General features: G+C 38.4%; 6 protein-coding genes across 7 annotated transcripts; 1 reads left to right on the top strand and 5 right to left on the bottom strand.

The window, feature by feature from the left end:
- Positions 1 to 1148: 1148 nt before the first annotated feature.
- On the bottom strand, positions 1149 to 47364 carry cnnm2b (cyclin and CBS domain divalent metal cation transport mediator 2b). The gene is made up of 7 exons (XM_048197152.1): positions 44278 to 47364; positions 20313 to 20456; positions 16164 to 16301; positions 13787 to 13956; positions 13382 to 13475; positions 9915 to 10093; positions 1149 to 2662 (listed from the first exon to the last, which is right to left on the bottom strand). The coding sequence occupies exons 1-7, from the start codon at positions 45761 to 45763 to the stop codon at positions 2450 to 2452; spliced, it is 2424 nt and encodes an 807-aa protein (XP_048053109.1). The 5' UTR covers positions 45764 to 47364; the 3' UTR covers positions 1149 to 2449.
- A 132-nt stretch (positions 47365 to 47496) lies between these two features.
- On the bottom strand, positions 47497 to 57263 carry as3mt (arsenite methyltransferase). Its single transcript, XM_048197157.1, has 11 exons — positions 57051 to 57263; positions 56783 to 56819; positions 56533 to 56660; positions 55329 to 55479; positions 53638 to 53774; positions 53107 to 53176; positions 52805 to 52886; positions 52532 to 52663; positions 51506 to 51648; positions 50683 to 50814; positions 47497 to 47970 (listed from the first exon to the last, which is right to left on the bottom strand). Exons 1-11 carry the CDS (start codon positions 57074 to 57076, stop codon positions 47866 to 47868), a joined length of 1143 nt encoding a protein of 380 aa, XP_048053114.1. The 5' UTR covers positions 57077 to 57263; the 3' UTR covers positions 47497 to 47865.
- Positions 57264 to 62351: 5088 nt separating this feature from the next.
- Positions 62352 to 84373, bottom strand: wbp1lb (WW domain binding protein 1-like b). 2 transcript variants are annotated; one of them, XM_048197150.1, is made up of 4 exons: positions 84037 to 84373; positions 75381 to 75483; positions 73676 to 73837; positions 62352 to 64284 (listed from the first exon to the last, which is right to left on the bottom strand). In XM_048197150.1, the coding sequence occupies exons 1-4, from the start codon at positions 84094 to 84096 to the stop codon at positions 63581 to 63583; spliced, it is 1029 nt and encodes a 342-aa protein (XP_048053107.1). In that variant the 5' UTR covers positions 84097 to 84373; the 3' UTR covers positions 62352 to 63580. The 2 variants fall into 2 exon arrangements, with proteins under 2 accessions (XP_048053107.1, XP_048053108.1); XM_048197151.1 differs by lacking the exon at positions 84037 to 84373 and adding an exon at positions 76614 to 77455.
- A 2401-nt stretch (positions 84374 to 86774) lies between these two features.
- On the bottom strand, positions 86775 to 100153 carry poll (polymerase (DNA directed), lambda). The gene is made up of 9 exons (XM_048197148.1): positions 100040 to 100153; positions 99653 to 99784; positions 97603 to 97900; positions 97313 to 97445; positions 96894 to 97214; positions 90031 to 90204; positions 88990 to 89118; positions 87549 to 87717; positions 86775 to 87458 (listed from the first exon to the last, which is right to left on the bottom strand). Exons 2-9 carry the CDS (start codon positions 99759 to 99761, stop codon positions 87097 to 87099), a joined length of 1695 nt encoding a protein of 564 aa, XP_048053105.1. The 5' UTR covers positions 99762 to 99784; positions 100040 to 100153; the 3' UTR covers positions 86775 to 87096.
- A 114-nt stretch (positions 100154 to 100267) lies between these two features.
- On the top strand, positions 100268 to 103331 carry dpcd (deleted in primary ciliary dyskinesia homolog (mouse)). The gene is made up of 6 exons (XM_048197149.1): positions 100268 to 100424; positions 100682 to 100762; positions 100850 to 100965; positions 101070 to 101203; positions 102546 to 102648; positions 102982 to 103331. Exons 1-6 carry the CDS (start codon positions 100361 to 100363, stop codon positions 103084 to 103086), a joined length of 603 nt encoding a protein of 200 aa, XP_048053106.1. The 5' UTR covers positions 100268 to 100360; the 3' UTR covers positions 103087 to 103331.
- A 9812-nt stretch (positions 103332 to 113143) lies between these two features.
- On the bottom strand, positions 113144 to 117782 carry fgf8b (fibroblast growth factor 8b). The gene is made up of 5 exons (XM_048197146.1): positions 117127 to 117782; positions 117000 to 117036; positions 115433 to 115619; positions 114313 to 114419; positions 113144 to 113935 (listed from the first exon to the last, which is right to left on the bottom strand). The coding sequence occupies exons 1-5, from the start codon at positions 117156 to 117158 to the stop codon at positions 113660 to 113662; spliced, it is 639 nt and encodes a 212-aa protein (XP_048053103.1). The 5' UTR covers positions 117159 to 117782; the 3' UTR covers positions 113144 to 113659.
- Positions 117783 to 119828: the final 2046 nt, after the last annotated feature.

The following is a 119828-nucleotide window of genomic DNA, read 5'->3' as shown; positions in this document are numbered from 1 at the left end:
ATTCATTAACAAAGCAAATTAGAAAAAAATGTAAAAAGCCAGAACCTGTATTTAACCCCACAAGAGCATCGTTCTAAGAAAAAAAAAAGAATCAAAGTTGGCTTTAATTTACTAAATAAAGCCCAACAATCTCTGATCTCACCTCTTATGTAAAATCTTTGGTATAAAGAGCATCAGTTTTAAGATTAAAACCTTTTCAAGGTTTAGTTTGGCTAAATTGTTAAGACTGTAGTGCCAAGCAGTGGCTGTCTGTGGTACTGACCCATGTATAAATAATAGAATAAATCGAGCAATGCATTCCTGTTATTTATCTTTTGTGGTTCAAATAACCATTGGAACACATGAAAACATCTAGGGTGAAGTCTTAAAAGCTGCCTGAATCAGATTTACCACAAAGTCTGACATTGTAGAAACAGGGTCATGCAGCTGCCACCTATAACATATAGGAATAGTTATTGTAATGAGTTATATGCTGTTTGGGGCTCTGAAGAAATGGGATTGCTCAAAAAAAAAAGAAGTGAGAACATTTCTGCAAAACCATACTGCCGCTATTGGTCACTTGGAGTATGGCAAGGGCTCACTTTTGTGATGTTTTAAAGAGAAACCGTAAGTGGTTTATCGTAAAAACAAATTTGTGTTCATTTCTAAATACATCTATGCATAGCAGGAGTTTCCAGTGTTCATATAAATAAGTCAACATACAGACATAAAGGTAATACAAGTAGAGCCATTTAAACTGAGCGGGGGAGCCACCTCTCTAACAGACGTGATGGGTAGAACAATTTAATATAGTAGTTGTTTTAATGACATCGTAAAAACTCATTTTGTTAAGTGCTGGATTCAGTTAGGAATCGCACGGATTCTTATGGATTCTCCCTTGCATAAAGTCCTGACAGGTCTTTCGTTTAATTGTGCCTTTGATAGAATTAAACTTTTAAAGCAGACAAATAGGACCTGTTCATCCTTGAAAGTGAATCCAAAATATCAAATATACAAACATGATACAATATATGCATACAAATAATCTAAAATTTACAATACAGTAATCATGATAAATCATCTTTTAAATAAAATGTGTTTCATTGCACTTGTTAAAAAAATTAATATGATTTTTTAAAGGCAATATAATGATTCATTAAAAAAAAAAAAAAAAAAAAAAAAAAAAAAAGGTGTAAAAGGTATTGTGGAATATTTCTGAAATATACATGTAAAAGACCCTCACCAGTACATATATAATCAGGGCTTGACATTAACACCCGCCAACCTGCCAAATGTGGGTAGATTTCAGCAGTGGCTTGTAACGCAGTCACTCCTGCTAGCCACTTTGGCAGGTTGAATTTTATATATAATATATACATTTTTCAATTGTAGTCTTTTAAAAAGGCATCTGAAATAATAAACTAAGTGCAATGTAGTGTTGTCAAAAATATAGATTTTTTTTATACATATTGATACTGAATTATCTGAAATGCTTCCAAAACTCATTTTCTGCAAAATAGATACATGATACCAGCTGCGCTTTCTCACTCTCTCTTCTCTCCGACAGCGAGTTGACACATAAACCCGCCTCCCCTCACTCACTCGTCTCATTTGCTCTGGATGAATATTGTTGGTGTTACAAGGCTTGAATTTCGGTGTGGGATTATGCGTAATTTTACTGATTCCAGATCCAGATTTTGTGCTCACATCCAAAGAGCACACACATAAAGCCACTCCTCAGTACTATATTGAGTTCTTTTTCGCTGCTTATTGAGCTTAAACAGTCAAATGCACACAAAATAATGTCAAAATGCCATTTTGAGTGAAAATTGTGGCCAGTGAAAATGCTGAGTGGCTAGTAACTTTGAAAAACCACTAGCAACAGTGGCTGGTGAGCAAAAAAAATTAATGTCAAGCCCTGTATACAATGATGTCTTTGAAACTATGTATATATAGCATGTGCATGATATCAGTGACACTCATAGAGGCACACACATACACATGCACAATGTACAGAGAGGTGTTTGCATGTGCCGACAATTATATCCTCAGACATGCATGTATATACAAAGGCATACAAAATAAATAAATATGTGAGTAGAATGCTCTTGGTTCACGGTTTCCTTCAAAGCAGTATTTGGAACAGTCTTTGATTTACCCTATAACAGCATCTGCCTGGAGTATATCTTTTGTGTTTGTGAACATCACGGGGCAGTTTGAGTGTAGCTGGAGGGGCTTGTCAGAGCACAAGACTGTCCATCCTCCAAACTCTTTGGCTGGGGGACATAAACACTGTGGTTTATCTGAAATCTTAATGAGACCGAAGCGTGTCACTGGACTATCCCATTTTGCCTTGGGTCAACCCAAGCTCTGGCCCCAGTAGTACTGCACTACCAGATTAGAGTCGTTTGGGGTGGTGAGGCAGCTCTAGGTTTCTGCTATTGGCTTCGCTCCACCACCCCACTGAGGGCTAGATGGCCCCCTCACTGTGTCCTGTGTGGTTCGACTTGTTGTGGGCGACGCAGTTCTGTGTCTGGTTGAACAGAGCGGTGGTTTCATCGGTCACTCTGTCATGGAGCTCTGTCAAAGTCATTTCGATTTTGGTGTACTCGCTCTCTGAGGACTGTGGCGTCTTGTCAATACGTGATGCCATGACGGCATTCTGGTACTGCTGCCGTGTTACCTGACAAAACACACAGAAAAGGGGATTACATAAAAAAACAACTGAATCATCAAAATAAGGTGAATAAATTGTCCCGTTGCAACATCTTACATTGTGTTCTCCTAACCATGTATTTTTCCATGTTAATCAGAGTTTTTGTCTTAACAAGCTGTGACAATACGCGAAAGCATTTCTACTTTAGAAGCAGTTTCTATTTCTCCAACGTTGCAGCTGGAACAACAACATACAAATTTTGAAAATGACAATCTCAGGAACTGATTATGTGCTTTATTTAAAAGGGTCTATTGTGAGTTTAAATATAATCTTACATGACCGTTATAGCCATATTGAAGCAACAATGGATAGTTTACTTCAGATCTTGCAAATAAATTAAAGGATACAAAGATTTATTCAGACAAAGATTATATCATATTTGATACACAAATTTCTAAGGCCTCTAAATTATCAACACGATCAAAACTTTGTTAAAAAACCTGTCGCACACAGTCTTCTACATGCCTTCTGTTGTCTAATTGATAGTTTATACTTTTTAGCAAGTAAAAGGGCTGTTAGTATAATCGTAAAATGTCTCAGGTCATGCATGTAACCATGGTTCCCTGAGAAGTGGAACAAGACACTGCGTTCTCTAGAGGACACTTTGGGGAATGCCTCCAGAGTGACCGATGTCTGAAGCACGTTTAAACGCGACAATGTAATTGGCCGACAACAGTGCGTGACGGCACTACTGGTACAACTGTGAGTATAAATGGGCACCTATATTAAACTTAATCAATTTCTTTGTCTGAAGGAGATGTAGACAGGCAGGCCCGGTGCATGGCAAAGAGACACAGTGTTTCATTCCCCTTCTAAGGGAACCATGGTTACATGCTTAACCTGAGACATTCCCTTTCGAATGGGAAGTCACACTGCTTCCTCATGAGGACACTTTAGGGAACAAATGCCCACACCGCCATGCTGAGGAAATGACTGCCTAAATGGCTGTGACAAGCACAAAACAAGGATTTAGTCAGACTGAGTCAGATTCCTGTCCTTTCATAACCTAAGGGACCTGTCTACTTTAGAGACCCACTATCAGGGGGAGACCCTGGTGTAAACTCATGAAGGCACCATCTGCTTGTAAAACTCAGCCTGTGGGGAGACAGCCGCAGCTTCATGAATGCATAAGGAAGCTAGCCTACCCACTAAAGGGGAAGGCATGAACCTTATATATAGGGGGATCTAGTTTAACCCCCTAAACACAAGACTGCATTTCCCAGATTAGACAAGGCTAGAACCAGGGATGATAGACCCTAAAAATACCTATGAGGAAGGGTAACTATGCCCACTAGAGGAAACTAGAAACGGTTGCAATTAAAAGCTGTGCTATAGTCTCAGAGGTCTGCCTGAGCCGTAACAGAGTGTGGAGGTCCAAAGAAAAAAAGTTATCCCATTAACAGGGAGGGTACCCTCCACAATAACCTCTGTAGTCTGGGGATCAACTCGAGCTCTCTTGTAGGAGAAGAGGACCTACTTACAGACCCCAAGGAGGAGGCCCAAGCTTAGTAACCCATCTATGGGAGGCAGCTATGACCCTGTGAGTATGCTGGAGTTTGTATCCTAGGGAAACAGCCTATTAAAAAACCCACAAGGGTGGTAGTTCCCTCTGGATAATTGAAGGAGCCTCCCACTTAAGGGACCACACCTCTGGGGGAGGTAGCTAGGACTTAATTACCACAAGGGAGCTGCCTACTTATAAGACCACGATAAGGAGAGGCAGCTGCAACCTTGAACTTTAGCATACTATAAAAAGGGAGCCGCCTGCTAAAAACTTGGAGACAGATATCCAAGATAATTATAAGGAGGCTGGGTACTTTCTCATACATAAGCTCCCCTTACCTTGGAGATTGCGAGTGCTCAGAAGCTGTGACTAGGACCTTGCTTAGAACCCATAATGGGGAAGGTGCATTCATTCTACCAGCCTCAAGGTGGGCTTCCTGAAGCTTACACAAATTTGGGGAAGCCCATGCCATGGCAATACCTAAGGGAGCCTCCTACTTAAATCCGACACTAGGGGGAGGAGGCTACCACCTGTTGGTATTAAGGAACTTCCTACTTAAAAGGAACCCCCTCAGGGGTGAGGATACTCCATGAAAAACCTGTGAAAGAACTGCCTGCTTGAAAACTCCAACTTTGGGGGAGGCAGCTACCACTTCAAGACCTAAGAGAGCTGCCTGCTTAAGGGACCCACTATCAGGGGGAGGCAGCTTCCCCTTAGTACATTGCAATGATTTGTGAAGGGGCCGCCTGCTTAACATCTTGGGAGGCTGGCGCAACTTCACTAAACATAAGGGAACTGCCTATTTAAGGATCCCGTCATTAGGGTGATTACAATGCAATTCAGTATAATGCAATTCAGGGGAGCGGAGGCCTCTAACAGAATGACTCTCTAGCAATGCTCCGGTTTAAGTTCAGTAGCCAGGGAGGCTTACAGAGAGCCTAGCAACTTTGCCCCTTGCTGAGCTCATGGGATGGAGGCCTCAGCACTACGTCCTATGCCTGTCAAGGAGGCTACATAATCGAGCCAGTAGCTTGACACAATATTGGGCGGAGCTCAGGGGAGTGAAGGCCTCTAACAGACCTACTCTCTATAACAAGAGGAGGCCTAGCAAAGCTCTGGCTGAGCCCATGGGACGGAGGCCTCAGCACTCTGTCCTGCGCCTGTCAAGAGGCTACATAGAGCCAGCAGCTTGACACAATATTGGACGAAGCTCAGGGAAGTGCAGGCCTCTAACAGAACAACTCTCTATAGCGAGAGGAGGCCTAAAAACGCTTCAGTTTAAGTACAGTACAGTAGCCAAGGAGGCTCACAGAGAGCCTGATAACTTGGCACCACAACTAGCCTTCCTCGGAGGGGATAGGGGGCATATATCCTGCTCCCTATCTCAACTCTTATCCCTTAAGAGAGAGTCAAGCCTGGGTGGAACCAATTACTGTGAATGCATCACAAAAAGAATTCAACCTCGAGCACACTTTGTCAAACATCAGATTCTCTGAAAAGAATCATACGATCTGGATCAACATGCACATTCCCAAATTTCTATATATCCTAATTATTGTTAATATGTAATTCATTATTTCCAGGAGTTCATTGCTTCTACCTTCAATTAAACTGCTAACAGTGATTGTAAATTAAATTGCCAAAATTATTACATTATTAGCTAACTGCATTCTCTAAATTGTAATGTTGACATGCATTCTCTGTAAAGCTGCTTTGAAACGATATGTATCGTGAAAAGCGCTATACAAATAAATGTGAATTGAATTGAATACGAGAACAGACACAAATACATCGCTATGAGTGGCTTAAATTCCCTCAAGGGTTGAACATGCTCATGCAAACAACTCTTGTAGTCAGTCTCGTGAATGCGTGTCCTACATCCCTCAAGAATAGGGGCAGCGCAAAAGAAGCTTTCCATTGAGAAATCTTCACAAAACACTTGGCATATTTTCTTCATGATATTCACATTCACACGTACGCAAACAATAATATATGTGCCTGTTTATACACTGTGTGCAGAATTATTAGGCAAGTTGATTTTCTGATCATATTTTTCCAAGCACATTTTACCAATTCTAAACCACATTAACTCCCTCGGGTCGGCGGTCACGTCGGCGTGATCACCGCGTTTTTTTTCTAACTAGTGTGAAAGAGACTCAAAATACTCCGTCAATGTTGCACATACAATTAAGAGCTATACACCATTTTAATCTGTGGAATATCTTCTTTTATTTGTGTACACTCAGAGTAAAAACAAAATGTTGTGCTTTTTGTAAAATAAAGAAAACTAACATGATGCGTGATCTCTCGTCTCCCTCTGAACGAAGTCCAATCTGATTGTTCTCAGAAAATGAACTGTAACTTATGAATACTAATGACAAAATAAATGACACATATGTCTAAAGAAACGTTGAAATGTCAGGTTTTAAATCGTACAAGTCAAATCGAAAACAAACATTATGTGTTTATGTAATCTGTATGAAAAGAGAGCCATGTCAGAAGTCCTTGATTCAGCTCATTATCCACTAATGCGGCCACGCCCACGGAGCCAGCGCTATTCAGAGGCAAATTCAGAGGCAATACATGCATGCATCGTCTCAGTCGTGTATTTATTGTCTTGAAAAGTGTTTTGAATAGCCATAGTTAGCGATCTCTGACCTCTGTTAGTTCAGTTATTTCCTGGATTGCCTATTCTTCTTTAGCATTGGCATTTGTGGACTAAAAGTGCACAGAGCGCCCTCCGGCTGCAAGTATGAACTAAAAAACAGTATCCAGCGTTCATAGTGATAACAATAAATATTGATTAAATATTACTCCTCTGTATAGAAAATTGACATAAACATGAGAATCCATCAATATTTGTCCAAATGTGCATGCTTTTAAGCTAAAAGCCTATATGAAATGCCATACAGGTAACATAACTGTTCAGACACTTTGTATCATAGAAATGCATTATATTTTAATAATAGAATACCATTATTTTAAATTGTAATAATATTTCACAGTATTGCTGTTTTTTCTGTATGTTTGATTTACATTATGATGAGCTGAGACATGATCAACAGGGTTTTTTCACAGCCTACCTGACTGAAAGAGCTCATTATTTATGCAGGTCATTAGAGCTCTTTATCTGATTCTTTTGTCTTCTCAGGTGAGAATCACCCATTATACATGAGGATTCACGCCTCCACGCATACTGTGTTTCTTGACCAAAGATGTTTTAGAAAATTTAAATCTCTCTATTGTTTTATATGAAGGAGTAGGAATGATAATTTTTACATAATTTTGAAGCAAAAACTCTAGTCTACAACCTCCAATACCCAGAAGTCTTGTGAACACAGATTTAATATATATTTTTTGGCTTTATTTCAGTGACTTAAGTTTTTTGTTTTTTCAATAACCACACATAAACGTTATTCCTTCAAAAACACAAACATGTACATACATGTTCCTTGCATATTATTGTAGCCTAGTTTGTGCTGAATACAGTGTAATGACACTTTTTCCATTAATATGTTTATGAACAACTGAAAAAAGCACAAATGTCAGGGCATGTTAAAACTTCTCCAAGCCCCAAATCAGCCTCAGACCCCTGAGGGTTAATCTTAATAACTACTATTAATATTGTTTTTAATCATTTATAAGTGATATATAATTGTTCATGAAGGCTGGAAATGAAAAATGCCTTATATTCAGGTGTGCAGAATTATTAGGCAGGTTTTCTTTTACAGGCAAAATGAGCCAAAAAAGAGATTTAACTCAGACTGAAAAGTCAAAAATGATTAAATGCTCATGAGAAGGACGCAATACTAATGCAATACTAGAAATTGCAAAGTTAAAGCATGACCAATGGACAGCAAAATGCTCATTGGGTCAGCGGAGTCATACAAAAACAGGTGGAAAAGAAAAGACACATGTTAACTGCAAAAGAATTAAGAATTAAGGTGAAGAATTAAGTGTGAAACCATCAGGAACCCTTTAGACTCCAGCGCCACCATTTTCCAGAACTGCGACCTACCTGGAGTCTCCAGAAGTGCAAGGTGTCAATATCTCAGAGACTTAGGTTAGCTAAAGAATCCTAAAAAATGACCCGCACTTAATAAGAATCACAAGCTGAAGTGTTGTAAAATACATGAAGACTGGGTTTTTATAGGCCTTACAGACAGACAGCTTGAGAGTGACTCCTGAAGGACCAGCACCACATCCTCTTGTACCACTGTTTGAAGAACTGTCACTCTCAAGCTGTCTGTCTAACTGTTCTATAGTGTTTATCTATATTTTAATTTGTGCATTCTTATTTTTACTGTCTGGTCACTTGTGTTTAATAATGTTTATTAGTTAGTTTTTGCTGTGGTATCATAGTACTTAAAGGGTTAGTTCACCCAAAAATGAACATTATGTCATTAATGACTCACCCTCATGTCATTCCAAACCCGTAAGATCTCCGTTCATCTTCGGAACACAGTTTAAGATATTTTAGATTTAGTCCGAGAGCTTTCTGTCCCTCCATTGAAAATGTATGTGCAGTATACTGTCCATGTCCATAAAGGTAATAAAAACATCATCAAAGTAGTCCATGTGACATCAGTGGGTTAGTTAGAAGTTTTTGAAGCATCTTATATAGATTTTGGTACAAAAATAATAAAAAATGCGACTTTATTCAGCATTGTATTCTCTTGCGGAATCCTTTCCATTGAATTGATTCCATTGAATTGATTCCATTGAATTGATTCCACTGAATTGATTCCATTGAATCCTTTCATCTGTCGGCGTTGGTAATGCACTTTTACGTCGTTGTTTTCGGCGATTAGGACATCTGCGACATGCACACTTACGCACCATTTAAAAAAATAGCTTGAATACAGCGTGCGTCTCCCTCAGACTGTAAACGAAACTCTGGCGCACCAGATAACACGTCAGCAGCGTCTTACGTCAGCAGTGCGCTGCGGTTCACTGAACCCGAGTCATGAACCCGGATGAACAACAGACCCGGAAGAGAATACAATGCTGAATAAAGTTGTAGTTTTTGTTATTTTTGGACCAAAATGTATTTTCGATGCTTCAAAAACTTCTAACTAACCCACTGATGTCACATGGACTACTTTGATGATGTTTTTATTACCTTTCTGGACATGGACAGTATATCGTACATACATTTTCAATGGAGGGACAGAAAGCTCTCGGACTTAATCTAAAATATCTTAAACTGTGTTCCGAAGAAAGGAGGTCATTAATGACATCGTTTTCATTTTTGGGTGAACTAACCCTTTAAAGTGTTCTTTAAGTAATAAATGGGGAGCAAAGTTTAATTTGTCTCAAAACCCCCATTTTTATTTGTATTTCATTATTTTAAAGAGAGTTCATTTCATCAGAGCTCATTTTAATGACCACCAAGTCAGAGCTCATGTCTCCATCTGCCACAGACACTAAGTGCCCACACATGTCACAGACCCCTACTTAGTGCCCAAGTTCACATCTGTCCCAGAGCCAACACCTAAATCCACTTCTGCCATGGCCACAGTCTACCACTGAACTACAGCCATTAGGCCACAGTTTAGACCACAGTCTGAACTCCAAGCTCTGCAATGGGCACCACAATTGCACCAAAAATGTACAATGATTGTCTTCTGAAGAATTTTATTGATTCTGATTGTTTTGGGCATGTTGGTTATATAAACTGCTAGTGAGTTGGTGTGTTTGTGCAATTCTGTTTACCTTAATGTACTGGATGTCTGACACAGCTCTGACAGAATAGTCTGGCACATAGATCTGCAGGAAGGCATTGAGCTGGTTGTTACTGCTGCCCAGTGATGGTGTGATGGCTTCAATCCGCTCGCTACGATTTAACGAGTCAGAATGGTTTAGTCCAAATGACCGAGGTGGGGATTTGTTTTCTGCAGAGGAAAAAGGAAAGCATTGTGACTTCAGTAATCAGGAAAAAAAAAAAAAAAACATAAACACATAAAATCAAGGGCATGATAGGGAGGGGAACACAATTGGGGAACTTGTCAGCCTTGCTCATGAATATGAATTATCTGACATAATGTTTGATTAGCAACAATGACTCAACCGATGACATGAGTTAGGGGCTTTTTTATTCTGAATTACACACTTTACAATTAAATTAACACTTAATTACATGAGTATTTTTTAAATAATTGATATGAATGAATGACAAATTGAATAAAAGAATACTTTTACTTAGCAAGCATGCATTAAATTGATCAAAAGCGACTAAGGATTTTAAAGATTTTTTTGTGCACCAAATCATCATATTAGAAAAGTATCATGTGACACTGAAAACTGGAGTAATGGCTGCTGAAAATTCAGCTTTGACATCACAGGAAAAAAAAAAACAATTATTTCATAATATTAATATTTTTACTGTATATTTGATCAAATAAATGCAGCCTTGGTGAGCATAAGAAACTTCTTTCAAAAACTTACTAACCCAAAGTTTTGAGCAGTAGTGTATGTTTGTAGATGTTTATGGCTTTTAGTACACTGAACCCTTTTAGTGACTAGACCCACAAATCCAACTTTATAGCGACAATAAGTAACACATGGTATATTATTATTTTATAATAGCTTGTAACAGCTTTTTAGAACTCAATAATTGCATTGCTAGTTATGAAGGGAGTGTTTCATGTATGTATAAGGGTTGCCGCTGGCAAGAGTATGATAAAAAGCCTAAGAGCTTTCAAAGTGAAGACTGGCTTATTTTTAATTAAACACAGCTTATGTTTTCCACTTCATAAAGAGGGGGAATTTACAAGTGCACACACACAAACATTCACTTTACTCACACACAAAATACTTGCTAACAGACACTCAAATATGCACACTTCCACACTCCAGCACATACATTTATCCTTTTTTTTTTTTTTCTTCGCTCCTACACAAACACACATACAAACGTATACACACACACACACACACCGGTTTCCACAGTGGGGTGTGTTAATGCCACAATTTGGTTGGAATGTATGTAATCCGTGTTTGGATGTGTGAGTGGAGTGGGGGAGCCACCGCGTCTTTAGTTCAAGGCTCCAATGCTGGCCTGAAGGGGCCCAACTCTGAACCCTACATGCTGGTAGTCAGCATGAGGTATGTGAGAACCGGGAACAGTATGTGTGTGCATGTGTGTGTGGGTGACTATGTACAGAGGTGTCTGTGTGTGTGCGTATGGCCCTGCTGTCACCCTTTACTCCAGGAGGCCTGTGAAATAGAAATGTGTGGGAGGGATTCTGTGGGTTTCCTGTAACATACGGTATGATTTACAATGAGTAACAGACAGACTAATGTCTGACCTTTCCATTGTTTGATTAGTCATTTTGGTTTAACTATACCTGTAGATCCAGCAACAGACTCAGCCCTACTGACCACAAAGGTACAAGGAACTGCAGAGAAGTATAAAGAATAGGAGGAAGAGAAAAGCATCTGAAGAGGGTGAGAATCTAAGGTGACTGAAAGGTAGAAATGAAGGGAACAGAACTGAAGAGCGCTAGGAGTAAAGAAATCACTAAATACCACTTGTTTTAATCCACATTAGAAAATATTCTCTGTTATCCCCATAACAAAGCTCTTTTGGTATTACTGTAGGCCCATGTTCTCACCACCAGAGGTCACCTATGTTCTGTGATTGTCCCCTAACAAGTGGCACATGTGACTCTTGGTTCAAATTTGGCAGAATATTCAATTTCTGATGGATCTAAATATGTTCAACATGATTTGAAAATACCCTACAGTTATTACAAAAGAGTCAGTGGATGCTTCCCCCCAAAGATTTTTATATACTTTTATGTTCAGTTTGATCAATAAAATGTGTAATCTGTGAAGTGAAAGAATTGTTTATGATTAGTAGTAATAAAAATAATAACAACAACAATAATTCCATTCATCCATCCATTTTCCAAACCGCTTGTCTTATGCAGGACTGTGGTAATAACAATAATAATAAATGTTATTATTTTTGAACATTAGTGTCTTTTATCATTTGTATTTATATATTAATCAATCCTGAACACTGATACCTGCACAAATACTGTGTGTCTATTGTGGAATAAACAATATAGCAAAATCTCGATTGTTTCACAGATTTCTTCCGAGTACAAAACAAAAGACAGTCTTAAAATCTCTTGCCATTCTTTTTGCCACGTGACCTCTGGAATGAAAGCTTCTGTGATACTGTGTTATTATTTTCTGATAGTGTCTGAAGCACATTCTGCATACAATAATGCCTGACTGGGATTAGTGCATCATAGTAACAAATCATAGTACATTGAAAACAGTATGTCAAAAGTGCCAGAATGAGGCTCCGCTTCCTGTGGATCTTCAAAGTATGTATCCGTGCATACTTTTTGGGTTAATACTGCCCACAACTGCTTGCACTATTGCAGGGTATGTGGGTGTATCATGTGGTATAGATGGAATTTTGCATTGCAGTATTATTTTTGTAAAACCACCATAAAACCTCTAATGTAAAGTATGTAATTTTCTAAAATATTTAGGTCTACATTTAAGATTTATGTATTTAAATTGCATATAAAATATCCATCTCTTTGGATTACACAGTTTTAACATTATGTAATTTAACATTAATGTGATGTATATTTGTCAGTCATACTTTAAGGAAACAGGCAAGAAACAAGTAAAATGTATGCACTCAAATAATGGTATAGTTTATTATTAGCTATTTGAATCTATTTGATTTTATATGAATGATCACATTTTCAAAAAGCATTTATTAAAATTGCTTAGAATAAGCACAAATCTGTTCATTATGGGAAAAATAATTACATTTATTCAGTTAAAAAGTATAAATATGTTTAAAATATGTGTAGCTGTGGAACAAGTAATATTCAATTAGTTAAATGAATGATTTAAAATGAATTAGACTTGATGACTGATGATAAATATATAAACTTGGTTATTGTGTATTTAAAACGCATTCAGTTTATCAGCACTATTACAGTACAATAGTACTATTACTATTTTATGTATGACTAACAAATATGCATCTGTTTAAAGTTTATTAGTTTATGATAAAACTATGTAATACAAACATGAAAATGTTATATGCAATTAAAATACATACAAGGTAAATACCAATAAGTACCAGCGTACATAGTATATATGCTACTTTTAGTACTTATGAATGATTTTTATTTATTTGTAATTACCTGGAGAAGCGGTGAGAGCCATGATCCCATACGAGGAGAAAGCTCCAGCTTCAAACTTCATTCCCTCCTTCCCTGCCTCCACTTCCACCTTCCCCTTAGAGAACAGATCACATTGAAGGCCAGACTTTTAAATGCAGCTAAGAACTGTTTTTAAACAACTTTAAGTAGATACTTTTACTACTAATGGAGTTTTTTGCAAAAGAAGGCTTTCAGTAATTACTTTAGAAGCACGGCTGTCTTTCACAATACTCACTAAACTAAACATTCTTCTTTCACGTAGGTACCTTAGTTCTTTCATACTGGGCGTGTTAAATACTTGCGAAAATCCCAGCTTGTTCTAGGCTAATAACCTCAATCCTTACTCTTTATGCCCTCCACGGCCCTGGACCAAGCAACCAAGCTGACCTGCAGAATGAGGATGAAATAGTCCACGGGCTTGTTGCGGTGGAAAAGGTAATGCTCGATGGCCTTCTTATTCTTCTCATTATATTTGACCTCCTGGATGACGTTGGGGTGCTTGAGGAGCCGCAGAAGGATCTTCTCAGACATCTGGCTGGGACTGAATGGCTCAACTTCTGTAAAACAAAAGAAGACATGACATCATCTTCCTGTTCCTATGGGTTTTTTTCGCAATTGAAATCGTTACCTCAGAGCCATTCTAAACCAAGGTTAAAGGTAATATTGCATTTTCAGGTTTCAAAACTTCAGGTATATTAGTAAACCCTGGGTTAACGATGCTCTAACATTTTTTTAGATGAATACAGCTCTGTTTTAATAACTGCTTATCCATCTGTGAGACTGTTCTGACTGTTTCAAGTCTTCTAAAACATACAGAAGCAAAAATAAATGTTCATTTCTGGTAACACTGTCAGCTATCAACATCTGTATTGTTCTCTCAAAAGCTGATACTAAACACAGAGCATGATAAGCACTGTTGTGTCTACTGTGATGGTTGTCTGTTGCTAAACACTCACTGTAACATTGTTCTGTTTACAGTATCTGTGTCACCTGGCAGCTGGTCGCTCCTTGACCAGGGAACGCTAATAGTATTGTATTTGTTAATCAATGATTAGCGTAAGCCACAAGGGGAAGTTCTTACCAAATCCTGGAATTAGGTTTAAATGGGAATACCACTCAGAATGTTTGGCAAGCCCTTTTTGTCTCTATTATACACAAACACCCTTGGGACTATTTAACAGCAGCTTGATGGATAGTAAAGCAAGGGGAAATGACTTGCAGGAGGTTGAGCCAAATGCCTGAAGAGTTTTGCAAGAATGCGAGAATCAGCAATTATACATCAAGGATGCATTTATTTGATCAAATATGACAGCAAAACTTTTTTAAATAACTGTTTTCTATTTTAATATATTTTAAAAAGTAATTTATTCCTGTAATGGCAATGCTGAATTTTCAGCATCATTACTCCAGTCTTCGGTGTCACATGATCCTTCAGAAATCATTCTGATATGCTGATTTGCTACTTAAGAAACATTTCCAATTATTATGATGTTGAAAAGAATCATGCTGCTTAATATTTTTTGTGGAAATTACATATTGATTCTTTGATGAATACAAAGTTGAAAAGAACAGCATTTATTTGAAATGGAAGTCTGATACATAAGAAATGTCTTTAATGTCATTTTTAACATCAATTTAATGCATCCTTGCTGAACAAAAGTAACATTTTCTTTAAAAAAAAAAAAAAAAAATTATGAAACAAAATGTGTTAGTTAGAGTGTCAGAGAGAAAAAAACCCAAAACAAAACATGTTTTTAATTCCTTCTTTCAACCGTTTGTTGGCTTTTTCCAGGGCTTGGAGAAAATTCTTTTTATACACTAATCAAGCAGGCCACCACTCTCTAAACATTGCCCAAACCTTAGTATACAAACAACATCAACTTCATGACTTCCACCAAAAACTGCTGAGATTTACTTGTACAAGAATGTTGCTTTAGATGTTGGTTATGGTAAAAGTGACAGAAAAAACTTTTTACATGTTTCAAAATATTGTAAAATATTTATATGTTCTTTTCTTTTAAAAGAATCCTGAAAAAATATATTCTTAAACACCAAATCAGCATATTAGAATGAATTCTGAAGCATTGTGTAACACTGAAGACTGGAGCAATGGCTGCTTAAAATCAGCTTTGCCATCAGAGAAATAAATTATATTTTAAAATTGAAAAAAAGTTATTTTAAATTGTAATGATATTTCAAAATATTGCTGTTTTACTGTATATTTGGTCAAATAAATGCAGCTTTGGTGAGCCTAAGAGACTTCTTACCGACTCCAAACTTTTTGAATGGCACTGTATGTTAAACAGAATCAATCGCATCCGTAGTGACTCCTGCAGTTCCTGCTTGTGGCAAAGCATCGCTGATGTTTATCTCACCTTATTTATATATATATATATATTTACATATATATATCTGTCAATTCAGTATAGCAATAAAAACGTTAACAATAGCAAAGATCCTACTCGGGATCACTTATAAAACACTTTATAAAACAACAAAGTAAGAAACAAAAAGTAAGTAAGAAAGAGTGAGAAATGATGTGCCATCTGCAAGGTTTTTGCAGTGCTTAAAGTCATACAACCCAAACAAGTTGCTTCTTTTTAAATACAAACCTTAGAATGCAAACCCCTAAAAAAACATCAACATCATGGCACTACTTTCACCAAAAACCAGAGGCAAAGCTCCTCCTCTGTGTGAGTGCCCTAACCATACTACAGTCAGAGGACACACTGGGGTAAATCAAGCAGCAATGCAGTACACTTGCCTGTTGCTAGGAAACGCAGAGTAGCCAGTAGAAGCTGAGGTGATATTTTAACCTTCATTTCATTGTCCATGTGCTTGAAAGCCGAGAAATCCTGCTTCCTCTCTCGATGGGTGATTTTCTTTTTTGTTTTGTTGTCAGCTGTTGGAAAAATGGGATGACAGTGGAAGAAAGTTTTTTAAATTAAATTCCTGAATGATGTGTAAAACATCTTGCTTCATATGCTTGTAAAAAATGTTACAATGGCACCTAAAAAGGTTTTTGGGTAACACTTTACAACAAGGTTCCATTTGTTAACATTAGTTAACCACAATGGTTGACATGAACTAACAAAAAACAAAAACAATTTCTAAAGCATTTAATCATATTTAATGTTCATTTCAACATTTACTAATTTTGTAACCGTGCTTCCAGCACTGCCTGTGTTAAGGCGGACTTTGTGATATCCAATTTATAAAATCTGTTAAGTGATGTGCAGAGAGGCCCAGTCTGCTGCCGCACACGCATCTTTCATAGATATTTCTTTAAATTAGGCCCACGAAACAGCCATTCCCCCCTGTAGAATGGGCTCTCAGGTTTCCTGGTAATAGCTGACCCTTTACTGAATATGCCACCTTGAAAGCCTCTACTATCCAATGAGAGAGTCGTTGTTTTTGCAGTGCTTGCCTCTTCTTTGGGGTTTGCAAAACACAAAGAGATTGTCTAAGAATGTCTAATTGTCTATCCAGATATATCCACAATCCCCTCACTGAACATAAGTGCTGCAGACTTTCCTCCCCTGGGGATTCTGATAGAGGAGGGTGAAATGCTTGATCCTCTACTTCCATGAATGAATGGCCCGGCTTGATCAACTTGGGTATAAATGCTGGATTTGGGTGTGAGATGAACTTGCATGTAATTCTCCAATCCGCTTTATAGAGGTCAGCGCAAGCAAAGCTGTCTTGTATGAGACAATTTTCATATCTGCTTCCTCCAAGGGTTCAAACAGGGCTTCCCTGAGTGCATCCAGGACCAAGGACAGATCCCCTGCTGGTAACATAGGTCTGAGAACTGGTCTCAGGTGGCGCACACCCTTCATAAATCTAATTATAATAGGATACTGTTTCACCATTAAATCTCATGTGACATGATGAAATGGCCGCCAGGTACACTTTGATTATAGAGAATGCCTTCCCTTTATCTAGTATCTCCTGAAGGAAGGTAAGAATGCAAGGTACTTAGGAAAGGAATGGTATATTTTGTCTTTCCTGACACCATGTCTCAAATTTTCTGGTGGATTGCACTCTAGCATTCTGGATGGTAAAAATCACATTCTGGGGTAGGCCAAGAGCATTCAGGTTAGACCTCTCGCAGGCCAGACCCCGAGATTCCACCTCCCTCTATGGATGTGGATGAAAAATCCTCCATCCTGCTAGAGAGAGGAAGTCTCTGGGCTGAGGAAGGTACCAAGGATCTGAATACAGCAGCTGAACTATCTCCGCTGTCCATGGCCTCCCATTCACCTCCAAAGCAAACAGATCCACATCTGCCTGCCTGCCATATTTGTCCAATATCCCCTGAACCACCTTTGGGTGGAGCCTCCATTCCCCTAGGTGATGATTCCCCTGATATTTACTAGGCCTGGAACGTGTGTCATGAGGGACAGCAAGTGTTTCCTGTTCCATAGAAGCACTCTCCTTGCCAGGGCATGCAGATTTCTCGACCGGATGCCTCCCTGCCCATTTATTCCCTGTCTTGCAAAATGAGCAGAGCCCTGAGACAGTGGCCTGAGACCTCATTGTGCAGATCTGGAGGGATATAATTTCAGAGAAGTGGTCCATCTCTGAAAATCTCTCATGAACAGCCCCAAAGGCACTACTGCTATGACTGAAGCCATGAGTCCCAGTCATCTCAGACACAGTCAAAAAGAGACCGTCTTCCCCAGGCAAAACTGATCCACACAGTTCCATAAACTCCCCCTTTTCTACTCTGAGAGGGTTGCCTAGTAAGTTATTGAGTTCAGGTTCAAACCCAGAAATACCACTGATTGTGTTGGGGTTACAAGCTCTTCTTCTGGATCACTACAAACCCCACAGATTTTAAATGTTTTAATACTGCCCTTGTATGCAACTCCGCCATCTCCCTTGATCTGGCACAGATTAACCGTTGAGATATGCTAATATCCTTATGCCCTACTGGCTCTATGGTGTCAATGCAGAACCCCTTCTTTGATTCCTCTGCTGGTATCACCTGAATTGCTTTATTGCTCAATTTATTTTCTGTCTCAAAACGTTTGCATTCTCTCCCTGTACTTTTGACTGTCTTATCCCTGTCTTATCCCCAAGTTTTTCTTTTTTTTTCTTGTGTATGGTTGCTTTGCATGAGAGAATTGTCTGAATTTAGAGAGAGAAAAAACAAGAGGCCACGCTGTGTTTTTGTGTGTAAACACTCTGCTTTCTTTGATTCGACAACACAGGAGAAATGAGTGACAGTGCTTCTTGACATGAACCTGGGGAGTGTGCAGTGGTTGGTGAGTACTTTTGTTTCACATCACTGTTTCACAGACAAAGCGAGAAAAAGATTGGGGTTTGCTAAACCGCCTGTTTCTTCCTTCTGCCCCTTGCAGTCTGGGGGCCTTGCCACTTGAGCGAAAGACTTTCATTGCCAGGAGGGAGGTTGTTTATCCTGGTCATATAGAATTCCCCCCGCGAGGATGTATTTTCCCTCCTCAGGCCCTGCCAAAATGCTTGTCCTCCTGCTGCTCCCACATGTGAGATTCGTCACTGTGTGGATCTCCATCCACACCTCAGTCACGTCTTTTCCCTAAGACAAGGCCCCTGACATCTCCTTCTCTAACTCGGTGCTGTAAACCAAAAGAAAAGTGATTGCATTTATAGAGTGCTCCCATCTGAGCAAAAGATTTATAAATCTTCTCAAAAATCAATGATGAGAATCAATCAGATCTTTGAGGCAGCTTAAGGGCGACGGTGGATAATCTGAACACCGTCTCTGGATGACAGTCATATTCATATTTCCCAGTATTTCATTAGATCATCTATGCAATTCTGGAAAGGTAGAAGTGTCTGATGAACTGTCGAGGTGGTAGGAAGTAGGAATTTCCCGTCTAGCCTTGAGTATTCTGCATCTGAGAGAGCCGACAGCCAGTCAATGCCCAACCGGTTCGCCACCTAATGGCAAGCCTCATGTAGAGTTACACACACTGTTGCTGTCTGCTGGTCATCTACTCCTGTAAGGTAGCCTGGGGACTGCGTTTGGGGAACAAACGAATCTTCCTCATACTCCTCCTTGCCCTCATCTGACAGATATTCCGAGGCAGCAATGGAAGCGGAATCATTGTGAAGTGAAGTGAAGTGACGTGAAGGCCAAGTATGGTAACCCATACTTGGTATGCACTCACATTAGGGGCAGTGAGTAGTGAACACCCACACACTGCAAGTTGTGGACACACACCTGGAGCAGTGGGCACCAATTTGCTTAAGTGCCCGGGGAGTGATTGGGGGTTAGCTCCCTCGCTCTGAACTTGTTAGACTCCATAGAAGAAGCCATGTTCAACTGGTAAGTTAACTTTTTGTCTATTATATATGCTTGGTTAAACGTTTCACTACACTTCTTGTTTTATTTGGCCTGATGCCCTATGACAAGTGGTAGCTTGTCTTTTGGACAGTTTAATCTAGCCAAATTAACACTAAGGGTTCGTAGCTTGGATGCAGCAAGAGAAGAGATGTGGGATACCATTTTGGGCCAGCGCTGCTGTTTATATAGGATGGGGTGGGGCTTCCCGGGAGCACTGGCCTGATAAGCATGATTGCATAGGGCTTCACGGATGGCCAGGCAAGAGGCGTTTCCCATAGTGAGATGTTGAACGAGTTAACTGAAATAGAATTAATGTCAACTAATGAAACCTTATTGTAAAGGTAAACAGTTTTTGTAATATCAAGCTATTGAAATTGAACTACATAAAACTGTTCTAAACTAAAAGTACTAACTAGGGAAAAATGCAACATTTTAACAAACTAGTATTATATATTTCATAACACATAAGATACAGGACAAAATCCACCTTTCTTTATGACACTGTCATTTTACAATGTACTATTTAAACTGCTCTTTGTAAAAACACATGCAAAAGTACATGACATTCATGGCACATACTATATAAGTCTGTCTCATCCAGGATTTCAGACTTGATGATTTCTTCAATGACATCCTCCAGGGTGATAATGCCAAGTACTTCGTAGAATGGGTCACCTTCACCTTCGTTGTTAACACGCTGGACTATTGCCAGGTGAGATTTACCTAGAATATAATAGGTTGATTAAGATGCACATTTTAAAACAGTTTAGGCTGTTTGCATATAAAGGAATATTCAAAGTGTTTTCAAATGTATCAAAATGTAATCAAGCTTAAAGTTATAGTTCACTCAAAAATGAAAATTCTGCCATAATTTACTCTTACCCACATACACTCGTCTTTTCAAAACTATATGACTATTTTCTTTTTAGAATACAAAATAAGATATTTTAAATAATTTTCCAACAGTTTTGTCCATCGAAAGTCAATGGGGTCCAAAAAACACTGATTTTTATTGCCTTTCAAAATTCTGAAGAACGTCAAACAGGTTTGAGATGACATGAGAGTGTTTAAATAATGTCATAATTTTCATTCCTGGCCACACGCACATATCCTACAATGTGTAACTGCTTTTGGCAGCCTGATAATGGTATTAGCATCAAAATGTTTGGCTTTAGCAACATTTTTTATTTTATTTATTTATTTATTTGGAGGTTTTTTGTGGTTTATACACCAAAACTTAACAAATTATTAAACATATGTTCTGTACCTTTACAACCAACACTCTAGAGTATCTCAAGAGTGTCTCTGGCATGAAGCCACATACTCTTTCTCTGCTAAGTTCAAAAGTCTGACCCTGTTTCCCAAAACACTGAAGTGTTTTGTCTTTGATATTGAAGGTCTAGAGGTCTAGAGTAACTGGGTTCATTCTCAAAATATTGTGTATTGTGTCTTTGAACAAAAGTAGTCCAGTCTTGGTAAGATATCTCTACTGGAGTGGACACACTTGTCATAAACATTGTGCTCTCTTAAAAAAAAAAAAAAAAAACACTTTTAAAGAAAGATTGAATGAGCTCCTGCTTCTGATAATCGGTGTTTATTATTTCAACTAAATAAAACTGAAACCCTGTAAAAAGGACAAGGGTGAACCTTTCAAGTTTCTCATGAAGCTTTAATACATATCCCAAAGACAAAAGAGAAAACCTATTTTTGTGTATACTGTCAAGAAAAACACCAAACAAATTCTTTGCCTTTTCTCAGCTTGTGAACTTTTAGAAGGAATTTTCCAGAGGGCCAGGCTAATATTAGCCCTGAAATGAAGTTTCCATTCCACTTGGGCAATATTCTCACCAAAGCGACTGCTGGGTGATCTGATCTGTCTCAGAGCTGGTCGTTTATATGCAGATGGCCATTTGCTAAAATACTAGGAAGCCTGGGACGCACTTGTGGCAAACCCCATGACAACACACAAACAATGATTGGCTATAAATCTCTGCTTAAGGAGTGTGGCCTTAACTTGAGTGTGTGTACCTTCTTTTCCTTATTTTGCCACTGCAATGACTTCAATGAACCTACAGCATGTAGCTTGATTCACTAAACATCCAGGAATATGTTGGAACAAGTGCACTTTATGTTTGCAATCTTATGTTTTATTTTTTATATCACCAAATTTAAAGGAAAATATTAAAAATAAATGAACGGTCTTATCTCATGTAATTTAATTATAAAATTTAAGTAATTACATTCTAATTTTACTAATACCCAAAGGTCAGTTATACTGATGACCTGATCTGGAATTCTTGTCCAACCCCATTTGCATAACTAAATCTCATAAATGGTCAGATGAACCTAGTCAGTTAAATGGCTAAACATCAAAAGGAAAACTTACTAGGAAACAAGAGTTACACTAGTTCTAATGGGTGATTATGTGATATGTGACAATGAAGTAACTTGATGGCAAAGGTTACCAGTGTTACCACAGCAAACAACTCCACAAGATAGTATTTAAATAATATCAGTCAATCCTTTTATGCAAGTGGAAATTAATCACCCTTAAAGAGAGGACGTAAGGGCAAGGGTCAAGGGGTAGTAGAAGTCACAAGACTAAATAAATAAGTGCTCAAGCATTAAATCTCAGCACAAAAAGAATGGTTTATTCAGGCCACAGTGGAAAAAAAAACATGTTTACTTTATGTATTTTCCTTCATAGTTTCCCTGGAGTACACCATATCTCACCCCTTCAAGGAAACAAGGATATTAGCTTCTCCTCTGTTCTCTGTGGGGATTATTTCTATCCCAAGGTAGAGAAAAAAAAGAAGAAAAGATTACAATTATGTTTCAATATCTGTGGAGTCACAGCTTGAAAAAAAAGAAAACTCACTGGATTGAAGCTATACGGGTGTAAAAAAGAAAAAGAAAAAACGTGTGTTGTAAAATTCTAAGGAAAAGTATGCTTTTATTAATAAAATCACTGCAGTGATTTCTAATAACTATCTGTTTGAATAATGGACCATGGAGAAAACCAACACAGTCATTATATTTGCAATTTAATCGGATGCCATTAGTGGTACAAAAATATACACAGCAGCTTTAATGTTGCTTTGACGCTTTTTATATTGTACATTATTGGGCAAAACTTTGTGAACAAATAAGTCTATTAAAGTTTAGCAATGAATGAAGCACTGCTCACAAACAAATGAGCAAACCAAACCTAGCAAGTGGAATCCAATGTGAAATGTTCATTGAGAAATCGTTAGCCCTCACACAAAATTCCTAATAGTGTGAATTCCTATTGAAATTGGATTTTACCCCTGAGAATTTGCCGAACAATGGTGAATCTGATCACACTTTAATTCTTTACTCACATATTCAGAAAAACTCTAAAACATAGAAAAGTTAAACCAGACATGTACAGTACAAAAGCTAGCCTAACCTTTTTTTGAAGGGTTAAAGGTGCCCTAGAACATGTTTTTAAAAGATGTAATATAAGTCTAAGGTGTCCCCTGAATGTGTCTGTGAAGTTTCAGCTCAAAATACCCCATAGATTTTTTTTTATTAATTTTTTTAACTGCCTATTTTGGGGCATCATTATAAACGCGCCGATTTATGCTGCGGCCCCTTTAAATCCCGTGCTCTCCACCCACAGAGCTTTCGCTTGCCTTAAACAGTGCCCTAACACAGTTTACACAGCTAATATAACCCTCAAAATGGATCTTTACAAAGTGTTCGTCATGCATGTGGCATGCATGCGTCGGATTATGTGAGTATTGTATACTGTTATATTGTTTACATTGATTGTGAATGAGTTTGAGGCTATGCTGCGTGGCTAAAGCTGACATTACACACTGTTGGAGAGATTTATAAAGAATGAAGTTGTGTTTATGCATTATACAGACTGCAAGTGTTTAAAAATGAAAATAGCGACGGCTCTTGTCTCCGTGAATACAGTAAGAAACGATGGTAACTTTAACCACAATTAACAGTACATTAGCAACATGCTAACGAAACATTTAGAAAGACAATTCACAAATCTCACTAAAAATATCATGATATCATGGATCATGTCAGTTATTATTGCTCCATCTGCCATTTTTCGCTGTTGTTCTTGCTTGCTTACCTAGTCTGTTGATTCAGCTATCAGTGGCGGCTGGTGCAAAACATTTTTGGTGGGGCGCAAACATTTTTTGTTTTAGAAATGCAGGAATGAATAGGCTAATTGTTAAATAATCATTTGACAAGTGATATAATAATGTATCATTACCGCTTATCTAAAATATGGAAAATTCATTATTTAAAGCATGCCATAGGGCTGGGATCTAAAAAAAAAATTCTGTATTTAATTTAAAAAAAAAAAATTACATCCTGCCCAATATTGTCCTAGAAACAATGTTCATATTGAAGGCTATAAAAACAAAAATGAATGTAACTGTGTAGTACATGCTATATTATGTGCAAAAAAGGGATCAAATCACATTAGGCCTAGGCTATATTCTAAAATTGTAACTTTACAATCTAAAAACAAAATGTTTTTTAAAGCAGAAGTTAAATACACTAAACAGTCTATTTAAATACCCTACAACAGTCACTTTACACAGTTACTGCTATCGTACAAATACACTTAGTTGTATTTTCGAAATTCTACATATGGCATAATTATGTTCGCCAACAAAAACGGTCAGAATTTTCAACTACAAATATTTTTAGCAAAATGTGTTTTACTCATATTGAACTCCGTCTGTTTGGCGCGCATGCGCGCGGCGGCGCTCGTTCACGAAAGTTTGTGCTTGCTGAAGGCTCGTCCACGACTGACTGCAAAATGGAAATTTTTTCTCGACTTTCTAACATTTGCAGATGGAGAATATATCTGTGAAGTGTAAATAATGCACTGAGGAAATTACTGGATGTCACTTCAGCATAAAAAAAAATATTAATAGAAGTATGTTTGTGTCCACCAATCGCAGCACAAGTTAAGGTTACGTATGATGACGAAAGCACGTTAGTGCGAGCCCTCCCGGAACCCAAAGAGAATGCATTGAATTGCGCCACTACTGGCCAAGCCCTCATTTGAGCAGTTTGGGGGCGACAAAAAAATCGCCCATTGCAGATAAGAATTGAGGACGCTGATTGGCTAAATTTTATGTCACATCTTGAATATATTTATATATTGAATAGGTATTTGACTAAATTCTACAAAGACCCGCCTCCTTTGGGCGATTTCTCGATTGCCCCTCAGCTGAAATTGAGTGGTGCACACAGAGAGGACATATGGTGATTATGAAAAAAAATATTTTCCACAGACGATTTTCTAATATATTACATCATACAAATATACATTTAAATAATTCATAAGATTATTATTTTGCGTGTGTGGTTCAGGGAGGGCGGCGCCCTAGCACCCTCTATTGGCCAGCCGCCACTGTCAGCTATGCACATCCAGACGTTCTGCCCTTGTCTAATGCCTTACATAATGATAATGTTGGATGGGCTGGCATATGCAAATATTGGGGGCGTACACCCCGACTGTTACGTAACAGTCGGTGTTATGTTGAGATTCGCCTGTTCTTTGGAGGTCTTTTAAACAAATGAGATTTATATAAGAAGGAGGAAACAATGGAGTTTGAGACTCACTGAATGTCATTTCCATGTACTGAACTCTTGTTATTTAACTATGTCGAGGTAAATTCAATTTTTCATTCGAGGGCACCTTTAATACATGACATTTATTGTGAAATCCAGAATTCAGTAATTTTATTTCAAATTAATATTTTATGATTGCGAGTTTATACAACGTAAATGCAACTTCATTCATCATAATTGTGACTTTATATCTTTATATTATACCGTGAACACATATTTAAAGTTTATATCATAATTGCAAGTTTTATTTCTTACTCTGGGTGCTTTGTATACAGTGGTGGACAGTATTTAAGCACTTAAGTACATTTTTCAAGTATCTGTACAATGATTTCTTCAGCTTGAAATTACAAGGAACAATATGTTTTATGAAATGTAGTGGAGTAAAAAGTACAATATTATGCTTTGGAATGTAGTGAAGTAAAAAATATAAGTTTCCCAAAATAAAAATTCCCAAATCATAATATTGTACATTGTACTCCACTACATTTCATAAAAATGTCTTAGGGTTACAAATGTAACCCCAGTTCCCTGAAAAGGAAACGGGACGCTGCATCACTTGCTGACACTCTGGGGACATTTCCTTGCATAACCCGGTGTCTGAGGGATGTGTAACTTCAAGTCAATACCATTGGCCTATGCAGTGCAATGATGTCACACATAGCATCCGAGCATATAAATAAGTGCAGAGCTAACAGACATAGCCTCAGCTAAGTCCATAGGACCAAACCCATCAGCCGAACCAGGCAAAGATGAAATATGGAGTTGCTCGCAGCAACTCTACATACGTTTCCAGACCTGAGCACAAGCCTAGGAGAGCAGCGTACTGAAGGGAGCAAGCAAACAAAGAATTCCCAACTTCCATACTAAAGGTCTGGGGAGGGAACAGAAAATGGGTAGCTGACCGTGATTCAAACCATTCCAACTGTCAAGGCCTGCTCCAACCTTCATGTAGTCTGTTAGGATGGGGGCCAATCCGTATATAAGGAGCATAATCCTGTTACACTACCAACGATTGACAGCTTGGGAGGATGACAAACGAGAAAGTGGAATTCCCACTCTATCTAAACTACTGAGCTCTACTCAAGCCAGCCTCTGCCAGTTGATAAACTGTGGAGGGCGACCGATTTTACCTGTCAAGCTCAAGGCAGATGTCTCTTGCTATTCCTTGCTTAAATACCAGGCAGAAAGGATTGGGAAGGTGAGAAAATAAACTGAACCACCAGGAATCTCCGCCCTACTTGAACACCCAGTTTATGAACTGTGGAGGGTGACAGATTCCATCTATCAAGCTCAACATAGGGAGGATCAGCCTTAACCAAGTATAATGGGAAGAAATTGGGCCACCCAGGAGCACAATTATATTTCAACTTCTAGAGAATAAAAAGAAAGGCAACCTAGGAAGGGCAACAAGTCCATCTGCCCAGCTCAACCTCATAGCCAAAATCTGGAATGCAGCCTTGATTAAAAACCTAAGTCGAAAAAATGGTGAAGGCGGCATATGAAAAATAGTTTTTGGTTTATCCTAGTTTCAACTGTCAACTCTACCACCCATTCTACTGAAGAGTCTGCCAGGCTGTACCTTACAGATCTAAAAAGGAGCATAGCCTTATTTTAATTGGAGAAGGCGACAGATTAGGGAGTGTGTCACTTCACAACTCAACTACATCAACATTCATCCATACAGCTTTACTTTTTAAAAAACAAAAAAAACAAATTGTAATATATTGCTCTACACATTAGGAAGGGGGCATGAGAGAGCTGGACACATTTTTTCAGAAGTAGTCCACTTAATACTCATCATAAAGTAAGCTCCTGATATGCATAAAAGTGAAGAATGAAGCAACCAGGATGGAAAAGAGGGACGAGAGCCCAAATTTTAATCAAGCTCAGGTCTGATTTCGGCTTCCTCCCAGAGCATCAACTCTTCTCCCTACTCTTCGGAGGAGGGGCTCGAGAAGCCAAGCTCGCCTTCTGCATCTCACTCCAAGAATTCATTCAAGAAGGAACAGAAGACTTTGGAAGAGCCTGGACCCGGTGAGGGATACATTGTTTGAAGGCAGCCACTCTCGCCTCCCTAAACTTCTTTACCACCATATCAACAGCAGTGCTGAAAAACATGGAAGGTGAGACTGGGGCATCAAGTAGGAGGCTCTTTTCAATCTCCTTAATCTAAGCTACAAACGGCTCTACGTCACCACCATTGCTGCCATGGATAGGCCAATGGAGAGGGCCGTCTGTTTAGTGGTGCAGAGGGCCAGGTCTGTGGCTATGTGCAATTCAGTGACTGCCTTAGGGGATAGACCCTCACCCTGGAACAGGTATTTGAGTAGGTCAGCCAGGTATGCCTGCAGCACCACCATGATGGGCAGGGCACCACAAGCCTGACCTGTCACCGCATATGACTTGCAAACCAGACTAGATGTTATCTGGCATGGCTTGGATGGCAGAATGGGAGCATTCAGTGACAAAGATGTCCCCAGGCAAAGAATTCTCTTCTGCCAAAATCTCTTCAACCAGAAGCACTCATCCATAACCCTGCTCACACATGCCTTCGATATGTGCGTAACTCAAACTCAAAGGAACTATGCAAGCAGAGTAACGCTGCTTACACGAACCCACCACCTCAGTGTGCAGGTCCGGAAGAAAGGGAAGGCTCACTGGGGCTGGAGACTTATGACCTGTGTCTTAGCAGACACAGACGATCTTGCCAATTCGAACTCAGTCGGAACTTGGCGTGAGTCATAAGCTCCAATAGGTCATCGTATGGAGGACTTTGATAGGAGAGGAGAGTATCAGACTTAGATATAATGTCTGTTACTGACTCCATATCTAGTTCCTCGGAACCAGAAGTGAGCAAAAATGCTACACAGGCTTCTGGGCCAGATACAAGAGCCGCGGAGCCTGCTAGAGAAGCTAGACCCCTTCAAGCTCCTCTGCTAGGTCCATCAGAGATCCCCATATTTTGCAGCTACAACTGCCTCAGCAGACACACGGCCAGAACTGCAAGGTGCAGCGGCTTGACTCTCATCACTCATGAAGAGAGCCAAGCGGGAGTGGAGCTGAACGCATGTGCTTCACTCCTACACACCTGACACACAACTTTTGTGAATTGTCCAATGTAATATAACATTGCCATTGTAGGATATTGTAGGTAAAATAGCACAAATGACTGCACATGCATCTTCCCCACTGCTCTAGCAGTTTCAAATTATATAAAACTGGTATGTTTGCATAGAGTTCCTCTTTAAATAATTAGATGATAATAACTAGCTAAATGACCCTAAAATAACGTGTTACCATTATTTCACTTGTTTGAACACTTGAATTAATATTAACTGATATTTTAGTATGTCAGTGTTCAATGTTTTGATTGTGTTAAATGAGTTTTGTCAGTGAAATAAAACATTTGCTTATTTGTAGTTCAATACATATTAAATGTCTGTAGAAATCTTTCTTATTAGTGATGACTAATGACTAGTGCTGGCTAAAATAAATAACGAACATGGTTCATCAATCAGTACTTTTACTGAAGTAATATTTTTGTTTAGGGTATCTGTACTGTAACTCAAGTACCTGATACTTTTTCCACCACTGTTTGTATGTGTGTGTGTGTGTGTGTGTGTGTGTGTGTGTGTGTGTAAACTATGCATGCGTGTAACCAGTTGAGTCTGCAACAAGCTACATTGATTGATTGATTAATTCATTCATCCATTCATCCAATCTTTCTGTCACATCCCATTGGGAGGCCACATGCACAAACCCACTGTAAAATCTCATAGGCTCAAATTAACACTCATAACCGTACATTAAGCATCAAATAAACTAATTAAAAAAGAATATTATTGCATCAATATAAATCAATACAGGTAAAAAGATAAATGCAATGTAATGCTAAATTCACTTTCATTTGGTCACATTTGTTTAAATTCATCACCATCACAATCTTCAGCACTATCACAGGCAACGTCATCTTCATCCTTATTAAGACACACATGTATTGTTTATCATTTAGTAGGGATAATAGCTAAGCAGTAATTGTGAGATGGCCCCACAACCCTGCATGAGAACGTCTATTGCTCCCCCTCAGCTCTTCTGAGACTCATTGTGTGCTCTTTTCCACCATTTCCAGTTTAAGTCTTGGAATGCAGTTTGTCATATTTTTCCATAGCGTAATTCCCACCATAAATAGTCACGTAAGGCAACAAGGCCACTGTCTCAGACAGACAGTGATCAGCCTTCTCAGAAAATATTTTAGTTCTGACAACTACTGGGACACTGGAAATGAGCGGTGGGATATCACAGATTAATTATTATTTTAATTGTATTTCATAAGAGGCCTTTCTGAGAAAATCATTACATTGTTATCCAAATGCTTGACCCTAAATTTCATTTGTACCCCTGTAACCCTAACCTATAAATAGCTTTAATTTCTTAAAAAGATTGTTATCAAATAAAGGACCAAAAACAAAACAAAAAAATCTGGGTATATATACATAGACTGTATGTCAAAATCAGTAAATAATATTAGATAAATATCTTAATATATCCACAAATTTGACCTTTTTGTGACATGGCAAGTTTAGTTCAGATTGTAAAATAAAATAATATATTGTACAGCTCCCCAAAAACTACTTTTTACCTTAAAATAATGAAAATATATTATGAAAAATATATTATAAAGAAAAAAAAAAAGAATTAAGATGTGTACACACATGTATTCAATGTATAAGGGAAATATATTATTATATTAGATTATTATTTTTATGGTGACAGGTAGTCATTAAAAAGTATGAAAATAGTATGTTTTCAAAATATAAAACTAGCATGAATATAAAAAAAACATTCTATGAACATACAACGAACATGGTACATGTGTTTTAAACTATATTTTTTTAAATATTTTTTCTCTTTTCTTTATCATATACATTCTTCTTTCCTCACAAAATGCACAATATAACTTACACGCAGGGTGAATTAGGTTGCAGGACTACAATGAGCGATAAATGAAAAACAACACAATAAATGCTGATTCATAAGAAAAGTTGAACATGGTATCAGCAGTAGTAGAGCAATGGTTAAGCATCTGCACGTTCACAAAAACAACAGTTAGCAAGGAACTAAATTTACTCTGTTATTAATGCCCTGGAGCAAGACTCCTAACCCCAGGCTATTCCAATCGGGACTGTCCAGCAACTGGTATACTGCTGTTCTCAATGAACTTATTAAGAAATAGTAAAACTAATGTGCTTGCTGAATCCTAATCAAATATGAATGCTACAAAATATACTAAGCTGTAATTAAAACAAAAAAACACAGAAGTGAGGAAATTAAAAAAAAAAAAAAAAAAAAAAAAAATTCAAGTAATTTTAAAGTCCCAGTACAAACCCCCACAGTGATTATGAACTCCAGCCAAAACAACCTCCAGATAACAATGCTGCTGCAAATCAGCCCGTTTTCTAAATATAAGCTTCTCAGAGCATGTCACTAAACGTGTTCCTTTTTTCCTGATAAATATAAATGGACTGATATCATCTGAAGAAAACCAATTTAGCATTTTCATCTCATCGCTTTGTTTACATAAACTAAACTACTGAGCGCAAAACTCAGTTTACTCACTACACTGACCTCCAAGGACCCTTGTTAAAAATGATTCATTTCTTTACTCTGAAACTAAACCAACCAACATCTTTGTTTCCTCAGTGAAGGTTCACAATGAATAACAGTGATCTGTCTGTTACAGCGGCCTGAGCTCTGGGTTAATGCTGCTTACAGATTCAGCATCATTAAGGGGCCGTTTAAGCACAGACAGACACAGTCACAAGACCTCTCCACTATTTTAAACACTAAAATGGTATTGTTAACAAGCAGCAGAGCACTATGCAACAAGTGGGCTTCTTTCAGCAAATATTTTAGAGAACACTTGATTCATTTTATTTCTACTCAACAGTTACTGGCTTGATCAACAAAAAATACTTGTTTATTGGAAAGGACTTGTGGGTCAAAAGAAGAGTTGTATTGTTATTTACTAGTAGTCATACAATAAATGTAATACAATAAATAAATTACAGTATAGATAACACTAACAATAAAAAACTGCAAACCACACTGCATGAATTCTACAGGTTCATTTCATGGCACAGAAAAAAAAAATAATAATAATAATTACTCCCTTAACTTTTTATCACCATGGGTTTGACTCCCTCATGCCATTCCCAGGATTTGCAGGACTTTGGTTAGGCTAATTTGGGAAGCATCATCTTCATAGGTGTCCTTGGTGTACTTATCTAACAGCGGTTTCATTGTGACATCCAGTCTGTTGGAATGATGAACTAAAAGGAGTTATACAGTAGATAAGACTGGCAAAGTGAATGAAGTAGAAACAAATTTGCTACATATGGCATTCTTATGCTGTGACTATAGTGCTTTAATGAAATCGAACAGTGAGTTTTATATTTTTTACAGTGGTGCATTTACAGAGGGAAGAAATGTAGAAAATAAATAAATAAATGAGAGAGGAAAACGTATCAAAGTTTCTTCAGAGGGTTAGTTCACCCTGAAAATAATGTAATTTATTACTCACCCTCATGTAAGCCCACCTGTAAGACCTTCGTTCATCTTCGGAACACAAATCAAGATATTTTTGTACAGTGGTTCTACCTTAATATTATAAAGTGATGCGAATACTTTTTGTGCACCAAACACGACTTTTCAGCAATATCTAGTGATGGCCGATTTCAAAACACTGCTTCAAAGCTTTACGAATCTTTTATTGGAATCAGTTGTTCGGAACGCATATCAAACTGCTGAAATCATGTGACCACAGATTCAAAACAAAAGATTCGTAAAGCTTTGAAGCAGTGTTTTGAAATCGGACATCACTAAATATTGTTGAAAAGTTGTGTTTTTTGTTTTTTTTGGCGCACAAAAAGTATTCTCATCGCTTTATAATATTAAAGTAGAACCACTGTACTCACATGAACTGTTTTAAATATGTTTTGAGTACCTTTCTGGATCTTGAGAGGTTCGGTGACATTGCTCTCATTAGAGGCCTCACTGAGCCATCGGATTTCATCAAAAATATCTTAATTTGTGTTCCGAAGATGAACGAAGGTCTTATGGGTGTAGAACGACATGAGGGTGAGTAATAAATGACATTATTTTTATTTTTGGGTGAACTAACCCTTTAACATACTGATAGCATGTTTGAAAAAGTTACATTTCTTAAATGGATAATCCACCCAAAAATTAAAATTATGTCATCATTTACTCACTCTCAAGTGGTTCTAAAGCTGAATGCATTTCTTTCTTCTGTTGAACACAAAAGGAGATATTTTGAAGAACTTTTTGAACCAACAAAAATTAAAGCCCATTGACTTCCATGACGAAAAAAAAAACCTAGCTGAGACATTTCTCAAAATGTCTTCTTTAATGTTCCACAAAAGAAAGAAAGTCATATAATTTTGTAACAACATGAGGGTGAGTACATCTTAGTACATCCTAAAAACGGGCACAGCCACTGAACTGTGGAGCAGAATATACTGTCATAGTTACTGTTCTGTCTGCATTAGTGAAAGAACTTTGACATTTGATTGTTAACAAAACCAAACATTATGAATATAATTCGTTTTCAGTATTTAAAATTGGAGTCAGTTCTGACTAAGGAGCAGTTCTCAGCCCCGCTATACTCACTTTGAACAAAAATTTAAACACAATCAGGCCAAAACGAAGTTTGTTTTGGGAGTATGAAACAGCTTGCCAAAGTGAACTTTCTGGAAATGTTTGCTCCAGCTGGTAAACACCTTCAAACTGGAATTGGTCAGTGGCACAGACAGTGGCATTGACGTTTCTTTTGTTCATTCGTTCGAGGTCAAACGTTGGCGACTAAACACATGAACCCACTTCAATAGTACATTGAGTTGCAATTTTTGCATGTTCTTATTAATAAGTGATTTGAAGAAACGATCATTTTTCCTGACCAATTCACTCAAATGAAATGCATCTTTTGATTGAAATGGGCAAATGAGTAAATGAAGACAGTATTTTATTTCTAGGCAAACAATCCCTTAAAACATGTGAATGTGTATCTATTAGCTATGGTAATGAAACACTGTTTGGTACATGCAAATGTGCATGTTTTCAATCCAAGCCAAATAAGATGCAAATTATAACTGATACTACAATGAAAACAATTCAGTGTGGCTGGACTCCATTAAGATAAAAGCAAAATAAGAAAAGAAAGGTTTTTAACTGTCATGCCTACATGCAGAGGTTAATTAATTAAAATTAAATTAAATATTAAATTAAATTAAAGCTTTAACAAACTGTATTGTCTTTCAATTTCAAATTACAAAAACACTTTGGCATTCTAAGTAAAAGGTGAACATAAAACAAGTATTATACACTTTGTGCAACTGATGGTGAAATATAATAGATGCAAGTAAGAGCCAGCCTACTACAACCATGCATTTTTAGGCCTCACATGATAAACTGCTTAATGTGAGTTAAGTTTAGTCATGTCTTTATCTGACACTGGCACTGTATTTTATAAACCTCCATGGAAGTACCCGTTTGGCATGGCTGTTTTTCCTCTCACTAAGAGAGGAAGAGAGAACTGCTTACCGCAATCAATGATGCCAGCCAGAGCTCTTCTGGTTGGAAGGCTTCCATGCCAGAGCATTAGGCAAGGGTTTGTGTCGCTTGTAATTTACGACATTGAGGGAAACGGGCAAAAGGACAATATGGGAGGGGGGTCGGGGGGAGGGGGCATGGCACGGAAGCCTTGGGAATGCCAGGGGGCAGTTTTGAAACCCAAGTGGGTTCTGCAGCTTTGAATGTTTTGTGAAGTAGATGGCAGAGAGAAAGAGTGAGAAAGGCAGAGGAAGGAGAGTTAAGAAGAGAAGTGTTATGTTGAATTTGCTTGATCTTTAATTACAGTAAAGCAGGGAACTGGATCCAAATTTTCTTTCCAAGAATTGAAGTACAGTGGCAGACCTTAATTTGAGCTTAAAGGGAGTCTCAAAACACAGCATTAGTGACATAATATTCCTCTGATATTCACAAAGTATAATGAACTATGAAAACTAAAAAAAAAAAAAAAAGAAAAAGAAAAAGAAAAAGAATAAAAACTAAAAATAGCTACATAAAACCCTTTTAACTTAAAACCTTATAACTCTGAACATGAACAATCTGTCCTCCCAAAAATATTACAAACTGTAAATAATAACATCCAAAAAGTATTTTTGGAAAGCACATGTTTCCGTTTGTATTTTTCTGGAAGGTTTCCAGTTTCCAAGCGGAGACAGATTAATGAGTGAGGATACAAGCAGACGTCTGAATCAGAGAACAATCCGATTGCATAATAGTCAGGAAAAATAAAAGGCCATTACTCAGCACTCAATCTTTCATTTGACCAAGACTCACTCAACCTAATTCTATTAGAAGTGATTCTGCCAAACAACTTCTAAATCGTTATTTCGAAACACTCAAACATTGAGTACAACATCAATATGTTTGTTATCTTGTTAAAATGAACAAGACACAACAAAAGCTAGTAATGCTAGATCAGACGGACTTTGTTGAGGTACTGGCACTACTAAGTTGTTTTACTAATCGGTTTTAAGGCCATTTCATGTTCATGTACCAGAATTTGAGGAATGTAGGCCATTTGAAAAGCCACGTCTTAGCATGCGCTTGAGCTGCACACATGGAATGACAATAGAGAGCATGCTCACTAACATTTAACCCTCCTGACAGAACTGACTACTACTACTACTACAAGCTGACAGCTTGACAAAATCAAAATAACACATCACAACAACAGCACTTTAATTCTGAGTATATGAATATAGCAGCCAAAGCATTTAAAGTTGGCATGAAACTGAAGTTGCATTCATTTTTTCTTCCCTATTGTCACAAACATCTAAGTGAAACGGCATCTTGAATGAGGAAAAATGTAGGATGGGACTTCATTTTGTCCATCGGGAATTGATTGGATTATTGTGGTTTGCTATTGCTCTGATCTCATGCGAGTGACAGTTTGTCCCTTCCTTGCACCAGTAAACACGTCATTAAAGAAGAGACAGGATGTCGTTGTGGAGGGAGGGGAAGTTATTTTAATGGGAGTTATGCGCAACAAACGTCCGTATTCTGTAAAACAGGTTGCATCGTTGCCCATTCAAGTCTTTTGTACTTGCTTCATTAAATATAGAGCTGCTACTCAAGGTGCCTTCAAAAGAGTGAGCAAAGATAAGCATAACCGATGGCCATCGCATATGTATATTGATACATTTTTTCTTCTCACTAACATGCAGATATTAAAATCAAATAAAAAGGCAACAATAAATATAATAAGCTAGGTTAGCTGATTACCTTAAAAGTCCATCTTGTCGTCAGTTCACACTGCTGCTCACACTTTCTCCGATAAGCGGATGCGACAAGACTTGTTTTCCCATTTGATCATGTGAAGTTCAACATAAAGCCTATTAAAATTACAAGGGCACATGAATTAAAGGCTTTGAGACAATTAAAGTCACAGTTCCAATAACTTAAAAGAGAACCCTTTCTAAAAGAGTCATTTCTGCTGACTCTGAAAATCACCAGGAGAAAGATGCCCAAAGTTCCTGATCATCTGGTGTGAACATGCCATAGACCTGCTGCAGGGAGGCCTGAGGACTGCAGATGTGGTCAGAGCAATAAACTGCAATATAATATGTGTAACGTGTCCATAATGTAAGACGCCTGACACAGTGCTACAGGGAGACAAAAAGGACAGCTGATCATCCTTACAGTGCCAAACCACATGTAATCATACGTCATATGTCCCCCCCAGATGCTCAGCGCTGCACTCGTTGTGTTCTGTCTACCGGTTTGTAATTTCCATAGCATGAAGCTAAGATCTTACGGATTTATGAACTGACATTTGTTATGATATCCGCTTCAAACACTACAGTGCTCATGATAACTTTCGTTAACTCTACAATTAGCAAATCCACTTCACCAGCCAATTACTCTTTGACAGCAATGCCATAGAAATATACAGAGCTACTGCAAAAAGAGACGTTCAAACATTAGATGGCTGTACGCTTGTTTCTCTGCATCATAAGGTCTATACACAGAGTATGCGTGATTGCGAATTTGAAAGTGAAAGTAAATAGCGAACGTGCATTCGAGAGTGATTTCAATACCCCGCATATTGATAGCGGCTCCCTGATGCCAGCAAATTATATACAATATAATTACGCAACTATATAATTACGAGAACAAAAAAACATTGAAATACATTTTTTACTCCCATCACATTTTCTTTTCCATTACTGTGACAAGCAGGGTGGGTGAGAGCCGTGAGGGAACAGTGCGTGAGGGAATGCCTCGAGTCTCTCACAGAGGAGCTCCGGAAGCATAAAAGGAGGAGCGACAACAGTGAAGGAAGAGAGAGGACCAGGCCTGGACTTTATTTTATGTTTTATTATGTTTGTGACCCTCGCGGACGTCTGCCGGCATTACTTTCGTTTTGTATTCATTAATTTTGGAATTAAAGTTTTGTTAAACGTTCGCCGGTTTCCGCCTCCTTCTTCCCGTACATACGAACTACGTTACATTGGTGCCGAAACCCGGGAGGAAGGAGGGACATGCTGTCGAAGAGCCCTCGCTGCTGAGGGGGATCACGGTGCTGCGGAGTTCGGGCAGCGCGGGAGTGTGAAGACCGCGAGAGGCTGCCCGAGGTGGTGGTACTGGTGCCTAGTGACAGGTGGGACGGAGAGCTCGCTGTCGTGCTCCTAGGACGAGGTGGGGTGGCTGCCGTCCAAGAGGGAGCGGAGGTGTCGCCGCCGTTCGCCATGGGCTGGAGCCTGCTGCCGTTCGCCATGAAGGGGAGGAGCAGGGAACGGCGGACTCGCTGCCGGCTGCCCTCAGTTGGAGGAGCCATCGCGGATTGAGCCGTCCACCGAGCGTCCAGTACCATCGCATGGCACCGCGAGGAAGAGCCTCTCGGCTGGCTGAGGACCGAGTGGCAGTTTGTCTGGGAACCGGACCAAGAATTTTTTTTCTCTTTTTCCTCTCTCCCCTCTCTCGTTCTGTCGCTCCCCTTGCTTCCGTCTCCTTTCTCTTGTCTCATCTGTCCTTACCCCCAGGTGCTGCGGCCGCCGAGACAGGCTCCGGGGGGGAGTAGAGTGCAGTCTCGGGAGTACCCCCCGGCCTGCGAGCAGGGCAGGCGAGAGCCGTGAGGGAACGGCTCGAGTCTCTCACAGAGGAGCTCCGGAAGCATAAAAGGAGGAGCGACGACAGTGAAGGAAGAGACAGGACCAGGCCTGGACTTTATTTTATGTTGTATTATGTTTGTGACCCTCGCGGACGTCTGCTGGCATTACTTTCGTTTTGTATTCGTTAATTTTGGAATTAAAGTTTTGTTAAACGTTCGCCAGTTCCCGCCTCCTTCTTCCCGTACATACGAACTACGTTACATTGGTGCCGAAACCCGGGAGGAAGGAGGGACATGCTGTCGAAGAGCCCTCGCTGCTGAGGGGGATCACGGTGCTGCAGAGTTCGGGCAGCGCGGGAGTGTGAAGACCGCGAGAGGCTGCCCGAGGTGTTGGTACTGGTGCCTAGTGACAGGTGGGACGGAGAGCTCGCTGTCGTGCTCCTAGGACGAGGTGGGGTGGCTGCCGTCCAAGAGGGAGCGGAGGAGTCGCCGCCGTTCGCCATGGGCTGAAGCCTGCTGCCGTTCGCCATGAGCGGCAGTGTGTCTGGGAACCGGACCAAGAATTTTTTTTCTCTTTTTCCTCTCTCCCCTCTCTCATTCTGTCGCTCCCCTTGCTTCCGTCTCCTTTCTCTTGTCTCATCTGTCCTTACCCCCAGGTGCTGCGAGGGCGGGCGAGAGCCGTGAGGGAACGGCTCGAGTCTCTCACAGAGGAGCTCCGGAAGCATAAAAGGAGGAGCGACGACAGTGAAGGACGAGAGAGGACCAGGCCTGGACTTTATTTTATGTTTTATTTTTTTTGTGCGGAAGTCTGCCGGCATTACTTTTGTTTTGTATTCGTTTATTTTGGAATTAAAGTTTTGTTAAACGTTCGCCGGTTCCCGCCTCCTTCTTCCCGTACATACGAACTACATTACAATAACCATGTCCCTTTAGGGGCTCCATAGAATATGTCATTTCTCTCGTGTATACTTTTTTGGCCAATATGACCAAAATCTTATTTAATATGAGTCTAAGTGTTCAAAGGGGATCCCACACACTGCATCCAGCAGAGTTCCTGCCAATTTGACGCCACATAATTCCCACATAACACCAGCTAAAGCAAGTGTTACAAAGTACTGTATATGCTCCAACATCAAAGCAGAAATCACTACACTGGTTGATTGCTTATCAGGTGAACAATGTCAAAATTGAAGATGCGGGGTGCCACAAAAATGAATCTGATTTCATTGAAAAGGATGTTATTTGGATCAAGCATAAAAGTAAAAGAAGGAGGGATGTCATCTATTATGAGACATAATGCAGCCATAACTAGGCCAAGTGAAGTGAAAAAGAATTCCCACGTTAAAACAAGAGAGAAAGGAGGTTGCTGAAACTGAATTAAGCATAGATTGGCCTACATTAGCAGGCGGGTGGATTGGTTCAATACGTGCAAGAACTCATGTGGAGGCCAACCACCTTTAGTGGCCCTGCGTTACAATAATACAGCAAGTGCTGTACTGTAAATGAACTACTGTGGTTTATGACATCTATAGATGTCACTACTGATAACATGCAAGGTGCAAACTAATATGCAGGCTTTTTTGAACATTTGTGATATATTTTGAAGGTATAACAACATGAATATGAGATAAGATGAAGTAAGTCTCTTAATTACAGATTCCTATAACCATAATGACAAAAACATGATCACAAAACACACATTTTGGAGATGAGTGTGGAAAGAACCAAAGGGCCAAGAGTTCATCCGCATGATTTAAAATGATAACAGATCTTCCTATCTCGTATAAATTAACAGATTGATCACCTCAAGTGTGTGATAGCAATGCTAGCACTGAACCAAGTCATATTGGAGGGTTAGTGAGTTCAAAAGAGTTAGGCTAAAATGTACTTTGTCTTTACGTACTTTGTTCTATCGGTTTTCAGCGAATGTTTTCTACATCCTTCTGCAGCTAAATGAGTTTGATGAAGCAAGTACTACAAAGAAGACAGTAACCTGTTTCTGTACTAGATAAAGCACTAAATTAATTGACAAGATGTTTGCTGAGATTTGATGAAGCACGATGAAAGCATCTAAAGTGCTGGTCAGGATCTGTTCTTGCTTCCATCTGTAGTTTTTTTGTTTTTAAATGTAAGCATGAACTAGACGGACGTCTTTGCCTGCTGCAACAAATCTTGTTTTTTTTTTTTTCAGCATCTTGTGCCGTGAGTGTTGCATTTTTATAAATGAAAAAAAAAAAAGATTAACTTTAAAAAAAAAAGTTGTATAGTGTTCCATTCCTTTGGATATTAAATGACCCCTAAAAATGTAAGTTCAGGGATCAAATATGGATTTTGTTTGTTGGCCAACTGGGCCAGTAATTCTGATTTTTACTTGCCCTGCTACAAAAGAATGATTTTTATGTTTAACAAGCCACTTTTATAATTAGAGAAATACTAAAATTTGTCCTTATATGATGAAGGGAAAGCCAAAAATGTTGATCCAAACATGGCGGAAAGATATTTAAATACACATACTTTGTATACATCACATATGGTAAACACGGTATCACGTGTGCATCATGCTCTAGAACAAACCTTGTTGGATCGTGTGCATGACACACACGTTTGAGCATGTTATGTGCTCTGTGTATGTGTCAATCATTGTTTAGATGTAAATAAAAGCTTAAATTAAATCTGTTCATATAAAGCGATCATATCTCTTCACAAGACTTGGATTAAACTGCTCGATTCATATTGATGCCTTTGTGACCTTTTCTGACCTGGACATAAAAAAATATTTTAATTTGTGTTTTGAAGATTAACCAAACTCTTGTGGGTTTAAAACGACATGAATAAGAGCGAGTAATTGATGACAGAATTTTCTTTTTTCTTCTTCTTCTTCTTTTTTTTTGGGGGGGGGTTTCTTAAAAATACATTTGTTCAATATTTCTTTTTTAATTAATCAATTAATTATTATTTTTTTAAGAATATGCTACAAGCTGGAAATTGAATAGCTATAAATAAGAATGTTTTTTTTATCTCCAAAAAAACACATTCTTACTTATGCTTCTGAGACAAATTTGACAAAACCCCATATTTATTCATCTTTGTGACAAATCAGCACAATTTGCAACAAAAACATGGAATACATTGCAGAAAAAGTTTGTAATGTATAAAACAAATTATGTACAAGATCAATGATCGCAAAATGTACTGAATGCAACGCTGCACTGACATTTTTCTCAGCTGTCTCACATTGACCCCTGGCCAATGGGAAAACCTTATTGTTGAGCCCTTAAAGGGTTAGTTCACCCAAAAATGAAAATTCTGTCATTAATTACTCACCCTCATGCCGTTCCACACCCGTAAGACCTTTGTTAATCTTCGGAACACAAATTAAGATATTTTTGTTGAAATCCGATGGCTCAGTGAGGCCTCCATAGACAGCAATGACATTTCCTCTCTCAAGATCCATAAAGGTACTTTAAATCAGTTCATGTGAGTACAGTGGTTTAATATTAATATTATAAAGCGACGAGAATATTTTTGGTGCACCAAAAAAACAAAATAACGACTTATATAGTGATGGCCGATTTCAAAACACTGCTTCAGGAAGCTTCAGAGTGTTATGAATCAGTGGTTCGGAGCGCCAAAGTCACGTGATTTCAGCAGTTTGACACGCGATCCAAATCATGATTCGACACGCTGATTCATAATGCTCCGATGCTTCCTGAAGCAGTGTTTTGAAATCGGCTATCACTATATAAGTCGTTATTTTGTTTTTTAGCGCACCAAAAATATTCTCGTCGCTTTATAATATTAATATTGAACCACTGTACTCACATGAACTGATTTAAATATGTTTTTAGTGCATTAATGGATCTTGAGAGAGGAAATGTCATTGCTATGGAGACCTCACTGAGCCATCAGATTTCAACTAAAATATCTTAATTTGTGTTCCGAAGATGAACGAAGGTCTTATGGGTGTGGAACGACATGAGGGTGAGTAATTAATGACATTATTTTCATTTTTGGGTGAACTAACCCTTTAAGTTATTTAAATATTTTTAATCACTAAATATTTAATTCCCCACAAATAAGAAAAAGCAACTCTGTTTAGCATAGGAAATATTTTTACAAATAAACTAACACATAGCCGCATACTAAGAGAGAAAAACAAAATACACACTCAACACATAAGAATCTTTGCAGCAGCAAATGCCTTCTGAACTGCACAGCTTTGGGTTAAGCCCAGATGATGAACAATGCCATTCTCATTAAACACAAAACTGCTGTTTGGCAGGGGTCCCTTTATGACACACTAATTATTTCAATCATAAAGAAACTAGTCTGTAGCTCTAGGAATTTTGGGGCTGACCTTCAAGGTCATGATTGCAGTCAGAAGCCCTTCTCATTCTGACCCTAATTAGTTGACTATTATAAGACATCCGAGTCCATTTTCCTCTGTCAGAATCGAGCATCATCTACCTCACGTTCAAATGCTATCATGTAAGTCGGCTGCAGAAATAATAAAAAAGCAATTTTGCCACTCAAAAAGCAACATCAAAGAGAAACAAATTACACTTTGAAGGTGTGCTTGGCAGGAGTGATATATTTTGTTCCTACTTTGGATGGCTGAGCAGCTCCACAAGAGGCATTAGATTAATTAACACTGACTTACAATACAAAGCACTGAGAGAGTGCTCGAACCACAGCCAGATTGACGTGAAACTTTGTGCCCACTCCCCTAATCAGTCATTAGAATACCAACAGCCAATCGTGAGTTTCCTCTGGAGAGAAGCCAAGAACAAAAGAGTCACAATCATAGCCAAGGTTGCTCAAATTCTTATAATGGCTTTGTATTCTTGTAGTCGCTAAGTCATGTCAACTTTTTAATGCCTTTTCCCATAAAAATTTGAAACGTATAAATGTATCAATACAATATGATAAACTAGTTAATTCTGATATTATGTAAGGTGGTTTGGCTTTAAAATAAAACATCAGGTTTGCAGAGGTGGGTATGCTGTCTAAAATCTTATGAGGCTTTGTCTAATGGAAATTGATAAGGTAATTGGTTATTAATGTTTAGTCTGTATTTTAGAGTTTGATTCACACAATTAAACTTTAAATCTACTCTGTCTTTTTAAAATCTATAGGAGGGATATGCTGTTAAATACTTTTCTCTTACATTTTCTTTTCTAGACACCACAGTAATGACTGTATTAGAACTGTTTTTAGAAATATAAAGACATTTTTGACTACTTAGAAAATTCCCGTCAATACTCTCAACATTTACCCATATAATACAAAATACAGATTGAACTGGCATGTTATTTCATGCATTATGAAGTATTACACCTAATAACCCCCCTGAGTCATCCTTTAGCAACTGTGAGTACACCTGCAGTGTATTTCCATTGCATCACTACATTCTCACCACTGCTGCAAGCATTAACCCTTAGCTATGTGAGGGCACATCGAGATACCGCACTTCCCTGCACTCAAGCACATTGTAATACGTTTGTAGGGTCCTGAGGGCAGCAAGTGAGGTCAAATAGGCTAAATCCGACAACTCAAAATAGTTTTAAATAGTGCAGGAACACTCAAGAAAGAGCAAGCAATGGGTATGGAGAGGAAGTATTTAGCAAACTCTGAAATGGGATGACCATGACTGATAAACTGGACCTTGAAATTGCTATTCACACTGTGAAAAAGTTCACATTATTACAATTACATTATTATAACACTACATATATATATTCAGTCAAACCAAAATTAATTCACCATGAACCTTTCATTCATTATTACAGTTTATTCACTATTATAAAAATGGTAATAAAATATGACAAAATCTCAAAGTTAAACTGTGTCTGAAAAAAATGTATCTTAATTATGTCAGATAACACTTAAGCAAAACATGGTCAGGTCAAAGTGTCTGAATAATTTTTGGCCGAAAATTTTCATCAGTTTTACTGGTAGTCCACTGTATGAAGAATTTTTGGGTATAATATGTCACAGTTTACTTTATTTTTGCTATCCTCACTTACATAAATGAACTATAGTGTCCTGCACCCAATAGTAAAACAAATATAAAATTATATCTAGTGTCTGAATAATTTTTGGTTTGACTGATTCAGTTGATAAGTAGGCTAATCCACATTAAAAATGATCCAAAAAGGTGCAATATGTATTAGTGCAAGTTGCCAGTTTTACTTAAAAAATTTAAGGCAGCATTTAAAGTTTTATCTCAATTTTAGCGAGTTTAAATCATTATAGGTGATGAAAAGTTGGAAGACAGAGGACTTTACAGGATAACATGGGATGAAATGATGATGGAGGACATACCATATATACAGTATGGTATTACATTATTGTAATAATCAATTAATCTAAATATCTAAGTACCATCCTTTAGTAAACTTAATGAATTAACTATGTAGGTTGCCTGCCAGGTCAATGTTTGAATACCTGAATAGACGTGGACAAAACAGCAAAAATTTACTTTTTTGAAGAAAAAGGAATGTTGAATCTGTAAATGAAATCTAGTCGTGCGTAATACAGCCGGTGCGTAAAAGGCACGCGACCCGCCTTGATATAGCTATGACATGCTGATGCATAATAGACTAGCTTTCATATGACAATAAAACTTTTATGCAGCGAAGAATAAAACTGTAGGAAAACACTCAATGTTCAAAGACACGTGTTCAGCATCAGCGCGAGCTAGCGCTTTCTCACCTTTCTTGAACTCCTCCAGCATAGCGTCGAGTTTAGTGTCGTTGAAGACGAAATGTAAGGGATGGCTGTAGAACTTCGTTATCGTCTTCAGCGGGGTGCAGTCGTCGGGATCCACAAACGCAAGGTCCTTCACGAACAGCAAGTCCACGATGTTGGATCTGTCGCCTTCGAATACCGGAATGCGCGTGTAGCCGCTCTCCATGATCTCACTCATGGTGTTGAAGTCGAGCGTGGCGTCGCCGCCGATCATGAAGCAATCGCGCAGCGGGGTCATCACATCTTCCACGGTTTTAGTCCTGAGCTCCAGTGCGCCCTGAATGATGTTTAACTCCTCTTTCACCAAGTCATTATAGGGATCCGTGACCCTCAACATCTCCAAGAGCTTCTCTCGGTTGTACACGGTGCCAATCTCCTGTCCGAGGAGATAATCGAGCAGTTTACTTACCGGATAGGACGCAGGGAAAGTGAGCAGCATGAAGAATTTGGTCAAGAAGATTGTATTCGCACCCACAGCGAGACCGTGTCGTGAACATATAGCCTGAGGCACAATCTCCCCGAATATCACAATGCCAATGGTTGACATCACTACAGCTATCAATCCAGAACCGGCGATATCATCCAACAAAATGGTCAAGGTCGTGTTGACCAGAACATTCCCCAAGAGAAGCGAGCAAAGCAGGTAGTTTCCTTGACTCCTGACGGGTTCGATCTTCCTGGCGTAGTTCTTCTCCTTCTCCGTCCCGCAGTTCTGGACGATCTGGAGCTCCATGGGATCCAGCGCCATCAGACCCAAGTTCAAGCCGCTGAACATGCCCGAGAGGCAGAGCAGCATGGAAATAAAGATGACCTGAAGCCAGAAAGGGAGCAGGAACTTTTTCTCCTCCACCACGATCACTTTGGTGTCCTCTCCATCGTGATAGATCCACGTGGTCTCCGTCCACGGGTCGTGCATGCCAGCCACAGCAGGTGTGGAAGTGGCGATGCACAGGTAGTACGCTTTGCTCCTCTCAGTCTTTCGCAGAGGTTTGACCTCGATTTCAACGATACCAGACGACTTGCGATTTACAATGATGTTGGGTAAGATGAGAATATCTGAAGTCCTGATGCCACAGGGGTGCAAGCCCGACGTGTCCTCCTGACTCTTGTTGTCTCCTGAGGAGCTGTCGATGTTGCCAATCACTCGACTCCTCTCGTGCTCCGTAAAGGCGATTTTGGACCACGTCTCGTTGTTAATGTTTTGCCCGTACACCCTCAATCTCACCCGAGACCTCTCACTGACCCGCAAATAGCCCCTGTCCATGAAGGAAATGTCGTCCGTGTCCTCCAGCCTCAGCCCGATGATGACAGTCTCCTCTCCCCCTCCTTCCTTGCCACTTGTGGGAGTAATTAAATAACTGCTTGCAGTTAAGAAAATCAAAGCAAAGGCTCGGACCCGGCTAAGTGACGCCATTTTTTGAGGGGGTTCTGGAACCGACGGTTCTGCCATGTTGATAATGGACAGCCTCTTGAATGAAAGGGCTTTTAAAAATCAGAGCCAATCCGGCTTCATCTCCGCTGCGCGTCGCCTTGACTTGTGCATCAGGTCTAGCTGAGTCCCACTACGCGGCTGAAACTGATCACACTTCAGCCAGAGCAGCGCGAACTCGTGCCTCTACTGATGTCTCGGTGACAGGCGACCGGGGCAGCCAATCCGGTGGCGCAGCTGGACGGGAGGCGGGGCCTTCGCTGCTGGAACGGCCAATGAGCTCCGTAAACAGTCGCACTTAATGCAAATGAGCGCATACAGAAGTTTCCTCGTGACTGTTTTTGGTGTTTTGAGAAGGGTCTTTGGTGACAGCATCTTTGAATAGTGCCAAGATACACTCAGGGAATGTAATAAATAACGAAACGAGTTTATAGAGAGTTTCTTCAGCAGTAAAGAGTTTATGGACAGCCTGTAGAGACAACCTGAGGACTTTCAGAAAATACATTTGTTTATTTTTCTCTATTTACAATGTCCAACAGTAGGCATTACAGGAAAATTCTGTAATTTTCCCCAAATTATATTGTATCTGATAGCATTCTGTGGTGGAAATTCATTTTAAATGTTTTTGAGAAACAAATGAATGTACTCTAAATTAAACTGCTTGAAATGATACACACAACAAACAATCTACAAATAACAGATATTTGCCTTGGTTTTTCTTTGATCATCTCAAAAATTCTCTTTGGTAACCAGTACACTTAAAAAAAAAAAAAAATGTATAGGGGAAAAATTGTTGGCTGTGCTGGAAATTATGCCACACAGAGGAACAGTATAATTTGTTTAAAAAAATGAAATGAAATTGTTGTATGATTGTTACAATTATGAAAAATTACTATCTCCTATATAATTGCAGGGGCTTTTTTCTAAAAGAAGAGAAAAGGAAAAGTAGGTGGGAAATGGGATCACATGTCCCTGGTCGGGCTCTCGGGGACCCAAATGTCCAGAGCATGTGCACAGCCAGTTCTCCACAGATCTTGCAATAATTCATATCTTTATGTTGCATTGAAAGTTTGGATCTGGGACAAGGGCAAAACAATAAAATCTACACATAACAAGCATTTAAAAAGTAGCCAAAAGGTGTGACGGGGGGAAAAAAAGTTTAAAAATATCAGTTATCAACCCTGAGACACAAACGTTCTCATTTGAAGAAACGCTACAATTCAGACATATTGAACAATATGATTTAGTCCTCTTTCATCCTAACGGAAATGAGCAAAGCTATACATTTATTGTGATTACTCAAAGACTTATAATAGGTAACTATTTACCTTATATAGATAAGACAGGGATTAGAGGGATCTTGAGAAATGCAAGGGGTGCAAAACCTATGAAAGGATGTAAAAATAATCATGGAGTCAGATCGCACAGAGTGAACATTTTATCATCATCAGGGCCAGAGATCAATCCAGACAAGGGAAGTTGATTGATTATAAACTATTTCATAATCCTATACAATCTTCACAGGTGGTTTTACATATTAAGTAAATCAGAGAGAATATTTATGTTGAAAAGCTCTACAACGGAATTCTGAACACGATTCCTTAAGTTTCTATAACCTCGAAATATGTTGTGAAATTAAGGAATGGGGCTAAATTACATTTAATAAAAGGTGATTTGCATTTTAGTATTATTAAATTATACCGTATATCACAGAGACCATGAATATCCTCCAGCTGAAAGTAAATAGCCAGGCAGTCAGGACAAACATTTTTATTACAGCAGCAGAAAAAGTGATTTGATTACAAAAGTTCAATAAACCATGAGTGTTCAGTTAGATTATATCTGTCAATACAATAAAGATACAATAAAGATTACATCTGGCAGATGAATGCTTAAGATTATGCAACTATATAGACCTGTGTGATGCACTAGATATTGATAATCAATATGATTAAAATGTATGCAAAACAATCACAATATAATGATCAAATTATGAATAATGTTATATGTACATATCATTGATTTAAAATATATATATATATCAGAGTTAGAAATTACATATGATAATCAATAATTTGTTCTTTTCAAATCATAAGCAAAACTGCTTTTAAATGAGCCAAGATTCATTTGCAGCATGATTCCTGGTCTGCACAGCACCCCCCAGTGGAAGGAGTTACACTTGCACTGCCCAATTGCTGGACCAGTTCAAAGGGATTCATTGACACTGCCTGAAGAGAGAGGAATATACTCAGTGTTTGGAAGTAAAGTAATTTACATTCGTCATAATTTATAGTTACTTGGTTCCACAGTACTCAATGACACAGAGCATTTAGATGGATTCATTATGCAACTGCAGCCCATATACCATCAGTATGTTAAAGTTTCTTGCATTCAGGGACCGAATAAGATGATGGAATGTTCTATAATGAATGCAAAACAATATATATATATATATAGCCTTTAACAAGGTCCCTTACAAGGGGACCATCACATATGGGGTGCTGGGGCATCAAGAAGTTTGAAAACCTGGGTCTAAAACAACAGAAACAGCATCAATCTGGATGCAACACTTCCCTATTACACTTTCAAATCAGACAACACTAACACTTAAACATAATAGAGATAATAGGGCAAAGAACATGCCCATTCCTTATTTACTATGTAAACATAGCCTTGTTTTGGTTTACAGTATTAAAAAAGATTTGATTAATACAGAACTTATGACATAAGTACGGAAGACGATTAGGGCCAAGCAATAATAAAAAAATAAAACCATCTCAAGATTAAAATTGTTAAATTTCGAGAAAAAACTCGTTAAATTTCGAGAAAAAACTCGAAATAAAATGTTGAGAATAAACTCGTTAAATTACGAGAAAAAACTAGTTAAATTTCAAGAAAAAAGTCGAGATAAAATGTTGAGAATAAACTCGTTAAATTACGAGAAAAAACTCGTTAAATTTCGAGAAAAAAGTCGAGATAAAATGTTGAGAATAAAGTCATTAAATTATGAGAAAAAAGTCGTTAAATTATGAGAACATTCGTAATTTAACGAATTTATTCTCGTAATTTAACGACTTTTTTCTTATAATTTAATGACTTTATTCTCAACATTTTATCTCGACTTTTTTCTCGAAATTTAACAACATTTTTCTCATAATTTAACGAATTTGTTCTCATAATTTAACAACTTTTTTTCTCGTAATTTAATGACTTTATTCTCAACATTTTATCTCGACTTTTTTCTCAAAATTTAACGACATTTTTCTCATAATTTAACGAATTTGTTCTCGTAATTTAATGACTTTATTCTCAAATTTTATCTCGAATTTTTTCCCGAAATTTATCGAATTTTTTTCTCGTAATTTAACAACTTTAATCTCGAGATGGTTTTATTTTTTTATTATTGCTTGGCCCTAATCCTCTTCCGTACCACATATGTCTCTGATATATGGCAATGAGATTATATTTATAGGCTGTCTGTGTGAAAGTAAAAATCCGCTGAAGCATTGAAGGAACCTGTTTAGCTCTTTAGAAGTTTAAGAATCTTTTAGATATTTTTAGAACAATAAAAATGAAACCAAAACAATGGACAAAACAAAAGTACATTTAGCTAAATCTTTAGATCAGAATTTCTAAAAATGGAATAAATCCGATCCAGCCATCAACAGTGAACGTTAAACTGCCTGAAAGATGAACACCCTGAATGATGTTGCAAGTCAATTCTAATAGTCTTTTCTTGTGTTTGCAGACAGAGACTGAATCACCACCAGCACTGATAAGATGGCATTCTTTGTTTGGAAGGGCAGACAATCTTCTGTGGTCAAGGCTTTGTGGTACAGCTGGGTGACCTTGTGTGACTGTGTAGAGAAATCGAAGGCCCAGATATACTCATGGCGAAGTTCTTTTCAGCAGTATACTGTTAGCAAAAATTACGACACTGCCCACACTGCCGAGAGCATCATTTAGATGAATAAGGTAATATGTGCTGCTCACTTTCCTCTCAATAACAAAAACATGCAACAAAAATGACAACAGTGAGAAAAACGCAGTTAACAAAGCATCTGATCATAGCGATGTGGATATGTTTGCACCAGCTCTGCAATTTGGCACTTTATACAAAAGACTGCTTTAAAACAAGCAGCTTTAAAGAAAAGAAAAGAAAAAAAAAAAAAAAACAGTGCCAGTTTCACTTTCAGTTTTGGACTGAACAGAAGAAATGAACCCAAGCAGATTTTCATGTCAAAGAAGGCAAAGCCCCAGAGCACACCCTGTAATCGCCACGGACCAATGATAGTTTGAAGGCGTTTGATTTAGCAAGCTGTTGCGAACTCCTGAAACAAACTTTGTTTTGGCCTGATTTAGTTCGAAATGACGTCACACCAGTTCATTCTTCTATTTCGCTTGAAGTATATCAAGATGACCAACACCTTTGAAGGGACGGTGCTAACTCCTGCGAGGACTTCAGATGACAATCATCTGGATCAACATGCACATTCCCAAATTTCTATATATATTTCAGGAGCTCATTGCTTCTACCTTCAATTAAACAGCTAACAGTGATTGTAAATTAAATTGCCTAAATTATTACATTGTTAGCTAACTGCATTCTCTAAATTGTAACGTTGACATGCATTCTCTGTAAAGCTGCTTTGAAATGATATGTATCGTGAAAAGCGTTATACAAATAAATGTGAATTGAATTGAATATATCGGGCCTTTAGTGGCCAGTAAGAATTATTTTTAATGCTAGATGACAGTTTGATGATAAACACAGTTGTTATTTTGAAAGATGAGTCTAAAATTATAACAAAAATTGATTTTACAACTGAAACTCAAATGGTACATTAAAATACTGTATGCACAGGTGTGATATGCTATAAGTGCATTACTGATAGACAGAAGCTAAGAAAATAAGGCATGATAGGAAATGAGTCACTTACCTTGGGTTTGGCCCAGCATCCTCCAGAAGCGGAAGTGTTCACCCCCTGAGGCTGAAATGTGAATTCTTCAGCAAATCTGGAGTTACTCAAGATGTTGGCCACATCATCATCGACCTCCGTCACTTTATTAGCCTAGACAAAGACCCAAAATTGTCTTGATTATGCTTTTTTACAAAGTACAAGTCTTTCAAAAGTTTGTGATCGGTTTAAAGAAGCCACTTATGCTCACCGAGGCTGATCAAAAATACAGTAGAACTGTAATTTTTTAAAATTCCAGTACTATTTAAAATAACAGTTTTCTATTTTAATCTATTTTGAAATGTAACTAATGTATTATAATTGTCTTTACTGACACCTTTGATCAATTTAATTCATCCTTGCTGAATAGGTATTTATTTCTTTGAAAAAAAAATCCTACTCAATCAAAACTTTTGAATGGCAATATATGTCAGGGTTTTTATGTAACACAAGTAACTTAATAATTGCATGTATATAATTGCATGTGATAAATGTAGTATTTATTGCACATCATTTTCATATATTATCACCATATGATCACCAATCTAGGAATATAAGAAATAGATTAAGATATATTTAAGCTCACATTTACATGACACTTATTATCCAAACAACATAATATTGTCAATATTCAAATAATGCTGAGCCATGGATCATGTTACTAAAACATTACTGTTCATTTATTCAAAAATATTAATCATTACTAATGGGACCAAGCAGAGAAAGAATGTGCAGGATATGATATGCTTTATGAGCTCTGGTGAATAAATAGTTCAGTTCTGATGAACTGGATGTAACTACATACCTTAAAGGTAAACTGGACATCAAACTCGAAACTTTCCTCCACACCTGTAATGTCTCCATTGTACATGACCAGACAGGACTTCTTCTCTGAAACTTTTGGTAACTTGAAGAGCCGGTATGTGGCAGATGCAAATTTGTAGTCACCTAAACAAATTTTACAATTCAAAATGAAACAATAAGTACAGTAACTTTACATAATCAATATGACAAAGGTTAAGGTTTATGCAAATACAGAATGACGTAATGTAATGACTACAAACGGGAGACAAGAGATCAGATGATCAGTCTCCTGTCTGCTACTGTAGACAGTATTAAGTGTCAGCAAGATGGAAAGTGTAATCTTTGCAAAGTATGTTGAGCATGTACAGGGACAACAGAAACAAATTGATGCTCGAAATATATATGTGTCTGAAATTGTGTATGTTTGACAATTAATGTGTGTGTGTGCCCACATAAAATTGTCATTTGTGCTTTCTGAGCAGATAGATGGTTGTAAAGTTATTTTCATTCATCTTTGTTAGGATGCATTACGCACAGGTGTAATTTACATTTTTTCATCCAAAATGATGAATAAATACATAATTTAAGTCTGGTAAAGAAAGTGATATCTGCAGTTGCAGTCACTTCTTAACGTTTTTTTTTTTCCCAAATGAGTAAAATTAGCAATGGAGGCTTGGGCTTTTTCTTACTAAAATACTTCAATGGTGGCAGAAATATAATAGTTCTATAAACAAGAATGTCATTTTTGTTTCATTTTTGTATAAACCATCACTTATTGTATTAATAACATTGTTAATACTGGCAGTAGTTCAGACACAATTTGGCTAGAAAATCTGTTCATTTTTGATCCACTAACAACAAATATTCCAGAAGAAACCAAAGCAGAATCAAACTTTTTTTCTTTTTCTTTTTTTCTTTTCTTTTTTTTTTTTGCAGCAGCAAATACAGAGAAAGTGCAACAGTCTGGAGCCAATTAATTTTTGATTACCATTACAAGGTGGCACATTTCATCATTTTAATGTCTCACCAAGAAGTTTCTCTAGTTCCTTGTTGCCCACAGTGATGACACTAGCAGTAACCAGTCTGGGTTTGCAGAACCCGACCTCTTCAGCCAGTCGTATCAGGTCTTCCCACCACAATGCTCCACTGAGGCACTCACCTGATCGACATATGCAAATAAGCCTATATCATTGTCACTTTTAATTTGTTACATTTAACACAGTGGCACAACTGAAGTTAAATTATACCTTGTAACAATTAGAAAGAAATTAGGCTAATTATGATAAATGTCTTTTCTTACCCCATAACACTTTGTTGGCCTTGAGGTCTTCTGGGATTCTAGCATCACTATAAACATCACTAAAGTACAATTCTCCTCCATCCTAAACACAAAGAAAATCAAAATCCTTTTTGTCTGTTAATGAGATAAATGTACAAAAAAAAGTCCAGTCTCATTTTAAATATAAAAAGTAATGCTTAACAAGTTTTGATAGTTTGATAGTATCTAAGTGTCAGGGATGGGGGGAAAAAATACAACTGAAAAATTAAATAATTGAATTCTGAATGACTCAAAACAATGGTGTGAGTATGAAATAGAATTACCTTCAGTACACGGTAAGCCTCCCTCAGCACACTGGTTTTATCTGGTGACAGGTTCACCACACAGTTTGATCTTTTGAAATAAAAGAAGCAAAACCACCCATTAATTGTCTATTAATGCTAGCTAGTAGTAGAAACTGAACAGACTGCAACTAACATGCTAGTCTTATGAGAATAGAATTTAGAAAAATGGACAAATCTTATGTTTTTTAATGGAATATTGCAGTATTTATTATGAATTCTTTATCCGTGTATATCATTAATTTTTTTAATTAATGTGCTCACGTAATATTTAATCAAATTAACATCCCTTCTCGCTTGTAGCAACATCTCTTCACTGATGATGTCTTTACAGCACGAGGGCGGGACAAACTGTCACTCTCATGAGATCACAGCAATAGCAAACGATCCAATCAATTACTGATGGACAGTGACTCTGATATATGCCACAATAGGGAAGAAATTACAATCACATTCACAACTTTAATTTTATGGCAACTTTGAGGCTACAATTTTGAAACTGTGAAAACTTACATGATGATATCATAGGATTTCTCCTCTAGACCTGCTTCTGCCAAGGCCTCAATGTAACCATGAACAAAGTTCACATTTGGCTTTTTGTAACCAAATCTTTGCATGTGGTAGTCAATGTACATCTGGGCCACCTTAAGCTAAAATAAAACACAAACAAACAAACAAACAAACAAACAAACAAAAACATTTATGTAGTTCACATACTGTTTTTGCCATTACATCTAGGTGACTAGATGTGTTGAATATTTTATTTTTATTTTTATTTTAGGGTGCGTTTACACAACAACGATACGGTTAAAGCGGAGAAGTTTTTCCTTTGAGTTTTCCGCATACGGATAACACCATTGCCAAAACAATCCCCATTCTTACGAATCCATGAAAATGACTAAAAACGCTGTATTCTGCTGGCAGGCCATTAGATGGCGATGAAACACTATAGACCAGGGGTTCCCAAAAACACTCCTGGAGCCTCCTTTTCCTGAAACACACCCATTTCAGGTCTTGGAGTCTCGACTAATGAGCTGATGATCTGAATCAGGTGCGTTTGATTAAGGAGACATGGAAAACATGCAGTGTTGGGGAGGCTCCAGTATTGTGTTTGGGAACCCCTGCTATAGACTGAACATGTAATGCGCATGTGCATGACGCCATTGTTTTCACAGATTCGTGTTTTTGTTGATTACTTTGTTATGTGCACTTTGAAACCCATTCAAAAATGTGCGTTTTCAGGCCACCAAAACGCCATTCTCGTGTAAATGAACACATAAACACATAAAATAGTTTCCGTTTTTAGCTGAAAACAGTGTCGTGTGAACGGACTCTAAGACTCTCAATATTTAATCACTATTAAGGCCCATTCACACAAAGAATGATAACTATAAATATAATGTTATCTACATTAGTGTCCACAACAACACTCAATATTGTTCTATTTATTATAAGCACCCACTACAGTTTTGTTGTCTGCTGCTTTAAATTCTCAAGCTCTTTAAATTAAAGCACTATGAATTCTAACTGAATGTCAATGATTTTATCATCATCAGTTGAAAAAAAAATCATTGCGAAGGTGATTCCAATGATATCGTTATATTTGTGGTGTGGACTCTGCAGAGCAAAATCCCCAGAGTTAAATAAACTCTGCTCAGAAAACATATGGTCCCTCTCTACTTAGAGCTAAAATAACACCGAAGCAGAGTTAAAGTTTATGAGATAATATGCTGTTTGTGGAGTTTTTTAATCAGATCTTGAGAGATTTAATGTCTTTTATTTTAAGTTCATTTCATCTAAGGCTGTGGCTGGAAGTGATTATGCTTGTTAACAGCAGGTGTTCATCACTAATGCTCAATAATAACTTAATCACTTAATTATCTCATTAACTTTAACTCTGCTTCAGTGTTACTTTAATACTATATAGAGAGGGACCAAATATAATCTGAGCAGAGTTGATTTAACTCTGGGGATTTTGCTGTGTGCAAAGATTTTACATTTAGAATGATTTTTAAAACTATATCATTATTGTCCTTGGTGTGAACAGGCCTGTAATCTCATAATTTGTTTGGACAAAACTAAACAGGTTTTGCCTTTTGAATCGAAAGGAACTGAAATATAAAACAAGCACAAAATTACTCATTCACGGTGTACATTATTATCTAAAACCATGTAACCCTAATCTGAACTTCAAAGGGATATACCTGATCTTCAGTCATGTCGATGCCTGTGACGTGTCCTTTCTCTCCCACAAGCTGGCTGAGCATGTAGCAATCCCGTCCACTTCCACAGCCAAGATCAAGCACCTTGCAGCCCTCCAGACACTCAGGGACCACCAGACCACAGCCATAGTACCTGAGAGGATGGAAACTATTTATAATTCCACCAAGGGCTCAGCATTGAAACATGGTGAAAGGTTAGATGAAAAAATGCAAAACAAAAAAAAAAGGTCAGACGTATCATCAGAATAAAGTATATTATAAACTGTTATAAGACAAGGTCTAAGCAGTCAATTTAAAAAGAAAATCTAAAAGTTGGCTTTTCATTCAATTATTTTACATACAATTATATTCATTATATCAAGTGACCCTATTAAGCCCACTCAAATCAAGTTTCATAGGCTACATACATACATTATATATATATATATATATATATATATATATATATATATATATATATATATATATATATATATATATATTTTATATAGATGGGACAAAATTGTTGGTACCCTTGATAAATATGATCAAAGATGACTGTAATAATTTATCTGCAAAAATCTAACCTTTCATTGAAGGAAAAGAATTGTTTTTCTCCAAAACACCTTGGTCACAATTATTGGCACCCCTAGATTTTTTTAAAATATCTCTGAAGTATATTCCCAGTCATATTTACATTTTTTAGCACACCAGGGTGATCATGAACATGAAATTGTCCAGCCATGACTTCCTGTTCCACAGGAATATAAATATGAGGAAACACAAAGGCCAAATTCCCGTAGTCATTCATCATAATGAGTAAAACCAAAGAATATAGTTCTGATGTGCAGCAAAAGATCGTTGAGCTTCACAAAATATAAAGTGGCTGTAAGAAAATAGCTAAAGCATTGAAAATCCCCATTTCCACTACCAGGACAATAATTAAGAATTTCCAATCAACTAAAGATGTTACAAATCTGCCTGGAAGAGGACATGTGTCTAAATCGCCCATCAATAGGTATAATAAAAGTTTGAGTTTTTCATTTTTTTTTTTTTTTTTAAATAACTATTTATATTATGAATACATTAAATTAAATCAAAAGTGACAGTAAAGACTTTCGTAATGTTACAAAAGATTTGTATTTCAAATAAAAGCTCTTCTTTTGAATTTTCTATTCAGCGGGGGAAAAAATGAATAGAACCTCACTTTGCAACGACATCTGGATGGATCTCAGCAATCACTCTCCTCACGTATGCAGGGACAGCCTTGGCTGACGGAACACAGGCATTGCTCTTCAGGTCAGATGTCTGCTTCAGTGTCTTACTATAGTACTCCTGTATTAATGGCGCGAAGAAAATTCAAATCTTATCATAATGTATTTATTTATTTGTTTATTTAATAGCCCAATAAAGTCAACAAAAGTGTTTTGTTTTTTAATGTTTTCAAAAATACATACCTTCACGTCATTGTAGACACTTGTAACAGCCTTGTTACTGTGAACAATAATTAAAAACTGTACTGAGACTAGTTGAATTTGTTACAGAATATCTTACTACAGCAAAACTGGACGACTCGCGAATACATTTTTGTCGCTATGTAATATCTATTTTGTTATTGTTATTACAAAATAAAAGCTCAGTTACTTTGCTAGCTTGAATGATGCTGCAAATCACATTGTAAAATATTCGAGTAGCCTACTGAGCAACATTAAAAATAAGTTTTACCTGGCTGCTGAAGGTGCGTCTGCCATGATTATATGCGGAAAATGTGTTTTGTCCTATCTGGGTTACGGTAGTTTGACAGGTTCAGTTCAGCCAATCAGTGAGCAGTATACTGCAGCCCACTCATGCAGCAGAGGAGTGATGATGACAGAGTGAACTGTCATGATGATGATGCATGCAGTGCCGGAGTAAATGATTAATATAAAGTAATTAAGAGGACTGCTATGGGTTTACTTTCACTAGTCGAGATCAGACTTGACATTAATATGTTAACAAAATACTACAGTGTGGTTATTTAAAATAAAGTATAAAATAGTTCCTTGTTAATGTAACGTTAGTTCTGATTGTTGATTGTTGATGTGATTATTCAACAGGGTACTAATGCCCGCTTTTGAGTTGCTACTTTCAAATATATTTTTTACTACTACTGTTATTATTATACTATCATATTGGGCTCTATGTTCGTGATAAATTATTATTAACATAACAGATATTTTAAAATTCAACGATTGTTCTCGAAGAGCGCTCTCTACAGGTCATGCACATGGTTATTTCATGATAGAACAACAATAATGCAAACTTCCCCAATTTTGATAGGATGAGCTATTCTCGTATTTTAAACAATGTGATATAATTAGATAAAAAAATAAATTAAATGATTCGAGAGCCGAGATACTTTTTATGAGGGACTTTTATTTTGGCACGTTGGATTTTCTGCATTTCCAGTAGATGGAGTGGGTACACAACACAATGATTTTTAGAGCTATTATTAAGATTCCAAGAAGTATCAAAGGTCATTTTAATCAGGAATTCTAAGATAACGGTGTGAGGAAAAAAAAGCTTCTTATCTGATTCCATTCTCATAAAATAGGTTCACATTTTGTTGCATACACTCTAAAAATGCTGGGTTCAACCTGTTGGGTAAATTTAAATGGCTAATTAACTTAGGGCTGTCTAAACTTGGTCCTGGAGGGCCACTGTTTTGCAGAGTTTAGCTCCAGCTTACCACAACACACCTGCCTGGAAGTTTCCTGTATGTCTAAAAACATTGATTATCTGGTTCAGGTGTGTTTAATTGGGGTTGGAACTAAACTCTGCAGGACAGTGGCCCTCGAGGAGCAGGATTGGACACCCCTGACTGTTTATATAAAGTTAATATATCGAGCTTCGATTTTCAATGAAATCGATTTAAAAATGGCAGAATAATTGTGATGTGCAAATGAAAGTCACATTCACATTACATTACAATCATTTCAATGACTCATCACTGGTTCAGTATGTCTTTATCAACATGATCTCATGAGAATACGTGTGTATTTTTACGTAAAGTGTGGTTTTGTGTCTTTGAAAGTTACGTATTAATACTTATACGTTTTAATGAAACCAGGCTGGTTCATACATAAGCACAAAGGTGGGAGTTTCTGTACAGCCCCTGTGCCTTTTTGTCTACAGTGGTGCTGTGTAGTTGCACATCTCTCCACATGGGGCCCCTCAGTCCCAGGACCAGATAGTGTAAAGGCCAGAACACACCAAGCCGACACCGACGAACTAGTGGCGACGAAAGCAGACTGCGGGGTTGGCTCACGTTGGCAGCATTTGGGTCCAAAGTTGCCCTGACACACCAAACCGACGTTAAACAGCCGACGGCCAAGTAGCAGTTCTGTGCCTGCGTGAGATGAAATGCCTTTCCGAACCAGCAGGCGGCAGTATCTGAACAGCCAATCAGAATGATCAGGTGGCCTGACGAACCAACATTTCAACATTTCGAATCGGCCGAAAAAAAAGCAGACGAGGACCAACTTCAGCCGACGGTGCGGAACACACTGAGAAAACTTAGTCGGCCGACGAACAAAAACTGCCCGACGGCCGACCGTCGGTTTGGTGTGTTCCTGCCTTATAACAACAGTCTGGCTCTGGGGATCCTTTCTGTGCAGTAAGCCTTTTCCCAATAATGCATTTAGCTTCAGTTTTTGAAGAACTTTGCATTATGGTTCAAGAAGAAATGTTGCGTGACTGAGCTAGACATACACTGTATTGCCAAAAGTATTGGGACACCCCTCCAAATCATTGAATTCAGGTGTTCCAATCGCTTCCATGGCCACAGGTGTATAAAATTAAGCACCTAGGCATGCAGACTGCTTCTACAAACATTTGTGAATGGATCATTACTAAATATTCCACAGTCAACTGTTAGTGGTATCATAACAAACTGGAAGCAATTGGGAACAACAGCAACTCAGCCACAAAGTGGTAGACCACATAAAACAACAGACCGTGGTCAGCGCATGCCGAGGTGCACAGTGTGCAGAGGCCAATAGCTATAGACCTCCAAACTTCGTGTGGCTTTCAGATTAGCTCAAGAACAGTACGCCGAGCAGCTGCATCCAAGCCTTAAGTGCAATGCAAAGCGTTGGATGCAGTGGTGTAAATCACGCCGCCACTGGACTCTAGAGCAGTGGAGATGTGTTCTCTGGAGTGACGAATCACGCTTCTGTCTGGCAATCCGATGGACGAGTCTGGGTTTGGCGGTTGCCAGGAGAACAGTACTTGCCTGACTGCATTGTGCCAAGTGTAAAGTTTGGTGGAGGGGGATTATGGTGTGGGGTTGTTTTTCAGGGGTTGGGCTTGGCCCCTTAGTTCCAGTGAAAGGAACTCTTAATGCTTCAGCATACCAAGACATTTTGGACAATCTCATGCTCCCAACTTGTGGGAACAGTTTGGTGATGGCCCCTTCCTGTTCCAACATGACTGCGCACCAGTGCACAAAGCAAGGTCCATAAAGACATGGATGAGTGAGTTTGGTGTGGAGGAACCTGACTGGCCTGAACAGAGTCCTGACCTCAACCCGATAGAACACTTTTGGGATGAATTAGAGCAGAGACTGCGAGCCAGGCCTTCTCGCCAACATCAGTGCCTGACCTCACAAATGCGCTTCTAGAAGAATGGTCAAAAATTCCCATAAACACACTCCTAAACCTTGTGGAAAGCCTTCCCATTAGAGTCGAGACTGTTATAGCTGCAAAGGGTGTGCCAACTCCAAATTAAAGCCTACAGATTAAGAATGGGATGCCATTAAAGTTCATGTGCACGTAAAGGCAAGTGTCCCAAAACTTTTGGCAATGTATGATCTTGAATACTAATGCTAATGTCTGCTCATACTTAATACTTACATTAATCTAGTTTTGTTTAAAGATGGATTATCTATCAGTTTATAGCCATCTGAACACTATTGCAGATTTGATTCTTGTACACGGTCACATTTTGCAATGAAACATGCACACAACTGAGCCTTTATTTCTCATATTTTGTCATGTCTTTTTATTCGGATATCACAATTTCAAGTTCCAACGAGGCTGGCGCTTTAGGACATTGCAAAACCATAATCCATAGTTGTTAATGTCAGGGGTTTTCAATCTTTAGATGCCATGGACCCCCAAATATGATCATCCTCATGTAAGGAAACCCCATCCTAAAAGGCATTTTATATGTTTAAAGGCCCAATTTATACAGGTATTTATTTAATCACTTTTTTATTTTTATTATTATTTAAAAATGCCACGATTGTTCTCGAAGAGCGCTCTCTACAGGTCATGCACATTATTATTTCATGATAGGTATCTGGTCCTGGAACTGAGGGGCCCCACTGTTTTTCTCCCTACAGCTAATATCAACAGGACACAATGAAAAACACTGACACAATGTTGTGTTGATTTGTGTTTAATGGACAGTGTCACGATTAGGTTTTTTGCACAAAAGATAAACAGATACAAAAAGAACTGCGGCAGAACTCATTTTATCAGATGACTGCAACGTTAGACAAAAGAACTGTAGGCTGTACATGACATCATATTGGAGGTCTAACATGAGATGCGTGCGATGCATCAGAGCGAGCATCTATAACTTTCTGAAAATCAGCAGCTTGTTAATATATCAGCGAAAGAGAATGATTGATTTGTATTCATCTCCAAGCATAGCTTTAACATTAGATTGTCATCACAGAGACACAGTAAGAGCAGCACATATCTTTACTAAAAACATTCATTAGGGCAGTGAAATAAATTAATTGTTACCATAGAGAGTTTTAAGAGAGTGCTTCAGTGGTCATGGAAAAACTTGAAACTGAAGCTATGGTGCAGAAATATAAAAATAAATCATTTTATAATCACATATGTATGGCTCATTAGTTTGCATATAAACAGAAAAATCAAGGCACTTTGAATTGTTACCAAAGTACATGATGAGGCACAGATTTTGAGCATTCATGAGGAAAAGTATTTACATAAAAATATATATTCTATTAGGCTAATGTCCAAGATGATATTGGACAATTGGCACATGAATTGCATTTATGAGTGGTTGTAACAGAGTGCAAAAACAAAGAGGCAATTCATGTTACACCATACAGCCTTATCATATCTGTACCTATACGTGTCATTTAGCATCTCATCAAGACACATTTTACAAATAGAATTATCTATATTATCATTTTAAAAAATATCAAAATGTTTCTGTCTTTGGAGTTCACTTAAATATGTTTCAGTGAGAAAATAGTTTTTTTTTTACTTTGCAGCTTGCATCAATGGATTAAGCACCTATAAGAACTGACTTCCAGCAAGACAACTCCCTTTGGCAAGGCTTTTATCCCTACAGATTCAAAGGAACATACATTATGTAGTGTTTGTATGCAATCAGTAAATGATGGTTAGTAATAATCCAACACTTTCAAGCTCCAAGTTAAAGGTCCCGTTCTTCGTGATCCCATGTTTCAAACTTTAGTTAGTGTGTAATGTTGTTGTTAGAGTATAAATAAAATCTGATAAAATTTTAAAGCTCAAAGTTCAATGCCAAGCGAGATATTTTATTTAACAGAAGTCGCCTACATCGAACGGCCAGTTTGGACTACATCCCTCTACTTCCTTCTTTAATGACGTCACTAAAACAGTTTTTTGACTAACCTCCACCCACAGGAATACACAAGAGTTGCGTTTGTAGAGTGTGTTTGTCGCCATGTCGTCGAAACGCTGTTATTTTCATCCCGCGGTCCAATCACCGGGTCTGATTCCGGCTCAAATTGATAGGGTAAAATTAAAGACATGTTTACAATAACACTGAGCGCGTGCATCTCCACGTTCTGGTAAGAGGCGTGACCTTTCCGGGCAAGATGCACTAAACTGCTGTCGAATCACAACACAGGAACCGCTGGCACAATCAGAACTCGTTACGTATTTCTGAAGGAGGGACTTCATAGAACAAGGAAGTCATCAGCCCGTTTTTATGACAGTGGAAACAGTGGAAACAGCGGTATACGGATAAGTAAATTATGTGAAAAATACTGTGTTTTTTTACACGCGAAACATGAACACATGTTATATTGCACACTATAAACACAATCAAAGCTTCAAAAAACCACGAAAAACGGGACCTTTAATGCTAACATTTGTCCCATGTCATCTGTATAGCCTATGTTGGCTATGAAAACTTATATTTATGAATCAAACTTGTTCTGAATACACATTAATCAGAGCTTACAGCAGCAAAAACAAAAGAAAGACAATATAAACAGATGAAATGTGAATTAAGACTGTAGATATGTAAATACTCTGTATTTAAAATTAATTATCATGAATACGATTCATTCAGAAGAATGTGATTGTGCAAAACAAAAACGGAATAAACACCATTAAGATTTGTCCCATTACATTAGGGAAAGTCGACAGGGATCTGTGGCCTTAAAAGCACGTCTTTTTTTTGTTTGTTTGTTTGTTTTTTGTTCAGTCAGTTTTTACATTTCTCTCTGACTGTCCTGAAACACTGACAGTTCATCACACCAGTGTTTACATATTTAGCGTCTCAATCTTAAGACTGCACAGGTGGTCACATTAGCAAAATTTCAGCGAAAGTTCATTTCAGCTCCATTGTCAATAGTGTAGCGATGTACAAAGCACAGCAAACACAGAAAAAAACTTTAAAACCAAGCAGCTTTCTGCTGAAGATCACAGCAAATTCACGCGACCAACTTGAATAAAAGTAGAATCTGTTGTGGGGAACTTTTCCACCCTTACCCAAAACTTCTGATGACACAGATTGCTACTGAAATTAAATTTCACCGAGCAACTGTAAATGTGACCACATCTTTACATGATGGATGTGTCTTATTGTGCCTACAAGTCATGTCTGAAAGATCATATTTATGATCATGAAGTTTTAAACACACTGCCATAGTCATTACGACTTCTCAGTTTATAAATATGCATCTCACAGGAGGACTTAAATGTGCCATTAAAGCAGCACATAGGGTACATCGTCCCATGGAGGTGTAGGGCCATCCTTGTACACATTTGGGCTTTCAACTGCATAAGTAGATGCTCTGTACATAAAACAAAGATGTGAAGAACATCTAAATGTTTCAATCACACACTTCCATCAGGATGCTCCTCCACTGCATACTGCAGCTTCCCTATATATCAGTTATCCTCTCACTTTTTCTTTCACCTTCTCACTCTTTTATTACTAGTCAGGTTATGTACTTAGCTTTAAGATTCTGTGCTGCTATGGTGTGGACCCTCTTGCTCATTAATAGTATGCAAGTAGAGGCAAACCGGATGAGGTTGAGATTGGGCCAGTGGCGATGCTCCACACTCCACTCTGCTTTCTGGGGATAGCAGTCCCTGATTTTCCTCTCCAAAGGAATTGAGGCCACATTCCTCACAGAAATCTTCAGAGTCCTCTTGGTCCTCCTCACTCAAAAGCCCCTCGAATTCTTTGGGTTCATGGCTTTTCAAGCCTCGTCCACAAACACACACCTCAATCCCGGAGTCCCCTGTAAATCTGCGGTGCCTTCCCAGAATCCTCTCTTTCTCGTCAGGCAATGCCACATTCCTGAGTATCTCCTTCCTGCACTCGTTCTGTTTGTCCACACTGGGAGGCTGCTCTAAGGGTAGGGCACTCTCTGTGGACCTGCTTCGCTCTAACTCTATCTCGCTCTTGCTGTCGTCTTTCTGGTGGTACCCGTTGGAGGTATGGACCTCTTCTAGGCTGGGTCTGGAACAGAGCGTGTCAGATGCAGGGGGCACTGGAGTGATCTGTCTGGGTGGGCAGTGAGCATCCTGCTGGTCAGTGGTTAAGGGGCAGGTGTAGGCTGGAGGTCCGGTGGTTAAGGCACTATATGGGGGAGGGGGCGTAGCAGGCCGATGCACTACCTCCTCATATTCTGGAAGGAGATAGTTGGGTAGGAATCCTGAAAGAGAATGAATGGCAAGAAAATGTCCCAGAACAATGGTGAGAATTGAAGCATTCAAAATTCAGTTGAAGAACTAGTTTTATCCATTTTAAAGGGATAGTTCGCTCAAAAACACAGTCATCATTTTCTCATACTCATGTTGTTCCAAACCTGTATGACTTTCTAATGGAAGGATATTTCTGCCACACATGAAAAAAAAAAACTATGACAAAACACTTTATCATTATCACTTAGTATGTCATAGTTTTGACTTTTTAAACTATTAGTTGAACTTATTGATGTGGTCTATAAATTATAAAATCACTACATAATAATAAGTGTGTGAAGTGAATGCGTGTATACTTTAAGAATGAAATGTGCAGAGTGACTGCAAATCTAATAGCTACATTTTATTTAACATTAAGTACTTTTAATTAGAAGATAATTCAATAAATGTAATAATTATAATAAAATTATTTTATGAGTTATACAAGGCATATTAAAATTAATTATCTTTAAATTAAAGATATGAAGGGAACAGAATAACATTTTCATGTAATTTCACTTCTAGTTAAAGCCCCACCCACTTCCGGATTTATCAGAATACAGATACAAATAATTTTGAGATTGTTACATATACTGATACAGATATTGGCTCCGCTGCACACCCCTAGTTTTGACTGCCAGAATTTCAACATTGTATGTTATGATCTGATTCTTATTTGGCAGAAATGGGCTACCATTTTTGGGTATAATTTTGACTATCACATTATCACTTAGTATGTCTACAATTTTTGTCCATTTTGACTTCTTATCTCATAATTATGACTGAAACCATGTCCACATTGGACACAACAATAGACATTATAATCAGTGATGCTGTCTACGCTGGATGTGACGCCCCGACAGTAAACTGATGCATTCTTGTATTTCTAATGTACTGTAAGCATTTAGATTATTTCTGACATGAAAAACAAATGGATTTGCAACGGTGGTTTTGGCGTGTCCATTGTAGACAACATTAAGTTGTTATGGTGTGATGTGAGAACAGTTGCGTCTGGTGTAGACATGGTGTTAGTAACTCATTTCGACTTGTGTCATGAATTTGCCTCTTTTTTTTTTGTCTTAATTTTTCTTTTTTTGTCATAATTCTGATTTACCAAAGCATGGTCTGCATGTGGCAGAAATGGCCTTCCATACATTCTACCTTATGCAGAACACAGAAGAGACAAAAATGTTTTTTATCTATTCAGAATTCTTTTTTGTGCGAACTGTCCTTTTAACAAGATGATGTACAGCACTTAATGTTTTTGAACATGTGCTATTTTTAACAGGCAGTGCTAATCTATAATGATCATACAAAAAAGAGCAAGTCTATCAGCTTATTACATCAACAATCAGCATTTTTCTGATTTTGTGCGCTGTCCTTGATCCATGATCAATGAAAACAGACTGGACCTTATCACAGAATATTTAACTTTGTGCTTATAACATGAAATCAAGTATTAGAAGAGACCAGGGGTGTATTCCAGAAAGCAGGGTTAACTTACTGTCACATATACCCTGAACTCTCGGTTGATTAACCCAAACCTTGCTTACTCGTGGTATGCTGGTTCCAAAAATGCATCCGGGAGTAAGTTCAGCCAACCCAGAGTATGTTAACACACAAGACATTCTCAGAGCGACAAATTGATGATTCACCATGGAAACAGACGCTAAGAAAAAGCATGCCATTCTACTTCATTCTTCTTCTTTTGTTTAATGGCGATTTACATAACCTACTTGGTGCACATCACCACCTATTGGGTGGTTATGCAATCATTTTTTATTCTTAATATTGTTTGATGCTAATTATTAAATAAGATATCACATATATGATATGTATTTTATTTTAGAAATTATAGCATAGAAAATGTCCTGTTATAAAGGATAAAAAGCAGATCCATGTGTGAGATGACAATAAAATACATTCATATATTAGAATTGAATAAACAGTTATATATTGTATAATATAACATTGTGTATATAACTGTAACTATATAACAAATTTAGATACATTAATATAACCATATTGATAATATAACATGCATCTGAATTCCTCTAACTAACCCTTTAACATAACCTGCTCCGGAGCAGGTTATGTTCAGAGAGCAAGTTGCTATGGTTACTTACATACCCTAAAGGTACCTCCGTTTTTGGAACCGAAAGTTGAGGTTATCCGCTTACTTACTCTTAAACATACCCAGGTATGTCACATAACCTGCTTTCTGGAATACCCCCCTGGGCAATTGTTACATTAAACATATCAGTTCTATCTCTTGGTTTTGGTTAAAGGTTAACATAAATGGCTGACTGAAGATTTCATCATGACTGTGAAGACAGGTGGCTGTACCAATAATTATAAAATATATGCTGTCTACCTTTAAACTTCCCCTATTATGGATTTTTGAAAATTACCTTTCACGCAGTGTGTAATGTAGTTGTATGTGAAGCTGAAAGTGCATCATAAATAAAGTTATTGTCTCTCAAAAGAAAGAGGCGACTCTGAACCGCTCAAACGAGTCGTTTTAAGTTCAAATTCCATTTCGTGAAGTTCACACGTCATAAGTAAACAAATTTGCAAAATGCCTGCCTAGGTTCTGCGTGGACATCCCGCGAAAACTTTAGAATTTGCCGTTAATCCTTTCACACGTAAATTTCAAATATTCTGGCTAAGTCCCGAGCGTGAGTTTTTCCAAGGCGACTATTATTAAGAACGTATCACTTTACTGTTTCCATGGTGACGCGTTATTGCTCGTTACATGACACACCGCAGCCACAATAGCGCTGTATGACTGATAATCTGCTTTTATTTCATTTTTCCTTTTTTATTCAAAATCCTCACAAATTTGTTAACTATAGCATGAAATACCTGATATTCCGATTGTCAAATATGTGCAAGTGGATGTGTTTGGCTGTTAAAACACCTTTATAAAGATCGCATTAGTTCAGCTGTATGCGCGATTGGCGCCGCCTTGTTAGATTGCGCTGCAGTACAGAGAATCGGATCTGTTGGATTTACAACATGTGAATTCATCCATTTCTCCCGAAATACATGAAAGTAAGTGAGCCGGTGAACTGGGGAAGAATTGAGTAAACTTTAAAGTTACTTACACAATGCGTATCTGATATACCGTTGTGATCAGTCTTGTCTGGTCCCTGGAGCGTACGATCACACCGGTGTGATGAGAATTATATTTTATCAAAATTATATTTTAATATTTGTGCGGCAAAAAAACTAAATAACGACTTTACCAATATCTAGTGATGGCCGATTTCAAAACAATGCTTCATGAAGCTTCGGAGCTTTACAAATCGAATCAGTGGTTCGAGCGCCAAAATTAGCTACTGAAATTTGATTGGCTGCTGGCAGCCATGTTTTTTCGTATCCAAGTCATATCAGAGCATATGTTAGGACATCGACCAAAGATGCATGCCAATTTTCAACTTTGTGGATAATAGTTACAGAGTTACAATTGTTTTTTAGTTGCTGCACCCCGTATTGGCAGAATTGTACGAAACTTAGTGTGCATTCATAAAATGTCCTCTTGTCTTTGTGTTTCAAGTTTTGATAAGCTTGCACATTGCGTTCAGCAACAGGTCAACGTAAAAACGGACATTGCCTCAACAATTAATTATATCTTTGCGATGCTTCAACTAATCAGTTTTTTATATGTAAAAAGCCTTTTTTTTGGTGAAGATCAGAACAACAGCCTAGGAGGAGATTGAAAATTAGTTAATCTGAAATGACTGACAAATTTTATAGGCAGAAATTAAATCTGAGATATACATTTTGGCTTAAGGATTGAGGGGAAAGAAAATTGTTTGTAGCCCTTAGGTTACCAAAGTTATGATCCAAAATACAAATTATTATTATAGTGCCACCTAGTGTCAGACATGACAGGCCTAATTTCCGTTTAATTTTAAGACTGTGGCGGGACAAATTAGAATGTGGCAGGCTGCCACAGTCTAGTTAATGTATGGGAAACACTGTAGCATTTTAGCGTTTTAGAATGTTTGTAGCATGTTTAGCACTCAATTGCATATTTTATTATGTTACTAGTAGTGCATCACAGTGTTAAACATGTCACTTCCTGTTCCCAATGGGTGGCGCTGATACTATATTGTATAACTGAATATTGTAATGTAGATGTGTTCAGGGCAGATTGGACATCGTATGCCTAAGTAACAACAACTTCCTGTTTTGTAGCATTAATCGCACACATTAGGACCTAGCCAAGTGTTGCATGATTTAACGTGTTTCTAGCATGTTTGGTACTTCATGGCATATTTAAATGTGTTTCAGGGATTGAATTACAGTGTAAAGCATGCCATTTCCTGTTGTCAACAGGTGGCGCTATGACAAACTGAATATTGTCATGTAGATGTCTTCAGGCCAGGACTCAAGATCTTCTCGAGATCTTTGCAATTTAATGTCGCAAAGGCCTTTAGATTAGACTGACCAAATATGATGTCGATCTGATTAAATCTCTAGGAGGAGTTCGTTACGTGTACAAAGTATGTTTGGAAAATGGCAAAAACGAAAAATTTTGCAAAGAAAACTCAAAATATCTAATTTCCTGTAGGTTTTCAGATTTCGTACCAGGAGACTTTTTTTATAGGTATTGGGCTGTTACATGTGTACCGAATTTCATAACTGTACATAAAACGTAGCGTGAAGGGCATGCAATTGAAATTTTGTAGGTGACGCTATCAAGCCATTTTGCCACACCTAATTCTGAACCCCATATCAGACATAAATTTCACCACTTCTGACACCTGTGCAAAGTTTCATGAGTTTTCAAGCACGTTTAGGCCCTAAAAAATCTGATTCATTTCGCAAGAATAATTGATGACTGAGCAATTACAATAGGGTCCTCACACCATTGGTGCTCGGTGCCCTAAATATATTAAAATACAAAAAAGTTATATTAAATTGTAATAATGGTAAGCATAAGAGGATTCTTTCAAAAACATTGTACCAACCCCAAATGTTTGAATGTCAGTGTATTATCAAGCTTTGTGTATCTAATTTTAGTGGTTGTCATATAAATATCATTGTGCACTTTTGTGCTCTAGTTGTTGTGTGCCCGTGTTTTGATCACAACAAGTTCAACGAATGACGAGAATATTCACTAAGAACAGGAATATTGACATTACACATAATACTAATCATGATAATGGTTGCCCACACAGTTTGTCCTTAAAGCAATTTCAGTTTGCTTAATGTTGTAAAAATAGGACTATTTACTATAAGACTATTGTAAGACTAATTGTAAGAATATTATTGTGACTAGGTTGTACTGGAAAGAAAAAAAAATAAAATAATTCAGCCTGCTTTACTAGCTGAGCTAATGGGCAAAATAAATAAGTTTGAGCTAAGAAAAAAAGTTTAGATTTTCTTGCCTGTTTTCCATTATTGAAATGCGACCTTAAAAAAAAGTTTTGGAGATTTGGAGAAGAGAGCAGCTGTATTTGCATGCCTATTGCCTACATATTGCCTACATAGGCATGCCTGACACGTGAACTAACATGCTGTAAAAAGGGACTTTGATCAAACTTTGCATGCCATTGTGTGAAAAAAAAAAGCTCAAACTAAATGTTTGATAACACCGTCTTTCACACGTGCTCTTACTGAGGGTAAACAAACAAAAGGCAGCAGGTGCTGAGTAGGTGGTGTAGGTGTATGCGAATCTTCTCATCTTTCAGAAAATCCAATTCAAGAGTCAAGACCATCAAAGAAATCTATATGAGAAAATCTTTTACTGTCAATCCAAACACATTTTAGCTGCTATCTTTATAAGACCTTTTTTAAAACATAGTCATGAATACAATATAGGCCTATTGTCTTTATATACATACGAATCTATATATTTTAATGGGGACAGGGGCATGGCACAGCAGTTAAAGGGTTATCAAAAATGAAAATTCTAGGGATGCACTGAAATGAAAATTCTGGCTGAAACTGAAACCAAAAATGCTTTTTATTTATTTATGTATTTATTTATTTTTTTTGTATAACTGTATAAGACGTTTTAATGAAATTGAATAATTTCAATGATACTAAATTTAAAAAATACAAGCTAATAAAATAACCACACTTTTATTGAAAGTAACACACTAAAATAGGACAGAAAAAAAAAAATTAAATATCAATACTTCATATTTAACAGATTTATTTTTTGACCAATTATCCAAATAATGTATACAGTAGTCCTACAAAGCTATTATTATCAGAGCATGTGAGCAGAGAAGCAGGGAGAGGATCAGTGAATGAGAGGGTAGCGTCATTTTACCAGCACGGCTATACCACACCATGTTACAGCACAGTAGGGCTATTGCAAACAGAAACTACTATACTACTACATAGAAATATCATGTCGGCGCATTATTTGAGCAGACATTTGAGCTTTTCTGATGAGCATGAGCGGAGTGTGAGCATCTGAGTGGAGTGCACATGCATAGAGCGGAATATTGAGTGGAGCACAGAGATCGTGAAACACTGAGGGGCAGCATATATTTGTCATTTTTCTCTTTCGGCCAAAAAACTAAAATGCCATTTTCGGCCAATAATTTTCATCAGCTGAAATTTCAGTGTGTCCCTAGAAAAATCATTAATTACTCATTTTCATGTCATTCCAAACCCGTAAGACATTTGTTCATCTTTAGAACACAAATTAAGAAAATCTGAGAGCTTTCTGTCTCTCCATTGACAGCCTACGCAACTAACACTTTCAAGTCCCAGAAAGGTAGTAAAGACATTAAAATAATCCAGTGACTCCAGTGGTTTAACCTCAATTTTATGAAGTGACGTTTGCGCAAAAAAATATAATTTACCACTTTATTTACAAAATATAAATTTTTGGAAATTAATATTTTTTTGACGGACCAGAATTTTGATTGCCAACAAATTCTAATCTACACAAGCAAAATCTAGCAAATTAAATTAAATTATTATTTATTTATTTAGTACAGAGTATTAACATAATATGCATATTAAAGTCCCCCTGAAATCAAAATTTAAAGGTGCCCTAGAATCAGAATTTGAATTTACCTCGGCATAGTTAAATAACAAGAGTTCAGCACATGGAAAAGACATACATTGAGTTTCAAACCCCATTGTTTCCTCCTTCTTATGTAAATCTCATTTGTTTAAAAGACCTCCGGAAAACACTCGGATCTCAACATAACACCGACTGTTACGTAACAGTCGGGATCATTAATATGTATGACCCCAATATTTGCATAATGCCAGCCCATTCGACGCATTAGACAAGGAAAGGCAGTATTAACGGCTGGATCTGTGCACAGACAAGGTAAGCAAGCAAGAACAATAGCGAAAAATGGCAGATGGAGCAATAATAACTGACATGATCCATGATATCATGATATTTTTAGTGATATTTGTAAATTGTCTTTCTAAATGTTTCATTAGCATGTTGCTAATATACTGTTAAATGTGGTTAAAGTTACCATCGTTTCTTACTGTATTCACGGAGACAAGAGTCGTTGCTATTTTCATTTTTTAAACACGTGCAGTCTGTATAATGCATAAACACAATTTCATTCTTTATAAATCTCTCCAACAGTGTGTAATGTTAGCTTTAGCCACAGAGCATAGCCTCAAACTCACACATAATCAAACATAACCATCTAAATAAATATTTTACTCACATAATTCGAAGCATGCATACAGCATGCATGACGAACATCTTGTAAAGATCCATTTGAGGGTTATATTAGCTGTGTGAACTTTGTAAATGCACTGTAATATAGTCGAGAGCTCGTGTGGCAGATAGAGCGCATCTCTTAAAGGGGCCGTGCTGAAAAAAAATCAGTGCATAGTTAATGATGCCCCAAAATAGGCAGCTAAAAAAATTAATAAAAAAAAATCTATGGGGTATTTTGAGCTGAAACTTCACAGACACATTCAGGGGACACCTAGGACTTATATTACATCTTGTAAAAAAACAATCTAGGGCACCTTTAAGTTTTTTAGCTTTTAGTGTGAATATGTTAGCCTTAATGTTATGAATAAGCTGGTGTGTTCCAAAACAATGACAAAATTCGCATTTAGGAGAAAATGCATTTCATGACATCACATCGCACTTCAGCTTCTCATCGAATCTGTCCAATCAAATGCTCTCTAAAATCTGAAGTCCCACCCCCTCCTGCACTATCAACAGATACTGAAGCTTTGGCTGAAATCGGTCATTTGTTCACACATTTACTAGTTTCTACATGGTAAAGTGCACAATATAGAGAATAGGGAACGATTCAGACAGCAGACAATGTAAATATGCTTTCCATTGACGCGAATGAAGTCCATATTCGCGTTAGTATAACGTAAACCACTGCAGCGTGAGCACAGTCTGCTCTGGCCCAGAGACAGGAGAGCACAGAGCGGATCATATCCATGAGTCGGCTCAGACCACGAAAGGTATTGGACCCATTTAAATTCTGCACAGAATTCTGTATTTTAAAGTGATGTGGAGGAGATTAGGAAGATAAACGGTTAGATATTAAAAGGAAACAGAGGTTTTACTAAGTTTAACGGCTCTGGCCGAGCTGTTCGATATAAACGAAACGCTATTGGTTATTTTAAAAAAGGGGCGGGGCTGTTCGATATATTGCCCTGTCTTCCTGTTTCAGTTGAAATTACGTCAACACACTGAATAATGTTGCGCGTTCCAAGACACTTCAGCGGGCCTTTAAGATGCAATAGGTGATTCTCTACAGAAACATTTTTTGTTATACTGGTTGAAAGTCTCCTCATATCCTGATAGAAATCACTATGTTAAATGGTCTAAATGTATTTTGTGTGTGTGTGTGTGTGTGTGTGTGTGTGTGCTTTCATGTTCTTTGGAGGAGGCGTGGCTTTGGACAGCGATTTGCAAGGAGGCTGGGATCATATGCTTTCAATGCTAGCAGGCTAATGTTAACATTTCCAAGATCACTTACAGCACCTTTAACAACAGAAATTTTTCCAATCCTAGAATATGTTAAGCTTATTATTAAACAATCACCTCAGGTTTCACAGACTAGGCTTAAGCTAGTCCTAGACTAAAATGCATGTTTGAGCTGTGTTGACTGAGAGCAGCTTGCACTGACATATCTTAAAATATTTCAGTGTCATTGTTTTGTTTCAGATGCACACCAGTAATGTTTTTTCTATGGTACGTTTATAAAAGCTACTTAAATACCCTAACTGAACTAAATTCTAATCCTGGCTTAATCTAAGCCCTGTCTGTGAAACTGGGCCTCGATGTTTAAACTTTAAAAGTAAGAAGTATTATTACTTTAATTTTTACATTCCCTTATTTTTCTAGATTCTCTATAAACAGAATGTATATAAGAGAGATGATATTACTGAAGTAGAAGGGAAGAGAGGTGTTGTTGTGAACCTCTCTGTAGGCAATGAGGTTGATCTCGTGCTGTCGTTGTTGCTGTTGCAGTCTGTGTTTTGTGCGACGGTGATGACACACACAGCAGCAGCTCAAGATGAAGATGATGGCCCACACCAGCCAGAACCCTGAAAAAAAATAATCCCAAACAGAAACAAAAATAAAACATTTAAAGTATGCCTTTGTACTCTATACTGCTACTTAAAACCTGACTAATTCCTCTTAGACTAAAACCACAGCTCATGCATAAATGGTCACACAAGGATTTGTTTGACTTATGTCATTCTTACTCCACAGTTTGCAGAAGGTCGAGCATCTTAAGCATCTGAATTCACTTCCTGTACAACAGCCTTTTCTCCTTATTTCAGCATATATTTTGTTTAGCTCTTCTAAACCTCTTAAGGCTTGGTCACATTTAGTCTTGCACAGCGAAATTACACAAGCAAAATACATTCATCTCAATGGGAATTGGCAGGATCAGGAATTTAAAGGGTTAGTTCACCCAAAAATGAAAATTCTGTCATTTATTACTCACCCTCATGCCGTTCCACACCCGTAAGACCTTCGTTAATCTTCGGAACACAAATTAAGATATTTTTGTTGAAATCCGATGGCTCCGTAAGGTCTGCATAGCAGCAATGACATTTCCTCTTTCAAGATCCATTAATGTACTAAAAACATATTTAAATCAGTTCATGTGAGTACAGTGGTTCAATATTAATATTATAAAGCGACGAGAATATTTTTGGAGTGCCAAAAAAAACAACAAAAAAAAACGTATATAGCGATGGCCGATTTCAAAACGATTTTCAAAACAAAGCATAATGAATCAGTGTGCAGACCTTACGGAGCCATTGGATTTCAACAAAAACATCTTAATTTGTATTCTGAAGATGAACGAAGGTCTTATGGGTGTGGAACGGTACGAGGGTGAGTAATTCATGACAGAATTTTCATTTTTGGGTGAACTAACCCTTTAACATGATGGTGGAGAAATATCCATGAATTTCACGCAGAGTTGAAGATTAGTGAATGTTTGGAAGTTTTATTTCGTCATCATGCTTTTATCACGTAGCCCCTTCTTCACTAGGGCTGCATAATGTATTGTTTTAGCTTTGACATCGCATATCTGTGCACATATCAGTGATAGTCACATCGCTAACATAGTTCTTAATTGAACAAACAATTGAGAAAGAAAACGGATGCGTATAGATCAGTGCATTAGGTTTTAAAGTAACACCAGCCTATAATCCTGCTGCCGTTTGTCATTAATGTTAATCAAACAACAAAAGAAAAAAAGACAAAATTACTTTTGTAGCTTTAACAACGATTAATTAATTATATTTAATTTATACAGTGCAGACTTTGCAGTGTTATTTTACATAATTCAATTTCTGTTAGACTTACCTAAAAAACAAAGCACTGTTTGTTCTATTGTATTTAATCACCCGAATAATCTGGAATAATTATTTCCAAATAGAGCTATTCAAGTCATCTGTTGAAATATGGTGAATTGTTTTCATATCGCAGAAAAATAAAATATCGCAATGTCAGTTTTTTCCAACATCATGCAGCCCTATTCTTTACCATTCAAGGGTAAATATGATCAAGCCTTTAAGAATTCCTATGAAACATTGTGACCCCTGATATTAAACATGAAGATGTACTTACACCATAGTTCATAGTAGTAGCTACAGCACTGGGACTCTCCACAACAGTGTCCAGTCTCACACACATAGCTTTTATTATTCACACCCTCACAGTGAAGTACCTCCTGAAAAAAAGTTGATACAAGATAAATGACTCTTGGATTCAGCATTTCTTGACAGCAAATCTTGACCAAATAAAAAAATAATAATTCTCCACAAAATGAAAAGTTTTGGATATGGTATGAAAATAGAAACACTTTATATTGTATGGTAACTTTGTGATTTTTGGACAGAAATCATGGTACTAACCTTATACCTTTGGTCATCATTAAGCACCGTGTCTACATGTGCCATGTTATAGAATTATACAATGTACCGTACTTATTCATTACTATTATTTTCCATCTTATACCATCACTGTACAATATAATTTAAATTTAATCCGTGAAATAAAACAATAAACATGCTTTGTCAAGTAAAACCGTGAATCAAACAGACATTTTACCAGAAAAGTGGGTCAGTGTTTAATAAGAATGCCCATTAAAAACAAACATTGGTAACACTTTACAATTAGGTTCATTATTTAAACATGTATTAATGTATTAACTAACGTGAAATAACCATGAGAGAAATACATTTGTTACTGTATTTACTAATCTTCGTTAATGTTAGTTAATGAAAATACAGTTGTTCATGTTAAATCACAGTGTATTAACTAATGTTAACAAGATTTTAATAATCTATTAGTAAAGGTGGAAATTAACATTAACAAAGATTAATAAATGCTGTGTAAGTGCAGTTCACTATTAGTTCATGTTAACTAATGTAGTTAACTAATGTTAACTAATGAACCTTATTGTAAAGTGTTACCAACATATCATTACTTTGTAAATATAATTACTTTTTACCGCATGAAAATGTACAAACTACAATAACTCAAATCACTGAACAAAGCACTGGCTGCATAATTCTTGCCTGGACACTTCGAATATTTTATAGCGTCAAACTGCTAATGTACAGCGAAATCTAACATTCATGTAATCTTTTCAATGAACTTTCTTTGTCTTTCAGTAAATCCAGTTACACATTAAGAACCAGACACCATGTTACCCTCAAGAAAACAAAGACTACATGTACTGTAGATCAGAACAAAATAACCAGAAACCTTCAAAAGGTAGGCATAATCGGCATGTTTGTTCCATTTCATGAATCAGTTAATGATTAAATAAGAAAGTTAAGTGATCAGGTTCTCTACCATTCTTGTCTCCTGGTGTGGTACAGACATGCTACTCCAGAGCCCTTCAGCCTTGTGAAAGTTCTTTCAGTACAGTACTGATACACAGGAGAGGAACAGGGGAGCACACACACACACACACACACACACACACACACACACACACACACTTCACTCAAACAGGGGACAGGGATTGGTCTACAGAAAATTCCAAGCAGCAGAGGAGTGTAAGGAGGTCTGCATTATAATGAGATGCTCCCTCAATATTTTGGGAGTAGACAGTACAAAATAAAATGAAGAGGTAACCAAAAGGATTGCCTAAATGTTGTTCCCAATCCCATACACTGTTCTGTTCTGTTTCAGTCTGTTAGATCCTAAAAGCATATATATCTAAAACTTTTTGCTGTTGAGCCTGCCTATATTGTTAAAACATTATAACATAAATGGGGGGGGGGCTGCAACAGTAAAACATCTGTTGATTGGATAAAATTACATTACCAAATAGAGTTAAAAATTCTATTTGATTTAATAAAAAAAAAGTTAAAATGACTGTAAAACCCTACATATGGTTTTTATAGATATGAATTCCATAGAATTTATTGTGAAACTACATTTAAATAATTCAAAATGATATTCAACATGTACTTATATTTACATTAAAATCTTATTTCATTATAACCTATAAAAGTATTTATAGTTAAAGTATTTTGCCTTTGTGTGGGTAACAATGGTTGATGAACATTGTTTGGGTCATTGACGAATAAGGTTAAAAAAAACAATGGAGATATAATTAATTTTTAAGTTTTATTAAGTGTTAACAATGAGATGATGTGGTTTTTATAATCAATTAACACTGCTTTTGTCATTTATTACAAGATGGACAAAATTTGTCACCAAAAAAGTCATTCAGTTTAACCAAAATTTCGGTTTTGCCGAATAATGATATTTTCAAACAATGCTAACAGGCTGATATCTAGCTAGCTAGCTGGCAAAAGGCCAATCAAACATTTTATATTTAGTACTTAAAATACTATTTAGTATTTTAGTTTTTAAAATATTACAACATTTTTAATGTTTTATAGTGGTTGTAGCGAATGACCTGATATTTCAGGACATACATATGAGAAAGTGAAAACATGATTTTTTTAAATTGTTAAAAGGTGCACTATGTAATATTTTCTGCCACTAGAGGCCGCTAGAGGCCTATTTAAATCAAAGGCGTAGCTTGATGACGCCAAGTTTAAGCACGGAATCTTGGGACATGTGGTCTTCATCTCAACGGTCGGTGGAAAATAATTGGGATAGGACTTGGGAATAAATCATGTTCATGGATGCAATTATTAACTTTACTGTTGTATGAAGCAGAGCAGGACCAAGTGTTGTTGGAGCTGAACGAGGCCACTGGAGCGTTTGTGCAACACACGCCGTGAGCAGCAAAACTTTTATTATGCCACAGTCGCCAGCGCCGTTTCCGCTTTTCCAGTCATATGAGTATGAGGTAACACCGCTCTGTTTATCAAAAATAACAATAATTACTTTTCTGTCTATAAGTATATCAAAACAGTTGTTCTATTGTCTATTAAAAAATCTAATATATTAAAGCGTCTTTGGTGTTTCCATGGTTTCTACAAAATAAAACCAGAAACCGAGGGTAATGTGGGTATGACGACTCCTCACACGTCCCGGAGCCTTGGTTAAAATTGCAGTTTTCTCATGATTAACAAATAGTTGCAAACATTTGGGATTTTGTAAGTACTCAACTGAACAAAATGTATAACACTGGCCTAGTGGTTTTTGTGTATTTTACTGCAAAATTTAAGAGAGAGTTAGTTACTTTGCTTCAAGATCATGTGGTCCTTTGCAGGTGTCTGAATGATGTCACATCCTGTCACATGATATTGACCTGAATGACTTAATCCAGAATGGTCCTTTTATATTGGTTACTCTGAATGACATCAATGAAATTCATTTTTCTGGACATTCTTTCTCATAACAAAGCAACTTTTTACAACTTCTTGACTTCTACACATAATTTTAATACCATTTTGCACTGTTGATTTTTGATGTTATAAAATTATGCCAGAATAAAAAAAATACATACATTAATTTCATTTTAAGATATTTTAATCACAAATGAAATGGCTGTATTGGCCATTGGACGGTTAAACCGAATGACCTTTTGACACTTCAAAATCTTTAAAATATATATGTAGCAAAATATAATGAACACCTTTTGGATTCAATAAAAGAGATCTAATTGTACTACCTTACTTTGGATATCATATCTTTGTTTTTTATCATTATTAAGACCCGTCACGTCATTGACCAGATTCTCGAAATCACAATTTTGATAAGCTTTCACAGCATGTGCATGTGACCTATTTTTACATTTACATCTTGTATTATTATGCTGTATCAGTATAATCAGTACTTTAGTAGATTTAAGCAGTTCATGTTCATGTTGGCTGTACAGGAACAAAATGTCTTCCCATAACACCTGAAACATTGTCACAAATTGTTTTAACCACAGCTGCCGGTTTTACCTCTCAGTTTACACAACACACACAGCCATTACCAAGCATAATGACTGTCCACAATAAAAGCAAGAGCAGATTAAAGACCAAAATCGACATAGAATTCCAGAAATGTCCCCATTCTGCTGAGCGTCAAGTATAGCCCCATGACCCCGTGCCTTTCCCTTGAGAACATTCTTTACAAGGACTGTCACAGCACTTTGAGTGCATCATTTATCACCAACCACAAATATCAGCAATTAACCAATGCTGACTTTGCAACATGAGACTGGACATACTGTTTCTGGATATTATTAAACACACAGTGACCCAAAAAAGTATTTGGACACTTAAGCCATGCAAAATGTATGAATCACATTACACTGTGACTGAATACTAAATATCCATGTGGAATCTGCAAACAAATGACGCAAGACATTTTCTCAGAACTAATTCTGCTTTTCTGACCCATTTTTGGATTTATACTCTCAACCAAATGGCGTCAAGGTCATTTTTTCACTTTTCACTTTATTTATGAGGCACTTACAACTGCACCTGCAGCAGACCAAAGTGCTGTACAATCAGCATAGAGAAACATGCAATACATAAAAACAGCACACAACCTTCTAAAATACTAGTCCTACCTCCCAAAGGCTAAAGACAAGAAGTCATTTTTGACACCAGCTTTAAATGCATTTAAACATGTGACCTCTCTAATTTCATACGGCAGACTATTCCAGAGCCTCGGACCCACAACAGCAAAGTCCTGATCCCCGTTTAGCTTTAAATGAGTTCAAGGGACTGCAAGCAATATCTTATTAGATGATTTTAAAAACCTAGTCAATGCATGATGTCAGTTTTGCTCAAGTTTCCTAGCAGAGTAACCACAAGTGTTGTTCATCACAAGTTTGACAACAAGAAAGTACATCTATTGTTTTACTTTTTTTTTTTTCATTGCATTGCTTGAAAAAACTTCTGCCTTTCAAATAAATTGCACTACATGTATTTATGTATTTTAAAATGTTCTAAATGTGGCCAAAAGAATGTTGGCAACATGAAAGATGTATGAATTGAACACCTTGGCACACCTTGTGGAGACTGTCCGTATCCGGTTTCGGTGCCAGAAAACATTAAATTAGAAAACTAATTAAGTTTTATAGGTTATAATGAGAAGTTGCTGAAAGCAGAAGATAATGTTGGCCAGTCTATTAAGGATACTTGACTAGCTAACATTGTTTTCCACAGTCTTAGTGAGAAGTGGAGTATCAGCGACAACATATGATACTAATACTGAGTCAGCTAAAAACTCAAGAGACTTTTAGGCAAGCATGAGGTTTGAATTCTTATTGGGAGGGAGGAACTGGCCACAAATGCACTCCATATTACACAATATACCCCTAAGTAATTCTGTTTAACTCATAACTGGTTAGTGTGGTTTATCTTTAGTTCATGTGGTCATCTGATGGAACAACAGACCAGTACTTTGAGAGTGATTGACAGGTTTTGAGCCACTTTTTATGGCACCAAAGTGATTAAATGTCAATAGCCCATCAAGTTTCAAGGAAACCAATAGCATAGCTTAACCAAAGCAATTCTATATGCTGACTAGGCCTATACAGTTATAAAAGGCATCATATACTGAATGTACAGTTATAAAAGGCATCATATACTGAATGTCCCCAACACTTTTTGGAATGGTCAATTTTGTTCTATCACTCAAAATAGCTTGTGTCACACTTCACACTTGTAGTTCGGTTCTCTTTGTTCTTTTGGTCCGGACCAAAAAAGAGAATTATACATTTAGTCCTGGTTTACTTAAAGGGATAGATTCACCCAAAAATGAAAACTATACCATGATTTACTCACCCTCAAGCCATACTAGGTGTATATGACTATCTTCATTCAGACGAACACAATCATATTTAAATATCCTTAGTCTTTAGTTCCAAGGTTTATAATAGTTGTGAATGGGAGGCCATGTTTTAAAACAAAAACAAAATGCATCTATCCATAGTCAAAGTAATCCATATGGCCCCAGAGGGTTAATAAAGGCCTTTTAAAGCGATGGGATGCATTTTTATAAGACAAATATCCATATTTAAACCTTAATAAATTCAAATAAATAGCTTCCGGTGGACAACCATACACAGAATGCGCAAGTCGACTTGCGCCAAATGAATAACCCACTGACACGATGTATGAGGCAGGATGTTGTAAGCTTAGACACCCCTCACGGTTAAAACAAATAGGGCTGTGCACCAAACTCAAGCTCCTCTTTTCTTTTATCAAAATCCTCCAACATTTTTCTTTAAAATTTCTCATTTTAGACTTCTAATTCATGACCGGTGTTTTGTTTTGCTCTCTCCTCTGCGCCTCTGCGTTCGTCATTGTGTCATGCGTCGAGTCAAAGGTTGCTCTTCCACCCAAATTGACTTGTGCAGTATGTGTATGGTCATATGCCGGAAGCTAGTTATTTGAATTTATAAAGTTTTAAATATGGATATTTTTCCTTACAAAAACACATCCCTTCGCTTCAATTGGCTTTTATTAACCCTCAGGAGCTGTATGGATTATTTTGATTATGGATGGATGCAATTTTTTTTTTTTTTTTACATTTTTTTCACAAACATTATAAACCTTGGAGGAACAAAGGATAATTTTAAATATATCTCAGATTGTGTCCGTCTGAAAGAAGATAGTCATATACACCTAGGATGGCTTGAGGGTAAAACATGGGATAATTTTCATTTTTAGGTGATCAATGCCTTTAACATTCACACTGTCATTTTTATGACCGAACCTAAAAATACAAAACAAAACAAAAACGGCTTTTATGATGTATATTTTGCAACAAACTTCCAAAACAATGCTATGTACTGTGCTAAACACGCTTATTGTATGCGCGTACTTATAATGATGATATTTAGCAGAGAAATCGTGAAGAGCTTATAAAATGTGTAAAAGAGTCAAAACAGCATCAGGAATTCCTCCGTTGCACACAAATGAAAATCTGTTGCAAGGAGACAGCATTTCCACTGCACTGTTTCGAAGTTCATCTTCAGAACACAAATTAAGCTATTTTTGATTAAATCCAATGGCTCAGCGAGGCCGGCGTAGACAGCAATGGTACTTCCTCTCTTAAGATCCATAAAGGTTCTGAAAACATATTTAGATCAGTTCATGTGAGTACAGTGGTTCTACCTTAATATTATAAAGTGATGAGAATATTTTTTGTGCGCCAAAAAAAAACTAAATAACGACTTTTTAACAATATCTTGTGATGGCTGATTTCATAACACTGCTTCATGAAGCTTCGTAGCTTTACGAATCGAATCAGTGAATTGGAGCGCCAAAGTCACGTGATTTCAGCAGTTTGGCGATTTGATATGCAATCTGAATCACTGATTCGACTCAAAAGATTCATAACGCTCTGAAGCAGTGTTTTGAAAGCGGACATCACTAGATATTGTTAAAAAGTCATTTTGGGGGTTTTTTGCCGCACAAAAAATATTCTTGTCGCTCTATAATATTAAAGGTAAAACCACTGAACTCACATGAACTGATTTAAATATGTTTTTAGTACCTTTATGGATCTGTCTATGCAGGCCTCACTGAGCCATCGGATTTAATCAAAAATATCTTAATTTGTGTTCTGAAGATTAGCGAAGGTCTTATGGGTGTGGAACGACATGAGAGTGAGTAATAAATCACATCACAACATGCAGAAAATTGCTTCAATATAATCATCATGAAAAAGTGCACTGTACAAACATATTCTATTATTTTGTGAATTTTAGCACATTTGCAAGTTATTTTATATTATGTATCCAGGTCAGACTCAGGATCCTTTTTAGTAACTGGACAATAAAATATATATATATATATATATATATATATATATATATATATATATATATATATATATATATTTTTTTTTTTTTTTTTTTTAGAACAATACTGAAGTCATTTGGGGAAGTTTTACACTAATTGTCTTTTGTATGCTGTATATAACAGTTTACTGTCCATAAATCGATATTAAATTGAGGACTTTTTTTGCACCTTGCAGCACATCTTTACTGGATAAAAAGCCATTTGATGAGCCTGACGTGTATTTGAATAAAGTACTATGCAAACAGTTGCTCCAGAAAACAGAATAAACTAACCTGCATCGTACCAAGTTGTACTCTGATCAAAAAGATATGTAGCCTACAGAGAGATCCCTCAAAGGCCAATCAGAACATTTCACTCAGCAGCAAATTTTAGTGATAAACTCACTTCTTTGAACTACAGACAAGGAGACCAGCACTATCTTCAACGGTGATGATAACAAAACCCATAGACCGTTGTAAAGAAGAAAGACATGATAACGTTACGTGTGCTAGACGTTGGTAGATTAATTAATGACCTTTTCAATCAAGTTACATTGTTCATTCATACTGATTCATCTATATTGTCAACACAACTGGTCATTGACAGCAAGTGTATTCTAGTTCAAGAAATCTGTGACAGTTGAATTGTTAGCCACTGCTAACACTGTAGACGTTTGTTTACAGAACTTAGTCTAAGGTCGTGTCTCCAAAACATAGAAAAGTGTCTACCTAGACAGCATTTTGGCCATCATGTTGTCCAAAATGGTGTCTAGTAAGCAGCCAACTAGGATTTGAGACAGACTTCCGTGACTTGACGCAAGACTATTGGTTAGCACGCAAGACTTGTAATAAACAGATGTATCAGATTGCAAAAGAAATAAAACGACGGTTGAGCGCTAAGAACATAAACTTATTAACATGCGCTAGAAACTGAGGATTAAAATACGCAACTATGAGTCAACAAGTGGCAGAGCCTGCAGCGTGCATTCATATCCCAACAGTATACATAACCGACACAAACAACCGGCAAAGTTCAACAAGACTCTTAAGATTTGTTCTCACCTCATAGACAGTGGCCTCCGTGGGGTTGACAGATCCAGCGATATATAAAAACAAGCCCATTTTAAACAGGCTGATAGAACATTACAATGTATCAGTGTTGACTTTGGTCACAGCACAAGAGTTGCAAATGTGTACGAACGTGTTGTTCTCGCTCATGCACCGCTGCCTTCTGCTGTTATTTGGACATGAGGGGAGGCACAGCAGTGGAGCAGCAGATGCATGAGCTCCGTGCCACTGGTTGCCCCCAACTATTACACAAGCGACTCCCTGCGAACTGCAGTTCAGGCACAGCTGGGTGTGGCGCTTGCCATATCCTACGCCATGTGCGCAACGTGATGATGGGACAAATTGTGCTTCGCTCCGCCCACCGAGGGAGAGTCCAAAGTAGTACTGGAGATTTGATTCTTCACAGTCACTCGAATCATTTGACTTACTGAGTCGCTTATTGACCCTTAAAGGGTTAGTTCACCCAAAAATGAAAATTCTGTAATTTATTACTTACCCTCATGCCGTTTCACACCCGTAAGACCTTCGTTCATCTTCGGAACACAAATTAAGATATTTTTGTTGAAATCCAATATCTCTGTGAGGCCTGCATAGGGAGCAATGACATTTCCTCTCTCAAGATCCATAAAGGTACTAAAAACATATTTAAATCGGTTCATGTGAGTACAGTGGTTCAATATTAATATTATAAAGCGACAAGAATATTTTTGGTGAGCCAAAAAAACAAAATAACGACTTATTTAGTGATGGCCAATTTCAAAACACTGCTTCAGGAAGCTTCAGAGCATAATGAATCAGCGTGTCGAATCAGCTGTTCGGAGCGCCAAAGTCACGTGATTTCAGCCGTTGGCAGTTTGACGCACGATCCGAATCATGATTCAATACACTAATTCATAATGCTCCGATGCTTCATGAAGCATTGTTTTGAAATCGGCCATCACTAAATAAGTCGTTATCTTGGCGCACCAAAAATATTCTCGTCGCTTTATAATATAAATATTGAGCCACTGTACTCACATGAACCGATTTAAATATGTTTTTAGTACCTTTATGGATCTTGAGAGAGGAAATGTCATTGCTCCCTATGCAGGCCTCACGGAGACATCGGATTTCAACTAAAATATCTTAATTTATGTTCCGAAGATCAACGAAGGTCTTACGGGTGTGGAACGGCATGAGGGTAAGTAATAAATTACAGAATTTTCATTTTTGGGTGAACTAACCCTTTAAGGTTACATCAAAATACCAATAGGTGGCGACACACGAGCAGGGGCGCTATGAACAGATTTAAAGGGGGTATTTAAGACAATTATCCTTCCTGCGGATTTCATAGTGGAAATAACCTTAATGACAAATGAACACGACTGAACTACAGTAATCAAGGTCTACAGGATTACTGGAAAATTACTGGCAGTTGTGTTTGAATTACAAACTGCATGTGGCCCTTTAGGAATGGGCTTAGATGTATTAATTTTATTTGTCTAACATTTAGCAGTTGTGGCCTAATGGTTAGAGTCGGACAACCCAAAGGTCTCGGGCAGGAAATGTGTGGGGTGAGTGAATAAACATCACTCTCTTCCACTCACATTACCCACAACTGAGGTGCCCTTGAACAAGATACCGAACCCCCAATCGCTCCCCGGGCTCTGCAGCAAAAAAATAGCTGCCCACTGCTCTGGGTGTGTGTTCACAATGCGTGTGTGCACTTGGATGGGTGAAATTCCAAAGCAAAAATTCCAAGTATGGGACACACACACAATTTGTTCAAAAATAAATTGCAGGATGATTTAAAGTTGTTTTTGTTTTGTTTTTTAAATCATGTTAAAGGCACAATATGTAACATTTTTGCAGTAAAATATCCAAAAACCACTAGGCCAGTTTTATATATTTTGTTCAGTTGAGTACTTACAATATCCCAAACGTTTCCTACTATCTGTAAATCGTGAGAAAAACGCAATTTTAACCAAGGATACGGGACTTGGCTGGGAGTCGTCTGCTAATACAGCATATTCTCCGTCATGTTTTAAAATTAATTTCATGCCATTTTCGACACAAGCCACCCAGCATTTATTAATGATATTCTAAAAATCGATCTAGCTTACTTCGTGTGCAACAAGTGTCTCACAGCAGCCACCGAGCGAACGCACAGAGTAACGTTATAACATTTTCAACACACTCAAATGTCTCTAATATGATAAACAGCGCTGTGTTACCTCATACACTTGACCAGAAGCAGCTACGCCTTTGTTTTGAATAGGCGACCTCTAGCGGCAAAAAAATTACATATTGTAGCTTTAATAGTAAATGTAAATCTTAGGCAAGTACTCTATAATCAGGTTTAAATATCAAATGTGAATGTGGTATTTACCCATCACACAAACCATTTTTGAGACATTTATCTCCCTATTACTAGAAATGTCACAGTGGAAATAACCGTATTGACAAATTTTGACAATCTGGTAAAACACAGGAAATAAAGATGCTAAACTTTTAAGCCAAAAATGGTTAGTGTTTTTTGTGTTGAGTGAGTCATTTAGGAATTCACTCAACTGATTCCTAAAAACAGTCATTCAGGATGACCAAATCAACAAATGTGTCGACACAACCTATAGACTATAAAGAATGTTTGACAACAAATGACAACAAAAAAGAAGTACTAGTAGTAAAAGTAGTTTTTCTTCCTTTTGCCAACTACTGGACTTGGGGGAAAAAAGGCAATAGAAAAAGTCCCCTCTTGTTCACCAATGAGATGGTTTGCTCATCCAATTTATTCACGAACATCACAAGTTCATACTTTTTGAGGCATTTTAATAATTTATAATTTACGTATTTTAAATAGCATAAATCAAGAGATAATAATTCTCTCATTAAAAAATACATCCAATAAAAAGTTCTTGAAGATCTCTGATGCCATTTGATACAAGGATAAAAACTCAAATTCATCACTACAGAACAACCCTTCATGCACTCCAACATTAAAAATGTGATTACATCATCATGATTCCATAAAATCATAAGGAGTATCCCAAGTAAAATAATATGAATCTAGCCATGTCACCAGTCTCGCTCATGTGGTTCTCTGTAAGGTATGCCCAGGTGTTTGAAGACATCCTTCTCCATCGGTGTGTGTAAAGGAGTTCCCGCCACCAATTTCACGCCACGCTGCCGCACGACAGAACAGTTCAGCGAGTGCTCTGATAGGCTCATGTGTTTGGTCTTAGCCAATGCCCTCATTGATCGATTAAAGTGGGCGGAGCCAGTGAAGTACAGAAGAGCACATGCAAATTCAGCATAGGGCACTACAATGATGTCTAGGCGTCTGTGGCGCTGTGAAGGGCCTGGAAGCCGGCAGATGCCCATGTACTTCTTCTGCTCACCGTTCTCCTCATGGCTAACAAGGTCTTCTGTTAGGAAACCTGGATGGTAAAATAAAAAAAAATAATATGAATTGTGGGTTTATTGAATCAAGCTAAATTATTCTAAATTTCTCTAATATCACAGCATACCACTCTGATGGAGGAAGTGCAACACTTTGCTGAAAACACCCTTGTGCGATTCTCCATCAGGGTGAGTGATGAGAACGTCCACATCTCCACATGTGGTCTTGCCCCTGCGGTATGAGCCACATGCCATAACCACCAGCTGTGTGTCCACACTGTGAGCTGCCTCCTTCACCTGTCAATCACATAATATTCATGTTTGTTAGTTGTATAATTTATTTTGTTCTTATGTAACCATTATTATATAATTGATATCATTTATATACACTACTATTTAAAAGTTTGGGGTGATTTTTTTATTACTACTTTTATTCAGCAAGCATACATTAATCAAAAGTCAAAGAAAAGTCTTTATTACAAAAAACAATTTTAAAAAATGCTGTTCTTTTGAACTTTCTATTCATCACAGAATTAAAAAAACTATCATGGTTTCCACAAAAATATAAAAAATATTAATATTAGAATAATAAAAGGAAATGAGCACCAAATCAGCATTTAGAATGTTTTCTGAAGGGTCATGTGACACTGATGAGTGGAGTAATGATGCTGAAAATTCAGCTTTGCTAACACAGAGGGGGAAAAAAAACATACATTTTAAAATATATTATAATAGAAAATGGTTATTTTAAAATTGTAAAAATATTTCACAATATTACTGTTTTTATTATATTTTTGATCAAATAAATGCAGCTTTGGTGAGCAGAAGAGACATCTTTCAAGAACCTTAAAAAAAATCTTACCAACCACAAATGATTTTTTATAACTTTCCCTCTGGCATAATACGTCATCCTTTTCATTTGGAAAGAAAAACTTGCATTTAAAGACTACAGAAAAAATGAAAATAATTAAAATCACGTTTGTCAGGTTTAAGCAGTGTTGTAAGAACATGATGGTTAAAAATTATTTGTACCTAGCATTCTGGCAATTTGGAGCTGAAACACTGAGAGCACATAAGTTTACCTGCTCTACATATCATTCTGTCAAGATAGGACAGCACATGCTGCACTCATCTGCCCTTTTTATCTATCAGCTCTGTTAAGAGGAAAACTGGGGGCAATTCCAAGTAATAGTAAGAAAACAACTGGCTTGGGCCAAAGACTCCGTAAGGGAGCTCAGGAGCTTCTGACTTATGAAGCGCCAGCTTTCAAGGACTCCCACTTTTCCTATGGGACAACAGACTCACTAACAATCTCTGTTATGTCCATCAGCCAACTGAGAAAGATTGACAGTCTTGCTGCTGCCAACACAATTTTTTTTGTGTGCTTTAGAAATTCAGTTCTATTATTTACTGCTTTGAAAATCAAGTAGATACATTCTTGTTCTTCACAACCGGATGATGTTGTTATGGATAGTAAGAACAAAGGAAATCCCTCTGTTTAATTGCTTGGTTATATTTTTTTTTTCTCTTCTTTTACTGCAGGCCATTTAAAATAAGGTTCGTACAAACCTTTTTCTCGATCGCATTTGCTTCACTTCTCGGCATCCGCTCAAGGAGATCATCATAGTGTTTTAGTCCGATCCTTAGAGTGTGATTCAAAACCGCCTTAGTGCGAATATCCTCCAGTGTGCGAAATCCCTTTGATAGTAAAAGAAATCAAATCATCCATTTAAACGCAAGCGTAAAATATTATGGTTGTTGCTTAATATTATGAAATATTGTACATTCCACAGAGTACAAAGCTGCTGTAAATGTTCTGTACTACTAGTAACATCAAACATTGTCCATCTTGGCTTGAAAATATGGCATTAAAGTGCTGTCTGCAGTCTCTGAGGAGGGTGAAGGCGTTGGAGGGAACCTGGTATAGGCTTGCTTACTTATGAATGGAATGTACTGACAGTTTACAAATGACTTTAATGTCTGAAAAGTGCCCATTGTTTGGACAATCAGTTAATCCGGCTCTAAATTCACATTATTGATTGAAGTTGGCAGAGAGCTGCCTCCATGTTTTTCCTGATTAGTTAACAGGCTCGGAGTCATAGCACTTTTTTTTTGTTGTTGTCATGTACAGTCTAGGGCTGTCATAATCCGAACGGTTTTTTTCCCCCAGAACACACTTATTTAGTGATTATCTGTCATGTACGTGCGAAAATTGTGTCATAATATACAAAAATTGCTTAAAGCAGCTTTTATGGAGTCCCGCATATCACATGGAAGGAATAAATACATATTGTGGCCATGAATTAAGAATTCGTTCCCATGACTTATTAATTCATGGCCTCAATTTATTATTTCTTTCCCTCGTTTTAGCTCAATTCCTAAAACTTGACCACAATTTAAATAAAATGAGGAAACAAATTAAATTTCAATTGTGGGGATGATTTCTTAATTCAATATCTTGCCATGTCATGTGTGGGGCTCCATGTCATTTTGAATAATAATGTTGCTTTACAGTGGCACCTGACACATACAAATGCACATTTTTACACAATTAATATTAAACTTTCAAATTAAACGTTGAACTAGAGTTTCCTTGTATGACAGTCTTACCTGTTGATACCACATCTGTGCAGTCTTGGCCCCAGCACCCCAGATGTTAGTGAACATCTCAAGAACAGGCACTTCCTCCCCAATGTGATCCAGTTTACGCAAGTGCCCACTTTCCATGATTTCCATGATCTTGTCTGCCATGCGTTTACCAATGCCTGGAATTTTACATGCTTCCTATAAATAGAAGTGGTAAAAAAACATGTTTATGTCCAAGTTATTGTTTTTTGTTTGTTTTTTTACTGTATTTTTTAAAATGAATAAAAACTGGTAATGATTATTAAAGAAGCCATATTATGCCCTTTTAAAAAGTGTTGATTTTGTTTTTGGGGTCTACTAGAATAGGTTCCCTTTCGATACTTCACTCGTACTGCGTATGGGGAAAGGTCTCCCTTTTTCCCCGCTGCTGAAGCCTTTTTCAATAACGCAGTGTAACTGCATCGTCATTGGTTCACTCATAGACAAGTTGTTGAACCAATGACGGCGCGGCATAGCTGCGCGACCTATGGCGACAAAGCGCGCGAATATTCCCGCCGAAATGGGCGGGGTTAGGGGCTATATAAGCAGGCGTTTCGCCATAGGATTTCAGTGTTTTCTCCTTCAGCGACGACCTCTACTTCTCTTCGCTGATCTCCGCCTGAAGCCGAAGAAGCTCGCCGCCTTCCTGACAGCTCTCGCCGCCGTCTGAAGAGGCTCCCGCAGCGGACTCGCCTGGACTCGCCGGTTGAGGACAGCGCCGGCGCCCTCACTGACTGCAGCTTCTGCGCCGTCGTCGAGCCGCCGCCTCCCGCTTCCCGCTCCCGGCCGCTTCCTGTGCGTCCCCTGCCGCCATCCGGCGCGCCGCCTGAGAGCTTCACCCGCGGCTTAACGCCGCTCTAAAAGAGCGATTTCAGCGGTTTTCACCGCTTCTAAGAGCTTCCGCGGCCCTCGCCGCTCTACAAAGAGCCACCCAACTGCCGTTTTCACGGCACCGGCGTCTCACGATGCCCCGTCACTCATGTGCTACGTGCAGGGCCCCCCTGCACGATAGCGACGGTCACAGCGAGTGTGTCGCCTGCCTGGGCAAGCCCCATGCGGACGGCGCGCTTGCTGGAGACTCATGCCCGCACTGCGAGTGCATGAGTCTCAGTTCCCTGCGCTCGCGGGTCGCCTTCTTCACGGAGGGCGATCTCGCCGCTCGCGCCCTCCCGTCTCCTTCCTCCCGCGAACCGGCCAGGAAGAGACAGCGGGGTAGAGCGACTCAGCGCCCGGAGTTAGGCGAGCTCACGCCGGCCCAGCCCCCGCGTGCCTCGCCTTCTCCTCCGAGGGAACTCTCTCCCGTCCTGTTCTCTCGCCCTGAGCAGCGTCCCTCTGCCGAAGCAAGTGACCTCGTCTCATTCGGAGGAACAGACGACGAGCAGGATGACTCCATGTCACTTGCGGCTTCCGAAGCGGAAGGATGGGCTGGCGAGCCGGATGACCCCGCTCCCCCGCCTCCCTTGGAGCCCATTGAGCACGGCCAGGGCATGGATGCCGAGCTTTTCCGCATCCTGTCCAGAGCCGTGGAAGAGCTGGACCTCGAGTGGGCCCCTCCAGAGGAGCCATCTCGCGGCCGCCTGGACGAGTGGTTCCTGCCAGGCCGCCGCCAAGCACCTCGCCAGCGCTCAGCGCCCTTTTTTCCTGAGGTCCACGAGGAGCTCACGAAGTCGTGGCGCGCTCCGTATTCCGCCCGCCTTCACACAACGCACCGCTCCGCCCTCACCGCCGTCGACGGCGCCGAAGAGAAGGGATACGAGCACCTGCCACCCCTAGATGAAGCGGTGGCTGCTCACCTCTGCCCTCCCGCGGCTGTGGGATGGAAGACCAAGAGGGCCCTTCCTTCCAAGCCCTGTCGGACCACCTCTACTTTGGCTGGACGGGCTTACACCTCGGCGGGCCAGGCTGCCTCCGCGCTCCATACAATGGCCATATTTCAGGTCTTCCAGGCCAAACTCCTCCGCTCGCTGGACGAGTCTGGAATTGACGCGCCGGCTTTCAAGGACCTTCGCAGCGCCACCGACCTTGCCCTGCGAGCCACGAAGGCTACGGCCCAGGCCATCGGGCGTTCCATGGCCAGCCTGGTAGTGTTGGAGCGCCACCTGTGGCTCAACCTAACGGAGATCAAGGACCTGGATAAGACGGCCTTCTTAGACGCCCCGGTCTCTCCCTCTGGTCTCTTCGGGCCTGCAGTGGACGGCTTCACCGAGCGCTTTACTGCTGCGCAGAAATCGTCTCAGGCTATGAGGCATTTCTTGCCGAAGCGCTCCAGCTCTGCTTCTGCGTCCAGCCGCCCCAGGACTGCGCCGGCTCAGCAGAACAAGCCAGCTCCACCCGCAACACAGGCAGCGCCACCCAAGGAGCATCGCCAGCGCTCGCGCCCTGCGAAGCGCCCTCCCTTCCCGAGACGCCAGGGACCCCGGCCCAAGATTGTGCTGGACCCGGTGCCTCCGAAGTCGTCCTGATTCGTCAGGAAGGAAGAAGATGGGGGATCGTCCCGTTGCGACCGGACAGCCCCCAAAGCTCCCATGAGTAATTTCCCCTCCGCCTCGTTTAATTCCGGGCGTGGGAAACATGCTCCAAGTGATAGCTGGGCCCACACCTGTTGCGCCCACTCCAAACGCCGTTTTCACGGCGAACAATATTTCACCTCATCTAAAAAAGAGCAAATTTCCTCTTCCACCCCTCTCGGTGTACGACCCCCTCAACGGCGGTCTGTCACCCGATATCATTCAACCCCTTGCCACTCGGGCCGAGGCCTGGCAGGCCATCCCCGATGTGTCAGAATGGGTTATGGGGATCGTAACCCAGGGCTACTCGCTCCAGTTTGCACGACGGCCCCCTCGCTTCGGCGGGGTGCTTCAAACCTCGGTCAATCCGGACGACGCTCATGTCCTCCGAGCCGAAGTTATGACGTTGCTAAGAAAGGGAGCTGTGGAAATAGTTTCCCCGACAGAGAGCGAGTCAGGCTTTTACAGCCGCTACTTTCTGGTCCCCAGGAAGGATGGTGGTCTCAGACCCATTCTAGACCTCAGACTTTTGAATCACTCCCTCATGAGACGGAAGTTCAAAATGCTGACGCTGAAACAGATCCTCGCGCACATTTGCCCCGAGGACTGGTTCTGCTCGCTGGACCTGAAGGATGCGTATTTTCACATCCAGATAGCCCCCCGTCACAGACGATTCTTGAGATTCGCATACGAGGGAGTGGCGTACCAATATACGGTCCTGCCCTTCGGGCTGTCTCTGGCTCCTCGCACTTTCACCAAGTGCATGGACGCGGCGCTTTCCCCTCTGAGGCAAATGGGAATCCGGGTCCTGAATTATCTCGACGACTGGCTCATTCTAGCCCGTTCGCGAGCCGAGCTGGAACACCACAGATCCGTGCTCCTCAGCCATTTACAATGTCTGGGTCTCAGGGTCAACTTAGCCAAGAGCTCGCTGTGCCCCACCCAGCGAATCTCGTTTCTAGGGGCAGTTTTCGACTCAGTCCGCATGACGGCAGTAGTCTCGCCGGAGCGTGCTCTAACGATTCAGCAGCTCACGGCCTCGATCAAGAACAAAGCCTGTCTCCCTCTGAAGTTTTTCCAGAGGCTACTAGGGCTGATGGCTTCCGCCTCCCCGGTGCTGCAGCTCGGCCTTCTTCGGATGCGGCCTCTTCAGTACTGGTTGAAGTTCCGGGTTCCTCCCAGCGCCTGGCAGCACGGCCGCTTATGTCTCAAAGTCAATCAGGCCTGTCTTCTAGCCCTGAAACCTTGGATGGACCCTATGTGGTTCAAGCGCGGAGTACCCTTACAGGCGGTCTCACGAAGGACGGTGCTCTCAACGGACGCTTCCAACTCGGGTTGGGGCGCTGTGTGCGAGGGCAGACCGGCCTTCGGCTCGTGGAGTCACGAGGAAAGCCGTCTACACATCAACTGTCTAGAGATGCTAGCAGTGATGAAGGCCCTCCAGTCTTTTCAGGCTCACTTGACAGGACGTCATGTTCTAGTCCGATCGGACAGTATGACAGTGGTGTCATATTTAAACCACCAGGGCGGTCTCTCGTCCAGCCGCTTATGCGCTCTGGCGAAACGTCTTCTGGAATGGGCTCTTCCGAGGCTTCAGTCGCTCAGAGCGACTCATGTTCCTGGCAGGAACAATCTGGGCGCAGACATGTTGTCACGGAGCAACATCCCCTCCGACGAGTGGATGCTCCACCCCCAAGTGGTCCTCAAGATTTGGGAGTTCTTCGGGAGGGCAGAGATAGACCTCTTCGCCTCAGAAGACAACTCTCATTGCCCAACATTTTTCTCGAAGGAAGTCGATGCTCTGGCCCATACATGGCCCAGCACGCTCCTTTACGCCTTCCCTCCGATCGCACTGATCCCTCAGGTCATCAGGCGCATCAGAGAAGACCAACACAGAGTCCTTCTGGTGGCCCCGCTCTGGAGGAACCAAGTTTGGTCCTCGGAGCTGTTCAAGCTCTCCCTGAGAGCCCCGTGGCCGATTCCCCTGAGACGGGACCTCCTCTCTCAGGCAAACAGAACGATCTGGCACCCACAGCCGGAGCTTTGGGCTCTGCACCTCTGGTCCCTCGATGGGAGCCGACCAGCCTCCCCGGGGACGTCCTAAATACCATTTCTCAGGCTAGAGCCCCGTCCACGAGACGCCTCTATGACCAGAAATGGTCGGTCTTTGTTGATTGGTGTTCCTCACGCAACATAGACCCTGTGGAGAGTGACGTATCCTTCATACTGTCTTTCCTCCAAGAACGCTTGGAAATGGGGCGCACCCCTTCTACTCTTAAGGTTTACGTAGCAGCCATTGCGGCGTTCCATGCTCCCATTGCTGGCCAATCAGTGGGACGTAACGGCCTTATAATCCGTTTCCTGAGGGGTGCTAGGCGATTGAATCCTCCTCGCCCCCTCACCGTTCCCACTTGGGACCTCTCGTTGGTCCTCAGGGCCTTAAAGGGAGCCCCCTTTGAGCCAATGGGTTCAGCCGATCTCAGGCCCCTAACGCTAAAAACCGCTCTGCTGTTAGCACTGGCATCGGTTAAGCGCGTTGGCGATTTGCAGGCCCTCTCTGTGAGCCCTGCATGCCTTGAATTTGGGCCTGGAGACTCGAAGGTCGTTCTGAAACCTAGGCATGGCTACGTTCCTAAGGTGCTCTCAACCCCGTTTAGAGCTCAGGTCATCTCGCTTTCTGCTCTTCCTCCCTCGGCGGATGAACGAGAGCTAGAGCTACTCTGCCCAGTCAGGGCATTGAGGACCTATGTGGAGCGATCGCAGCCTTTCAGGCAGTCGGATCAGCTCTTTGTTTGTTTTGGTGGCCGCACCAAAGGGTCTCCGGTCTCAAAACAGTGCCTTTCCCGTTGGATAGTGGACGCTATTAACCTGTGCTACTCCTCACTGGGTGCAGACTGCCCCATAGGAGTCAGGGCCCACTCCACTAGAGGAATGGCTTCCTCGTGGGCTTGGTCCAACGGAGTTTCCATTCAAGACATCTGTGAGGCGGCCGGCTGGTCTTCGCCGTCCACTTTTGTCAGATTCTATCATCTCGATGTCCCGACCTTGCAAGCTCGGGTTCTTTCAGTGTGATTAAGCGGCCTCTGGCGAGTTCCGCCTCACACAACCCCAGGAATTATTTCCTTAAGTGTAACTAGGGTTCGATTAAGGCTTGGCCTTCTCGCTTGTCTTTTGGACCCACTCCCATGTGTCCAATATCAGGCTGTATCGTTCCCAGCCGTGGCACGGCGTGGTTGAATTCGTTCCCCATACGCAGTACGAGTGAAGTATCGAAAGGGAACGTACTCGGTTACTAACGTAACCTCGGTTCCCTGAGATACGGAACGAGTACTGCGTCACTTGCCGTGCCACGAGGCTGCGGCTTCAGGGTCGTCGCTTCAGTCGATTACACTGAAATCCTATGGCGAAACGCCTGCTTATATAGCCCCTAACCCCGCCCATTTCGGCGGGAATATTCGCGCGCTTTGTCGCCATAGGTCGCGCAGCTATGCCGCGCCGTCATTGGTTCAACAACTTGTCTATGAGTGAACCAATGACGATGCAGTTACACTGCATTATTGAAAAAGGCTTCAGCAGCGGGGAAAAAGGGAGACCTTTCCCCATACGCAGTACTCGTTCCGTATCTCAGGGAACCGAGGTTACGTTAGTAACCGAGTACGTTTTCATTCTTGAATGTTCCAAAACTCATTCTTTTTTTTTAACATATTTTACATTGTTGCAGCACCTCTCTTCCCAGTCTGTCAGTAATGATTTGTTTAGTTCTGGTCTGAAAAGCACAATGTGCTCTGATTAGTCAGTTGGACCAGTGTGTTGTGATTGGTCAACTGCTTCATGTGTGTTCTGGAAATGTCAGTCAAGGCCCTTACCATAACAGTGAGTTTCAACACTACTAACGCAACTCAACAAGGCATCATCAACCGTTTTTTTGCATATGGCTTGTGCTGGAATTATTTAAATGAGAATTATTGTAGCGAGTCGTGTACGTTCCCGAAGGAGAACTCAAGTCTACAGTTGAAGCATTTAAAGGAGTTCTGAAACGGTGCTTACTGATATAGACAATAACATCCTTTGGAGTGGACTTTGTGTTTAGTAACTTAGCTGAACTTTTTCATGCTCAAACTGCATTATACATCAAAGAAAGTTGAAAATGTAAAAAAGCATAATAATATTATTTTATTATTATATTATTTTAAATGACTAAATTAATCACTGTTGCATGCTTGGAGCTAGTCTTAATATGCAAACTACCTTTGCAACAGCAACCATATGTGTTCTTAACACAAACAAGCACCTCCATGAACCCTAAAACCTCTAAGGACTCATATGCGTATCAGAACTGACCTCATATGAAGTGATGGGCTTGTGGTAGCTTTTAAGGGCATTGATTGCTTTAGAGTAGCCCAGAGCTCTCCATTTATCGCCCGTGTGCGTATAGGCTTTTGCCAGCGGCTCCAGTTTGTCAGTAATGTGCTTGTTATGGTTCTCCCCTTTAGTCGTGGACGGTTGGGAACAGACCCACTTCCCAGACAAAACTGGATTCTCTGCCAAACTCTGGCACTGGTCTTGGTTGCTCTCAGATGGGTGAACACCACTGATCAAAGCCTCCAGATCATTCTGAGATACACCATCTTCCTCATGGTGCTCCTCCTGAATCTCTGTCACCTGTGAAATGAGTCATATTAAATGCACTGCATGAGGGGAAAAACAAATGATGGATCTTACAAGTGGAGACCATAACCTGCCATCCTTCCCTTTCTTACCGTCTCGGTGAGATTTGCTTGAGGATCCTGGTTTTCAAGGATTTTCAAAGAATCCTGTGCTACTGCTACTGCTACTTCTGGAACTGGGCCGACTGTCGTCTCATTTATATTCTCAGCAGGGGCAACTGTGGGGCTGAAGACATGTTCATTAAGTTTTCATTTCTACACAATTTCCTTCAGAATAAACATTTATACATGTATTGAAACATCAAACAACAAGTGTCTAAATATCATACAGTATGGTGTTAAATAAAATGCCATTACGATTGAGTCTAGACTCCATACCCTACCTCTCAGGAGGAAGGAGGCTGTAGTCTTCAGGGTCTAGTAATCTTTTCTCACTAATGCAGGAGCTCAACCAAGTACATTTGAGCAGCTGAACAGCAGAGGGCAGTCTTTCCACTTTCAGAAGTCTCAGAGCTCTATTACAATCGACTGAATCATCCACCACAATGTGTGTGCAGCTGGGAGAGAATGTGGACACTACCTGTCCTCCATTCTGGGTGATCTGTCGATGAAATATATCACACCTGGCTTTCCCTATACCAGCTGGAACTATGTATATTGTGACTCCTTGGAAAACTGTACCTAAGAAAAAGAAGCAAACACATTTAAAATACAACCACTGCTACTACTCATACCTGAATGGGCTGCACGAAACATGTTGTGAAGGAGGAGGTAAACATACAATTAATTATTAACTATTAATTAATAATTATAATATTCTTCTAAAAATATACTGGAATCAACGGTTGAAATTGTTTCAGAAAAATCTGATAATAGTATAGAAATCAAGCGTAGCTTCAGTTCTGGCAAGTCACGTTTGTCAAGCTTGAATCAGCTGACTCTCAGCTGATCCAAGTCTACTTATAGGAATATGATGCCTATCACAGCATCCCAAATTACCCTCCTCCATCCCCAGATTCTCCTCTCATCTACAGTAAAGACAAATATTACTCTTTGAATCAGACAGTCATTATCTTGATTTATGGTGTTACATGAATGACGTTATTGATTATACATTAAAGGGTTAGTTCACCCAAAAATAAAAAATCTGTCATTTATTACTTACCCTCATGCCGTTCCACACCTGTAAGACCTTCATTCATCTTCAGAACACAAATTAAGATATTTTTGATTAAATCCGATGGCTCAGTGAGGCATGCATAGCCAGTAATGACATTTCCTCTCTCAAGATCCATTAATGTACTAAAAGCATATTTAAATCAGTTCATGTGAGTACAGTGGTTCAATATTAATATTATAAAGTGACGAGAATATTTTTGGTGCGCCAAAAAAAAAAAAAAAAAACGGCTTATTTAGTGATGGCCAATTTCAAAACACTGCTTCAGGAAGCTTCAGAGCGTTATGAATCTTTTGTGTCAAATCATGATTCAGATCACGTGTCAAACCGGCAAACTGCTGAAATCACGTGACGATGGCGCTCCGAACAGCTGATTCGACACGCTGATTCATTATGCTCCTAAGCTTCCTGAAGCAGTGTTTTGAAATTGGCCATCACTATATATGCTGTTATTTTGTTTTTTGGCGCACCAAAAATATTCTCGTTGCTTTATAATATTAATATTGAACCACTGTACTCACATGAACCGATTTAAATATGTTTTTAGTACATTAATGGATCTTGAGAGAGGAAATGTCATTGCTGGCTATGGAGGCCTCACTGAGCCATCGGATTTCAACAAAAATATCTTAATTTGTGTTCCGAAGATTAACGAAGGTCTTACGGGTGTAGAAAGACATGAGGGTGAGTAATTAATGACAGAATTTTCATTTTTGGGTGAATTAACCCTTTAATGACGTATAGAATTTTACTGATATCGTTAACACTTTTATGTTGGTTCTTTTCGATTTATCCTAAGGGTGTCATTACTGCGCTCCCTGCTCTTATACATGCTAGGCTGCATGGACGGGTGGGGAGTTGTTGCCCAGAACAGAAACATATACTGTCATAACTGTATGCTAAGTGTCAATCATCTTTGAAGGTAGTGGTCCTGACAGAACTACTTGTTCTAGTTGTTTCAGTAGGTTGGCTGGTTTCAAAACAAATGGAACTAGGGTAATTAATTATATATACCATTATATTTGGCATAATGGTGATTATTATTAAAACTAATTCAAGGTAACATCCTAAACTATAAAAATGACCGTCAATTTAAAAGGAACAGCTTCACCACTCATCCAAACATACATAATTCAGTGGAAGAAATATGAAGGAAATTTGTCAAAATATTTACATGCAGTAAAATATGGTGCTTCAATCTCTCAAACAGTCCTTGTTGCTCTACTTAAGTGTACTTTGGAAGGAGAATTATGAACCTGTTATTGGTTCAGCGGGCGTCCGCTTGTGGGGAGGCTCGTCCTTCTGATCATTAGGCCTGGGTCTCTTTACTTTAGGGAAGGCTTTCAGGATACCATGACACTCCATTCCGGCCAGGGAAAGGAAAGGAGCTTTAAAAACAACATGATTGGGATCAGTAGGCTTCACATAGCTATAGAAATACACAAATCGAACCTACAGAAGAGTGGCAAGGCCGTTATAGCAGAAATACTATCCGATAAGACTGACTAATGCCCTTATATAGTCAACTAGAGCAGCAAGAGAATAAACGGATTGCTGTATTACAACATATATTAAACGTTATAAATCTTTTAAGGCACAATAATTTATAATAACAGGTTAGAGGACTTAAAAACACTCCATACCATCCCCTTCCAGCTCCTCTTTCTAGGACCAACAATCGAGCATAGACTGTAAAAAAAAAATAGCACACGAGCGTTTTAAACGGATCAACTTCCGGGTCATAGTCAAAACTTTGCGTTTTTTCATTTTAAAAAATGCAAAAAATTAAATTATACATTGATTTTGTACTTAATTCTAATACTTTTCATAGTTGTAATTAAATATTTTATTGTATATACATTTTGTAAATGCATTAAAGATACGACATATCTTGTTTGAGAAATAGTGGTTGCCCTGGCAACCTCAGGCGTGGGAATGTTTGAGGAAATGAAAGCTCGAGAATCATGGCTGTGCAACACTGGGCAGATGCGCTGAGGAAAGCCAAGAAAACTGCTTTAATATCTGATGGTGCGCATATATCTTCTGTAATATTATTAGATTAGCTATTTTGTATATGTGTTTATGCTGGCAGTATTGCTAATAGTCTTGCTAATACGTGTTTTAAGTCGAATACATTTGCTACTGGCTAATATAGCATCGAAACCTAGACAAAATATCATAAAAATACCAGTTAAAAGAATTGCTTATTTATTTTAAAGCGTGAATATTGTTCGATGTAAAATGAGTATGAATTGAGAGATGTCTTCATATGCCTTTCTCATTAGGGAAAAGGAAAGTTCATTATCTGTTTGAGGATGGCAATGAGATGACTGAGGAGTACGACCTGAAAACAGATGAACTTGTCTGTAAGTGATTTGTTTTTTCAGGTTTTGTTTTATTGAATCCCATACTAATCCAGATTTGTATTTTGTAATCATTCCATCTTTCTTTAGTGCGAAAGTGGCGACATAAAACCACCTTTGGAGGGCAGGGGCAGTGGACATGGGAAGTTGGTGAAAAAACCCCAAATGGCATTACCTCTGATTTAATAAAAGAGAACAGTTCAAATGTAAGCTTTAATTTCATTTTCTTGATGTTTTAATGACAATGTTTTAATAATGATGTGTGCTAGGCCACCTGTTTTTGTTATCTAAGTGTTTTTTATGCCCTCAGCCATTGTTCATGCGCAAGGACACAAAGACCAGTTTCCAATGGAGGATCCGTAATATTTCATATCCTATAGAAGTCTACAGTGTTTCAGCAGAGCCGATGGAAAGATCTTGTGTCATTCGAACCTCAAACAAAAAGTGAGTTCTTTAAAACTGATGCAAGTAGGAGGGTTTAGATTGTTAGTGATTTAGTATTTATTTGACTGTATTATAATTTGTGTTCATATTGTCTGGCTTGAATTGGACAAAGTGCCACATTTTGTTTTAAAGTGGGAATGCTATAAAATGTTTGTTGTTGTTAATCATGTTCATTTATGCATTCATATTCAAATTACAGAAGTACAATAATCATATTAAATCAAATTTGTCTAAAGGCAACTTCTGCTTATAAATTTGGGATTACCTAGTGAAAAGCATGTTATTTTCGTATTATTGATGTACTATTATAGTTCTTACTAATATATTTTAAATCTTTTTGTTTTCTTTTTAATGTTTTTTTTATGTAAGTTTTCGTTATTTATAAAAATGTGATGTTGCCTTGGCAAGTAGCTGAAATATGTTTTTATAGTTTCTTTTGTTTAAGTTAAAGTTTGTTGCATTTCAAGTTTTGAAATGTTTTTATGGTTGTTTAGTTTCAGTTTTAACTAAAATAAACCTGGTGAAAAGTGTGTTATTGAACATATTGTATAGTTGCAAAAGAGTGCAGCAGTGCCTGCTCACTTTTTCAGCGGAGTTGGTACTGGAAGGGTTTTTTTCTATTCATTTTTCCCATAGGGATTTTAAAATAGTCTTTGTTAAAGCGTTGCAAGCATGAACCAAGCCAACCAACTACGTGGTGAATCGTAATCCTACAAACTTTGATTTGAAGCAAAAAGTATTTGAAAATCAGACAAAAATAGTTCAAAACGACTGTATACTTATTGGCTTTACTGAAGGAAAGAACAATATATAAGTATATACTATATATATAATTTCCCTCATATAATATTATATATAGTTTATTACAAACTATGCTTATATATTGAAATATTTTGAGAGTCTAGGGAGACCAACTCGATTACATTATTCGCAGTGCTTGATGGGAGTGGGTGGGACTAAAGAGATCTTTTGGAGCAATTTGCTTGTTTCGACTTCTATGATAGGTGAAATTTTCTGTACTGCGTCATGGTTAATATAGTTTTTCACCATGAATTCTGCTGTTAAAATAACATAAAATAATGTGACTGACGCCTTAAACAGAAGCAAATACTATCAATTAACAACCTTGTAGCTCACAGTAAGGCTGTCTTTAAAGGTTTCTAAGTTATTGTTAAAAAAACTATTTCCCCATGGAGAAAATGAATGGAGTTTTTGCTTCTGAAACCCGACGATTGCACTCTTATAGCCCTACAGTAACCCTATAGGTGGCACTGTTGATCTATATGGAAGATGGATGGCCGGCCATGAGAAACATTCTCTTGTTCATCTCCTCATTTCCCAGGTACTATAAGAAGTTCAGTATTCCAGATCTCGACCGTTGCCAGCTGCCTTTGGAGAGCGCAGCCTTGAGTTTTACCCACGCCAACAACACTTTAATCATCAGCGTGAGTGAACTCTCATCGCTTGTCTCACTTAATCACTTTTTCTAAGCTCTTTCTGTATTGTAAGGTATGTGTTCAGTTTTTTCCGCATCACGTAGAGGAACTTTCCCTTTTGCGTGGATCTGGGACCAGGTTGCCAAAACCCTAATCCCCACTAAGAGAGCACACAATTCTGGTCTCAGATCATCAAAGGGCAACTATGCCGTCACTTTTTATTGGTTCACCTAAGTAGAGAAGGTTGAATTGAACTGCTCTCACCTCTGTTGACCTCTCAAGAGCTCAGCTATTCCATCCAGCAATGGATTTTATATGGAGTTTCTCTCGCTTTTGTTGTAGTACAAGAAGCCCAAAGAGATTTTAACACTGGAACAGGAGCTGCTTGGGGAACTGAAGAAACTGAAGGGGACAAGTGAAGGAGATATTGACTGTAAAACTCAGTGAACTGCTGTGGATCCAGAGCCTTTGCATTATTGTATTTGTCTGTCAGCGGTTCCGCACGTTCACTTCAGCTCTGTGTCTTACCTTGGCATGTTTCTGTCAGCCTTGTGCATCCAAGCAACTCATTTTCAATGTGTTATTATTTTTTCTATGTAAAATTTCAAATGTTCTGACTGATGTTCCTACAATTGTTCTTTGTTAAATAATGCTAATTCACTGACTGAAATAAAATAAAATTATTATAAGGAGTTTGTTTTATTCCAGCTATTTCCACATTATAGCTTAAAAAATATTAGACAGCAATTTGTTGTGATATAAATCATCACTTAGTGGACACTGTTTGTGCATTTAGGCAAGGTAAGTTTGTTTAAATATTACATTTAATAAACAATAGTAATTCAAATTCGGCTTTACATAAAAGAGTTAAAACAATCATAAAATAATTATAGCAGATGCATAAGAATTAAATTAAATTACATTTAATTTAAACTTATGTAATGTTTTTGATGTTCATGGTCAAATATGACCGGTCATTTAAAAATTGCTTTTAAATATCTGGTTATGCTATATTATCATTCAATCTTTTTATCAACTTGTTTTCTTTCAATTTAGACAAGTTTCATATTTATTTTTGGAACTGTTTGATTGTAGGCCTCATTGACCTGAGCTTATGCACCTCAGTTTTTGATTGAAAAAATCATTACGTGTGCACAATTTTGTAAATATTCAACAAAATATGGAAAAAATGCACTGTTTTTCACACTAGTGTGCTTTTAATTTTAAACCAGGAAGTTTGTTTTGAAATGCTTTTACAAAATGGAACAAAGTCACTTGTGGTAAATGCAAAGCTAAACAGATGTGTTTACTTGAAGCAAATTCATAAACTTACAAATTATGCATCTAGCATTTGTCCAGTTGCATTATTATTTGAAATTCATCATCATATTTCTATTACATCTATTACATGAAGGTGATTGAACTTCAGCTTCCATGTATTCTCATTACTGCCATCTCCACTCGTCAGTTTCCATGATGTGCATCGTGGGAAAATTAAACATTTCATTTATCTTGGCTCCTTTATTTTATCTGTATTCCTCTCGTGTTCATGGATGATGTTTGGCATGCACTACAGTGCTGTTGTTTGTGTTTATACTGTAAATAGAATACTACAAACACAAACTCTTTGTTGGTTTAAGGGAAAGACAACAATACCATGTGAATATATTTTTTTTGACTCTGATGACTCTTTGCTTTTAGTTCCCAGTCCACAGCTTTTGTGCCAAACCAAGAGACTGTATGCATAAAACAGGCACTAACCCACAAGTCATTTTCACTATTGTGTATAATGGCCTCCGAGGAGGATGTTTTCTACACTGGAATTCACCAGCCAGCATTAGCAGCTGACACTGCAGTCTCTTTTTTGGGGTTTTAACATGGAAACAATGTAATATTTTACAATGACGAAAGAGGAGGTTTAAAGGATTAGTTCACTTTGAAATTAAAATTACCCCAAGCTTTATTCACCCTCAAGCCATCCTAGGTGTATATGGTTTTCTTCTTTCTGATGAACACAATCAAAGTTATATTAATACATTTTCTGATGCATCCAAGCTTAATAATGGCAGTGAATTTTTTATTCACAATAGAACATAGATAACATAACAAATGTTTAAATGGAGAAATTTTACACTTTTATCCACTAAATGAGCTCATTTCAAATTTGATGCCTGCTACAGCTCTCAAAAAAGTTGGCACGGGGCAACAAATGGCTGAAAAAGCAAGAAATTTTGAAAAGATTCAGCTGGGAGAACATCTAGCAAATAAATAAAGTTGATTGATATTAAATATTATATTATATTATAAATATTAAATCTTCGTCCTCAGTTAGGAACCTGGGTGTGCTCTTTGATACCAATCTTTCATTTGAAAGTCATGTTTCTAGTATCTGTAAAACCGCCTTCTTCCATCTAAAAAATATATCTAAATTACGACATATGCTCTCAATGACAAATGCGGAACAGTTGGTTCATGCATTCATGACCTCAAGACTAGATTACTGTAACGCTCTACTGGGTGGGTGTTCTGCTCGGCTTTTAAACAGACTACAGTTGGTCCAAAATGCGGCAGCTAGAGTTCTTACTAGAACCAGAAAGTATGACCATATTAGCCCAGTTCTGTCAACATTACATTGGCTCCCTATTAAACATCGTATAGACTTTAAAATCTTGCTACTTACTTATAAAGCTCTAAATGGTTTAGCTCCCCAATATCTAAGCGAGCTCTTGGTGCATTATAGTCCTTCACGTCTATTGCAATCTCAGAATTCAGGCCAGTTGATAATACCCAGAATATCAAAATCAACTGAAGGTGGCAGATCCTTTTCCTATTTAGCACCTAAACTCTGGAACAATCTTCCTAGCATTGTTCGGGAAGCAGACACACTCTGTCAGTTTAAATCTAGACTAAAAACACATCTCTTTGCTCTTGCATACACATAACACATTATCAATACATTAACATTTTTCAAATCCGTTAAAGGATTGTTACGCTGCAATAATTAGGTCGGCCGGAACCGAGAACATTTCCTATAACACTAGATATACATGTACATCAGAATAAGAATGGCATCTACGCTAATATCAGTCTCTCTGCTTATCCTGAGGTTTGCCGGGTGCTGGATCCAGGCCGTATCCAGATCAGATGGAGAACCTGTGTCTGGACCTGACTACAACGTAGCCCAGGAGACAATGGGCCTACAGATCCAGTTCTGGCTGCATCTATAATTCAGATTTTTAAATCTCCGTATCCGCTTACATATATTTATATATAATCTATTTTTAATCTCTATAATAAAAATGTATAATTCAGATTTTGATCTCCATATCCATTTACATATATTATATATATCTTCCAATGGGTTTTTTCCCTCCTAGGACTTTTTTCCCAGTGCTAGCACACTGGGTTTTTCTCCTAGGGGGTTTTTTCCACCCCTGGGAGTCAGCCGACATTGGCTTAATGTAGCACCATCTTGTATATGTTACATATTACCACGCTTGCTTGTACAGCTTATTTTTAACCATTTCTCTTTTTTCTGTGCTCCTAATATGTAAAGCTGCTTTGAAACAATTACAAATTGTGGAAAGCGCTATATAAATAAATTTGACTTGACTTGACTTGACTTGATATCAGGTCTTTAACATGATTAGCTATAAAAGGAATGTCTTAGGGAGGCAGAGTCTCTCAGAAGTAAAGAGGGGCAGAGCTGTGAAAGAGTGCATAAAAAGATTATGGAATACTTTAAAAACAATGTTCCTCAACGTCAAATTGCAAAGGACAAGGCCGAAGACCTTTATTGGCTGCCCATGGTCTTCGGGCCCTCAGACAACACTGCATCACTCATCAGCATGATTGTGTCAATGACATTACTAAATAATGGGTCCAAGAATACTTCCAGAAACCATTGTCGGTAAACACAATCCGCCGTTCCATCTGCAGATGCCAACTAAATCTCTATCATGCAAAAAGGAAGCCATATGTGAACATGGTCCAGAAGCGCCGTCATGTCCTATGGGCCAAGGCTCATTTAAAATGGAATGTTTCAAAATGGAAAAGTGTTCTATGGTCAGACAAGCCCGGTGTTCTCAGGGCTAAAGAGGAGGGAGACCTTCCAGCATTCAGCATTCAGTTCAAAAGCCAGCATCTCTGATGGTATCGGGGTGCATATGTGCATACGGTATGGGCAGCTTGCATGTTTTGGAAGGCACTGTGAATGCTGAAAGGTATATAAAGGTTTTAGAGCAACATATGCTCCCCTCCAGACGATTTCTACTTCAGGGAAGGCCTTGTGTATTTCAGCAGGACAATGCAAAACCACATACTGCAGCTATTACAACAGCATGGCTTCGTCGTAGAAGAGTCCGGGTGCTGAATTGGCCTGCCTGCAGTCCAGATCTTTCACCTATAGAGAAAAATATGTCAAAGACAACCACAAACTCTTCAGCAGCTGGAAACCTATATCAGGCAAGAATGGGACCAAATTCCAACACCAAAACTCAAGAAACTCATAACTTTGATGCCCAGACGTCTTCAAACTGTTTTGAAAAGAAGAGGAGATGCTACACCATGGTAAACATGCCCCCGTCCCAACTATTTTGAGACCTGTAGCAGGAATCAGATTTTAAATGAGCTCATTTTGTGCATAAAATTGTAAAATTTCTCAGTTTAAACATTTGTTATGTTATCTATGTTCTATTGAGAATAAAATAGTGGCTTATGTGATTTGAAAGTCTTTTAGTTTTCATTTTATTCAAATAAAAAAAATGTCCCAACATATCCGGAATTCGGGTTGTAGTTACGGAAAAAAACTGGACATCATGCACTAAACGACTGAGGATCACACTCTACCAGAATGTTACGTCCTTCTGAACACAACAAGCTCGTACAGAAACATAAACGTGATCTATATGTGATCTAAAGCATGTTTGAAATCTTCCAGACTGGATGGAATCACAGTCTAAAGCTAAAAAATCAGAGTCTAAGCCCATCACACACTATGCAATTTTCTGCAAAATCTCTGACTGCCCAAAATTTGCAGACTGGCTCTGACTTTTGGCAACTAGCATCAACTCCAAAAATCCGGGCAAAAGTTGTGTAGTTAAATCCAGTCACATTTAGCCACTTGTTAGTAACCTTTTTCAAGACATGTAAAAGCTTAAAAAACTTTACTGATGTATTTCACATCATAGAATAAAATGTGAAAATCACAGAGAGGCACGAAATCACTCTCCAGGACATTCTCATTCTGTAAAATACCTTGAGCTTATTTCAGGCATTTAACTAAAAACCATTTCAAAACAAATATTGGACAATGGAACCAGAAATTCAAAAATGCTAATTGATTGCTTTACATCTCAGTCAAGCTTCTATAAGTATGCCTTTCTTTACAAGAATATCCAGTCAAAGCATGCAAATGTTGACCACCACCCAATTTTAAAGAAAAAAAAAAAGCTGCATTGCTAAAGTATCAGTAATCAATAAATCACTCCAAAATGCTAACGGCATTAGCAACAGATCGCTCCTGTAGGACCCATTCTATCCACTTTGACTTACAGATAACAGTCAACAACTTTCAAAAGTCCAGTCCACTGGTCACCAGTCTGTTAGAAAAGCCGGTACCTCTAAGAAAACAGGACTGGAGGAACTATAAGAATCTCTCTCGGTAGCAGTTAACCCATAGACATCTGATTCTTTCCATGTAATACATTTCTAAATAATTTTTCACAGACCTCAGGCCAACAATGTCCCCCGGACATTAGGTATTGGTTGAATCTGGAATCTCATATTGCTGTGAACTGGAGCGTACCATCTTTGGGCAGTGCGAGAAGGGGTGAAGACAGCGCCAGGACTCTTGCTCTGCTCCTAGAAGGTTTCAATGATGTGTGCAGATGTTTGGCTCACAGCACTGCTTGTCAACACACGAGTGTAATGATGCACAATGGTTTCCGTCTCTCTGTGGTCAATATGAGGCTGTTACCGTGAGAGGTTAGCACAATGCAAAAGCTGCAGATTCTGGTGAATGGTCAGTATGTTTTTAATCATTTTGACAACTCATATCAATGGCATGTCCCCACAGTTGCTACCATCACCAGAGCCAGAAGAGTGATGCCAGAAATTAGGCTGCACAAGGTGTGTAATGAGACGTTGAATAAATCAAGCAGGTCACAGTTTACTGCTTTAAAAACCTTGAATCTTCACGTGTTACTTTACAGTGAATGCTTATACAATATTCTTTAATAAAAACACTGACCTTGATCAGTATGTATGGCAAAATGATGCACAGATACATGCTAAACCTAGACTTATAGGCTAAATCAGTATGACAAAGAAATGGAAAAAACGAAGTGATGCATTTGTGTAAGTTATGTAGTAAAATATTTAGCTTCCACCAGACCGCCTTCTGTTTCAACTTACGAGAAAAGCGTAACTGACGTTGCGTCAGTTAAGCTTTTTTCATAAGTTGAATACAGAAGGCATAGGAAGTAGCATAAGCGTTTTGAACTGCCTGAGGCGTTACACTTTTTTCGTAAGTTGAATACAGAAGGCAGAAGCTAGTTATTTTACAACACGAATTCCGGAAATGTTGGGACGTTTTTTAAATTTGAATAAAATGAAAACTAAAAGACTTTCAAATCACATGAGCCAATATTTTATTCTCAATAGAACATAGATAACATAACAAATGTTTAAACTGAGAAATTTTACAATTTTATGCACAAAATGAGCTCATTTCAAATCTGATTCCTGCTACAGGTCTCAAAATAGTTGGGACGGGGGCATGTTTACCATAGTGTAGCATCTCCTCTTCTTTTCAAAACAGTTTGAAGACGTCTGGGAATCGAGGTTATGAGTTTCTTGAGTTTTGGTGTTGGAATTTGGTCCCATTCTTGCCTGATATAGGTTTCCAGCTGCTGAAGAGTTTGTGGTTGTCTTTAACTTTTTTTTTTTTTTATGTAGGTAAAAGAACTGGACTGCAGACAGGCCAATTCAGCACCCGGACTCTTCTACGACGAAGCCATGCTGTTGTAATAGCTGCAGTATGTGGTTTTGCATTGTCCTGCTGAAAGGCTTTCCCTGAAGTAGAAATCATCTGGAGGGGAGCATATGTTGCTCTAAAACCTTTATATACCTTTCAGAATTCATAGTGTCTTCCAAAACATGCAAGCTGCCCATACCGTATTCACATATGCACACCGATACCATCAGAGATGCTGGCTTTTGAACTGAATGCTGATGACACGCTGGAAGGTCTCCCGCCTCTTTAGCCTGGAGGACACGGCATCCGTGATTTCCACCAAGAATGTCAAATTTGGACTCGTCTGACCATAGAACACTTTTCCACAGTCCATTTTAAATGAGCCTTGGCCCACAGGACACAACAGCGCGTCTGGACCATGTTCACATATGGCTTTTGCATGATAGAGCTTTAATTGGCATCTGCAGATGGCATGGCGGATTGTGTTTACCGACAGTGGTTTCTGGAAGTATTCCTGGGCCCATTATTTAGTGTCAATGTCATTGACACAATCATTCCAATAAGTGATGCAGTGTTGTCTGAGGCCCGAAGACCACGGGCATCCAATAAAGGTCTTTTGCCTTGTCCCTTACGCACAGAGATTTCTCCAGTTTCTCTGAATCTTTTGATGATATTATCCACTGTAGATGATGAAATTTGAAAAGAGTTTGCAATTTGACATTGAGGAACATTGCTTTTAAAGTATTCCACAATATTTTTACACACTCTTTCACAGCTCTGTCCATCTTTACTTCTGAGAGACTCTGCCTCTCTAAGACATCCCTTTGTTAGCTAATCATGTTAAAGACCTGATATCAATTAACTTAATTAGTTGCTAGATGTTCTCCCAGCTGAATCTTTTCAAAATTTCTTGCTTTTTCAGCCATTTGTTGCCCCGTGCCAACTTTTTTGAGAGCTGTAGCAGGCATCAAATTTGAAATGAGCTCATTTAGTGGATAAAAGTGTAAAATCTATGTTCCATTGTGAATAAAATATTGGCTCATGTGATTTGAAAGTCTTTTAGTTTTCATTTTATTCAAATTTAAAAAACGTCCCAACAATTCGGGTTGTATTTACAAGATGGAAAGTGTATGATGCTTATTGTTTTATAATCTTTTCAAAGTCGTGGAATGTACCCCAGTCTTTAGTGAACAGACTGCAGCATGATGCCTGACGCCAAGACAACAATTTATCAGGCATAAAAGATCAATTTGGATTATCTAAATACAAACATTGATTGTTTTATATGTATAATACCTGCATCAAATTTGTAGCAATGGTCTGGTTTATATTTTTTAAAACATTGATATTGCACGATAATTCTAACTTAGGAAATTTGTGGTCAATAAGTAGACACAATAACATTTCCCCTTTAAAATACCAAAATGAAGTCTAATTGTTTTAATGATGCAGGCATAGTGTTAGCCAGGCGGTCTTTCGACGCGAACAGAACAAAGCACCAATTTAAATAGTTTTAGTAGGTCAATAAAATGCTTTTCTACCAAAACATGGCTCTGCACATGGAAGCAGTCCAAGGGCCAACTGACAAATCAGAAGTCCTGGGAAAAAGGCGACAGGGCGAAGAGCTCAGCGCTGTGATTTTTGTTCACTGTCTCTTCTTCCCTTTCTCCCTCCCCATCCTGAGGCCTCAATGGTCATGCTCAACTGCCTCAACAGAGAGACACTCTTTTTTGGCCCTTTTCATTCGTCTGTGCCCCTCTTTGCCTCTTCCCAGCCATTTGCCCTCTTTCAGCCCCTCTCGCCCACATCTCAACCCATAACACCCCCGAACATTTTCTCTCCCCCCGAGTCGCTCTTGGTTTCTCTCTCTCGCCCGCCCTCACCCCCTCTGTGTGACTGGGCTTCCTTTTTTGATAGCTGACCCCTCCTTGTGTTATTATTCAGGTCCACCATTGTATAACATGTTTCTTTTCTACGGCGCCTACAAAGGGAGCATTTGATCAGAGGGTTACGGTGCGCGGGTCGCAGAAATGCAACTACACGGTGGTAACCTTTGTTTGGGACAGCAATGGTGGGTTGACCTCATCTCTTCTAAAGCAAAAGGCCCAAGCTATTCAAAGGCCCAGTCTCACTTGCTGAGCACATTCAATCGAGACCGGCCTGTCACAGATATTGCTTCACAGTTATCTGAGGCTCAGGCCTCTTTTTCTGGGAGTTCGACTGCTGGGCCAAAAACATAACAACAGCTATACGGTCCTGGAGGTATACCTCCTGAATAGACCCGAGCATGCCCTTGAGGTTTCTCTCAGGCTGCTGTTGTTGTCAACTGAATAAGCCTGACTCTGAAAGAAACTGGCTCCCAATTTGGCCGACTTGTGTTCCTGGAGGCCTTCAACTTTAACCCACACTTGTCGTGTTCGTGTTCTTGATGCGCCCACACACATACAGTGTGATCTATGAGAGAGCAAGAATTCAACCTGTCAGCTAATGATCGCTGACTCCTTCAAAGCAAATTCAGCGTAGAAGCGCATCTCAAAGGAGTCGAATCAATCACGGTCCGAATTTACAGTTCCCACAAAAGACGTTTAGGGAGTCAATGAATCACACACACCCTATAACCTTGTTAAATCAATACTTTTACATGAATTTAATACACGCTCTAAAATAAATATTTCCATTTTTTTAAGTATCTTACAATCTTCCAATAAAAATATATAGTCATGTACAAACAATAAAGACGTTTTTTTGATAATATCACTACACGTCATGAAACCTGTGTGTATCTGCATACGTTTGGGATTATCAGTAGGTAGCTGCCATGTTCACTGTGAGAAAAAAAAGGGCAAAAATTTTACCTTTAGGGGTTCAGCAGCTTGCCCTTAAAGGGTTCACCCAAAAATGAAAATGCTGTCATTAATTACTCGCCCTCATGTCGTTCCACACCCGCAAATTAAGATATTTTTGATAAAATCTGATGGCTCAGTAAGGCCTCCATTGCCAGCAAGATAATCAGATGTCCAGAAAGTCATTAAAGACATTCTTAAAACAGTTCAAAACACTGCTTAATGAAGGTTCGAAGCTTTACGAATTTTTTGTTTCAAATCAGTGGTTCAGAGCGTGTATCAAACTGACAGAGTCACGTGATTTCAGTAAACAAGGTTTCCTTACATCATAAGTGTTTCGAAATTTCAATGGTTCACCACTGGGGGGCGTGACTTTGGCAGTTTGATACGCGCTCTGAACCACTGATTCGAAACAAAAGATTCGTAAAGCTCCGAAACTTCATGAAACAGTGTTTTGAAATCGCCCATCACTAGATGTTTCTGAATAAAGTCGTCGTTTTTTTGCTGTACAAAAAGTATTCTCGTCACTTCATAACATTAAGGTTGAACCACTGTAGTCACATGAACTGTTTTAAATACGTCTTTATTACCTTTCTGGACATCTGAAAGTGTTAATTATCTTGCTGGCAATGCAGGCCTCACTGAGCCATCAGATTTTGTCAAAAATATCTTAATTTGTGTTCTGAATATGAACGAAGTTCTTACGGGTGTAGAACGACATGGGGGCGAGTAATTAATGACAGAATTTCATTTTTGGGTGAACTAACCCTTTAACATGTAAGCTTATCTTAGAGTACTAATATGTACCCTTTTAGGGGTAAATAAGGTACAAAGTTGTCCCTTTAAGGGTACTGCCCCAGTGACAAGCTGTTGTACCCATAAAGGTACAATTTTTGCAAATTTTTCTGAGAGTGTTTTTGTATCATGTGTTCTGCTGTCTTGTTTCATTCCCAGAAATGCATTGCTCATTATTACAAGGCTTACGGTGTCCTCTGTTCACTCAACAGTTCAGTCATTGTCCCAGAACAAACTGTTCGTAGTACAGTCGTTCATCTGTACAGGCTCCTTTTTTTCTTTTTTCTTTTTTTCTTTTTTTTACACAGCAACAGTTCGCCATGATGTCCAGAACTATGGATGCACATACATTAGATAAACTCAAATTAAAATAGAGCTCCGGTATAAGATATGATACTGCCCTTTCTCAATTCACGCTTGTGCGTTGATGATGCTTAGTCCTCTTGTTGAGGGGATATGGGATTAAATCAAAAGGCTTCTTTTCTGTTAACAGGTGTCCTCGAGGAAGACGTTTCATGAAATGGGCCTCTCGCTGGTGCTGCCGGGTCTGCGTGGCTTTCCTGGGTCGGCCCTTGCGTGTAAAGGCCATGTACCAGCCTTTGTACTTAGCGTTCTGCAAAGCTGTGTAGTTATTTTCCAGAACAATCTCGGTGAATATGCAGTCCCTGCCACGGCCCTTCCTCTGGCAACAAAAAGAGACAGACAGCGGAGGACTGAAATGACAAACTCAGAAATCTGCTATTCAAGCCTGAGAGATTTATGAGGTTCAGTTTTGTTCACAGGGCATGATGGGTTTACCTGTGATACGATTAGTGTCGTTCGAGCCAATTTAGTTGTCTATATTTTATTAAAATCATAGAAGTATGATTTCATTGCATTTGGCAGACCCCTTTTATCCAAAGTGACATATTTTATTAGGTCTTGCTTTTCTTGGGAATCGAACTCATGACCTTGGCATTAATAGCGCCATGCTCTACTGTTAGAGTTAAGGGAAGGTAGCTTGTAGATATATCATTACAAAATAATTACACATAAACACACTTAATTATTTAAACTCACCCGTCCAATAAGCTTGCCTCTCTTGTTCATGCAAATGTAGTATCCTGTTTTTGCTCCTCTGATTCGAACCCGGCTTCCAAACGTGTCGGTTTCCACAATAAGTTTAGCTGGAAATGTTACAAAGTTTGTTACTTTTACACTTCCTTTCAGGTGATATATACAATGAGTGATGCTTCTGATTGTGTATTGGAGAGTTTATGATTTGCATTGTTGAGTTGGAATATAGTGTGAAGAAATGCTAATATTGAGTCTATATGTGTGAATGCATGCGTGTTAGGCCAAAACTACAAAGAGTAAAAGTAAGAGTAACAAAGAAGGGTATAAACCGGTGACGCTGACCTCACCTCTCTTCATAAACTGACTCATACGTTGAGTTGTAAAGCTATGAAAATTCCTCGTAAAATGACCCTCCAAAAAAGTGGGCAAAGTGGATGGACTGCACGAGTGGAAAGATGGCTAGACGCACAGAAATACTTTGGTGACAGGAATTCATTCCCAGCGGATGGGATTCTAACCACTGTTTTGTTTGGAGAAGAAGTGCCGCAGTTCACTTAAAACAGGTGCCTTACTATATAGCTTTAAAATTACATCGAGTTCAAGTAAAAACAAGATTGACTTTTTTATTGCCTTTTTGCAGTATCAGGGCATACTGTGAATTATACGTCAACTGCCCATTTAGCAGAGAAAAAAATACACTTGTAATTTTGGAGCAAATAACTCTCGACAAGTGATTGAAACTTTAGATCATGCTTCACACATAATACAGGAACATTTGCAATAAACATTTGTTTTGGAAGACATGAAAGATGAAAAATAATGATGTTAGAATAGGTTAGAAAATGACATGTAATTTCTATAACTTTTATTATATGGAGAACTATTCAGGAAATGTTAAGACTGCAGAGGTAAGATGAGTACTGATGTGTTTTCCAGAAACGAAACGGGTTTCTCTTGAGATTCCCAAACTCAACAATATAGAATCCATTTCAAACTATGCAGGTTACTTTTTGGCAATGACATTTACAGGATATTCTTTACATTTTATATTTGACTGTTCTGTCCTATTGTTTAAAGCTGACAAAGTAAAATAATGCATAAAAGTGCAAATATTGTGACTTGCCATGAATATCTCCATCCTCGCCATTGGCATTGACTCTCTTATTGCCCAGGACTTGTACATGTTTACCGCTGGTCCGGCTATAGAGCTGATAAGTCCTTGTTAATCTCCGACTCATCCTGTCCGATAGACGACTCTGCTCCGTTACATGGTGCTTAAAATTAGGTACAGAGATGGACTGCATCGTCATCTATAAAAATGTGACAGAACAACATGAAGATTCATGGTGTATAAACAGAAGAACTGTATTATGATTATTCAATGTGAATATCAGAACAATGATATAAACATTGTGGACTGCACTCTTAAGGACAATAAATGTGAAATTGCTTCTCAGATTCAAATAATGATTTTGAAGGATTCCATATGTGCCTGCTGTAATGAAGTGGAGAACACAAGATGGTTGGCATTCTCAGGGCAAGTGCGCTGTCCTCACTCTAGATGACATGCCAATGAGGGTTCGTTTCTACCAACACTGATCTTTCACCCCTGTCTCTCGGGCCCTTTCCCATAATGATTTTCTTTTGTAAGTCAGCCATGCGCCTTGCCCACATGTTAGAGCCATTACCTTTAAAGTTAGGGGTTTACGCCTTTTCAAGATGTTTGACAATTTGCCAATGACTCTATTAATAATGAGTTGTTTGCACAGTTATAACACATTTACTATACACATATAACATCACAGGATTAATGTGCCTGAAATATTTATCGTCTTCAGTGTGTCGTAATGATGATTTACTGGAAAATATTTGTAAGGGAGATGGAGTAGTGTTGTAACATTGTTTCAATGTCTGTGACTCAGTGTTTTGTTTTGCATTATGTGACTCAAACTTTGTTATATTATTCCCATTTACCTACAAATGAAAGAAATGTATAAATCTATGAATTATTTCTAAGCTCTGAAAATTAATGACAGACACAAAAAGTGTTGCTGTTGCAATAATAATAAGTGCTGTGACATTAATTGAAAATGTTTTAAAGGTTTACATTTTGTGCATGAATTTATTGTGCAAACATTCTTGTTCAAAATATGTATTTTTGCCCATGATTACCCCAACTTGTTTTGTTTTAAACCTTTTATTTGAACATATTAACCACAAAAGAAACATATAAATGAAAACAGCACATACAATTGGAAATAAATACTGAAATAAACTCTAAAAACTGAAGTGTGTTTGCTATTCTAACAGTTGTCACACCTGTACACTGTCCTATTTTGTTCAGTCTTTGTGGATCCAACAGAAAACGCTGTTGTGTTACAATCATCCCTGTGATATTTCTATTTTCTTTCTTCTTTTTTTTTACATGCAAGTTTATGTGGATGTTATATATCAAATTAAGCAAAACAGCATGCTGATTCGGAAACCAGTTCTATCTTTTAACATCCACCAACACCTAAAATTATTTTACAAAGACACTTATAACTTATACAGTCTACTAGGGAATGTGGCTCATGTAGCTCATTTCTAATTGGTTAAACCAATGTTACAATATTACACTTTCCCAACAGTGTATACCTATTAGTTTGAGATGCTTGTTTGCAAAAACTTACATAATGCAGAACACTTACCTGAGTGTAAAAACACAGAGTCATGAATTGAAGGAATCTGAAATACAAAAAGGGTTAATTGTGGATTATTATTGTGTTTTAAAATATAAAAATAACAGCTTAGCAATGAATGTCTATGTGTACTTACAGGTAACCTAACCTCGAAGATTTCAGCCTCATTGTGAGATTTCCAAACCCCGTCTGATTATTATCCGAAACAATAAGTTCTTCATTAATTCCTTATTGCGTGTATATTAATGTGTGAAGATGCTCGGTCCATCGGACTTTCAGCAAAAAAAAATGACAATAAATAAACTGAGTGACAGGACAAAATATAACCTACTGGTATCGACAGAATATGTGATTTATTCATCCACTGAGTCCATGTCAAATGAATCCGTCAAGCAATTTGTATTCCTGAAAGTTCAAGCACCTTACACTCGACTGTTCTCAGAAACATAATTCATGGTGGATGTCCAATTACACCGAAGATACGAAAAATAAAACATTCTTCATTGAAAACCATCGACAAGATCCGGCAGCGTGTGCGCGCCCATGTTGAGACTTTGTATTATTCCTCACGGTATCTCCAGTACTGATCTATAGCTAAATATCACGGGAAGAGACTGAAGTCACTTTCGGCTTGATAAACTGTGATGTTTCCCTGACGAGAGGCTGAAGCCTCACTGTGACGCCCTCCACTTTCAAACTCCCAATGTCAAACGCACTCTTCACGTGCAGTTTGACTCCCGTTACCTCCACTGAAGCGCCATCCCACTATTCAACATTTATCAACTCCTTCACTGAGTGAGAAAGACATTCGTTTAACCTGAACCATTACAAGAAGAGTTTGGGCTATACAGTTAAAGATACACTAACAAACCCCGAATCGAATTTTAGTAACAATTATATGAGCAAAATTAAACACGTTTATTGGATATATTGTCCTATAAGCAAAGACTTGGTGTTTGTGGTTTTATTATGCTTATTAGATAAGACTTAGATTAACATGTGTTAAAAAAAATAATTGTTTCCTGTTACATTTGTGATCAAAATTTACGAATTAGACTAGTAGCCTATAAAAAGAGTTTGTGTCAAAGCTCCATAAAAGAAATTGTACAAAACACACATCATAATGCACACATACTGTAACTATTTAGTACATACTATGATATTTAAATGGTTTAGGCTATATTATTTGTTCTGTCTCATATACATCATGAAATCAAATCCCAAGCCCCATTTTGAATAACTGATGTATTTAAAATGGTAATTTAACATTAAATGAGAACATTAACTGCTTCAGAGTAATAAAAATATGGAAATGTGTTAAATTGTAATTTGTCATTTACAATAGCCAGAAATAAAACATTTTAAATAAACTGAAATTTTATTACAAAAGTCATGCCATTTTTATTGAATTAAGAGCACCTAACACACATTGATTACCTCTTCATCATTAAAAATATGCACTTTCTCGCAAAACGTGCATAATATATTTGCAAAATCATGACAGACTTAATACTCATTATATATTTTGCATATATAAAAAATAATTTATCATTGTCATTACTGGTTTAAGTACACCTCCCAACCAGACAAACCAAAGAAATATATAACCCAGCCCCTAATAGGAATTTTTTTTTTTCCTTTTCCCACAAGGAAAAGGGGAAAATTGCAAAGATTCTGGTATCCACTGCAGAACATATACAGCTACATTAGGCTATACCCTGGCTGCCTGTAAGACTTAGCTTCACTGTGCCTTTGTGGTGACCCCAGTTTTCATTTTTTTTTCATTTGCACACACTACATGTGTAAGTAATATACGCTCCATGAGAGTACTGGACTTCAGATGTTTATAACATCTAATGGCTAGACATGTGCTGTCAGTACTACAGCTTAGTTAACTTTGATACATTAGATCCACCAGAAAACAAAACAAAGCAGATATTTCAGGGAGGGATTTAAAAGTCTTAATTTGCAGCATATATCTGTGATAATGTAATATTTCAAGGTCATGTCATGCTTCCATCAGCAATAAATGTATTAATGCAATGCTTATCTGTCACAAAGCTGTAATGGCCCTAGATAATTGGACTAGAATATTGAGATGTCTTCATCTGCTAGTCAGCTTTTTCCTTTCAAATAAAGGCTTTACCCTTGCCTTTAATATGCTCATATCCTGCAATGTCCATAATAAGACTGAGATTATAATTCCCATGCATGACTCAAAACCCCAAAAGAATGGTTTTCACACCTTTGAGCACACATAGGAGCGACAAACCAGCTGCTAAGCAGCATAGAAAATATCATTATCGGTATTGGTTTAATTCTGTCCCATAAATTACTCATATCAGCCTGTGTGCTGGCTTAGAGGGTGAGAATGTACCTGATTGATTAGTTCCAGAGGGAGACGGCCACAAGTGATTTTGCCACCTGGAATTATTCAGTGCACTAGTTAGTCAGGTCCTATCTCAGATATTACACTGAATTTGTGTGTTTAAAAATTGTTCAGGTCATGTCTTGGATTTCAGTGTGTTTTTTGCAATCAAATGTTGAGGTAAAGAGTACTGAAAGTGCTCATTTGATTGAAATCATACGCTTATTTATGAGAAAAGAAACTTTTACAGTATGAATGAAAAGATATTTTGTGTGATTCACTACCTTTATTCAACTTTGCGTGTATGTTCTGTTTTGGTTCAGTTCCAGTTCCTGTACCTGTTTCCGTTATTCATTATCCCACCACTAGTTAGTTTCCTTGGTTACTGATCGTTATGCACTTGTTTCAGTTGATCAGCCTCTCTTGTGTTTTTAAGCATTCAGTTCTTACTGTTCTTACAGTTCTTTCTC

This window comes from Megalobrama amblycephala, linkage group LG7 (genome assembly GCF_018812025.1).
Source record: "Megalobrama amblycephala isolate DHTTF-2021 linkage group LG7, ASM1881202v1, whole genome shotgun sequence".
Classification (NCBI taxonomy): Eukaryota; Metazoa; Chordata; class Actinopteri; order Cypriniformes; family Xenocyprididae; genus Megalobrama; species Megalobrama amblycephala.
This window is presented reverse-complemented; position numbering and strand designations above follow the sequence as displayed.

Excerpts from the sequence above, each read along its gene's own strand:
- cnnm2b (XM_048197152.1), bottom strand. The coding sequence starts at position 45,763 with ATGGCAGAACCGTCGGTTCCAGAACCCCCTCAAAAAATGGCGTCACTT. Across the intron at positions 20,457-44,277 it reads GCTGGAGGAGTTCAAGAAAG|GTAAATCTCACCTGGCAATA; the intron begins GTGAGAAAGCGC and ends ATTATATTCTAG. Across the intron at positions 2,663-9,914 it reads CAGACATCCAGTACATTAAG|GTAACACGGCAGCAGTACCA; the intron begins GTAAACAGAATT and ends GTGTTTTGTCAG.
- as3mt (XM_048197157.1), bottom strand. The coding sequence starts at position 57,076 with ATGGCAGACGCACCTTCAGCAGCCAG. Across the intron at positions 55,480-56,532 it reads CATCCAGATGTCGTTGCAAA|GTACTATGGCTGTGGTCTGG; the intron begins GTGAGGTTCTAT and ends CCATCCTCTCAG. Across the intron at positions 47,971-50,682 it reads GATGCTGGGCCAAACCCAAG|GCAGTGTCAATGAATCCCTT; the intron begins GTAAGTGACTCA and ends CTCTCTCTTCAG.
- wbp1lb (XM_048197150.1), bottom strand. The coding sequence starts at position 84,096 with ATGGGCTTGTTTTTATATATCGCTGGATCTGTCAACCCCACGGAGGCC. Across the intron at positions 73,838-75,380 it reads CTACTACTATGAACTATGGT|GGTTCTGGCTGGTGTGGGCC; the intron begins GTAAGTACATCT and ends ATTTTTTTTCAG. Across the intron at positions 64,285-73,675 it reads CTCTCTTCCCTTCTACTTCA|GATTCCTACCCAACTATCTC; the intron begins GTAATATCATCT and ends ATTCTCTTTCAG.
- poll (XM_048197148.1), bottom strand. The coding sequence starts at position 99,761 with ATGGAGTGTCATGGTATCCTGAAAGCCTTCCCTAAAGTAAAGAGACCC. Across the intron at positions 97,446-97,602 it reads AGCCTCCTTCCTCCTGAGAG|CCCCACAGTTGCCCCTGCTG; the intron begins GTAGGGTATGGA and ends ACATGTCTTCAG. Across the intron at positions 87,718-88,989 it reads CAAATGCGATCGAGAAAAAG|GTGAAGGAGGCAGCTCACAG; the intron begins GTTTGTACGAAC and ends TGTGATTGACAG.
- dpcd (XM_048197149.1), top strand. The coding sequence starts at position 100,361 with ATGGCTGTGCAACACTGGGCAGATGCGCTGAGGAAAGCCAAGAAAACT. Across the intron at positions 100,763-100,849 it reads GAAAACAGATGAACTTGTCT|TGCGAAAGTGGCGACATAAA; the intron begins GTAAGTGATTTG and ends ATCTTTCTTTAG. Across the intron at positions 101,204-102,545 it reads ATTCGAACCTCAAACAAAAA|GTACTATAAGAAGTTCAGTA; the intron begins GTGAGTTCTTTA and ends CTCATTTCCCAG.
- fgf8b (XM_048197146.1), bottom strand. The coding sequence starts at position 117,158 with ATGAGGCTGAAATCTTCGAGGTTAGGTTACCT. Across the intron at positions 117,037-117,126 it reads TCTTCGAGGTTAGGTTACCT|ATTCCTTCAATTCATGACTC; the intron begins GTAAGTACACAT and ends TTTGTATTTCAG. Across the intron at positions 113,936-114,312 it reads GAGGCAAGCTTATTGGACGG|AGGAAGGGCCGTGGCAGGGA; the intron begins GTGAGTTTAAAT and ends TTTTGTTGCCAG.